At 47.5% G+C, this 127,946-nt stretch overlaps 3 protein-coding genes across 3 annotated transcripts; 1 reads left to right on the forward strand and 2 right to left on the reverse strand.

The window, feature by feature from the left end:
- The first annotated feature begins 15,301 nt into the window (after positions 1–15,301).
- Positions 15,302–23,002, forward strand: PPP1R1A (protein phosphatase 1 regulatory inhibitor subunit 1A). The gene is made up of 7 exons (XM_060114173.1): positions 15,302–15,385; positions 18,896–18,956; positions 19,955–19,992; positions 20,327–20,390; positions 20,983–21,138; positions 22,027–22,133; positions 22,880–23,002. Exons 1-7 carry the CDS (start codon positions 15,302–15,304, stop codon positions 23,000–23,002), a joined length of 633 nt encoding a protein of 210 aa, XP_059970156.1.
- Positions 23,003–24,859: 1,857 nt separating this feature from the next.
- Positions 24,860–51,280, reverse strand: PDE1B (phosphodiesterase 1B). Its single transcript, XM_060112105.1, has 15 exons — positions 51,171–51,280; positions 34,588–34,701; positions 33,516–33,698; positions 33,262–33,328; positions 32,575–32,691; positions 29,928–30,068; positions 29,415–29,515; positions 29,208–29,333; positions 28,989–29,090; positions 27,639–27,759; positions 27,245–27,326; positions 26,817–26,925; positions 26,257–26,387; positions 25,629–25,748; positions 24,860–25,160 (listed from the first exon to the last, which is right to left on the reverse strand). The coding sequence occupies exons 1-14, from the start codon at positions 51,278–51,280 to the stop codon at positions 25,645–25,647; spliced, it is 1,608 nt and encodes a 535-aa protein (XP_059968088.1). The 3' UTR covers positions 24,860–25,160; positions 25,629–25,644.
- Positions 51,281–57,989: 6,709 nt separating this feature from the next.
- Positions 57,990–103,185, reverse strand: NCKAP1L (NCK associated protein 1 like). Its single transcript, XM_060112968.1, has 31 exons — positions 103,084–103,185; positions 101,893–102,003; positions 100,777–100,869; positions 95,308–95,364; positions 94,660–94,802; positions 93,510–93,600; positions 93,282–93,419; positions 92,420–92,468; positions 92,168–92,324; positions 86,942–86,998; positions 86,554–86,650; positions 85,813–85,922; positions 85,508–85,640; positions 85,027–85,108; positions 84,788–84,846; positions 84,426–84,571; positions 82,020–82,152; positions 81,611–81,730; positions 79,336–79,481; positions 78,896–79,027; positions 74,821–75,039; positions 72,958–73,088; positions 70,482–70,579; positions 70,256–70,349; positions 70,022–70,104; positions 69,646–69,726; positions 65,958–66,051; positions 64,933–65,049; positions 64,490–64,599; positions 62,098–62,187; positions 57,990–58,121 (listed from the first exon to the last, which is right to left on the reverse strand). Exons 1-31 carry the CDS (start codon positions 103,183–103,185, stop codon positions 57,990–57,992), a joined length of 3,405 nt encoding a protein of 1,134 aa, XP_059968951.1.
- Between the last annotated feature and the right edge of the window lie 24,761 nt (positions 103,186–127,946).

Below are 127,946 nucleotides of genomic sequence, written 5' to 3' on the forward strand. Positions count from 1 at the left end.
TGTTTGTTTATATTTTGCTTTTATTTCTATGGCCTTGGGAGACTGACCTGAGAAAACATTGCTACGATTTATGTCAGAGGGTGTTTTGCCTATGTTCTCTTCTAGGAGTTTTATGGTGTCATGTCTTATATTTAAGCCTTTAAGCCATTTTGAGTTTATTTTTGTGTATGGTGTGAGGGAGTTGTATTAGTTTTCTAATTATAATTTCTAATTACAAATTACCACAAATGTACTGGCTTAAAACAACACAAATTTATTATCTTGTAGTTCTGGAGTTCAGAAGTCTAAGATGGGTCTCACTTAGGCTAAAATCAAGATGTCAGCAGGAACACACTCCTTTTTGAAGGCTCTAGGGGAGAATCCATTTTTGTAAACTTTTCAGCTTCTAGAGGTCACCCACATTCCTTGGATCATGGCCCCATTGTCTCACTTTCAAACCCAGCAACATCCATCCAGGTTCTCACTTTGCTATCAACCTGTTTCTCTCTTCTGAATCCCTCTTCCATTCTTAAGGATCCTTGAGGTTTCATTGGACCAAACCAGATAATCTAGGGTAATCTCCCTATTTTAAACCAGTTGATCAGCAACGTTAATTCCATCCAAATCCTTATTTCCCCTTTGCCACATAATCTAATATATTCACAGGCTCTGAGGATTATGACATGGACATCTTTGAGGTTTCTTTGTTTCTTGTTTTTCTGTTTTTTTTTTTTTTTTTGCCTCACTGCATGGCATGTGCTACTCCCCGACTGGGGAGTTGAACCCGCACCCCCTGCAGTGGAAGTCTTAACCACTAGACCATCAGGGAAGCCCCATGGGTTGTTTCTTGGGTTTGTTTGGGGTTTTTCTTGACATGGACATCTTTGGGGGCAATTACTCTGCTACCACACATCTCCTGCTCCTATGGGATTGGCCACTACTCACACCCCCTAGTTCTTGGTACCACAGGAATTGGTTACCCCAACCAGAGGCCCCAACCATCCAGCTAGATACTCAGGTCTTTATCCTATCCCAAGTGCTCTTAGAGGAAGATGGTCAACTGAGTCATTCTTGTCAAGCCTATTCTGTTTTCCTCAGTCATTACCGGAACAAAACCATAGCCTCCGGGACCTATTAACCAGACTCCCATCTCCATTTGACTCTGTCTGTCCCTAATCCAACCCAGTCCTCTGCCTCTCTCTCCCAAACCCTTTTCCTGTGCCCTCTAGAATTGCTGATCTGTGATCAGCAAACTCCTTGAAATTGCCAATGTCTTGTTTTGAAGGTTCTCTCAATTGCCTGATCTTAAGTGACATTTTAAGATTTCCTAAGAATCCCACGGAGGAACAGATGTATATGTATGACTGATTCACTTTGTTATAAAGCAGAAACTAATAAAAAAAAGAAAAAAAAAAAAGAATCCCATGGCATCTACAAGACTCCCAAGTGGAAGCCGCTGTCTGCCTTACCACTATTAACCTCACAGCCAGAAGGTGGGAAGGGACGTCCTCCTTGCTCCCCATCTCTGTTTCTACCCCACTGCCCCTCATTGACTGACAACCTCAGCACTTGGTCTTCCTCTCCCCACCTGCTCCCCTCACCATTCCTGATGTTCAACATTCACACAGCTGACCTCTCATCCACTCTGGCTTCTCAGCCCTTGACTTTTGTACCTCAGCCTACTCTTTGCTACAGTAACACCCTAAATCTCCAGTTCAAGAATCCCATCCTCCGTCTACAGCCTCCTGACCTTTCATCTCCTTTGCTCTAGAAGTCCAGCAGTAACAACTCTTTCACCTTGTCCAGACCTCCAATCTACTGTCTCTGCTACTGTTTCCATGTAACTAATGACTACATTTCCCAGGCTTCCTTGCAGCTAGATGTGGTCATGTGACTAGACTGTGGCCAGTAGGATATGAGCAAATATGATAAGGGCAGTTATGTGTGAGATCCTTGATAGAAGAGGAATGTGTCCTCCCCTTCTCTTTGCTCCCCTTCCCACTGCTGGGAATGAGATGAAGAGGTGGGAGCTGTAGCACCCATCGTAGGCCACTAAATGGAAGCCACATTTTAAAAAAACAGTTGTGGGACTTCCCTCGTGGCACAGTGGTTAAGAATCCACCTGCCAATGCAGGGGACATGGGTTTGATCCCTGGTCTGAAAGATCCCACATGCTGCAGAGCAACTAAGTCTGTGCGCCACAACTACTGAGCCCACACGCCACAAATACTGAACTCCCATGCCTAGAGCCCATGCTCCACAACAAGAGAAGCCACCGTAATGAGAAGCCTGTATCCTGCAACGAAGAGTAGCCCTCGCTCGCCACTAGAGAAAGCCAGAGAGTGGCAATGAAGACCCAATGCAGCCAAAAATAAATAAACAAAATAATTAATTAATTTTTAAAAAGTTGCAAAATAGAAAAAGCCTGAGTCTTGAATATTGTGGAGCCACCATAGTACCCCTGTTTAACTTCTGTTAAAGCTGCAGTATTATGACCTTATTACTGCACCTGAAGTAGTATCTTAATATACTTGTCCACTTCATCTTCTTAGCTCACTAAATATATCCTCCATATAATCAATTATTCAAGCCAAAAACCTGAGTCAGTCTTGATGTGTGCTTTTCCCTCAATGCCCACATTAATAAGGCCTTGAACTCTACCTCCAGAATATATCTTGACTTCCTCCCTCTCTCCCGTCTCCCTAGTTCCACCACCATGATTCATCACTCAGATGTCTGCAGTGACCTCCTGACTGACCTCTCTGCCTCTTCTCCTACCCCTTCCAAACCACCCTCCATTCAGCATTTAGACAAGAGATTTTTTTTTTTTTTTTTTTTGCGGTACGCAGGCCTCTCACTGTTGTGGCCTCTCCCGTTGCGGAGCACAGGCTCCGGACGCGCAGGCCCAGCAGCCATGGCTCACAGGCCCAGCCGCTCCGCAGCATGTGGGATCTTCCCAGACCGGGGCACGAACCCGCGTCCCCTGCATCGGCAGGCGGACTCTCAACCACTGCGCCACCAGGGAAGCCCCAAGTGATATTTTTAAGGTGTATATCATATCACGTCAGCCAGTCTGCTGCTTAAACCCTTAGGTGTTTTCCAGTTGCACATCATGTAGAATCCAACTCCTTTCCCAGGGCCGACAGGTTCCCGCCTATATCCGCCCAACCTCTCATGTTCCATTCTCCTGCTCAGTACCTCATGGCCACACTGGCATCCTTCATGATCCTGGGACACACAGCGTCTTTCCCAGCTCAAGCCTTTCCTCCTCAAGGCTGTTCCCTCTGCTTAGAACCCTGTTCCTCTTGCTCTTTGCTTAGCTGACTCCCGCCCATCCTTCAGGTCTCGGCTCAAGTGTCTCTTTTCAGAGAGAGCTTCCCTGGCCACCCCATTCAGCGCTTAGCCCCACCTCTCTTCCCATCCGTTACTTCCATCACCTCACTCTCTTTATTCCCTCATTGCACTTACCATGGCCTGAAATTATCTTATTTATACACTTGTTTACTTGTGTATATGCTTTCTACCTCAGAAAAATGTGAGCTCCATGAAACCTGGGAACTTGTCAATCATTAGTATTCACCATTTTCTCCCTGGTGCCTTGAACAATAATAACTGGGCAAACAGAGTTCAATGAATGAAGCCCAATTGAATTCATGAGTGAATTGAATGAAGGAATGAATGAATGGTGAAATGAGCTACTCCTTTCCTAGGAAGGAGCAAGTAAGGGACAGAGAGAAACAAGAAGGGTTCACTCAGATGCCCACCCCCTGCGGAAGAAGGGAGCAAAGTCCTCTCCTCTAATGGAAAGGGACACAGGGAGGGGGCAGCAGAAGAGGGTCTCCCTTCCTCGGAGTGGCTGGGAAGAAAAGATCCTGGGAAGGGCTGAGAAGCCTTTGCTCAAAGGCCCAGTGCTCTCTTCCCCAGCCTCTACAGGGTTTATGCAGAGATGAGGAGACCACATTCCCAGAGAACAGGTACAGCATCAGAGGTTCAGGCACTGCACTGTGGAAGCCTGAGGTTATGTCTCGGAAAGGGCTTCTCAACACATGCACAGGGAGGGGGACCCCGGAATTGGGAATTTCTTTTATTGGGGTTGAGAGAAGTGTCTTTAAAAAGAATATTCCCCACCACTCCCAGACTTCGTACACAGAGTATGGAACTCCATCACCAGGAGGGAAGAGGAGGGACAGGGCAACCTCCACAGAGCTTCCTGCTTGCACTCCCTCACCTGAGGAGACAGGAAAGCTAAGGCCTCCGGTCATCTGGCCTTGGACGAGGACAGACGCTGGTTCTCTCCACTGCCGGTTCCATCTCCCCTGTTCCAGGGGCCCTTCTCCTCCAAGGGAAAAATCACAGAATCTTCCACACATAGACACTGATGCACAGTTTCAGAACAACCCAGGATCCCAGAGAATTGAGTTAAGAAGAGTCATTAAAGGTCCAGCTTTGGGCCTAATGTAAGGAGCTCCCAGACAGCCTCTGGGTACTTCAGAGACCGAGCTCTCCTTACACATAATGCAGCCTTTTCCAGGCTTGGGCAGCTCTGATGATAAGAGGTTCTTCCTCCCAGCCAGGCCAAATCTGTCTCCTTCACACCAGCATTGCTAGTTCAGTCTGGGGGACCAGCACAGATGAGCTGGTTATTCCCATGTGACAACCTTTGAAACATATGAAGGCAATTATTCTAATAATAAATGCTGCCATTCCATGAATGGTTACCAGGCACTGTGCTAAGCATTTTATGTATATTATCTCATAATCCTTGCAGCATCTCTAGCATGTAGGAATTATTATTCCCATTCTGGAGATTAGGAAATAAACTTGAGAAGTAAAGCCATCAGCCCAGGGTCACCCAGGTATTGGAAGAATCAAGATTTGTTCCAAGACCTGTCTGACTCCATCCAAAGCCCATGCCCTCTCTTCTGTTATGCAAGATCACCCATCCCTAAGAGTCGTCTTTAATCCTGGCTAGACAACACCAAATCCTTCAAGCGTTTCTTCTCTGAGAAGCTCAAGGCGCCCATCTCCCCATTTTCTCCGATAACTTCCAAGTTCAATAAAATCCTCGTGTCATCTAGGCTCAGACCCTCTTCCTGGAGACTGGAGAATGGAAAAGGAAGCTCTGCTTCTGGGACAGCAGAAAATGGAGTCTTCCCAAAGTTCCCCCACTGGGCCCCAGTCTCCCCTCAGTCCTCAAACGCAGCCCTGACGACCCTCCAGTTTCTGCTAACCCTCACCTCCCTTATCACCTGTCAACTTCCTTGTCCCCCAGGATTTGTCCGTCTGGATCCCCCTTAGCTCACGCCTCTTCTTCCCAACTTCCCAAAGTCCTGCTCAGCCTTAAACAAACCCAACTCCAACTCTCCCTCCTCCACGAAGCCTTCTCCAGCTCCTGCCCTTTCCTCAGTGCTCCCAAAGCCCTGATTGCTTCTTTTTTTGGCTTTATTGAGATATAACTGACATACAACATTGTATGAATTTAAGGTGTACAATGTAATGATTTGATATGTGTATATTTTGTGAAGTAATTACCACAATAAGTTTAGTTAGCATGTCCATCACCTCACATAGTTACAATTGTGTTGTGTGCGTGATAACTTCTAAGATCAACTCTCTCAGCAACTTGCAAATACACAATACAGTATAACTATAGTCACCATGCTGTATGTTACATCCCCAGAACTTATTTATCTTAGAACTGGAAGTTTGTACCTTTTGACCCCCTTCACCCATTTTCCCCACCCCCACTCCCCGGCAACCATCAGCCTACTCTCTGGTTCTAGGGGTTTGATACAAAGCCCTTTTTTCTGCCTCTGCAGCAGAAGTTGCTATTTTGCATTCCATCACATCTGTTCACAGCACTGATTAGGCTTCTGCAGGGCAGAAAGTGTGGCTTTTAAATATTTGTTTGTTTGTTTGTTTGCTTGTTTTTGGCTGCGTTGGTTCTTCGTTGCTGCGCGCGGGCTTTCTCTCTAGTTGCAGCAAGTGGGGGCCACTCTTCGTTGCGGTGCACGGTCTTCTCACTGCGGTGGCTTGTCTTGTTGTGGATCACGGGCCCTAGGCACACGGGCCTCAGTAGCTGTGGCCCGCAGGCTACAGAGGGCAGACTTAGCAGCTGTGGCGCATGGGCTTAGTTGTTCCGTGGCACGTGGGATCTTCCCGGACCAGGGCTCGAACCCGTGTCCTGGATTCTTAACGACCCGTGTCCTGGATTCTTAACCACTGCACCACCAGGGAAGCCCAGAAAGTGTGGCTTTAATGTCCAAGCCCATTACAGTGTAGGTGTTTGGTAACCGGCTGTTACTGTCAAATGCAGACTGACATCTTTGATCCTTCAACTGGAAGAATGGTGGTTAGACTGTGGAAAGTCAGAAAGCAGGATCAACATTGAAGAGCCGGTTGAGATACCGGGAGAGCTCAGCCCCTCCACGTGACCCAGCACCTGGGCGCCACCTGGTCTCTGGGAATTGAATAAAAGAATCCAGCTCCAATGAGTCCAAGGAAGGAAACAGGGTTTGAAGCAGGATCTGCTGCCCTCTGGTGGCCATTCCACCTCAGGGCCGTTCACTTGATGTCCTCTCCTTCCCCACACAGAGAAGATGATGGTATGAATTTAAAACCTGATGCCCCTCTCTCCCGGCACAATCGTAAATGTCCCAGACGCTTTTGTAACAGAATATTAAAATTAGAATTTCAACTAGGCACCAAGATACAATAGATGGAATTTCAAAAAGAGGCACCAAATCATCATAGGAAGAATTTCAAAAGAAGTGTTTAAGAACTAGTTTCTAACCCCCTCAGCCAGATCAAGGAGACAGAAAGGCATCATTATAGAGAGAGAAGGTGTTAGCGAGACAGTAACAAGGAAGGGATGGGGTTAAACCAGAGTATGTCATATCTTGCAGAAGTAGAGTACCAGGGAATAAGAGAAAGCGTTAACACGCCCTGGACAAGCTCACGTTAAGAAACAGAGCAAACATTTCAGAACCCCTCTCTGTTCTCTTTACTGATGATTTGGAGAAAGGTGAACTATGGCCTCCTAGGTCTTCATGTGGAAAGAATCAGTCTCAATAATTAATGATTTTAAAAAGAAAAAAGAATGTAGAAACTATTATCAGAAAATGAAGTGACCATAGCAAAGATAATAAATCAGCCTTAAAGACACCCAGTTCTCTTTCAAAGGTAAAGATCAGCCTGAAGCACATTCTTGAGCTGTTCTGTAGGATCCAAACCCCTCAACCACTCAACCACCAGATTCACTGGAGCCCAGGGAATGACAATACTGACCTTTGCTGACCCTCGTGACTTCACTCAACGAGGTGCCTGGATTTTGTCAGCCTAGAGTGCCCTTTGCCTCATGTCAATGCTAAAATCTCCACTCCAAGGGCAGGGATTGCCACCATTTTGGAACGCACAACATATGTTTGAACGTGTCATACTGCACAAGCGTGTGTGGAACTCCACCTCTATGTGGAAGATCACACTCGACCGTTCATGAATATGCATGCACCTTTAGCTTAAAACTTCCCTGATCCTGATGTTTTGGGAGACAAGACTTTGAGAGCTATCTCCCTGTCTCCTTACTTGTCACAAGTAATAAATGTTTCTGCTTTAATCAAAATTACTTGGCGTGCTCATTGGCTAAGCACCCCAAGCGATGGACCCATTGCATCCAGTAACAAAGGGAGGATTTTGCAAGGAAGAAATGCATGGAGGAAGCTGTGCTGTGAGCCCCATCCCCTCTCTCCCAAGGAAGGGAAGGGGGCCTACCCCCTTGCAGCAAACCTAGTGGATGCTGGCATGGGTTACCCCAAGAGCTGAATACGTGGCCCCTAGAGTGGGGAGCAGCATGTCCTGGGGGCTGAATGCTTCCCAGAAGTTTAGAAGGAGAGACAAGCACCAGGGAACCGCTTGTAGGCAGGCTGGCTGAGCTGACGCTCTGGGACAGCCTGGGCTCCCAGAGCTTGCCTGGCAAAGGAAGAGCCAACTATGGGTCCTGGAGGAGAAACAGGTGTATCCCCACACATGCATCTTGGGTGCTGTCCAATAGGGCTTCCTCAAGGGACAAAGAGACCCCAGCAGCTGAGGAAGGAGGCTCAAGTTTCTGGGATAAGGAAACACAGGTAAACAGAGCTGATGGCAAAGCTCTGAGGAGCCAGGAGAGCACCCAGTAGAGAATGGTCACCAGAGAACATCAGAGAGGAAGGGCGAGGACACTGCCAGCTGATGGAGGAGGAGGCTGAGTGCCAAAGGGTGTAAAAACTCACCTACCCCTTCCTGTCTGCTCTGCACCACCCCCACTGGGCAGGGCTGGGTGGGGAGGGGGAAGGGAGAAGAGAAGCCAGCCACCCGCCCCTTTCCCGGCTCCAACTGAAGCAGGGCCCAGCAGTCCACAGAAGAGTGATGTTAAATAGAATATTATGCTTAGTGAAACAAGTCAGAGGACAACAAATACTAAATGATATCACTGCTATTTGGAATCTAAAAATGATATAAATGAACCTATATACAAAACAGAAACAGACTCATAGACATTGAGAACAGACTCATGGTTACCAAAGGGGAGAGGAAGGGAGAGAAGGACAAACTAGCAGTATGGGATTAACAGATACACACTGCTCTACTTAAAATAGAGAAGCAACAAGGATGCACTGTATAGCACAGGGAATTATGTCCAATATCTTGTAATAACCTGTAATAGAATGTAATCTTAAAAAAAAAAACTGAATCACTATGCTGTACACCTGAAACTAATGCAATATTGTAAATCAACTAGACTTCAATTTTTTAAAAAAAGACTAAGAATAGCAAGCCAAAAAAAAAACAGTTTTAGGTTTTGGTTCATACTTTGGCCTGGTCATTCTAATCTCTGAGTTGAGCCTGTCTCTTATCTAAGAGTGAGCAGAATAGTTAAGAGGCTTTCCAGGGTTTTCTCCCAGGAGCAAGAGAATAAATTCTCCCTGCCCACTGGCCCAATAAAGTATAAAGGATTGCATCATGAAATCAAACTTATCAGGTAATCAAAATGCAACTTTATTCTTTTATTACATGAAAAGTTGTGGTTGTCATATAATATATAGTATATAATATACACAATAACATGTACAATATACAATACAGAATATGTACGATATACAATGTATAATGTAACGGGAGTTACACTCTCCCCTCCAATGGGACTAAATTACAGGGACCCAGGATTTTCCCTTCAAAGTCCCCTCAGCTTTCTTGACTCCAATCTAGAACAGCCCTACTCCCATCCCTTTGTCTCTGTACCACCAGTAGCCTTTCTTTCTAGGCCTCTTGAGACCCAGTCCAACCCCACCTATGGGTCCTGAGCACTTTCTCTACTTCTGGGGGAGGGGGAGGGACCCAGAGCCTTGGTCTCCTGTACCAGCCCTGGCACAGCCTTCTAGAGTACTCACCACCTCGCTGAACTGCCAGGCAATCTCACTATCTGTAGCGGGCCGAAGAGTGTCTCAAAAAAATTCACGTCCACCCAGAACCTCAGAATGTGACCTTATTTGGAATAGGGTCTTTGCAGATGTAATTAATTAAGGATCTTGAGATGAAATTATCCTGGATTTAAGGTGGGTGCTAAATCCAATGACTGATGTCTTCACAGGAAGAGGAGAGAGGACACAGAGAGCACACAGAGGGAAGAAAGCCATGTGTAGACAGAGGCAGAGACTGGAGTTATGCTGCCACAAACCCAGGAACACCTGGGGCCATCGGAAGCTGAGAGAGAAGGAAGGATTGTCCCCTACAGCCGTCAGAGGGAGCATGGCCCTGCTGAAACCTTGATTTCAGACTCCTAGCCTCCAAAACTGTAAGAGAATAAACTCCTCTTGTTTTAAGCCACCCAGTTAGTGGTACTTTGTTACAGCAGCCCTAGGAACTAATACACCATCTCCCCCTGTCCTTCCGGCTATAGCAGTATTCAATGGCCAACCCCTGGCAAGAGGAATGCCAAGGCTTGGGCTGGGGCCCAGTGCCCTCTGCCAAGCTTGGTAGGAGTGAGGGAGGAGGATGGGCTGTGACTTTCAAATGACCCTTCTCCAACCACACTCCCCTGCTGAGCAGCCCCCGGGAGAAAACCAGGCATCTGCTCCCTGGCCGCCTACCGTCAACAACGCACCCAGAGCCCAGGGGCCCCTTCCCTCCTACTCCCAGTAACCTACCTCAGTCCCGTCCTGTAGCTGGGGAATTTTCCATCCCACCCCCAAGTCAAAGTCAGTAGATTTAATCATTAACAGGGCGGGTGTTAATTAGCGGGGCAGGGTGATCCTCCATGCTGATGAGGACACAGCTGGCCATCAAGAACAGCTGACCAGACAAGGGTGGGAAGAGCAGGGTCTCGCTAAAAAGGGGCAGGGGGTGTTCTGCAGAACCCCTCCCAATTCTGAAATTTTTGAAGCCCCCATTTCTTTGTCCCTGCCTTTTCCAGAGTCAAAGGAGGAAACATTAGCTAAGATGATCTCGTTACTCATGTTCCTTTCACAAGAGCTTGATGGGTGCCAGGCACTGAGCTAGGCACTCTGTGGACATCACCTTATCCCACCCTCACTAGGATAATAGAGATACCTGTTAGTTACAGATAAAGAAACCAAGGCTCAGAGAAGTTAAACATCTTGCCCAAAGTGGCAGAGCTAAGATTTGAACCCAGGAGACGGTTATCCGAGCAATCAGAGGTCATATTGACCTTCCTCCTTCCCTGATGCACCTCATTCTTGTACTTTCACTTTGCAGTATTTGTCATTTATAATTACCTAGTTACCCTACTCCACCCGGAGCCCTGCTAGGCTGTAAGATGCCAGTGGACAGAGACTGTACTTGTTCTGTGCTCCACTGTATCCCCAGTGCTTAGCACAATGCCTGGCACATATGAATACCTGATAAAGATTGGTTGGGGGCTTCCCTGGTGGTGCAGTGGTTGAGAGTCCGCCTGCCGATGCAGGGGACATGGGTTCGTGCCCCGGTCTGGGAGGATCCCACATGTCGTGGAGTGGCTGGGCCTGTGAGCCACGGCCGCTGAGCCTGCGCGTCCGGAGCCTGTGCTCCGCAACGGGAGAGGCCACAACAGTGAGAGGTCCACGTACCACAAAAAAAAAAAAAAAAAAAAAAAAGATTGGTTGGAAGTATAATTCAACCTGTTAGAGAGCTGGGGTGGAAGGCGAGGGATTGGGTCTTCTAGACTAGTGATGATCACAGGGTTAAAATGCATTTCAAGAAGTCCTCTGATCTATGCCCCTGCTTCAGGTTCAGCCGTTGCCTCCAAATCTGGCTTATTGGGGAAAACATTGGCATGGGTTCAGGTCCTTGGAAGAGCTGCTTCCTCTCTCTTGGCCACAGTTTCCCCTCTCTAGCTCAAGGATGTTGGGTTGACTGATCTTTACGTTTCTTCCACCTCTACCAGTTTGTGGTTCAAGAAGAGGCAAAGCATTTTGGAAATGAGCATCCCCTCGGTTTGAATCACCAGCTCTGGCCCCATTCCCAACAGTGCCAGCTGCAAGCGGGTGTGCACCCAAGCCTGGCAGAATCGCAACAGTGGGTTTTTTTGCAGGCAAACCAGGACTCAAGCAGCTGGAGGAGGTTGGGCCTTCCAGGTCATCCCCTGAGAGGCCACACATCTACTCCAACAGTGCTGCTGGGGCTCACAAGAAGTTCTGGAAACTTCTCTTGCAGAGATGGTTTCTAGAAGGGCTTTGGAGCCCCAGGGGGCAGACAGCCTCACTGCAGGATACCCACACCTCAGTTCTAGATCCAGTTCTGCTCCTCGTCTGGTTTCCCTCCTTCTTCACAAGGCACAACCCCTAAAGACTCTCACTCGTTTCCAGAAGAGCAAAGCCACCCCAAAGGACAAAGATTCGCTCCCCAGTAAGGATTTTTCAGAGCAGATGCCACCAGTTCTGAGATGATTCCAAAAGACTTTCCAGAAATGTTTGAGAAACTGCAGCAAATTGGTAGGAGCATATGGCTTCCCAGGGGACCACTTGGATAGGGTCATTACTCCTTTGGGTGTATAGAGTCCTCAGAGCTGAATGCGTGGAAAGTGCGCATGCATCATGTTTTCTTTTCTTTTTTTTTTTTTTTGAATTTTATTTGACATCATGTTTTCAACAGGCAGGAGTTTAGCCCTGACACACTGGCCAGCAGGGAGACGCAAAGACAGAGGTAAGGGCTTGGTCTCCTGGGTTCTAATCATAATTCCTGACCTCCTTCCTGGTTGGGTGTGGGGATTAGTAAATTAACGCAGGAGAAGGTTAGTGGGGGGTGAGGATGACAGACAAATAAAAGCAGAAATGCTGAGAACCACAAAGAGCAGCCACATTAAGCCAGAGTCCAGCTTGGAGAGTAGGGGCGGGTGGGAGCTGTGAAGCAATTGCATCACCGAGTCATATCCCTGTAACCTTAAATATTTCATGGACCCAGAAGTACACCACGTGGAACAGCTGCTGCTCCTCCGGTGGGGCCGGGACTGCGGCAGGGACGTGAACGCTTGCACACACACAAGCACACCTTGCACAGGCATGTGCAAGCCAGGGACGGGGCAGGCTCCGCTCTTACTCATTCTAAGAAGGGCTCCAGGAGCAGGCATTGCAACTCCCAACCTCATATGCAAGCGACCCACGTCTTCTTCCACCCACAAGCCCAACAGACACCACAGTCACCCACCCAGCTCCGGGCATAAAAAAGGTCAAAACGACATCACAGGCCTTCACAGACAGACCCCTTCCAGCTTGTGTAGCAACCCCAGGACCAGAGGCTGCAGCCAGCCACACTCCCCTCCCTGCTACACTTAAACGTTTTGCCCCCACCCCCAGGCTCCTGCCAAGCCAGAACCAGGAGCTGCCTGTCCTCCCTCCCCGCTCTTCCCCCTCCTCTGCCTCTACCCCAGCGTTGGCTGCTCCCGGGAACCCTTGTCCTACACAGCCCCCGTCAGCCATCTCTCCAAAGCCTGAGCGCTCGGGGCCCTCTCCTGACATGGAGCTTTCAGGGGAAGGGAGTCTGAGGATCTGGAGCCTGAGAAGGGAAAAGGAAGTGTGGATGTGAGGCTTTGGGAGGAATTTCCATGACCAAACTCAAGTTTGAAGGGAATATGGCAAACTGGGTGACTGGGGTGGGTGTGGAGGGTCTTCTTTTGAGAACCTGGAAAGGTGACTCCCCTAACTCTGCTGTCCTTCCAGGAGATAACACGACAATAATAACAGGAGCTATAAATTAATTGAGGGCCTTCTATGTGCCAGGTGCCTTACCTCCTATGATACTGAACTTTATCAGGTAGGGACAATTCTGCCCATTTTACAGATGTGGAAATCAAGCCTCAGCGAGGGGCATCTGAGTCACCAGGGACGGGATTGTGGGAACCCTGGCTTCAAGTTCCAGGTTCCAGGGTCCTGGTGGAATGGGGTAGGGGAGGGACAAGTCACCTACTTAAAGGACACCTTGGACCCCGCTCTGTGTATGTGTAGTTAAGAGATGGGTGAGCGGAGGGAAAGCCAGAGAGAGCACCTGGGTCCTATTGGGCCCCCTTGTCCCCCACCCTAACCTTATCTTCTTGGCTTCAGTACCTTCACACACCCTCCTTCCAATGTCACCTGGGGGGAGGGGAGCAACTGGAAGGGAGGGATCTGAGGATCCAACCAGCTGTTATCCAGACTGGCCCTGCTACCTAAAAGAGAGCACAAAGGGGCTATGCATGTGTAGGCTGGGTGTAGGGGGTCATTCCTGGAGTCCAACTGCCAGCAAAACAGGAGCGAATTAACAGCAGATAGAGGTCTGGCTGGCCCACTAGGTGCCTATAACCCCAGCCTTGCCCTGAGAAAAGTGAGCCAGACCTGTTTTGGATAAAGGGATACGGTTAGGGGGAAGAGCAGGGGAGGTTATTTTGGGAGGTAAGATGGAAAGGGGCAATGTGAAATCCAGGCCAGGGAAGGGCTGCCTGGAAAAGGAGGCAACTGAGGATTTAGGCTGACCACTTAGAGGAGAGGATGATACCAGGGTTCCCAGAACACCAGGCATCAATCTGTACGGAACGTGCCAGTTGCTCAGTTTAAGACTAAAGAAACAGATCTCTGGCCCTGGCCTCTACCCAGCCCCTCCCTCAGAACTCCCTGTGCCCATTTCTTCTCCTCCCCCAAAGATGCACCCAGCCCTGCCCCTCCTCAGTGCCCAGCACCTCTCCTCCCTCTACCCAGTGGGCCCCAGCCCCTGGCAGAGTGCCCACCAGCTCCGGTGAATATCCTATCTCCCTCACTCACTAGTATTGACTTCTTGGTCCTACACCAAACTAGTAAGTTCTTCACATAGTCTCACCTCCATCCCTTCAGTTACAGCAGATCCTTTTCATTATTCTGCCAATAGTGGAACTGGAAACCAACCCCATCTATAAACAAGCCACCCCACCAAAGGTGTTTCCCTCTCCATCCCCGGGAAGTGTTCTCCCCTGGCAGGCCTTTCACCTGCTTTACATCCCCAGAATTTAGCAAGCAAGAAGAGAAACCTATTTCACAAGCATTACTGGCTCGCCACACCCATTTCTCCTTCTGCTGAGTCCCAGATGGTCCTGCTCCCTGAGCCCTCCACCCACTGCCATCAGCACTTCAAGACAGAGGCTCTGGATACCCTCTAAGGTCTTCGGTTCCCCCTCTCGCTGCACAGTGAACCCAGACCTGTGCCCAGACCCCACGCCTCCCCTCCAAGTTTCCACCTCCGCTCTAGTGGTCTCCTCTCAGTGGAAAGTCCCTCTCCTGGTCTAACTTTAATCCCTCCTGCTGCAAGCCTAGATCCCCTTTCTTGCTTTTCTCTATGAGGCGACCCCTTTAAGATCAGAAAGGAAATCTTCCTCTAGCGTTTGCAGCCTCCTCTCTGGCAGCGCCCCTCCACATTCCCAGCCCTTCAATTCTGCCCCAGCCAGGAGAAGTTCTTCGTGGCCGCTCTCCACCTCCACTCCCCGCCCAGAACTCTGAGGATCCCCGCATACCCATCCGGTTTGTGTCCACTGCGACCGGGACCCAGGTTCGCCCGCCAGCGGGGCGGTGACCCCCGCCAGCCGGCGGCGCAGCCACCACGGGGTTAAGGCTCCGGGCGTGGGGAAGGGGAGGGGGCCGGGAGGGGCGGGTGCCGAGCCAATCGGCGGCCGCGGAGTCCCCGGGGCCGCGAGCCGGGAGCGCTGAGCCAGGAGCCGAGAGCCAAGCGCGCCGGGCTGGGGCCGGGCCGGAGCGGAGCGAAGAGGGAGCGCTCCCGCCCCAGCCCCGAGTCCGCCGCCTGCCCGCCCGCCGCCGCCGCCGCCGCCGCCGGCCCAGCGGCCGCCGCCCCAGCCATGGAGCAAGACCACAGCCCCCGGAAGATCCAGTTCACCGTCCCGCTGCTAGAGCCGCACCTTGACCCAGAGGCGGCGGAGCAGGTGCGGAGCGGGGCGGGGCTGCAGGGAACTCGCCCCACAGAGGACGAGGGACCCTGGACTGTGCGATCCAAGACCCCCGCTCAGTCCTCCCTTGGCGGTGCGCCCCTGCGAGCGCCGGCGCGCTGTTTGGGGGGAGGGGTCTTCTCTCCCCTCCCCCACCGTGGAAGCCCTATCTCCCCGTCTGTGCTTCTTCGAGACGGACTGAAGGACGAGAGCCTGCCCTCGAAGCCGGTCCCCGCGAGAGTCGCTCCCTGCCTCCCCAGCCCTGGGGGAGGGGGCTTGCCTGAGGACACGACCCCTCCCCCCTTCGCCAGTCTTTCATCCCCCACCCAGTCAGCCCCCTGCCAGAGTTTCTGAGCTCGGTAGGGGCGCCCAAAGGTGTCGGAGGGCCTAAGGGAGAGGGCAGGTAATGGAGAGAGTTGAAAGAGGAGAAAGAGACCCCCCAGCCCTCTCCTAATTGGGGGCGACCCTGCCGGACCCCAGAGGGTGAGGACAAGAAGGGGCTGAGGAAAACTGCGAGGGCCGGGGCTTGGGGGAGAGGAGTGGTCGTGTCAGCAGGCTGACTCCGCGCTCTGCAGGTCTGGACACTGGGTCCTTATTCCCATCTCCTGCCCTTTGGATCGGTAATGGGGTGGGGGGGCGGGAAGGGGAGGGAATGGAGAGAATGGCCCTGGGGAGCGCGAAACGAGGGCTTTCTCGGGGCTGGGGTCCTAGCTGGGCGTGGGCAAGGTAGAAGCACTGTGCTGGCCTGGGCTCAAGGGGTGGGAGTCCAGGGCCCTGGCCCAGCCTCCCGGCCCGGCCTATTTTTAGCTCCGAGCAGCCTGGCAGAGGCGGCAGTGTATGAGACTGTGTGAGCAAGTGTGTGTATCAGGGAGAGTGAGCCTGTGCGTGGAGACGGTGACCACCCGTGGTCGCTACTACCGCCCATTTGCCAAATATTTGTTCATTTGCTCGTTGCTCCATCTCTTTTCGCATTCTCTATCCATTTGCCTAGACATCCCTGTTCCTAAAGACTATCCATCTCCCACAAGGTCACTTCTCTGTTTCCCCCAACCGGCTGCCAAGTCTCTGGCTGGGCCTCCCCACCTGAGAAAACTCTGACCTCTTGGGATGGGCTGGAGGGAGTGTTCTTTCTGCTGCTCCAGCTGTTTGGTGGAATAAGGTCTGATGTGAAGGGAAAGGCTGGGTACACACACTCTCCCTACAACGTTAGCTTCCCAAAGTGTGGGGAGGGGTTAGGGACCTGTGTCTCCATCCTCTCCCTGGCCTGTGGGGGGAGCCGCATCTCCAGACCTCTAAGGTGTGACAGGAGGAGGGAGGGTGGTGAGACTGCAAACCTCCTGAGGATGAGGAGGGTGGAGAGCCAGGAGCATGGGGAGCGTCCCCTTGGGGTCAGGAAAAAGGCTATTATGCCTAGAGGCAGGGGGCCGGCTAAGATAACCTCAGACCCAGGGAAAAGCGCCCAGGAGTGTGAGCTACCGGCTCAGGGGTGAGGTTCCAAGCAGAAATGCCTTTCACTGGCACAGCAAATGCTCACTGCCTGACGCCTGCCTCTGTTTGGTGTTAGATGTGGCAGGTGTAGGTATGTGTTGGGGGAGGGCAGGCCAGCTGGCCCAGGGCTCTGGGGAGCAGGGGAGGAGGATGAGGCAGTGCTATAGAGCCAGAGGGAAAAAGAGCTGGGACTTCAGCCTGCTTTTCTCTCATCTTCAGAAATCTGTGTCTGCTCAACCTGAAATTCTACCTGCAGTCTAACTTCAGCCCCCTTTGCCGTGTTACCCAAGTGTGTAGGCAAAAAGCTCCAGGCTTGGCAGGAACACCTAACCCCGACTGACATGAGAGGGCGGCGGGGGTTGGAAACTCTGAGTTATGGAGCACAGAGTGGCAGGGGATGGAGGGGTGCCCACAACTACCAGGTCCTTGGCATAACTGGTTTGGAAAGAGATCAGAGGCAAAGGCACCAAGTGTCCTTGAGAACTAGGATTTGTGATCGGGGCAAGGAAAATAAGAGACCGCCTACTCATTTGCTAGTAGTTCAGGTGCCTGGGAGGTACTTCAGGAAGTCTAACTTTACTCCCTCCTGCTGTAGGACATCAAAATTCTCAAGGACTCTGAGTGCTTAGAAATCTTGTCCAAGGCAAGGAAATTGGTTAAGGGACCTGTCCAAGATCACAGAGCCCTGCTGCCCTCTCAGAGGCCCTTTCTATCAAACTTGCAGACTCCTTCTCAGGCTCCCAACCCCCATTAATCCCCACCCCCACCGCACCCTCTCCCTGTCTCAGCTCCCCTCCCCCAGGGCAGGAAAGAAATAGAGAGGAGTCCTCTCTTAGGAGAAGGATGGCCTCACCCCACATGCACCCCACCTGCTGGCCCCCAGCACATTTGCACCAGGAATAGCCAGTGACGGACTCACAAATAATGTCTATGCTGTGCATGCTCGTATGTACACACAAACACACACACAGAACTGGTATTGCCAGGGACCTTGAAATGCCACCAAAAACAGATACTGCTGGATTCTCCTAAGAAAACAGTCCCTACCCCAACCTACCCCCATTCTATGTACCCTTTTCTTCTTTGAGGTGTCCTTCTCTCAGATTAACCCTGCCCCCAGCTAGGGCTGATACCCACTTTCTGCCCTGGAGGGAGCTGCAGGGACTCCAACCCCACGGTACCCTTCACTTTCAAGCCTCCAGAGAAACAGAAAAAACTATGTGTCCCAAGCGTCCTTGGACTGACTTCAACAACAGTCAACTTTATTGGCAGCAAGACAAAAGAACAGAGGCGGGGAAAGGGGGCTCAGAGGCCCAGCAGTCAATCCGCTCTTATCTGTTACTTTCTTAGAATGGGACCCCAGAGCCCAGGATAAGATTTTTCAGCTTAGCTTTAGTCCCTGACCAGGGTCCTGCCTCACATTTCTCCTCATATTATATTTACCATGACAAGGATTTCTCCAGGCCGTATTTCCTGACAAATCAGAAAGGCAGTGTGTAGAAGGATAGGGAGGAGATGAGGGAGGGAGGGGCATGGGCCAGGTGAAGGCACGTTCAGACCTACCTTCTCTGTGCTGTCCTCCGGGCTGGGTGGGGTTCGAGGGGCGCTCTCTGCAGGTGCTGGCCCACCACAGGTTCATGTCCGTTTGGGGAGTGGGCTGGAAGACTAAGGGGAAAGCTTTGTGCCCTCTCGGGTTATTTCTGACCATTGATCCAGGATGGACGGAAGGACAGCAGGCCAGAGATCGATGCATTAGCGCAGATATAGCTGCTGAGATGGAGAGCTGGGGCCAGGACCCGGGAGATGCGGAGACAGAAAGGGGGTTGGGGGAAGCAGGGAGTGGAGGTGGTCTTCTGGGTCCCCAGGGCAGAGGGACGGGCCCAAGAACGTCCACCCGGAGACTGTGGGTTCAGTGTAACGTGACACTTTTGGAGGTGTGCTAAGTGGGCGGCCTGGATTATGTTGCTGAGTGTGCGTGGGGCTGTGATGCTTCCACGTGTACTTGACCTCTTCCCTCAGATCCGGAGGCGCCGCCCCACCCCTGCCACCCTCGTGCTGACCAGTGACCAGTCATCCCCAGGTAACCCCAGGATGGGTCGCTGAAGGGAGTGGGGGCTGCTGAAGACAGCTGGGTCCCAGTGAGAGAAGGTGGGTGCTAGACAGGAGGGCACATCTGAGGAGCCCGCCGTCTCCTCAGTCCTGGAGGCAGGGAAGCAGTGGCTGGGTTAGCAGGGGGATTTCCTCCGCTTTGGAAAGACAGAGCAGTGCTAGGAAGGAGGGGAGACAACCTGGTTCCTAAGCCCCCCAGGAGTTGAGGTGGTCAACGGAGTGTTGGTTGCTGTGGCAACAGCCTTCCAGGTTTCTCCAGCAACTGAGAGGCTGCTGCCCCCACCGCCAGAGGCGGTGACAGCTGTGAGGGAGAGGGACCGCCGCCATCAGCTATTCTCATGGCCCCCAGAGGGGGAGGGGAAGGTTAGAAACAGCTCAGGGAGCAGCTGGCATTCTGGTCACCAGTGTCTCCATCAAGGTCTGGGGAGAGAACAAGGTCTCAGAGAATGTCAGGGGCACTGGCGAGAGCATGGAAGAGAGGTAGTGATGCTAATAAACCGGACTGGAATTCAGGATACCTGAGTCTCCAACTTTCCTCCAACTACTAAAAAGGACTGTCCTGGGCCCTGCACAGGATAAGTTTGCTGTTCTCTATCCGGTGTTCCCTCCTAGGCATGTTTCAGTTCTGGATCGGGGGCTGACTGGAAGGAGACAGGGAGGAAAAGGACAAAAGGACCACAAACCCTGCCTTCAAGAACCTACAGGTTTGAGGCAAGGATGTAGATGCAGACTGACCACAGAGGCAAGGACAGGACTAGAAGCAGGAGGTAAAGCCAGCCAGCAGAGCAGGAAGGAGCTGGAGGGAAGAGGCTGGGGACAGCCACCATCAGGGCCAGCTTCCTAGGGGCAGATGTGAGGGACGGATCAGGAAGGAGGTGATTGCAGAGGCTCCTCCCCTTGGGAAGTCAGTCTGCGGGACCCCCTGGATTTCCCATCCTCATCACTTTCTCCTTTCCCTCCTTCCCTCAGAGGTGGATGAAGATCGGGTCCCCAACCCACATCTCAAGGTGAGTTGGCCCCTCCCGCTCAGCCCAGCACAGAGAACCCCCAGACCCATTAGAGGATTATTCCTCAACCCCCCCCATCTGTAGGACCTTTTGTCTCCCTCTTTCTTGTACCCCCCCCCACATGTTCTTGAGTGGATGTACACACATGGTCCTCTGCGTTCTCCCATACACGGTCTCCTTGCTCACCATCATGGGGGTGGGGGCCGAGGAAGCAGTTTTCTTCCCCCACTTGCTGAAGCCCACACCTACCCCCAGTCTCCAGTCCCAAAGCATGGCACGGCAGGGAGGAGGGCGAGAAGGGCGGACGCCCACCTGTGCTCTGTGCCCTTCACAGTCCACTTTGTCCATGTCTCCACGGCAACAGAAGAAGGTGACGAGGACCACACCCACAATGAAAGGTTCGGAAGACCCTTCCCCGCTATGCCTGATGCTGAGCAGTGGCCGGGACGACCCCTTTGGAAGGAATCCTTGGGAAGTCATTAAATCTGCCTTTATTAAAGGAGAGTTGTTGCTGGACCACCCGGGGCTGCATATCAGCTCTGCCACCCACTAGCTGGGTGGCCTTGGAGAACCTGCTTAACCTACAGGGGCCCTGAATACTACCTCACTTTGGCAGTTAAATTAAGTATGTGAACTCACCCGGCATAATGCACAGCACAGAGGAGGTACTCAAATATTTCTTGAATCTAAATTGAGTCTTTTCTCCTGCCCCCAAAGGAGACCAGGTATCCCAGCAAGTCAGGAGGATCTTTTGATCTTAAAGGCTCTTCCTTTCCCCTCCCTTACCTTTGAAAAAAGTACATTTTATTGTCTAGCTTTAGTCCCTCCTTATTGCCCAGCAGATGTCCCTCCTTGTTCAATCTCAGACAGGAAAGTCAAACCACACGGGCAGTGTGTGCTGGCCCTCTAGTGGGGCTGTCAAATCTGAGGGTCCATGGAGGAGGCTGGGCAGTCACGTCCAATGCTCTCTCCCTTTCTGTTTGCCCTCAGAGATCCAGATGATGGTCGAACATCAGCTGGGGCAACAGCAGCAGGGAGAGGAGCCTGAAGGAGCCGCTGAGAGCACAGGGACACAGGAGCCCTGCCCACCTGGGATCAGAGACACAGCAGCGGAGTCGTGGCTGGGCACCTCTGGGAAAGCACACAGTACGTTCAGGCTGGGGAGGGACCAACCCCAGGGGAGGCCAGCCTTCCCCATTGTAGGGAGGGGCCTAGCAGTAGCCAGAAACTGTCTTGAGAGTATGGATTCTTTGCATGGATGGCATGTGTTTGCATCTCTTCATCTTTCTTTACTGAATGACTCCATCCCCTCCCAACTTGGACTTCAGAGCTCCCTGTTGTATCGGGGGAGCCCGCCGGAATGGGAGCAGCCTTCACGGGCTGGAATCCTGGCTCTGCCACTTTATCAGCCCAGAGATCTTGAGCAGCTTAACCTCAATCAGGAAAGTGATAATGATGGCGCCTATTGCATTGGGTTGTTTGTGAAAATTCAGTGAGACTGGTCCTTAGCCCAGCAGTGAACACAAAGTATGCAAGCAATGGAACCTGCATGTCCATGAGTCCTTATCCCAGATGTGGGCCAGAAGTCAGAATTTTTCCAGTTTTATGAAGGTGACACGGTATATATACCATATGTTCCATAATACCCCCAGCAGAGCCCCCTGTAATCAAACACATGAATATTTCTGCAGGGAAATGAATGGTCACACTAAGTGGGATAAATAGGCTATCAAAAGCTCATCTCTATTCAAGTCAGGTTTAGCCACACTTTGAGATCATACCCAGAATTTTAAGCTTTTTTTTAGAGGGTTTTTTTTTTCAATTTCCGATTGCAGATTTTTAAAAAATAGTGAACCTAAGTAGTCATTGTGACCAGAGAAAACCCTGTTGGTCTTGCCCCATTGCCTTCCGCTTGGTCTTGGGCTCCTCTCAGGGGTCGTTGAAGTATGGGCTAGGGTGAGCAGAAGCAGCTGTCTCTCTCCAAGCCCTCGTGAATACTACCTGTCCCTCCCACCACCTGTTCTCCCTCCTCAGAGCCTGCAGAATCCATCCCTAATGCTCAGGAGAGGGGCAGTGAGAAACCCAGCACAGAGGAACCCTCAACCCATAGACCACCATTGGATTCCAAGGGAGCCAGTTCGGTAAGACCCCAGGGCTGGGCTGCCCAGTCTGCAGGAGAGCAGGCTGTGTGGGGAGGGTGAGGGCTAAGATCTGGAGTCAAGGAAAAGTGGGACAAAGGACCAGCTTCAGTCACTGAAAAGCTGTCCTCTGTGGCCAGAGGATTTGCATCTCCCTGGAAGGACAGACAAAGAGAAACGGGATAAAAGTGCAACAGGAGGCATTGAGGTTAGACTCTGTCTGAGGATTTCTGACTCCTGGAATGGGTGATGGAAGTAGACCGTGGATTTTCTGATAAAGGGCATTTGGAACCCAAAGGGAGATCCTCACCTGTCCAGGCTGGTGAGCAGTGGTCCTGCCTGGAATGGAGACACTGATGAAATAACCCTGTGAGCTCTGATTTTACAGTCTCCCCTCCCCTGTGTAGACTGGACACGGGGCCAGGGACTGGTGTCAGACATTAGAAGTTAGATGCCTAACGGGATGGTTGGACACACCAGCAGGGGAGGGGACAATAGGACCTCAAGCCTCTCACTCACCTTCTCTTTCTACCCGCTTCCCACGCAACAGATCTGAGAGTGAAGGAGGTATCTTGGAATCAAGACTGCAGTTGGGAATGCACGGACACTGAATTTGTTTCTTATTTCTTCACTTTTGGGGAAAATCTCGTTTTTAAAAGTGATAAATTTAGTGTTAAGTCCTTGGTATTCTCTTTCTTTCCCAACTTGAAGAATCTTTTCTCCCTCCCGTCTTGTCCTGCCCTCTCTAGAGCCCCCCTCCCTCTTGCCCAGCTGCCTCCAGGAAGGAGGAAATAAGGAAGCTGGACAGGAGCCTTGAGAAGGGAGGAATCTTACCCCGGCCTTGCCCTGACTTGCTGGGGGAAGAGAGCTGAGGGTCAGATAGGTAGGAGGACTGACTTCCGGGGTACCAAGAAGGAAGGATGGCCCCAGGCGCTCTTCATATTGAGGAAAAGATACAACCACCTGGCAGGGCTGCCCTGAAGCCTTGGAGCCCTAAGGCCCGGCTGGCTGCGACGCTGCTGTGGGCGCCATCTGCTGAACAAAGCCCGGAACTGCACCCTGGCACTTGGCCCATGGGAAAGAGGCGGGGTGTTGCGGGGATGCCTCCCTGCCTGCCCTCCAAGCCTGTGATTCCCAAGCTTCAAGATGTGTTCCTTCTCCAGCTGTGCGGAGACCACCACCCAGATTCCAACCTGTTAGCCAAGCTAGATTGAGGACACAGTGGCTATTCACGGAGAGGCCCTTGCTGGGAACTAGAAAGGTCACCTCTCCCCCTTGTTCAAGACACCAAGGGGCCAGGGTAAACGACGAAAGCTGAGCAGAAGTGAAGAACCTTCCTCAGACCCCACAGCCAGGCCTCTCCTGTCTACTGCTTTTGATTTTTCCAGGCAGTGGAGAAAGGAGAGGAGGGGAGGGGAGATTCACCCCTCTTTACTGAAGAAGTAGTGTGATAGAGAGAAAAAAGAACTTCAGAAGTGTAAGGTCCCCTTCTGCCACCCTTGCTGTGCAACTCAGGCAAGACCTCACCTCTCTGGGCCTCCATACATAACAGGATGAACACCACACCAGGGTTTCATCAGCTTGAAGAGACAGTGCACGTGAAGATGCCCAGTGCACTTTCACCCGGCAAACACCACACACAGCCAGGCCAGGTCTCCCTTCTTTATTGATCTCTGGCTATAGCAGGATTCTGGGAGACCAAGGGCGGGGGTGAGTCTCATGCGTCTCTGCCCCACTCAGGGTGGGGTAGGAGGGACAAGTGGCAGGTGGCAGGGCTAAGAGACCATGGATATGACTTCACAGGAACAGGGCCCACTGTACAAATGCATGGTTGGTTGGTACAAGAAAGGAGGAGGGCAGTCACCTGGACTTGGGCCCTTCCTGGGACAAAGCGGGGCGAGAGGAGCCTGAGGAGAGGAAGGGGCAGGGGCCTGGCTGGGCTCTCGCCAGAGGACACGAGAGCAGCAGCCCTGAGCCCCTGCCTGCCTTTCCACCCGCCACTCCCCACTTGTCCTGGGGAGGGGCCTCTTGGGCCAGGGCTAGGAGGGGGAGGGACCCTCTCTGTCAGCAACACAGGATTACTGGGTTACACCTCACCCTCCCCATGCGCCCTTGACCCCAACCCAGCTCTCCCCACCTGTGCTCGTAGGATGTATCCTGAAGGTGCTTTGCTGGGGAGACTTCAAAGCACTTTACAGACATTGGTCGGATGGGAGCCTCCCAGCCCCAGGGGAGAGGAAGGAGGCAAAGGGTTCAGGACTCAGCCAGGGCAGGTGACAAGCCCCAGGGGCCTAGACCAGGCCTGAGTCCTTGGGGACCCCAGGAAAGGCCTCCTCTCAGCCCCTGGTGGCAATGGCTCCTCTTCCCCCAGTCACCATTTCAGAATGGGAGAGAGGGAAGATTGCAGGGTCTGGGCTGGGGATGGGACTGAAGCAGTGCAGGTCTGGGGTAAAGAGGATGCCCCCCATTCCCAAGCCCTAGAAAGGTACCATGCCCTGAAGGAGCCCACTCCCCTACCCTCACATAGGCTCTGAAAACCCCCAGCTTCCTATCCTATTCCAGCCCTTCCCAGGGGAGGAAAGGGGGGACCCAGACCTGCCAGCTAAGATCTGGGGTGGGGGCTGAGGAAACCCCCAAAATGTATTGCTTAGAAACTTGGAGGCAAAAAGGATGGGGGAGGACCCAGGGGGCTGGCATCTCCAACCCTCCCCCCCCCCAGGCCCTGGGAAGCCTCCCGGAAGCTCCCCTCCAGCCGGTCATCTGGTCATAGGGAGAGTCCAGAGGCAGGGGGGGATGGACACAGTGGCCACTGGGAGCCTGAAGTTCCCCGGTCTTGCCGCCGGGAGATTAACTTGCGCCCCAATGGGTGTCGGGTGGGGACAGGCCCTTTCCCCAATCCCACAATCTCTGGCATTTGTCCTTCGGGTGGGTTGTCTGTTCCTCGACGTCCACACTCCCTTGGAGCAGATGGGGGAGCCAGTCCCGATAGATGGTGCTGATGACATTGAACACTTTGGACTCGGTGAGGACCTGGGGGAAGAGGAGACACCTCGGTGCTCTGACCTCCTCCTTCATCTCCAGCCTGACTTACCTTCCTCGGGTCCCACTGGATCCCCACTCAGTCCCGCTTACAGTTGAGCAAAAAATGCCCTGCAGAAGGAGCTCAGCCAGGGCGCGAGCGGGGCTGGATTGAAAGTCACGCCCAGCTGACCTCCCGGAGCCTTGGGCCCTGAGTGCTGCCTCTCCCCAGGCCCTCACAAAGGAGCTGCTCAGCCCCACTCCTCTCTCCCTGCAGGTGGGAGGACTCTGCTCTCCACTCAGGCCCCAGCTCGAGTCTGTGTGTTCACTTCCTCCATATCCCTGCTGGGAAAGAGGGAAGGACCACCTTGCATCCACTGAACCCCAGAGATGACCCTTCAAAGAGGCCTGTGGGACACCCTGCTGGCCCAACTCCCTGCGGAACCTTAAGCCCCTCCCCATCCACCGCGACAGGCTCACCTGGGCCAGCCCCAGGCTAGTCCAGATTCCCGTTCTGGTTGTGCTCATCTTCAGCAGGGGAGGCTGGGGCCTCTTCCTCACAGGGGGACAGCTCGTCAATGGACATCTGGTTGGTGATGCCTGCAAAGGGGCATGAAGGAAGCTGGGACCAGACCAAGCAGTATGTTTCCCCCAAACCCAAGGAATATGTGGAGACAAGTAAGGGATTCTCACACATCCCCCTTCCTTCGAGCTGAGCTACGTTCAACCCACACCCACCTGGGGACAGCCTCTCCAACCTTGCTAAAATGCACAGCCCTCAACTCCCACGTTAAGGAAGAGATGTCCCAGCCAGGGCCACCAGGTTACCACATCCACAGGGTACCACTGACGGACCGCAATGTGCATGGGGTCCCTCGGGTCGTGGCATGTGGCTGTCCCTATCCTCTCTCAAGTCCGCATTCTAGAACAGTCCAGGCCAGTCAGCCAGTCAGTCGTTCCTGTGATCTTACTGCAGCCTAGTCAGTCACCTTCCCAACTCAGGGAAGGAGTCAGACAAAGGGTTGCTTGACGGGCTTAAGGAAAAGGGACCCGCTCCTGCCGCATCAGCCACCCTCCCCGCAAGGCCTCATCCTCCCAATGGACCCACCACTTGCTGCCTGTTCCTTCCATTTCTGCTTGTTCTCCTGAATGTATTTGATCCAGGTAGAGCGGAAGCTGACCACGTCGGGGTTGGGGTCTCCCACTTCCACATCCAGAGAAGGCTGGCGCCACTGGAAGCTAAAAGCCGGACCCCAACATTGCAGAGGTCAGGCCCTGCCCACCCCAGAGCCATCTTCACGGCCCTCGGAGTAGAGGGGGTAGAAGACCAGTCGGCTCAGGGAGCCTCATCCTTCTCCTCTTTTCCCTCTGCTAGGTACCCGCAGTCCCCATCCCTCTCCACACCTTCCCTCCTACTAGAAGGAAAATAAAAGCAGATTAGCAGAAAGGCAATAAAGACAGAGCTAATGGGAGAGCTGTAAATACGGTGGAGGGAACAGAGGTGCAGACCACACTCCCTGCCCCCCATCCTTCCGCCCCTGTGTCTGACTCGCGGTAGAGGGGCTCCCAATTTTGGAGTCGCCTGCTTCTCCACGCCCGCCATACCTGTACCTCCTCCCTGGGAGTCAGTGCTCTCTGTGGGCCCCCGGCTGCTGCTGCCACCCTCACCTGGGCTGGGTTTTCGACTTGGAGTCTTCCTCCCCCATGGGCTGGACGCTCTTCTCGGCCACATCAGTCAGCACAGAGAACGTGGGTTCCACGATGAAGTCAATGAAACCTGCAGTGCAGGGGTAACACAATGGAGCCATCTGACCTGGGGGCCTGGGCAGAGGATGTGGCCGGCACAGCTGTGCCCCCGGCTGCATGTAAAACAGGGTCACCTGGAGCTGAAAAGTTCCCGGTGGGGGCAGCCTCTGCGATGATGTCTTTGCGACCCCAGAGAACTCCACCCCAGGACCCCATGCTCTAGCACAGCGGGCTTGCCGCTACGGGAAGAATGGCTTTGAAGGATGTGGACTTAGAGAGGTCCTGACCCGGCCCAGCCAGCATCCTTTAGCCTTAGCAACTCTCTCCTTCCTGCGGGAAGGGACACTTACCAATCTGGGACTGTGCCACGAGAGTGGAAGTGCGGTCACAGAGCGGAGAAAAGGGCAGGCCCAACTCTGCCTCTTTGTCACCCTGGGGGAGCAGACAGCGCGGGGAAGCACCTCAGTCTACCAGATCGAGGTGCAGCTGGGGGTAGAAGGGGCTGCCGGGGGAGAAGAGGGATCCCTGTGCCTTTGACCTGGAAATGAGTGGCATGCAAGTGCCACTGCCAGCAATTACTGTTAAGCTTTTCGGAGATGACACTATATCCCATGGGTGTGGGATCCGGTTGGCAGCTGCAGGCCACTGAATGAGGAGCTGGAGTAGGAACAGGGAACTTGGAGAACAAAGGGGAGAGAAGGCCCCATGGGGGGGGGGGCGGGGGCAGGCAAAGAGGCCTCGTACCTGGCGGAAGAATTCCTCCATGAGGGTTTTGGTCCAGCGGCTGTGAACCGACCACTGCTTGGTTGGGTGGCTGATGTCAGCAGCATGGAGCAGTAGAGACAGGGCCTTGGACTTATCAATCCTGTTGGGGCAGATGGCAAGGGGAGGGAGACTGGTCTTTTAGGAAGAGGAAGCCTGGACCATTCCTAACTTCCCATCACACGCCCTCTCACAGATCAAACACCCTGTGAGACTAGACACACACACACACACACACACACACACACACACATTTACATATGTATAGGAAGCAGCCCAGGCTCTCAGAATCAAAGGGCCTGGGTTCGAATCCCCACCATACCTATCACACACTAGCTGTGTGACAAAGAGCAAGTTACTTAACATTTACATATTTCATTCTCCTCAATCCTAAGTGGAAATAATAACAGAATCTGCCACATAGAGTTGTTCTGAGAATTAAATGACATACAGGATATAAGTATTTAGAAGAGTGTCTGGCACCTAATAAGTGCTCGGTAGATGTAATCTATAATTATTATTATTATTATTATTATTATTTCCCAACAATGACATGCTCTGACACTGCACACTCTCCCACACCCAGACACCGTACAATTTTTTTTTTTTTTTTTTTTTTGCGGTACGCAGGCCTCTCACTGTTGTGGCCTCTCCCGTTGTGGAGCACAGGCTCCGGACGCGCAGGCTCAGCGGCCGTGGCTCACAGGCCCAGCCGCTCCACAGTATGTGGGATCTTCCCGGACCGGGGTACGAACCCGTGTCCCCTGCATCGGCAGGAGGACTCTCAACCACTGCGACACCAGGGAAGCCCGACACCATACAATTTTTAACACACACCCTCAGGGCACACAAACACAGTCTGTTCTCCCTTACATTTATATACTCCCACCCACTTTTAAGCAACATTAGATGTAATTATGGCATTTCTTCTGTGCTTTTTTTTTTTTTAACCTCACATGACTCTCCCAATAGCCCTATTAGAGTAGGAACTGGTGGCAAGCTATTGTGGAGAGAGGCATTACATTTTCACATTTCACAGATATAGAAATGAGTCCAAAGAGTTGAATGCTTTTCCATTACATTCCAGAGTAAGCCTGACCTGAAGCTGCCCTGAGAACGCCCATCTCAGACCCCCAGGCCAAGCGCTCTCCAGTAGACCGGCTGCCTGGGCTGTACACATCACATACACAAGATACACTCAGATACCTGGAGCCAGGAGAGTTTCTATATCCAGGTAAACACTTGTCACACCCTTTACCCATGCGGATCCCCCCCCCAATTCACACACCCCTCACTCTGGCCTATGCCCAGCCACACCCCACCATATCTCACCTTTCCAGCTGCTGCAAGGCCGTCTTCATGGACTTCACTTGCTGGAAATGGCAGGACATGTCTGTGGCCAACACCATCTCGATGACCAGGGCCCGCAGCTCTCTGAAAGGACAGAACCCAAGTATTGATCAGCACTGCTAGGCAGGAGTTCCGGGAAGTGGGAAAAGAGGGTTGGGGTGAGGGGGTCCCTAGGGATGCCCACTCCTGGCTTCTGCTCACACAAACTCATCCTTGGTGAGGTTGATGAAAATGTTCATCTCGTCGTCCTGCATCATTCGGAAAACAGAGCTGATGTGGTGATTCTCCAGCACCGAGCGATCATTGTACAGGATGGCGCATTCCGACCTGCAAAGCCCAAGTCACCGCGTCCGGCCCTCTGCACCTCCACTCGGCCCCTCCTGCCCCTGCCAGGTCCCCACCCCTCACTTGGTCTGGATGTGGAAGCTGTTGGTGGTGCCGGTGTGCTCATAGTCGTGGATGGCTGCAGCAAAGATGATGGCCAGGACCTCGATCTCCGACAGGCAGTGCTGGGAGAAAGAGACAGACGATGAGAGGGGGTGGACCCCGTGCCGGCCGCTGCCCAGAGACCTCCACACACAGGCAGGACTGCTCAGCCCAGCCCTTCCATTCTTTGAGGCCAGCTCTTGGGCTAATGCAGCCACGTTTCTCAGCTCGCGGAATGGCCAAAGACCTTCCTCCATCACAACCAGCAACATTCCCATCACATCCCGGCACACATCCCCAGCGCTGCCCATGAAGTTACGGTCCACCCAGGAATACTCTAGAGTGAGTAAGCCCAATCTGAATCTGTAAAGACTTTGGGATGCCAAAGGAGAGGAACCAAAGAGAGAAAAAAGGAAATGGGAGTAAAGTCTAGACTTCCCGGTTCTGCAGCCATAAGACCCTGAGTCACAGAAGAGTGATTTCCAGGGCACTTACCACCATCCCTGTGCGGAGCAAGAAGCAATGGACCGTCTGGGTAACGTCAGCTGCGTGGATCTGGTTATGGTAAGGGTTCTTGTACTTCCCATAGCCTGTCTCCAAGGCATCCAGGAAAGTCATCAAAAACACAGTGGGAATCTGCAGTAGGACGGAGGAAATCGAGATTTGTGGAGGATGTGCGGGAATGGCAGGCGGCTGAAGACGGAGGTCAGCAAGGCCCTTTCTTTGGAAGGCAACAGGGCATAGGAGAGCGCTGGCTCTGCAATCGGGGGGTGAACCTGGGCTCACATCCTGGCTCTACCACCTGCTGGCTGTGTGACCTTGCGCAAGTCACGTGCCTTCCTGTGCCTCAGATGCTTAACTGCAGAATGAAGAGAATACCACCTATCTTGAATTTAACGAGATAAGCACAAGGCACTTAGTAAGTGTTCTCTAGAGAGTAGCTATAATTACTATTATTTCCCTGGAGATTTTTAAGAAGAGGAAAGAAAGTTTCCCTCCTACCTTCCAACCACTTCACCCCATCCCCAAGCCAATACCACGGAGAGGGGCTCAGAAGCAAATGAAAGAATAAGATGACCCGGGGCTTCCCCGGTGGCGCAGTGGTTGAGAGTCCGCCTGCCGATGCAGGGGACACGGGTTCGTGCCCCGGTCCGGGAAGATCCCACATGCCGCGGGGCAGCTGGGCCCGTGAGCCATGGCCGCTGGGACTGCGTGTCCGGAGCCTGTGCTCCGCAACGGGAGAGGCCACAACAGTGAGAGGCCCGCGTACCGCAAAAAAAGAGAAAAGAATAAGATGACCCGGAGAGGCCCCTCTAGCCAGATGTGGATCACCCCCTCCTCTGAGAAGCCTTTCTCCACCCTTCGACCACCACACACACACACCCAAGCAGCAGGAGCCAGAGCTCTGTCAGGCTGCGGGCTACTCAATCCTGTCTCAATCCTGTCTCGGTCTCTGCAGGTGCCCTGGGGTACGTTTGCTTCCTTCAAAGGCCCAAGGTTCCGGGAGGGCGGGGCTGGTGTCTGTACCTGTCCCTAGATCTCTGAGGCTGCAAGGAGAGCGGGGTTCAGGACTTGAGGAAGCTTCTGTAGAGATGCGCAGTAGTGACGAGACAACAGAGGATGTGCCACTAGTCAGTCAGACCCTCACATCCCCTGTCCCAACCCCTGGAGGGCTGTGCCCCAAATTCAGGGAATTTTAAAGGACTGTTTCCATGACAACCGACCTTGCTTTTGCGTTGCCATGGTGTCCCTGGAGGAAGGGAAGGGAAGGGGAGGAGCATGGGAGGGGCTGGGTGCCCAGGAAGAGAATGTGGAGCTTGAAAAGGGCGGCTCCAAGGGGGTCTCTACTACTAGAGCAAGAAGGCTCCTCTCTCTCGAACTGCCTTGGAGCAAGGTGGGCTGGGGCTAGGCCAAACCCAACGTGATGCAGTTACTCTTGGAGTTCCCGGGAACCAGTCCTTCCAGGTGAGGAAGCACCTGTAGGAGAACTTGGTGTCTGGAGGAAGCCTGAGAACCAGTCTGGAGAAACATGAGCTGGGAAAAGTCTTAGGAAAAATAAGAGCCTGCTGTTCTCCGTCCTGGAGAGGGCAGGATTGGAAAGAAGAAAACGCAACTGCAGAAGAACAGGGCTCAGGGAGGCACTGAAGAAAATCTCAGCTGAGCATCTCAGGGAAGTTCTGGAAACCCCTTGGGAGTTGTAAAGGGAGGAGTCAAGGGTCAAGGAAAGGCTCTCACACACCAATAGTCTGTTATAGTGAAGTGGAGGCACAGGTGGCCGGGTGACCTTCCAGAGCCCTCTGGGAGGGGCCCTCCAGCTGGACTCCTTTGACCCCCCCAAACCCCTCAGAACACACATGTTCTCCTCCACCCTAACGCCTATTGTCACCCTCACCCAAGTGCTCACCAAATACCCCCCTGGCGACTCCTCAGCTCCCCTCACCCTCCACTTCCAAGTGTGGTTTTTCCACGTGCAAGTGATCTTTTTCCAGCCCCTGTTCCCAAAAGACGCTCCCTCCTGGCACAGGATCTGAAGAGGACGTTAATCCTGTACACTTCCTGGCCAGCCAAGCTGAAGAGCAAATCGAGTTCCCACCCTCCCTCCCCTCCTACAGCCCTACCTAGCTTTGCCAAGAGCTGACCCTCTCCCTAAAATTCCTTGGACAGAGACTAGAGCTGGAGAGGGAGGGGAGGGAGAGCCCCTCCAAAACAAATGGAGAGACGGAGACCCCCCCAAAAAAAACAAATGGAGAGACGCTAGTCCTGCAGGGCACCAGCTGAGAGCATCTGGCCTCTAAGCCTCCAGCATCCATGGGCAGGGGCAGGAGGGCGGAAACAGGGAGCTGAACTTGCAGCCAGCCTGGAGAGGACAAGTTAGGGGACAAAGCCAAGGACGAGAGTGCAGAATCCTAGGCTGGACAGTTGCAGGGCTAGAATCTTCCCCTAGAAAGCAATACATGAAGCCAGAGGCTGGGACTGCAGCAAGTGAAGGAAAGGCTAGACTGGGGTGTGCACGGGGCGACTTCACTGCCAGTGAGACCGAGCCAGGGAGCCTGTGGAATCTGCTGCTTGTTGGGACCCTTTGAGAACAGGGTGGTGGGAGTAGAGAATCCTACCCAGAGGCGGGGATAGGATGCTGCCCAACCTTAAAGCGGCTGATGAGGTTGTGCCGAGTCAGCAACTCAAAAACAATGGTCCTCAGGGCGTGGTCATCAGCTGCCCGGTTCAAGGAAAAGACATCAAAGCACCAGAGATCCAGGTTCTGTGGAGAAACAAGGAACTAGGCAGGGAGACTCCCAAAGGGGACATCCCCTGCAGCAGCGAGGGCTGCAGGTAGACTTCAAGGAGGACTTCCCAATGATTACAGAGGCTTGGGAAGCAGGAAAACAAAGAAGTGGTAAATAGGCCTCTTTCTTCCCAGATATCATTCAGTATGGGAGTGACAAGAAGTCAGGAGTGTGCCTCTTGAGTGGGGAAAAGTTGGTTTGAGGAATATGGAAACAACAGTTAAAAGGGAAGGCAGGGGCTTCCCTGGTGGCGCAGTGGCTGGGAGTCTGCCTGCTGATGCGGGGGACGCGGGTTCGTGCCCCGGTCCGGGAGGATCCCACATGCTGCAGAGCAGCTGGGCCCGTGAGCCATGGCCGCTGAGCCTGCGCGTCCGGAGCCTGTGCTCCGCAACGCGAGAGGCCGCAGCAGTGAGAGGCCCTCGTACCGCAAAAAAAAAAAAAAAAAAAAAGGGAAGGCAAAAATCATCCCGTAAAGAGTCTAAAAGTCCCAAGGACTGTTCCACACCCCCCAAGCTTCTCCTCTTGCCTGAAACCCCCAGGATCACCTTGAGACAGTTGAGGACCGCAGTGGAATGGGTGGGGCCCACAGAGGTGTACGTTCTCCGGAACATCCTGAGGGAGAAGAACGAAAAGGAGCCCAGGTGTGAGGTCTGGGAATGGCGTCGGATCAGGCGGGGCTGTGCGGATAGGCCGTGGGCGTGTGAGGCTGGTGGTACAGTGGGGTCCTGGAAGACAAGGGTGGCTGGGAACGAGGGACACAGCTAGGGGTAGAAGCGGGCAGGGCGTGGGTGAGCCTCACCGTTCCACGAAGATCCCAGCCTGCACCGCGTGCACGATGCTCCGAAACTTGGGCTTCTCCTCTGCTCGGCGGCCTTTGGCCCGGGCCTGCTGGGTGAAGGTGGAGGCCAGCCAGTCCCGCACCTCCGAAGGCACCGCGTCAGACCGCAGCTCCTGCAGCTCATCCTCCGTGTCCAAGATTTGCCTGAGGCCCCAGAAGGGGAGTCACAAAGGAAAGACGGCAGGTGCTTCCACAGCCTAGAGGCCCATGCCCAGCCACACCTTGGAAACTCTCACACCAGCTCTCTCCCTTCTCTGACCCTCCCTTTCCTTTCTTTTGCTAAGTCTTTTTACTTCTGTTTATCTGATGTCTCCAATAATGAAACAGGTCACTATGCTAGGTAGTGAGCACCCCAGCTCTGGAAGTATTCAAGCAGACAGTGGAATGGATACCACCCGTCGAGGATGCTACAGACCAGCAGCACTGTCCTCCAGAAATAAAATGCAAGCCACGTATAAGTTACTTAAATTGTCTAGTAGCCACATTCAAAGGTTAAAAAAACAGGTGAAATCCATTTTAATGATAACATTTCTTTAACCTAATACACGCAAAGTACTATCATTCCAACGTGGAATCAGTATAAAAATATTAATGAGATAGTTGACATTCTCTTTTCAAAATCTTTTGAAATCCAGCATGTATTTTACATACACACACATCTCAATTCACACTTGCCACATTTCAAGCCCCACAGCCATGTGTGACCAGTGGCTCCCATCCTGGGCGCGCAGGTCTGGAAGGCCTCCGCACTGGGAAGCAGGTTAGGACTAGATGACCTTTAAGGTCCCTTCCAGCTCTGGAACAGTGTTCTCTTCTTGATGTCTGTGTTTGTCTCTGTCTCTGCAACTCTATGACTGTACCTCTGCCGATATTTCTACCTACAGATCTATCTACCCTCCCGCCCCTCCTCCCTGCTCTGGCCGGGTCAGGTTTCTGTCCGACTCCCCAGCCCTCCCTGAATCACTGTGTCTGTCTGGTATCTTTCTCCTCTGTGTGTGGGTTTCTCCCCGCAGCCCCATGTCACCACTCTCACCGCGTCTCATTTATGTAGACGGCCTCCAGCAGGGAAGCTGTGTACTCCAGGTTTTGCTTCAGCTCCTCAATGTTTACCTCCCCATTCTCCAACTGCTTCACCATGTAGCGCAGCCTGTAGGGGTACAGATAACCTGCTTAGGCGCTGCCACCTTGTCAAGAGAACAGGATGCCTCTAATAGGATGCATTTTACAGAAACAGCCTCAGTCTTCCATAACCCATTAATCTTTCTAATAGAATAACAGCAGTTGGGCTTCCCTGGTGGCACAGTGGTTAAGAATCTGCCTGCCAATGCAGGGGACACAGGTTCGATCCCTGGTCGGGGAAGATCCCACATGCCACGGAATAGCTAAGCCCATGCGCCACAAGTACTGAGCCTGCGCTCTAGAGCCTGCAAGCCACAACTACTGAGCCCACGTGCCACAACTACTGAAGCCTGTGCGTCTAGAGCCCATGCTTCCCAACAAGAGAAGCCACAACAATGAGAAGCCCGCGCACCACAACAAAGACCCAACATAGCCAAAAATAAATAAATAAATAAATTTATTAAAAAATAAAAAGAATCCTCCTGCCAATACAGGGGACACAGGTTTGAGCCCTGGTCCGGGAAGATCCCATGTGCTGTGGAGCAACTAAGCCCATGCACCACAACTACTGAGCCCGCGTGCCACAACTACTGAAGCCCGTGCACCTAGAACCCTGCTCCGCAACAAGAGAAGCCACCACACTGAGAAGCCCATGCACCGCAACAAAGAGTAGCCCCCGCTCGCTGCAACTAGAGAAAGCCCACGTGCAGCAACAAGGACCCAATGCAGCCAAAAATAAATGAACAAATTAATTAATATTTTTAAAAAAAGAATTAAAAATATAACAGCAGTTAATGTTTTTCATCACAGGTCATTGCCACTGCCTGTACTAAGTTTACCTAGCCCCCAAAGTTAAATCTCAGGCTCTTCCATGGTCCCCACCCCCTCTGACCTCTCAACGCCCCCCTTTTAGTCAGTGTTTCCTGAAAACTCTTGCTTAGATTGCCCAGGGCCCAGCAGAATTAGGCAGGTACAAGCTCCCGGGGTGATGTTTTGGGGATGAGCTGTTTCATAGTCTGAATAACCAAGAGCTGAAACTGCTTACTTCCCCCTAAGAGAGGGCTTTGGGATCAACAACCATCAAAAGAGCCCCCAGCATTCTTTCATTATGTCTTTTGGTCTTGGTGGGGAGGGGGTTCATGTCCACAGCCCCGCTGTCTCTGGCAGGGATGGCAAAGACACAGAACAAAGACCAATCTGAATTGGTCTTTCGCCTGGCCTCACTCCATCCCGGCAGAGCTAATCGATTATGATTCCAGAATCCATCAACCAGGAAAAAGCAGGGTTAACCCCTGCCTCCCCAGTGCCACTCCAGAGAGAACCTCTGGCCAAGGGTGACTGTACCCGCCCCCTACCTCTGCCCCGTGGCAGCTTCCCACAGAGCCAAAGTGGGGAGGGTGGGGTTGGAGGTCTCACTTACTGGATGCTTCGCCTGAAGGAACAATCCCTCATATTTTGCACTCATGAATTCCAGGGGATTAACAGGGAGGCTTCTTAAAAGTCTGGTTTGTGACTGCCTGAGTCCAGCCCAGGCAGTCACAAAGCAAACAGAGCTCTCTGACTTTAGATAGTGATTTTAAAGAAAGCAATGAAACATTCCTCTCTGGCTCCTTCCCCCAGCCCTGCCCCATCCCATCCCACCTAAAACCAAGATGGCGTGAAATGGTGGCCAGCACAGTTCGCCACTGAGAGGGGCTTCAGAAACCCAAGGTCACCCTATGAGTCAGGGAGGAGAAGAGAATGAGTCAGGGACCGGAGGCTGAAATTAGCATCGATTCCCAGGGATGCCGGGGTGGGGGGAGGGAGAACAATGGCATTCCTGAACAGAAGCAGCTCTAGAATCCCGGGGTCTCAGCAGCTTTGGAATAGGGGCATCCAGAATAGCCAGCCCCAGGAAGCGTCAGGGACCAGCAGTCCTGGCCAAAGACAGGTCTGAGTGCAAATGGGGCAGAAGGGAAAGGGGAAAAATGGGTGGGGAAAGAAGTTGGAGGGTGACACTGCAGCCTCCTCGGTGGGCTATCTTCTAATATCACTTCCAGCCTTCCTGCTGCACCATCTCCATGTGGAAAGCGCAGGTGGTTCAAGGAAGAGTCCGGGTTCAGTAAAGCTCAGCCCCAGCTCAGGCTTCATTAGGGAGGAGGAATAGAGGCTGACAACATAAAAGGCTTTCCAGGGGGCTTCCCTGGTGGTGCAGTGGTTAAGAATCCGCCTGCCAATGCAGGGGACACGGGTTCGAGGCCTGGCCTGGGAAGATCCCACATGCCGCAGAGCAACTAAGCCCGTGCACCACAACTACTAAGCCTGCGCTCTAGAGCCCGCGAGCCACAACTACTGAAGCCTACACACCTAGGTTCCGTGCTCTGCAACAAGAGAAGCCACTGCAATGAGAAGCCCACGCACCGCAACGAAGAGTAGCAACCCCCACCCCCCGCTTGCCGCAACTACCCGCGCGCGCAGCAATGAAGACCCAATGCAGCCGTAAATTAATTAATTAATTAGTTAAATTTTTTTAAAAAGGCTTTCCAGCCAATGGACTGCAAAGGAGCAACTGAGAGCTGACCAGAGATCACAGAGGAAAGAGATACACTCTGTCATTGGGGCACACAGCTTCCCTCTCCTGGTCAGTCCCCAGGGCCAGGGACCCTCAACTCTGGGGACACACAACCCAGGAAGAAAAAAAGGCCTCTGGTCCCATCTCTTCCCAATCCCAGCCCCAGTCTTCCATTTCGATCAGCCCCTTTTACAGTGGAAAACTCTGCCCACTAGGGGTCAATACCCACCACCAAAGTTCTTCTTTCTTGCGCCACCTAGGGAAACACACATCCCAGCACAGGCTCCCAAGTGAACAGCCAAGCCCATGGGTGCTCATTTGCATGTATTTGCATAATCTCTGACAATGCTGCCAGCTCTACCTTTTAAAGCTCTCTCCTACATTCTCTCCTTTTGTCTTCACAATGGGCCTAGAGGGAGGGAGAGAGGGAGGCGGGAGGGCAGTGCTGCCCCTATTTCCAATGCAGAAACCCAGGCTCCCAGCACAGCTCTGGAAGACAGGACGCCTGGATGCAGACCTTTCACTTCCTGGCTCTGAGTCCTGGGCAAGTCACTAATTCCTCATCAGTGTCTATCAAAGTGTGGCCTGTAGACCACTACATCTGAATCACCTGGGATACTTGTGAAAATTTTAGATTCTGGGCCTCACTGCACAACTACTACTGAACCAGAATTTCTGAAGTTTGGGTCCAGGGATCTGCATTTTTAACAAACATCCCAGATAATTCTCATTCACACTAAAGTTGGAGAACCTTTATTTTCAAGCTTCAATTCCTTCATCTGTTAAATAGTGAGGACAACAGTAAACCACCTGTTAATAAGAGGAGTAAATGAAAGAATGTATGTGAAAGGCCTGGCATATAAAATGAGGCTCTTTAAACATGATTTGAATTGGAATTAACTGACCAGCATCATGCTGGCCCAGCTCACGCCTCACTTCCTTCAAGTCCAACAAGCACCTACCTGCCTTCTTGATCCCAAGTCCAGGTGGAGAAGAGTGAGCCTAGTTTGGACGGAGGCCGGTAATTAGGAAGCCCCCTAACAGAGGAAATGAGAGGATGATAATGACCATGATCTCTCCTTTATAATTACAAAGCTGACTTGAGCCTCACAATCTCCTTATGGGGGAGGTTATAAGACTCGTCCGAGGTCACACAACTTGTCAATCTCACTCAGGTTGGCAAGCCTACAGCTCACTCTACTGGAGCCTAACTGTGTCCCAAACACCAAAAGCAAGGCCGGACCCCACTGCATCACAGCTCCTTCAGGGTCAGTCATCCAGGCTTCCTGGGGTGATGGTGTCTGCAGACACCATCAGACCCCCAGGAAACTGGGGGTGTCTTGATGGCACTGACAGTGACTTTTTTATCCTGGCTGCTGTGCCCAGAGCACACAGTACATGCTCAGTAAATGTTCATTAAACAATAAAAGGGAATGGGAGCAGATTAATCAGGTCAGGGGCTATCTGCCAGCACTCCCAATTGAGATCTCAGGGCTTGGGAAGCAGAGTGCGGTTGTAGGCTGGCTTTCAACATGGCCCTCCCTCCAAGTTCCTCCCATCTCCACCTCTCGATGTTGTCCAGGAGCTCTTTTATAGCCTCTGTTGAAATCTGAACCCAACATGATCCAGATACCAGAGGGAGGGGGTAAAGGAGGAAAAGAAAGATTAAAGAATAAATTTGACAAATGGGGAGGCCAAGGAAGGGACCTGGACTCGGGCAGCTGGAAGGATCCAGGTGCTGAACTTCTCCCTCCTGAAGTTACATAACTCTCCCCACGTGTCTCCCCACGACACTTCCTGGCCTGGCAGGGGGCCTCTCTGACTCTAACGCCCTTCAGAGTTAGGATCTCCACAGACCCACCCAAGGTCCACACCTTGGCATTCATCTGCTTGGATGAGCAGGATGCTCACCCCTGTCCAGTCCTCGTCCAGACCTAAGGAAACCTGGAAGTTTCCCAACAGTCCTTCCACTCCACTCCTAGCCCTGGTTCACCACCACCACTTCTTTCTCCTTTATCTTCAGTCCCCATACCACGACGGGAAAGCCTCAGGTCCTGACTGCTGGAGGCCCCAGTCTCTCCCAGCTCTTGGCAGCCAGCTGGAAAAGGCGGCTCTGAGCAGTAATAATCCCAACGCCCCAGAAGAGTGCAGCTTCTCCAGCCCCCACCGGATGATCTGACGATTTCCAAAGTCCCCTGCCACTACTTCCAGCACCCACACTCCCTGAAAGATCACTGTAAGTAGGGGGTTTAGGGCAGGGCAGCCTCAAGCTAAGAGGCTGGGAGTTGAGAGAAGAATCCTATTCCCCTCTGGAGGTTTTAGGACCAGATGAGGAGATATTGGAGGAATATGAGGTCCTAACTGATGCTGGGGGTCAGGAAGGAGAGAAAGAGGGGAAACACTACTAAGTCACCCGCCACTGCTAACACACACACACACAGCATATGGGGCTGTCAAGTCTTGATCCCTCCCCTCCACCAAACTACAACTGGTAGACCCACAGCAGCCTGTCCTCCTCCTCCCCCCCTCTCCCTTCCTCATCCCTGGCCGCCTACCTGAGGATGGGGCCCTGGAGGTGACTCTTCGGCACAGGAACAGGGTTTGCCATGGGAATCAAAGTTTCCTACTTCAGAGTATCAAAATGCTGCCCCCAGGCCCCCTGGGCCCCTGAGGGGAATGGCTCCCTCTTGGGCCCCTGACTTCCTCCTCCAGGTCTCAACAAAAGTGACTGACCAGAGAGAATTTGGGGGAGGAGAACAGGAGGAGCCTGGCTGGAGGAAGGAGTGATGAGGCAGAGACCCAGCCCACAGCAAGTGGGTGAGAGGCCGCAGGAGAAGTTTCACATCTGAATCAGACTGAAAACAAGAATCTGTTCTCAGAAGAATCCCAGAAAGGACAGAAATAGTACAGGCCAGCCCCTTGCTCTGAGGAGGTGGGGCTCCTCTTTGGGGAGAAGGAAAGGGTTAGTAGGAGGCTTAAGGGTGCAGGGACAGGGAACCATCCTGAATTTGTCCATGAGAGGAAGTCTGTAGTGAAGGGAAAGGGCCCTGTAAGAGCCCCTCAGCGAGGCTAAGGCAGATTCGGCTCCCTCCCAGGGTCTTTTTCCGGGGCCATTCTTCAAAATGAGCTTTAACCCACCTGAAAGGATGGGAGCAAGACCGGAAGACAACTAGGAACTGCAGGAGAGGGGCTCGCTAAAGCTAGGGATCCGGGGATCCTTGCCCAGAGATCCGCTCAACGGGGAGGGAAGCCCCCACCCAAGTAGTGACTGAAAGTCAGAAGGACTTGCTCATCGAAACCGAGAGGCTGGGCAAGTTTCTTTAATACTCCCAGCCCCAGTTTCCTCATCTGTAAAACGGGGACTGGGGAATAACCGTGAATTAACTGGAGAGAGGTCAATCCAGCCCAGAAGCAGAAGAGAAGTGATGGGATAGCCTAGAAAGTGCCTGGGAACCAAGACTCCTCTTTCTCCTCCTGGCTTTGCTCTCGCTCAGGTTAGAAAGAAAAAGAACCCAGGCTCTGCGGCGCGAAGTGGATGTGCGTATACAGCTCCAACCCGCGTCCGGATTGGCGGTGGGGTGACATCACCAATACAAGTGCATTGGGGTCGCGACTGGTCAGCGGAGGGGCGAGGCGGGGCTAAGGGGGAGAGCCGGAGTGAAGCCAAACGCAGCGGGTGAAGAGAGTTCCGCTCGATTAGTCTCCTTAATCTATGGCTTAGGGCTGGGGGTAACGTTGGGATGAGGAAAAGCGACTAGAGGGGATGAGTATGACAGGAGAAAGAGAAAAGAAAGGAAACGGGCCAAGAGCCAGGATTTTATGATGGGAAGTCTTGCTCCACCCACCGCACACACCCCGCCTCGCACCCCTCCCACCAAAAGCAGGGAGAAATCAAAATACCTTGTCACCGTGCCATATCCTTGAAGGCTTATAAACAAATGAAGTTTGGGAAATTACTGGGACCAGCGGAAGTGGGCTTCAGCAGCAGCAAGAAGCAGCAATGCAGGCTAAATGTCTACAAAATTGTGTTCTAGTGAACTCCTGGTAGCCATGCAGCGCGGCCGCTGCGCTAGGTAGTGTTTTTAGAGAGAAAGAACTAGACCCAGAGTCAGAGGCCTAGAACTGCCACCCAGAGGTTGAGGGACAAGTTATGCAGCCTGCTCTGTAGACAAGCTCGCTTGGAGAGATACAGATGGGGTGGGAGTGGGGGCAGGTGGTACACCAGCAAACACCAACCCAAGCCAGCTCCCCTCCCTCACCTGACTCCAGGCCCAGCCCCCTGAGCCAAGTAGGCACTAACCTCAACCATCCTACTGAAAGGTAGACATTTCTTAGACTAGAAAAGCTCTAGAGAGGATGTCTTGTCCATCCCTCTGCTCTCTTGCCCAGTAGAACCAAAGATGGTTGGACAAATAACAGCTTACCACATCACCCCACGTGCACAGATGCTGCATCATCCCAGCGTGCACGCCGTACATGCTCATCCCAGCCTATTATCAACTGTTCCTAATTAGGATATTGATCAACCACCATCCCTTCCTGGGAAAAAAAATTTTTCCCACGTATCCACTCACCCACACATATACACACATGCCACACTCTACCTCTGTCTGAGCTAAGGAGACTGTTCCCTGGATGGGAGGCAGGGCATAGATGTGATGATCCCAGCATGAATCTTCCTTCAACCCTTAAATGTAGTTTTAAAATAGCAAGGAGCCCAACTACAATGCCTCCCTCCCTGGTCCATCCCCACTATTCCCCACCTGCACTGAAGAACAGGAGCTGGAATAGGGGATGAGCAAAGCATAGGAGACTCTGCCTGTCGTCAGAGGAGAGGGATGTGAGGGGGAGTGGGTGGAGGGGTGTTGGGGAAGGGATTACCTGGCTGATCTAAAGGCTCCAAAATCTCAGAAGTTGAAAAAAATCAAGGTAATCATCTAAATCCAATAGAAAAAGGATATGAATTAAAATCAGGAGATTTTGCCTGGACTTTAGCACTATGTGTGACCTTGGACAAGACACCCTGGGCTCCAGTTTCCTTGCTGTAAAATGGGTAAGTACACGCTTCATAGAATTCTCACAAGGATCAAATGAGGTCTTATGAGAGCACCCTGGGAACTATAAAGTGATGCATAAATGCAAAAGATTACTATTTAGTTTTTATTTTAGTTAGTTCAGCAAGGTTCATTACAACTCCTCCATGAACAAAGTCCCCCGTGCCCACCCTTGTACCCAGGGCCCCTGATGTGGAAAAGCCCAGTCTCCCCGCCACCACCATTCCAGATGTCTGGGTCTCCTCCCCGGCTCCTTATTCCAGGGACCAGGGAAGCAGCGGAAGCGGAAGCTGGGGACATGCAGAGCATGGAGCTCCAGAGACCAGGAACAACCAGATCCCCACCTTACCCAAGCAGTGCCGCTCCCCTCACTCCCCTGGCTTCCCACTGCTATACAGGCAGCCCCAGTTCTGGCAGCTGGCTGGGCACAGTGGCGGGGGTGGCTCCAGAGATAAAAATAGCCCCCCTGGTGACAGAGCTGGGGTACCATCCCGGGAGGCGACAGGCCTCGGGTTGACATGGCAGCGGTGGTGAGAGATCTCCAGGTACTGGACAGAGGAGCTGGATGGAGGGAGGGTCGAGGGAGAATTGGGCAGGGCCTGGGGAAGGCTGGTGGGTAGTGGGGGAAGGACAGGAGCCAGGCGAGTGGAGGGAGATGAGGGAGAGGGGCAGGAGGTATTAAGGGGGCAGGGAAGGAAAGAAAGGACACTTGAAAAGTGCTGCTGAAGAAGGTCTGGGAAACACTGAAGAAGAGGGGGAGTTGTCGGCTCACACCCCACGTGTGTCTGAAGGCAACTCCCCCCTCCGCCTCCTGACCGGAAGCCCTTTCTCACAGGTGTTCCTAGCAACAGCCCAGCACAGCTCAGATCAGCTGAGGCAGGGGTAATCTAAGCAGCTGGAGCCTTAGGCCAGCCTAATAAGAACCCAGATACCCCAGCTGCCTTCGCAGCACACAAATGAGTCATGTCTCCCTCAGGCTTCAGCCCTTGAAAGACGGAGGAAATAGGAGGGGTGGGCAAGAAGGTCAGGGGAAGGGTAGCCAGAGAGGAGGCTCCCAGGACCCCACCCAGGAGAACTCCGTCTCTGGCTCACTTGCTCACTCCTCTTTGCCCTCCCTGCACTATTTAATTCTACTCATTAACCTCCTGCGCGAGGATCACCCCACCGGCCCTCCAAACCACGTCCCAACAGATGTTCCCAGCAGATGTCCTGCTTCCAGGGGACCTGACAGACGTTGAAGGGGGCCTGGGTTGGGAGAGTGAGTTGGAAGCTTGGCAAGGTACTGACTGCCAGTGTGATGGGAGCAGCTCTAGACTGTGAATCAGCAGCATTTGAGTCTGGTCTCAGCCCTGTCCCCCACCTCACCAACTGTTTCTGGGCATCAGTTTCCCCCTCTGTAACACATTATGGTTCTCAGAGTCACTGCCTGGGTTGGAGGCACTAGGGAAGTAGGGTGCCTGGGTCTCGGGTCCCTGGTTGGAGTTTATCTTTCTGACTGGCTCACTGCTTCCCCCAACTTAGCCCTAACCTGATGCTTTAAAGGAGGAGGGTGGCTTTCTTCTTTACCATAGGAAGGTTACATTCTAACTTCCATGAACTTTCCAGGAAGTTCTCCTGCATATCTATCTTCAGTCCATCTCGCTGCAATGAAAACAACAGCATTTTCTTGGCATGTCAAAGAAGAACAGAAAGGAAGAGAATGGGCAGGACAAAGAAGTCTTTGGGGTGAGTCTGGTGCAACTTGATTTATTATGTTTCTTTCAGATTGGAATTTCTAAAGCTACTGCTTGTAGAGAGACGGTTGGGGTTTAGGGAGCCTGATAATACTGTTGGCATGTGTGCTCACTCAACCCAGGCCCCGAGAAGTTTCCAAACAAGGTGGGCGCAGAGGAGAGAACTAGGCGGATGGTGCCAAGTTAGATGATCAAGAGATGATAAACAGGGGAGCAGAGAAGCCAAGGAATAGGAAGGAAAGAAGCTTCTATGGTCCCCAGGTCCTGCCTGCCAGAGAGTCATTAAGCCCCCTGGAAGCCAAGCTCCCTTCCCAACCTAAATGGTGCCAATGCCAGCTGGCAGGCTAATCCCACTGCAGCCACTGTAATTATTTGCAAGTCTGACTTCTCATTGCAGCTGAGGAATCAACTGACCTGGGGGCCTGGCTGGATCCAACAGTACCACCTGAGTACCCCCCTTTCTAGCTTATCTCCCAGCCCTGAGCCCCCAGGCCTCTCCCTGGATATGCCCTTTCTCCCCCAAGCCTGCTTCTCCACCAAAACCCCATCCCAGCTCCCTCAGTGGACCTCTGCCAGGTCTGGGATGCTGAAGTCATATCCTAACCTGCTGTTTTCTTCCCAGAGAGCGAGAAGATGCCACTGGAACTGAGGGGAGAGGAGCAGCTGCAGGACTGGGGACATGGGAGACAGAGGGGCAAGAGCACTGGCACGAGGGACCTTCCTGCAACGAATGGATCACAACTCGCTTTTCTCCTTTTCCTTTCTCAGTAGACCTTCTTCCCCCTCAAGTCCCATCTTTGCCCCACTCACTATTCCCAGGATTCTCCCCCAGTTCTCGCAGACCATTAAGTCTTCCTCCCTTAGGGGACAATCTCATTACATAACAACTGGGAGACCAGTCTCCCAGTGGTCTCACCTGCAGCCCACCTGCTGCCCTGGTTCTGTCCCCCTTTCTCTGCTGCTGTCCTGAAGAGAGTTGGAAAATAGCTACTCAACTTCCATACCTGCGAAAATCAGCCCCGTGAGATCCAAAGGCAATTACCCGGCTTCCTCCCCAGAGGAGCTGGGAGGATGAGGTCACTGAGATGGCAAAAGAAAGGCCTTGCAGAATACAGGAGTTGAGGCTGGGCTCATCAGGCGGCCCCAAAGGGTGCCTGCAGCAAACTTGCCCTGAACCATCACCGCAATCACCGCAACAACACCTGAGCCTGGGGAAGCTGGCGGGGGCGGGGGGTGGGGGGTGGTCCTCGCTCCTGACCAAGAGAGAGAGGAAGAGGGACAAGAGAGGAGAGCAAAATAGAGCCCAGCAGAGAAAGAGAAACCAGAAAGAGATGGGAACAAAGGAGGGAAGGGGATAGAGGAAAGGCTGCAGGAAGAATCAAAGAAGAGGAAAGCAGAGGGAGCAGAGAAGCTGCAAACAAATCTTTGATGATCCCCGTAAAGACTCAAAAAAGAAGGAAAGATCTGTTTCAAGGTTCCCGGCTCCTCCATCCCAATCTGATGGGAATCGCCAAAAAAATAAAGAGAAGATGAGACACAACCCCTCACTGCATTGACTTCAGGAGCTCCCTGGACTGGGGGCAGGTGGAAAGGGTCTAGAGACATCCAAGCTTCCTGAGTCTGTCACCTGGCCTTCCAGTCCCATAGCATCATCCCCAACCTACTTCACCCTCCTCCTGGCAAAAGTGTTAAGTGGCAACCTCAAACTGGGATCTCCTCTGTCTTTTTTAACCGGCCTCCTGGGGCTCCCGGGCAAGCAGAGTGCTTTTGGGTTCTAAGGGTAAGAGATTCTCTAGAATAGGATGTGTCATACCTGGTCATATCACCCCCAGGCCTAGAGACTTAGGATAAATGCCAGAGGGGAATTCCTCCAATGCTCACGGAATTCACCAACACAGTCCCTAGGCTGCCCACACCCACCAAAACTTAAAATTGCTCCATCCACTTCTAGTTTGACCAGTCCGGAAAGAGATGACAAGGAGTAAGTTTCTCTCTTTTCTTTTGACCTCAGGGGCCCACACCCTTCGTGGGACAGCCCTCTTCCCACCCCACCCAGCCTTCTATTCTCTAAGCTCAGTCACCTGCCTCACCCCCTGCCTCAGTCACCTGCCTCACCCCCTCCAGACAACCGCTCATCAGCAAGACTCTTCCAAATCAGGTCCCAGACACCAGGACTCAAACCTATTAAGTCATTCATATTCCTGCCTCTTGAGTCTTTATTTTCTCCCCATCCAAGCCAATGGCCACCCATTTATTCCCATCCCGCTGCCTCTTCACACAGCAAGCTCTCCCATGCTGAAAGAACTTCAGACTTTATCATTTAACAGCCACTTTCATATGGACGCTACCAAATAAAGAACAGAGACGCAGAGATTATGTGACTTCAAGATCATGCAGCTAATACTTGGCAGAATGGAAACAAGAACTCAAGCTCAAGTCTCCCGATATTCCCTCTGCTCTTCCACTGCCACCACTCTGGTCCCCGGTCCCCTCCAGCCACCTGTTCTGACCAGAGGTTTGTGAAGTTCTCCCCTTGGTCTAAATTTGAGTTCCCGTATCTCTGCACCTCCCCCTCATCTTACTGCAGGTGTTTTTCCACCCTCTACCATCGAGAGATGCTTCATTCAAGACAAAGTTGGTGGGGGCAATAGCTGCCTCATTCAAGACAATAGAGGGGGATATAAAACCCAGGGAGGAGAGATTCCCTTTGCCATGGTTGAATATAAAGGAAGAAGGGCCAATCCAGGGAGGAAGGCACTAAAAATCATTCCTGCCAAGGCCTGGGAGAAATGATGCTCCTTTTTCTCCAGAGGTCCGGGGAGCCAGTTTATCCTGCAGTCTTCATGGCAGCTCCACAGCCATATGCAGAGAAAGGACAGCAGCACAGTTTTCAAAACTGGTAAGAGCCACAGAAGATCAGTCCATGGGGCATATACAAAATGAAGACAAAAGGTGGGATAAATCAGTGAGGCACCCAGTCCAGTCCCTGGGCTTCTTCCTCCTGTGCATTTGACCTCCCCAGATTGTCCAAAATTTGGGTGTGTCACAAACACATACACCAGATCACACATACATATTATCCCATTACCTATACACACACTCACGTACACACGTACATCATCTCATTCATACATAGGACAATTTCAGGTATTCAGGTAAGCACGTGTTTATTATCCCAACATATTTATTATCACACATGCCATTTATAAACATAAAAACAGACATCGTCATGGAGCTCACACTCCACCAAATGTCCTTGTCACTCACATCAACCTTTACCCAGATTCATATGTATACACGTCAGGCATTCACAATTTCATCCTGATATATCTCGTTCATATATCCAGCTTGCTTCTGTATCTTCTCTGTAAATCCTTCAGTTCCAGGCTCTGGTTTGAGGTCCTCAAAAGAGGGGACCACACCTTTTGAACATCACCCTCTAAAAGCAACAACAAAAACAACCTCTCCCTTTCTTCCATCCCCATGCCTACTCCCCTCACCCCCTACACACAGGAATACACGCAGCACAGAATCAGAGACGGAACTGGGCTCTGTGACATATACAGGTATATTCATTAATTCATTTGTTCATTCCTTTATTTAAGAGCAATTTTTGAGTGCCTATTATGTTCTGAGTCCCACACTAGACTCTGATGAAACAAAGATGGGCAAAAATAATCCCCAACTGGGTCTTTGCTCCAGGTCCCCTGAAATGACCTTGAACCACAGCTTAGGACATTGGGTCTAGACCATGGGAGCCTGAGTGTACACCATGTGGAGAAAGGAGAAGAGAAAGGGATTGTGTCTATACTATCCCAAGGAAAAGGGAAGTTCTGTCTGTAAAATTCCAGGAGGAACTGGAGCAGAGAGAAGAGAGTGATGCTTGTACTATCCTGGGAGAGGGAGAGAGAGAAATCATATATGTGCTCTTCCTGTGTAGGTAACCCCCCCAAAGGAAAATAGGAGGCAGATACCAGAATGGTTGAATTTTACCACTTGGATGGGTGTGGCAAAACGAGGAGCAGGAGGCTTTCTCTACCCTCCACTCCATCTGTTGGAGTTGATCCATATTACAAGCTCCACAGAATCAGGGACTGAGTCCGTTTTGTCCACCACTATATCCACAGCATCCAGCACATCACCTGCCCCACAGGGGGCACTCAGTTAATAGTTGTTAAATGAATGAATGAGCTAAGGATGGCAAACCAATCTCTGCTCATAGCTTTTCTTGTTTCACAAAAGACACCGAAAACCCTTTCAACTTCTACTGGCCCTTCCCCACACTCCTCAAGGCCCTCTGGTCTCAGAGAAGGGTGGGCAGGCAAGTCCAGTCCTCCATCTTAAGGTTAAAGATGCTGAAACTCATCTGGCCAACCCATCATCCCTGAACTGCCTGTCTCAGCCTCTCTCATGCCTCAGCCTATTAGTCTGCTTAGGTAGGAAAATCTTCCTGCTAGGTAGAGGTGAAATCCCACACTGGAGACTCTCCAGCTAATATGCTCCAGATTCTGAATTTAGCTTTGGCAGAGTGCTAGTACGGGAAACAGAATTCCTGGATGCCCTTCCCAAGAAGAAATTGCCCTGGACAATTATATTCCTATGGGTTTTTTTAACCAGAGGAAAAAACACCAGGCCCGGGTTCCCTAAAGAGAATCTTGATGTCCCAGATTAGAAATTAAAAGGGTCATAGGGGTGGGGGAGATAGGATATGTTGAGCATGGGAATGTATATAGTCTATCTGTCTTCATTTCTGTTCAGTGTCTAGTCCTGAGATAATCACGTCCATCTACCTATTTCCAGACTAAATAGCCCCTTCCCACCCAGGCCTATTTGGGGACAGTGGTGAGTAGGGGTGAGGGTGAGGGTTCTATTTCCATTTAAAGGAAGAAATGTCCTCTTTGCTCACCTCTTCAGAAACCACTCGACCCTGAGAGTTGTTTCCCTCTCCTACCCAGCAAAAGTCCTAAATCCTTTTATTTCCCTTCATCTGATTGGCAAAGCACACACACCCCGCCCAATATTCAAACAGGGCCAAATCTAGTAAGTTATCAACTTGGGATCTAACTTGATATCAAGATCTGCCTCTGCTTTGAAAAAGCGAGACTGGGAATCTATTCCTGGTAATTAACATTGAGGAGATGGTACTTTTCTGGGTAAGTTATCACATGCAGCTAGCACTCTTAAGGACCAGATTGCTGAAGTGAGTGAAGACCAGAACAGTCTCACCAATAAGATTAGTGATCCTTGTCCACAGTGATCTCCTGTAAGGACATCTCAGCCAACACACTCTGTAGGGGCAGCTGCCTCTACACCCTTCTTCCCCTGGGTTTCAGTGCCTCCTTGTGAGGGTCCTCTTCTCTTGCCATTGACCACTTCTCACACTAAAGGAAGAAATAGCAATTTGCTTCCAGAAAAGACCTGTGGTTAGCAAGGTGTGGGAGAGAGTGAAATGGTAGAACCTGCTCATTTGCAGCATCCCTTACCTGGAACAGAGGCCAGGGAAGTACACGATGAGGCACTAGTGCTGTGGGGAAGCATCCCAGGACACCTTGAATTCTGCCACTTATAGACCCTGTGGACGCTTCTTTACCTTTTGACCGCTTCCCTACCTACCCTTCTTCCCAGCTTAGTTCCTGTTCACAGAGCAGTGTTTTCTGTCAAGAATCACCCAGTGCTCCTCCCAACAAAAATCAGTTCAATCCGGTTTTCCATTTCTTCATCCCAGAACCTCATTCCAAGGCTGCATTTCATGGAGCCCGCAAGTTGCATTGGTCAGAGACAGCAAAGGAGGGGACCGAGAAGCATATTTGGATTCCACTATGGCACATTCGTTGCCCACTATGCCTCCATTCTCCCTAAGGCCTCTCTAAGCAGCCAGTGTGTAAATCAGACCCACGGGCCCAATATAAAGGCGTCATCTTATCACCACAGGTGAAGGCTTTTTAAAAAACACAATCATAAACATCTATCCATATTCTACCCCCATCTCTCCCTCTGCCGGAGCCCAGAAATGAAAAGCTTCAGCGCTCACCATTGAGAATGCTGGTGAGGAACTGGGTTTGGAGGCTGTGTTTCCTGTATTTCCTCACCAAACATCTGCAGCCTCTTTCCTAGGGCCATGGACAGTCTTAGCAGGGAGAGGAGCACTTCCCTAGCTCTAGTTAAGAATCAACAGACTGCGGAGATGACCCGATGGCAGCTGACAGGGAGATAAACATGATGCACGGCTTGTCTTTGACTCAATCCTCTCCTTCTCTGATGAGCAGGAAGAAAAGTTCCTTTCCTTCCCTGAAACTGGAGTATGGGACAACGGAGTCCTCCCCTTTCCCATTTATTCCTCCCCACATGCCCTCTTCCTGCAACAATAAGAAAAGATGCCTAAATGTGCTTGGAGATCCTTGGGAGACCCTACAGCAACAAATAGGCTTTGACAGTTACCTTGCCCCTGTCAACAAATCTCTCTTCACCACCACCCCAGCTCCCAGGTAGGGGCTCCACCCCTCCTCCTCCAGATCCCAGGTCGGGGTTCCACCCCTTCTCTAGATCCCAGATGGGTCCCCCATTATTAATATGCAGAGAGGTGAGCAGCTCAGGTATGGGGTGCCCCGCCCCCCCATCCCCTCCCTCCCCACCCCACCCCCGTTGGATGCAGGAGGCGGAAACCACCAATCCCAGTCGAGATACATATAACCCACAGGTTAGCACAAGTATCCCCATGCAGTAGATCTGCATCTGTGTGCAATCACTCTACACACATCTCTGTGACCCTGGGACAGTCATGCACACACATGTGATGTGTCTCACATCTGCACACCCCTGCACATGGATACGTGTGAGTCAGCCTGGCACCTCGCGAATGCTGCCCGTCCGCGGCCCTGCCACACCGCAAATATTGTGCCGCCTCTCTGCGCTGCATGTGTCACCCGAGGGGTCCGCAGGCACATCGTTAGCTCTGCAACTCCTAAACCCGCTCCAACCGGCCGGCTTGCTCCGCACATGCCTTGCACATGTGGTCTGGCCACGCGTGTCAGGGCAGCTTATTTCCTCTCACCTGCCAACATGTATGCCCGAGAGAATCCACCGGCCCGGCCCCGGCTCTCCCCCGCCTTTCCAGGCTCCCTAAGATCCCTTCCCCCAACTCCCCTGCCCGGGGACTCACAGAGACCGAAGCTTAATCCACATCTTCTTGCTGGGGGCTGACTTCAGCTCCAGGTCTGACGGGCAATCCGACTGCAGCATCTCGGGAGGGCTGGGGGGGGACAGCTCCATGCTCAGCCTCTGTCTACGGAACAGAGGAAGGAGACAGCCCCGCGGCTCAGCCTCAGCCGCTAGCCGGGAGACCCGCGCCCTCCATCCCAGCCCCTTCCCACCTGCGGCTGGCGGAGACCAGCCAGGCCGGTGTCTCTAGGCTCGGCCCAAGCTGGCAGAGCTGCAGTTCCTGAGGCTCCTCCTCTCCCGCTGCCCAGCCGAGCTCTGGGCTCCCAGTCCAAGCCCTCCGCGCCGCCGCCGCCGCCGCCGCCTCCTCGCCTCTCTCCTCCTCCCCGGGCCAGCTTCCCCTCCCTTTCCCCCCTCCCTTCTCTGCCTGCGCGCTCGTCTCTCACTCCTCGCAGCCTCTCCTCCCCCTCCCAAAGGAACGCTTGGCAGCCTGGGGCACACACAGCCGGCAGCGCCCAAAGGCGAGTGCACGCACGCTGGCGCCGGGTGCGGGAGGCTGCGTGTGCCCCACGCGGGTGGATGTGAGTGCGTGTTCACGGAGCGCAGCGCAGGCGGCGGGCGGCAGGATTTCGCTCTGGGCGGTGCTGTGGGTTCCCTGGGTGTGTGTTTTGAGTTTCTGTGTGAGTGCGTGCCGTTTCAGAGCCGCTGGTGCGTCCCAGGCGTGAAGGAGGGGTCGGGGACGAGTCCACAGCTCTCTGCCTGGGGTCCTGGGCACCCGCTGAGTGAGGCCACCCACCACCAGAACCCAGCCCCAGACCAGACCCTCGCATGTGTGGTCCTGACTTTGAGGTGAGAACTCCAGCGTCTGCTCTGAGTGGCCACGGTATCCCACACCTCTGCCCCCGTTCCCTTAGCGCGGTCTTCCTGACACGCACCCATCATGTGGCCTTCCCCCTGGGGCCTCTAACTACCCACCTGGCGGGTGGGAGTTTCTCCTAAGCTGAAAGCTTTCCAGAGAGAATTCACAAGAGCAGGCCGCACCCCATCTTCATTTGGCTATAGATAACTCCATAAGGGCCAGGAAATCATTCCTATCTCATCTCAACCCCTGCTGTAGCTTTCCAGTTTATTTCCTCTTATTCTGTCTTCTGTGAAAGAAATCTAATGGCTAAGGGCCCAACACAAAACAGTTTAGCTGCTTAAAACATCTGTAGAATGTATGATCTGGAATTTGAACTCAAGACTTGTAACAGGGCAAAGCCTCTTCCATCAAATTGAGTCCTACCTGGAACTCTGGCAGGAACCACCTTAGGATTCCTTAAACTTCTCCTCCTTAATGACCACCTACTTTGGCATTGGGGAAAATCCTATATAAACAGAAAGTGGAGATGTATTCACTAACAAATCCATGATCCCAGAATGTGAGTTTTAATTTCAAGAACTCTGGAGGTTGGAAGGAGGGGTGATAAGGAAAAGATATGTACTCCATTCTAAATATCGGGTGGAAGCTCCCCTCATCCTAAGCAATGGAGGAGAAAAGAACAGAAGAGGCAGCGTGAAGAGTCCCAACATAAAATGATTGCCTTCTAGGCAATTAGGTTAGGTCAGACCTTCAGACCTGACAGGACAGAGAAGTATCAGCAGAACCAGCTCCCAGGAAATACAGAGGCAGAAGGAGAGAGCAAAGTCAGAGATGCGGAAAAAAGCAGAAAGAATACTGAGACTTCAGCCTCTCTGTCCATCTAACTTCAGCACACACTGTTTCCCCTCCTGGCCAGTGGAACTGTCCCAGCCAAGACATAGATGCCTCTGAGATCCGAGTCTAACTCCTACACAATCCAGCTCTCAAAACTTGAGAGCAATCACCTTCCTTATCAACTGAAAAAGAATGGGCTGGAAACCATAATTCTTTTTTTTAAATTTATTTTTGGCTGCATTAGGGGTCTTTGTTGCTGTGCACAGGCTTTCTCTAATTGTGGCAAGCGGGGGCTACTCTTTGTTGCGGTGCACGGGCTTCTCATTGCGGTGGCTTCTCTTGTTGGCGGAGCATGTCCTCTAGGCGTGCAGGCTTCAGTAGTTGTGGCTCGTGGGCTCAGCAGTTGTGGCTCATGGGCTCTAGAGCGCAGGCTCAGTGGCTGTGGCACACAGGCTTAGTTGCTCCGCAGCACGTGGGATCTTCCCGGACCAGGGCTCAAACCCATGTCCCCTGCATTGGCAGGCGGATTCTTAACCACTGCTCCACCAGGGAAGTCCTGGAAACTATCATTCAAAAGAACTGCAAAATAAGATTACAGCTAAAAAGATTTAATTAGGAAATTAGGATTAGAGCTAAGGAGCTCTCCAAATTAGGCAGGTATTTCAAGTAGAAGAGGTGGGAAAGAGGCAGGAGATGTACTTCCCGAGGGATCTCTCAACGTTTCTTGTCAACACAGGGGCATATCCCATCCCTGCCCTCTCAGGCCCCCAAGTCCTAACCCAGTTTAAGAAAAGGAAAATTCACTCACACACACACACACAAATTATTCATGAAAGATACTTCAGAGTCCATGTAGTCTCACCCCATCCATTTAACAAATGAGAAACTAAGCCCAGAAAAATTATGTGGTCCCACAGTCAGTGACAAAGCCAGGGCCAAGTCTCCTAAACTGTTTCTAGTGCTTTTCTGTTCTGTGGCTCTCTTTCTCTTTCTTTATCCCCGGTCCTGGCATTTAACCTCAACCTCATCCCTCTTGTTTTAATCCAATCCCATTTCTGCCTTACCCTACCTCTACAGAGGTAAGAACAGGGTATGTCTGCTGCATCCATAAGCTCAAAAGACCACCACCGTTCTTCTCTCCCTGTCTTTTCCCCTTGTCCTCCACCCCCAGCTTTCCCAGGCCCCTTCTGCCCAACCTCATCCCTCTCTTTTTCAGCTTCCAAACTGCCTCTGCCCCAGAGACCCTGCCTCCTCACTCCCCTAACCCCAGCCGACAAGCTTTGAGTTTGATAGAGACCAAAAAAAAAAAACAAAAAAAACGATGCTTTGGCAGCGGGTGGCGGTGACGGCTGGATGTGATCTGCCTCCTACAGGAATGCTATTTAAAGGGGCAGCCTCACAATCCTCTCCCTCCAAAGTGACAAGAGAAAAGCCTGCTCCTCAATCTCTCCAGAGCTGCAAACTCAGCTCAAGTTAACTTCTGACTTCCTCAACCTGCACCCTGGCCTGCTGCTCCTGCTTCCTATTTAGGTGGGAGGGAGAGGACTTGACAACTCATCGAGGTGTGGGGGCTGAGGGGGGATTCATCCTCATCTCCTTTGATGACAGGTACTTAGGAGGAGCAGGAGGCCCTGTGGGGCGGAGGACTGGAAGAACACGCGTCCCCCAACCGCGTGAGTGCATCTCAACCAGGTGCCAGCTTCTTCTCAAAGTCAAACTTTGTTGGAGGAGAAGTGATCTAGGCAAGAGGATCTAAGGTTAGGGAAGTCTTGTCCCTAGCGGGGACCTCCTTCCCTTCTGGGTCCCCGTGCGCAAACCACATTTGTTCTTTTCCTCCCAGGCAAAGTGCCAAAGGGTGAGATCCCCTCGGCCAGGCCCTGGCCCCCCGCACTTTAAGGCTGCCCTCACCCACCCACTGGACTGAACAGCGTAGTGGGGGAAGCACTGTTTTTACTGCCCAAAGGAACGGGGAGCTCCTCTGCAAGCATCTCGCCCCAGGTCTGGTGGGAGGGATAATTCTATCTCATTGCTGCAAACAAGTTAATGGAGATTTTAATGAAAACACTGCACTGATGAAAACGCTGAGGCTAGAACCTACTCTCTGCCTGTGAGACAAAACAATCGGGGTCAGAATTTCTCCTTGATATTCATTCTGCAGTTCCTTTTAGACCTAACTAAAGCGAGCTGGGGATCTGAGAGGAGAAAGCAGTTCATCGCTGATTGCATCCCAGACTGTAAGAGGTCAGAGACCCTCCTGGCCAAGGAAGTAAACTGCCTAAAATGCCAATGGGTCCTATTACCTCATCTGTCCTTCACCTCTAGACAGTCACCTTTTGTTTCAGATGGTAAAGTCCATATGTCCTCACCTTCTCCTGTTTTTGCTCATTCTAGGGTCTCTGGATTCCCTGATGAAGAGGCAGTCGGGGCAGGTAGAAAAGTCTAGGACTGAATGTCATATTTGGGTCCCAGTTCCAGATGTACTGCTAAACATGTGACCTTCATTAAGTCATTTAACATCTCTGAATCTGCTTACTGGCCTGAAATAGGGAAGCCTTCCCTGGCTACCTTGCAGAATTGTCTTAAGGATGTGAGAGCACTTGGAAAAATTTTATGTGGTAGAGAAGTCTGTGTGTGTGATTATATGTTTATAAAAAGATATTATGTCATTATTACACATCTTATGTCTACCCTCTATTCCCCTGCAGCAACTTGTCTTGCTGTCCTCCTTTAGAAAAGGAGGACAGATTTGTGTTGCCAGGATTTAGGGAAGGGGAAGGGGGTTACAGGAGGGACATAAAAGAACAAAATGAGGGGTTCTCTTCTTTAATATTTATTTATTTATTTGGCTGCATCGGGTCTTAGTTGTGGCGCGTGGGCTCTTCTTTGCGGTGTGTGGGCTTCTCTCTTGCTGTGGCACGTGGGGCTCAGTAGTTGTGGCACACAGGCTCTCTAGTTGTGGTGTGCGGGCTCTAGAGTGCATGGGCTTAGTTGCCCCGTGGCATGTGGGATCTTTGTTCCCCGAGCAGGGATTGAACCCGCGTCCCCTGCATTGGAGGGCAGATTCTTAACCACTGGGCCACAAGCGAAGTCCCTGAGGGGGTTCTTGCAGTGATAAAACTGTCCTGTGTCTTGACCATGGTGGCGGATGCATGAACCTACATGTGATAAAGCTGTACAGAGCTAAATACACACAATGAAACGAGTATTGGGATTGATAAAGTGCTGTTGGCAACTTGTGATTAAAAAAAAGATGTAAACATGAAAAAAAATCCTGGTTATGATGGCATAGTATAGTTTTGCAAGATGTTACCTTTGAGGAAAACTGGTAAAGGTACACAGGATCACTCTGTATTATTTCTTACGAGTGCATGTGGATTAACTATCTCAATAAATATTTTAATTTTTTAAAAAAGTGATTATGTCTACCCTCTATTCCCCTGCAGCAACGTCTTGCTGTCCTCTGGGAGGCTCCTCTTAGCGATTCCACATGTATATGGAAAAAGGATCTCCCAGCTCCTCAACAAGAAGATCCCAGCAGAGATATGAGGGTAAGGGTAGTTGCTCAGATGTTTCTGAGCTTTCTCTTCCTCATCAACTTTGCTGTCAGTCTCAGTAGGCCTGACCCCGAATCACTCCTTGGAACGTAATGTCCTTTCCATAGCACAGAAGGACAATTCACTGACGCACGAAGCAGGACCCTCTGATGCTTCTATCCTAAAGAGTAGACAACTGTTGCTAAGAAAAACTTGTGTATTGATTATGGCTGCCAAGTTTAATGCATATTGACTAAGCCTGGGTCTCGAGAAATAAAGATCAAACACACAAATATCTAAAAATAGCTAACAAATAGCTTTAATGAACTCCGATGGATTTGCTGAAAACCAAAAATCGCTTCCCTTTTATCATGGAAGTATAGACATGACCCTAATTAATCAATTAGTTCATTATATTTGCCCATTCCAACCACTCTAGACTTGTGACATATATGATCTGTTGCTCCAGTCCTCCCTGGCACTGGGTGCACAGAAGTGCTGGATGGGGGCCGCTGTTTCCTGCCACGGAGTTAACTAAACCTAGTTTAGTGCTATCTTGAATGCCCTGGGCTTTGTGACACTTGAAATTCTAATTAGTGCAGAAAAGGACTAAGCGGAAACAGCTTGTACTCCCTCAAGTATACCTACTCTCAGGGCCCTGTAACCTAATGAGGTCTATGAAATTTAAGATCTAGAAGAGCAATCCCTGCCTGGAGCAACAGCTGCACCCAGGATGACAAGGGGATTTGGGTTGTTAGTCCCTCCAAACAGGGGGGAGGACACCCCCAAACGCTATGTGACGGAGACTCACATGACACTGGTCCAATTAATTGTCCTGTGACCTACAGTTAATCTAGACTGACCTTCTGCTCTGGGTTGTGGCGATGTCCAGGAAAAGCAGGAGGGGTTAAAGTTAAACAGATGAGAGGACTTAACTGGTTACCTACAAGGTGTGGTAGGGCAGGTGAGGGGGGGGTTGGGGCAATGAAAACCTCTCAAGAGCACGTCCTCATTGTTCCTGCAGGCTGCACAGCTGGAAGCAGAGGAAGAGACTCACGGCTCCTACAAGAGCTCCCACAAGGGAAAAAGGGGTTCCTTGGCTACTACTTTGCAGTAGGGGCAGGCTGAACGCTTGCTGAACACATTTGGAAAAGGAAGAGAGGAGATAATCGTCCTAATGAATGTGCAGGAGACAAAAGCAGCTCCAGTGGGAGGATTACAGGCTCATCATAGTTTAATATGATGATTGATCATCTCTGCCCGCCAGCATTATCCTGGAATAGTGATGAAGGTCGAAGAGACCCATGCCAGTCAGAACTCAAGCTCTAGTCCCCAGAAGATAGAAAACATACTTGTGTGTCAAGTTTTTTTCATTGTAAAAATTCATACCCGTGGCCCCAATCCCCTAACTTTTTTCCATAAAAAAATCCTCCATTCCCCGCCCCAGTGGGCCCTACTTCTCTATGATATCTCAGCCCTGGGCTGTTCCCCCATATTCCTCTTCACCAACTCTGACTTCACCCCATTCCCACCCTTTGAGAAAATAGCCACAGTTTCCAGTGCAGCATGGGCTGAGGTAGGTCCAAGGGGCCCTTCAGTGGGTACTGGCCAACACTCGGTTCAGGTGGAAGGCCCGGGATACCTCCCGATAGGCATTTCGAAGCAGGACATATGGGAAACAGGACTCCAGCATGTCCAGAGTCAGGAAGGAGGATTCCTCCACCACCTGGAAGAGAAAGGGCCAAGATAGATGAAGACCCCAGGTAGGGCATACCTCAGTGACACCCTTTCCTCTTCATTCAGTTCCCTGGGCCCTCTGGGGTGCTTAGAGTTACAAGTGAATGGGGTTCCCAAGGCACTCTCCCCCCATTCCTCCCACACTTCATTCCACTCTAGGAAAGCAATGTGGCCTCTTCAGCTCCATTATAATGGCCTCTGTGCCCCTCCTCAGGGTTATATAAGGGGCTCAGAAGAAGAAAGCAGGAAAGAATCACTTCTCTAGCAACGGAAAAACTCCCATTCTCTCCCATTCTGGATGCTAAATCATACGTGGGTGGGCAGCACAGATGCAGGTAAGGATGGATAAAAGAGCTAACGACAAAGCTCTGCAGAGAAAGAAACAATTACCACTACAGGCCAAGAAAGAGGGGTCTGGAATCCACAAGGGTCCTCTTGTGCTGGGCCTCAGTCTCCTCCCTCCCTTAGTACAGTGCTTGGGGAACAGTAAGGACGCTGCATAAAGGAGCAGGCATGATTAATTAGTTTAATTAGAAGCCTGTGTGCCGCGGTAATCCCCGCAGCCCACAGAGCCAAGCAGAATGATAGATGGAGATACCTGGGTAAGACAGAGGGAAGCGGGGCAGGGAGATATTAGCAGAAGAGCAGCACAGCCTAGCGTTGGGCCAGAGGGCCCCCTTCCCTAAGGAAGGAACAAGCCTAGTGTTGGGCCAGAGGGCCCCCTTCCCTAAGGAAGGAACAGGGTGTCTTTCCTTTGGTACTCTCTTCACCCAAGAGGTTGTGGGACTAAAAACACACTCTGGAGAGAAGTGTCCCATATCCTCTGGCAGTTCACACAGATGGGCCTTCCCAATATGTCTGGTGTTTCAAGTCCTGAAAATTCACTCAGGGAAGAGAATCTACCGTCTCTCCTCTAACACGTTTCTCTCCCTGCAGCCCTTTCAAGTTTTAAAATTTGTAAGATACTGCAATTCTCAAACCATGCACACACAATACACACAACAGCCTCAGAAAAGCAGACACCACAGGCTGAAGGAAAGGAAATCTGCCTGTAAAACTGTAGCTCTGATCTTGGGTTGGATGACAGAAAGAATTTCTTGCTACACACAAGACTTTCAAAACTTAAGCCAGGAGAGAGATAGGATCTCTTTTCCAGGACATGACCCTTGGGTACAGGGAAATGAGTGGTGGCTTCAAGAAGACCCACTTGCCCAAGACCTCTGTTCTCCACTCTATTAAGCACAGAAAATCCCAGGGCTCCTAACTGGAGGAAATTCATGGTAGTGGAAACAGCCCTAGAGTGAAGGCCAAGAAATAGGTTCTAGTCCCAAATCAGCCCTAGAGTGAAGGCCAAGAAATGGGTTCTAGTCCCAAATCTGCCCATGTATTCTGGGGGAGACCTTGGATGTCATCTTTCCCTCCCTCTCACCTATGAATTGTGAGGACTGGACTAACTGCCAGCATCTGATCTGGTTCCAACATCTAGGATTCCATGAGCCTATGACAGAGTCATTCCTTCCCCCGGGACACCCAAGCCAGGAACAATCTGACAGTAGTGGGGATGGGTACTGCCCAGGCTTGGCAGCCAAGACAGAAAGACCCCACAGAGAGAAGTGCCGGCCCAGGATTTGGGGCTACATGAGTAGCCTCTTAACTCAAAATACAGCTCCTTCCCTTCAGTCATTTCCAATTTTTCTGTGGAACCATTTGCACTTAAATTGCTTTGCAGCAGCTTGGCCCTCTGTCTCTTCCCTCCTACAAAAAGTGCCTGGTCCTAGCTCTGTTCCAGCCACTCTGCAGGCCTGTGATGCCGTAAGGGGCAGACAGCTTCCCACACTTTGGGGCGGGGGGAGGGTGGGACGCAAAGCAGAGGGAGGAGATAGCACTGAGCGGCAATACAGCATCACCTCCAACCTCACAGAGGTGAAAACTGCCCAAGGGAATGAACAGGCGTGCCTAAATCATCCAGAAACTAAACTAAGCAGCGGAGAGAGGGGACTAACATTTATTTAGCCTCTCTTATGTACTAGGCACTTTTATATATACCGTCTCATGAATCCTTGCCCCTCTATCATAAGGATAATTGCCCACTTTCATGGCTGAAGAATCAGTCTCAGAAAGGTTAATTAACTTGCCCTAGGTCCCGCTGCTCTGAAGACTGTGCTCTACCTAGCATACTACACTTGCCTTCCCTCTGCCCTCCTTTGCCTCCTGTGCCTTCTCACCCCTCACCTCACCCCTGCCCCCTCAGGTCCATTCTCTTCTCTTCTCCATCATAATCCTTAATCAGCCCAACCTAGGCCTTTTTCAAGCCGGAGAAACTGAGACACAGATACCACTCAATGCCCGTGTATTTAAAGAAGGAGACCCAGAGGGAGTCCCAGGCTTGCCTGCCCCTAATATTTGTCAGCCTGGCCAAGAGTACAAATGGAAGCCCATATACCATATGACTAAATAAATCAGACAAACTATTCTTCCTTGTGACCTTTGCAATATGTAGTCGTCTCTCAGTATTCATGGGGTACTGGCAGGGGGTTTGTTCTAGGACCACCCCTGGAACTAATTCAGGGGATTCAGATACCAGAATCTGTAGATGCCCAAGTTACTTATATAAAATGGCATAGTATTTGCATATAACCTACAATATCTTCCCATATACTTAAATCACCTCTAGATTACTTATAATACCTAATACAATGTAAATGCTGCATAAACCATTGTAAATACAATGTAAATGCTTAAATCGTTGCTGGTGTGGGCAAACTGAAGTTTTGCTTTATAGAACTTCCTGGAATTTTTTTTTTAATATTTTCAATCCACGATTGGTTGAATCCGTGTCTGAGAACCTGTGGATATGGAGGGCTGAGTGTACCTTTACGATTTCATGGAAGACAGGTTTGAATCAAGAATTCTTAGACCCCTCAGAGTTCTGCACCAGGATAGGGGGAAGAGAGGGAATCAGCCTCCAGCCTGGCCCCCTTCTCCTCCCACCCCCAGTCTGGGGGATCTGTATGCACACATAAACTTCCTGTCTGCACATCTAAACTCCAGCCATACATTCCGTGGGCTCTAGAGCACAGTCTGCCTCGGTAGGATGGACTTGAAGGAGCTCAGCCCAAGCCCTACAAGTGGGCTGGAGCTGCTTAGCAGAGAATTCTGAGGCCCTAGAAATCTTTAGTGGGGGCTTCAAGGTGGGGCACAGGCCCCAGGTGGGCATGTCCTCTTCCTGTAGGCCAGTGGGGGGCCACTTAAACCCAGGGCCCCAGACAGGAGCCCCTCCTGTCCACGTCTAAGTGCAGCACTAACTGAGGGAATCAAACTTTAGAGCAAAAGAGTAAGCGTGTTGAAGAGGGAAACAGGGTCAAGAGGAAAAGATTTTTTAAAAGTTAACTGGGTCAGAGTTCCCAGAACTTTCTGCCAAAGTAGGGGAAAGGCCACAGCTTGGGAAGACAGAACAGACAGCAGGAGCTGTCTGATTCATGGCCCACCTGGCTCCCTGCCTTACAGCTTTTCAGCTAAAATCCCATCCCTCCTCTGAGCCCCCCTCCCCCTCCCCCAGTTCGGCTGTGTGCTACTCAGCACCTTCTTCGTGGTACTCTTAAGGACAAGAAGTACAGCGGTAGGAAGTGGTCAAGTAAAACCAAACATGTACTGGACAGATAGTTACGGATGAGGGACACAGCTGCCCCACCACGTCAGACTCAAGAACACTGCAGGGAAAGGGGCCCAGTTAGCTAGGGGCTGGGAGGACCCTGTCCTGCAGAGAAGTCCTCGAAGTCTCTACTACCTTGGGATCACAGGACAAGTCTAGAATGTTCGCCAGAACGTAAGGCCTAGGCCTCCTCAGGCAGAATTAAGTTCTTAGTTAATGCTTTTGGGTGATAACAATGGCTGGGAGCCAAGGACCCTGAAGAGGAACCTCCTTCTGGCTCTTCCTCTAACACCAACTTACACCAGATACATACCAAGCGCATGAGCAGAGAAATGGATTCCCGATTTCTGGTTTTAAGCTTGTCAGTCTCCTGGCCCAGCTGCAGGAGGCTGACAGAAGCTACCTGTAAGGGAAGAATTTGTAAGGAAGCAGATTTTTTTTTTTTTTTTTTTTTTTTTTTTTGGCGGTACGCGGGCCTCTCACTGTTGTGGCCTCTCCCGTTGTGGAGCACAGACTCCAGACACGCAGGCTCAGCAGCCATGGCTCACGGGCCCAGCCGCTCTGCGGCATGTGGGATCCTCCCGGACCGGGGCACGAACCCATGTCCCCTGCATCAGCAGGCGGACTCTCAACCACTGCGCCACCAGGGAAGCCCAGGAAGCAGATTTTATGGTCAGGGTAGGACAGCCTCAGACTACAGAAGTCAACAAAAGATCAGGAGGTGAGTTAAGAAGTGCCGGGATGTTCCTGGAGGCTCAGGGTGGGCAAGCGGCAAATCCCCCAGGTTTCAGAGATGCACACTGCCTCTAAACTAGCCAGTGCAGACAACAGGAGGTTGCTGGGGATGCTGGAGGAGAGGCTGCAAGGGGCGAAGAAAGAACCTGCAGCAGAGGCAGGTAATATTGTATGCCAGGAGATTAATCTCTTTTCCTAGGCGGCCTCCAGACACCACTGTCATCAGACTGTTTGCAGCTGACTCCCCACCCGACCAGAGACAGAGCTGGGCCTCTGATTCAGACACAGTGCTCTTGGTATTCTCCTCCTGTCAACTCCCGAATGGCTGTCCTCTTCGTTCACCTTCAGGCCCCCAACAGACCAAAGAGGGAGAAAGGTATGTCACTAACTGCATCCCAGGCCCAGGTTACCTGTATTTAGCAAACAAAGAGGGTAAAAGGGGAAAGGCGGGGGGGTGATTCCCTTGTCACCCCATCTTAGAGATCTGGTGTGAATCCTCTTTCTATCCAAGATGCTCAGAGCCCATTTTGTGTGGCCTGTTGTCCCAGTTTAAATAGAGACCCTCTCACTAAGCTTCCAAGTCCCTGACATGTACTTCTCAGGACAAGAGTGTGATTGATTCCCTAGAGCATATGATCTACTGTTTCCTCCTAAAAGGAGATAGATAAGGACCCAGTTTTTCAATCAGGACCAGGCTTTGCAAAAGAATAAGCTCCCTATTGCTGAGAATGCTCAAGCAGGCAGTGGGTACTGGACCATGTTTCAGAAGTGTATGGATGGGATTCCTCCACGGAGTATTTAGAATGGGAAGCTCTGGGGCCTCTTTGAACAAAGGAAAGAGATTACTTATTCTGTGATTTTCCAGAGGCAAAACTTAGATCAATAATGATAGCTAGGGCTTCCCTGGTGGCGCAGTGGTTGAGAGCCAGCCTGCCGATGCGGGGGACGCGGGTTCGTGCCCCGGTCCGGGAGGATCCCATATGCCACGGAGTGGCTGGGCCCGTGAGCCATGGCCACTGAGCCTGCGTGTCCGGAGCCTGTGCTCCACAACGGGAGAGGCCACAACAGTGAGAGGCCCGCGTACCGCCAAATAATAATAATAATAATAATAATAATAATAGCTACAGGGAGTCAAACTTCGGCTAAAAATAATTTTAACAATTTTTTTCAAACAAATTGGACATAACTTATAGTAAAATCAGCTGCTTGATTGTAAGTTCCAGTCCCTGGAAATCTAGACCAGCGATTCTCAAAGTAAGATCACAGGATGGGCAGCATGAACATTTCCTGGGAACTTGTTGAAATTGCAAAATTTCCAGCCCCACCTCTAATCCACTGAATCAGAAATTCTCCAGGTGATTCTGACTTACAATGAAGTTTGAGAATTTGAAAAAAGCTTGACTTTTTATCAGTATTAGAGTGGAAAAGGGCCTTATAGATTATAAAACTCAGTGTCTCTCCAACTTCACTGTGCATCTGGTCTCCTGGAGACCTTGTTAAAAACAGAGGCCTGGACTCACCCTAGAACATTATAATTCAGTAGGTCTGGTGTAAGGATCAGAAAAATGTATTTTAACAAATTCCTCAGGATAATGTAATGCACACCAGGTAGTGAATCATGGATTCCGTTTAATCTTTCTAGTCAATAAATGGGAAAACTGAGGCCCCAAAAGTTTGGGTCTTCAGAGATCACACAACTGCTTAGTGGCAGATACAAAACTAGAACTCAGATTTGCTAACTCTTAGTCCAATGCTCCTTCCAAGTATTTGGGCAGAGGCTGAAACACCAGCTGTTAAGAGAATCTAGAAGAAACCCCTGCCTTTCACAAAGTGGCCTCTCACTACTTAATGAATAGGATGGGAGGTTAGGCTCCGAGGCCTGCTCCACAATAACTGTCTATGGATTTAAGTCAAACCAATTCCCACCAGACTTTGCAATCGTCCATTCCTTATAACCTATACCCACTCACCACCAGAAATTCCTTGAGGTGAGTTTCAATGTTCTTGTTGTAGAGGGTGAAGAGGGCAGCAGACACCTGGATGATGGCTTTGGTCAAGCAGTGAATATTGTTGCTGTAACCTAGGTTATTATTGACAGAGAGGGAGAGAAAAGAAAGGAAAGTGAGCCACCCCAGGCGACCCCAGCTAGTAACTTCTCATTTTTTCAGGCTGGGCCATCCCTATTTGACACCAAAAGGACTGGAAGGCATTTGAGGATTAGGAGAAGGATATTCCTATGAAATTTCACTGGAATTGAATTTTAGGAATAGTTCATTCTCGAGTGCTTTTTGAAACCGAACTTTACATCTGAGTCAGAAGTCTGTGTTTTCCAGATAAATGTCTCCATCTCATCTCCCGACCCCAGGACACTAACCTAAACGGCACTGGTCCCTCAAACCTACTCCTTACTTACCGTCCTTCTCAATGCTATAGAAGGAAGCTGGGTCCATGGCGAGGAGGGGGAGGGAAACGGCAAGAAAGATCAAGAGCAGGCAGGCCACCTTATATTCTTCCTCAGGGGATGACGTATCTGGAAAGAAGGAAAAAGGAAAAGAGAGTAAGGTCAGCAAACAGGAGTTTTCTTCCAGGGGGTCCTACTTCGCAGAATTACTAGGAGGATCACATGAGAAACTATCTGTGAAAATAATGTGTAGAGCACTAGAGGCAAGTCACTCCTGCTGCAGGGGACAGTACTAGCCTCCACTGATAGTGAGAGGCCTGAGTCCTGGAGGCTTCCCCTGGTGACTGAGCACAGCTCTTGGCAAAGGGCTCTGCTGACACGCAGTTTGAGGGCACTCTGTCAGCTACCTGATGGGGTACAGAGGCAGGAAGGAGAGGAAAGAGTCTCACCAAAACCGAGAGAGAAGAGGGAGAGCCAGTCTGGCAATTTCAAAAGGGCTTACTACCACCCCCGGATTCCATCCTATTCTGAGTGTGTACAAGTATGAATGTGCTAATCCGAGGAAATGTGTCATGGAAATATAAGAGGCAAGTGTGAGTCCAGGGGAGGAAGTGCATGGTGCCAAGGTGATTACAGGGGAGGGGAGAGCACAAGATCGTTCTGGGGAAACTGGATGCTATACCACACAACTTAATACGAATTCACGTCTACTGTGTATTGTTCGCTCATCGTTTCATTTGCGTTACTCTTATTTCCCCAACCAGGTTGTAAGTTCCTTTGAGCACTTGCTGAGTACCAGACTCTCACTTAATACTTTTTAGCTGATTGACAGGTCAACTGATTAGAACCTGACTAGAAATCTAAATTGCCTGTGGAAGTATTTTCTGGGGATTAGAGACTATGCTTTAAGTCTTTCCTTAGCTCCCAGTGTATAACCTCTGAATTCCCAGTCCTAAATAAAGGCTTCTTTGAGACTGACATTTTTCCACCCCAAAATAGGGCCCAAGCCCTCCGTTGCCCCCTTTCCCCAATCTTACCAGTTTTCAGATTGGCAATGGCAGCCACCAGAGCTGGGTCAATGTCACAGCCCACCCCTGCAGCAGATGCTAGCTCAAAGACACTCAGGGTCACCTGGTAGAGAAGAAAACAACATTCTGGAGGGTATCCCCTGGAGAGAAGGGCTTGACAGAAGCTACAGGCAGTCAAGACTCCTGGATCACAGATTTTAAACTTTTGGTGTACTATCATCTTTTCTGGGTATTCCTTTCAAAGATCTCCCTAACCTACAGAGGAAAGAGGAAAAAAAAAAATCCAGCGCTTTAGCTTGGCATTCAGATTCTCCACAGTACAAGTTTATTTTTTCAACCTTATTTCCTCAAATGCTTCCTACAATCAATGCAGCCAGGGTAATTTATTCACTGTCTCCAAGCTACAACTTACTTTCTTACTTGCATGCTTCGGTTCATGTGCTTCCCTCTTCTAGAGTGTCCTTTCTTCTTGAGAGATGATAGAAAATATATATATTGGTCCCTGCCCCTGGTTCCTGACACAGGGCTCCTAAAACCCTTATAATTTCCTAAGTGATAAAAACACTAGGAGGGCTTCCCTGGTGGCACAGTGGTTGAGAGTCTGCCTGCCGATGCAGGGGACACAGGTTCGTGCCCCGGTCTGGGAAGATCCCACGTGCCGCAGAGCGGCTGGGCCCGTGAGCCACGGCCGCTGAGCCTGCGCGTCCGGAGCCTGTGCTCCGCAACGGGAGAGGCCACAGCAGTGAGAGGCCCGCATACTAAAAAAACAAACAAACAAAACACTAGGAGCATTTTTTTGTTCTTATGCGGCAACTCTGGGCATGCTCCCGAACAGCTCCCGGATGGCGGCTGGTCACCAGAAAGACCAAGCTTGGTTGGAAGCTGGGAATTTTCAGCCGCACCACACCCCCACTTCTCCAGAGAGGGGAGTGGGCCTGGAAATAGAGTTAATAATTGATCATGCCTACGTGAAGAAGCCTCCATAAAATCCCAACAGTATGGGGTTCAGAGAGCCTCCAGGTTGAGAACACATCCACGGACCAGGAGGGTGATGCAGCCCAACTCCATGGAGACAGAAGTTCCTGCCCTCTGGATCCTCCCAGACTTCGCCCCGTGTATCTCTCCATCTGGCTGTTTAACTTACATCCTTTATCACATCCTTTAATAAACTGGTAGATGTGTTTCCCCGAGTTCTGTGAGCCACTCTAGCAAATTAATGGAAAATAAGGAGGGGGATATTGGAACCTCTGACCTACAGCCTGTTGGTCAGAAGCACAGGTGACAACTCAGGTTTGCAACTGGCTTCTGAAGTGGGGAGTAGGTGCAGACTTGTGGGAGTGAACCCTTAGCCTGTGTGATCTGACACTATCTCCAGGTAGATAGTGTCAGAATTAAGTTTCAGGACACCCAACTGGTGTCACAGAGAATTGGTGTAGGGAAAACCCTCCACACATTTGGTGACCAGAAGTGTCAGAAGTGAAGTGTTCTGTGTGAGAGGAAAAAAGACACGCAGGAAGGAAACACGCAGGAAAGAACTGGGGTTTTCCCTACATAGGAAGGAAAAACGTCTAGAGCTTTTCCTATTTACCTCTCCTCTACTTATATCTAAGTGACACCCACCCTTGAGGCCTAACTCAAATCTCATGTTCTCTATGGAGCCCACCCTGTTGACTTCAGCCCAAGCTCATCTCTCTCTCCTTAACCTGGCACCACTTACTTCGCAGTGATCACACACAGCACCTGGTATCATCAGTTTTCTTTTCAGATTGGAGGTGAGACGTATGGCTTATCTCATCAACTAGATTACAATTTTTTTTTTAACCTCATGGCATAGAGAGGGGAGAAAAAGGCTTTGGAGTGAGAAGATCTGGGTTCAAATCCTAGCACCACCACTTACTAAATGTGTGACCTTGGCTAAAAGTCACTTAACTTCTTCGAGCCTCCACTTTCTCATCTGTAAAAGTGGGATAATGATACCTACCTCACAGAGTTGCTGTGAAGATTAAATTAGACCACATTTGTAAAGCATCTACCCTAGTGACTCACAGAGTCACTAAGACACTAATAACCATTATCCCTTTCGCTCTACTTCCTTTCTCTCAAAGCCAGGAACTCTGCATTTCTTTTATCCTCTCTAGGCTTTAACACAATGCTAAGCACATAGAAGGCATTTGGTTAATATTGATTGATTGATTCCTGAATCCCTCACTGTACTTAGAATCAGGTTCCCAGGATGTAGCCCCAAACACCCACCCACAAAGTACTCAGACCCCTTTTGAGGTTAAAAAAAAAAAAGACTTGAAAATGTTCTGAGAGAACAAGGATAACTGTTTCAACAGTAGATAACTAAGTAGAGTATCTTATGCAAAGAACCCCACAGACATAACAATAAACACACTGCCTGTGCTGCTGGACACAGAAAGTTCACCTCAGCCACATCCTGCTCTGCCCTTTATTTAAATTCCCTACTAACTAAATAACCCTGCTCATGGCACCCATGACCTAGGAGATCAGGGCCCTGGTCCATGACCTGTGGTTTTCTGGAGGAAGAAAGTGATCATTGAAGGAGCTTCTGTTCTCTTCTCCTAATCTTCTCACCCCTCTGAGGCAGTAACAGAATCTCTGACGGACAGGTCATCCCCCACGCCACCTGACCTGCTTATTCTCCCAGGCAGGCAGAGCCTAAAGCTCGGAGCTGCCTGGGAGATGCCAGCTAGACACACTCCTGACAGGCCAGAGCGTTCAGCCCCACCACCAACAGCTGTCTGAACCCCAGGCTCACCGTGACACCAAAGACCTGGCCTGAAGGAGCAGCCAGCCCAGTGAAACGTCACCCCCTCAGGGCCCGTGACCCCTTGACCCTCATCATCTGATTTCAGGCAGAGAGAGAGGAAATGTTCACAACTCTTTTGACCTCAAGGTAAAGGAAGTTTTTTTCTCTAAGTTTTCTTTTTTTTTCTGCTTCCTGTTAACCAGTTTCCTCTTCTCACAGACCTCCCTCCATTAACGGAATCAATTATAAGAGAAGTGCCCTGCCCTGTGCATTTGAAGGCCCTTGTTCCCAGCCTTCGGCTGTATTTCCTGCAAAACATACTTGTTTGTTCTAGGTGATTCAAAAGGCAAGCTGAAGTGAGGTGGGGGAGGGGGAATGGATGTTTAACTTGGGTGCTTACAGAGTCCCCTCCGCCTTTCCCCATCTCTAGAGGAAATGAGGCCCAAGGCAGGTGACACCCACACAGAGGAACCAGAAAGTTTCAGAACTAGGAGGAAGAAAAGGCCAGAAAAAGAAAGGAAAATCTGAGGGCAGGCAGGGTGGGTAGGAACGGAAGAAACAAATTTTACAAAAAGTACCCAGGCTCCTGACTAAAGAGGGGACTTGTCTGCATATAGTTGGGTATCTAATTTGCACATCTTAGGAGAAAAGCTGTAGAAACTATCCTAGACCTTACTCCTCTCCCTCCAGTAACGTTTCCCTAGCCCCCCGCAGGATCTCCCCAGGGTTCCCCAGCTGTGCACCCCCTCGTCTGACCAACGCCCCTCCCTCCACAAAAATCTCCCCCAACGTGTTTCTATTCAACTTCTGCCTCTTCTCCCTGCAGTATTCTTCAGAGCCCTCTCTCCCTTACAAGATCCTAGCTCCATCCATTTTCAACAACAAAAATCTCCTAATTAGATTCCACTTTGCACTCTCCCATACCTTGATATCTGTGTCTGGGGTGACAGACTCCTTCAGGCACTCAATGGGACCCATAAGAAATGGGCAGTGGGAGGAGAAAACCTGGAGGAAAGAGAGTACAAATGAGTCCAAGGGACAGTGGCCGGTGCCTTCAAACAGGTGGAAACAAAGAATCAAAAACAAGCCCTCAGCTTAGATAAGAATTTAGCCAGCTTCCCATGCCACTTCTCTCCTCATGTGTCTACGTTTCTTCAGCTCATCTAGCCTCAAAGAACTTCCAGGACCTCTACCGAATTAAGCTCCGTTCTCCTCAATGCTCACCAACCCTTTCCACAACTTCTCACACAAGCCCTACCCAAGGCTTTATCCTGTGGCAGCCCCCTCTCCCCCAGCTCACCTCCCGAAGTCCCTCTTGGGCCATGGCCCTAAAACTGAGGATAACTCCAATGATGGTCATACGCTTCAGCACATTATCAGCCCCTGAGGAGAAAGAAGAACGTTCAAGAAGAGAACTCAGGAGAATGGCCATGGCTTTGCTTCTTCAGACCCAGCCTAGGCCCCAGAGCCCCAAAAACCCATCATCCACAATGCTTTTCCCACAGTTCCTTCTCCCTTTAGGAGACGTGCTCACCCATCAGCTGGGGAAGCAGAGAAGCCATCAAGTCTGCCTTGCTAAAGTTGGATCTGATCTGAACAAGTACATCCATGTTTTCCACCACCAGCTTCTGCAGCCAGGACACAGAGCCATTAAGCACGAAAAGATGAGACCCACGGTACATCTCCCCCGCAGTCTCCTACTCCTACCCTTCTTCCCCCGAGGGCTGGACCTTCTTCCCGGGGGCTTGCTTCCACAGTACCTTCAGCTCCACAATCTGAGAGGTCACATGCCACATCAGGTTTTCACTCAGGAACTTCATGCCATAGGGGCCCAGGAGTTCAGCCAAAGCCCGCAACTCTGGAATAGAGTCACAGAGGTCCCAGGTGGGACTCAGAGAACACTGGTGCATTTGCACAATAGCTATAGGGTAACGTGAACACCTTAAGTGTTTTTCAGCAAGGAAAGGAAGTGGGAAGTTGGAGAGCAAACGTAGCCTGAAATCCTGTATTCAGGTGACAGGTCTGGCCTGCCTGTGGGACAATTTATCCTCTCCCCACTGGTACCCACACCAAGACGTACCACAAATGATAACTATTCACTTTTCATTCCTATAAGAATCTAGACTTTCCCAGTCCCTTTACATGGCACCTGGGCTTTACTCTTGCTGGACTAGCTGCACTAGCGTTATCAGATGTTAAGCCCCTCTCTGAGCCTCAGTTCACCTCTCTGTAAAATGAAGAAATTAATATCCACTCTGAATACCTCACAGAGTTGATATGACAGCATAATCAGTACCCATCCCCAGACTCCCAGCTGTCTTTTCCCTTAAATTCTTCTTCCCTCAAGTCTGCCCCATTACCTCATTCCTCCCTACCCAACTTGCTTCTGGCCTTTTGTGAATTAAATAAAACCTGGGTGAGGAGATCCCATGTTAGAAACACTAGTGACAAATTCAGACAGGGAAGAGCTCCAGCTATGATCTTTGGTTATGGGCGGTCCCAGCAGAGAAAACCATAAAGACCAGAAGTAACAAGAGACCAGTAGAGGAAAGGTGAGTTTAATATAGTTAACAAGAGTTCAGAGGGAAAAGGAAATCAAGGCTCCACACTCAAGTGTTTAAAGGCAGGACCAGTGGATCTCCACCTCTACCATTGACAAAGGAAGTGGAACTGGTCACAGCAGCCGACACAGAGCCTCATGTGGAATAAATACTAAACATTTTTAGTCACCTATTTACAATAGGAACAACTGAGCTGAGAACTAGAAAAGGATTTCCTAACTGGTCAACTTAGATAATTCTAAAATGGCTGACAGAGAGGCAGAGAGGCTGAACTGCCTTCTCTGGAGAGAAGACACACTGATCTACTGATTTGGATCTGCCAACTCTCCTTACTCTAGTCCTCTCTAGGCTAGTAACCCTAGGGCATCCTTCTCTATCCACCTATCTGTTTTTGCAGCAGCATTGCCCCATCACCATGGTAACCCAGGGAAATTGGGGTGGGGGTGGTAGAAGGGGGAATCAGCATTACCTCCTGCTGCTCCTCAGTTGTCAGAGAGACCTAAAGCTGATTTTAGATGCTGCCTACAGTCTGTGGGAGGAATTGATAAGAAGGGGACATCTGAAGCCTCCAGCAGGTAAAGGGTAGGGTCAGCTCACTGATGGAGACAGTATGAGGGTAAGAAGAAGGCAGAGCTGGAAAACAGAACTGTATACTCTGACTTTCATAACACCCCCCAAGGAAGGGGAAGAATGGAGAGGGCAGGGTCATTGAAACATCTCCTACCTGTCTCAGATACCGTGCGGGGTCCATGACTTACACGGAGGTGAGAGGAAGGAGGAAGCAGTGGGATAGTTCATGAATCAGTCAGTCAGTAAAACAAATCTATTAAAAAGGATCTGCATGGCTTCAAGCCCCCTTTAAAAAGAGAATAACTTCCCAACTCATCCGCGACACACTCCTCATCTGCCTGCCTTGAGACACAAAAGCACTTCTATACACTGGGAAGCAGCGTGACATAGTGACTAAGCACCCAGGTTCTGGGATTTGACTGCCTTGAGTTGAAATCCCAGTTTTACCATCTATGAATGATGTATGACCTTAATCAAGCTCCTTAACCTCTCTGTGTGGCAGTGTCCTCATCTGTATAATGGGGGTAATAAGAGTACCTACCTCAAGGCTGCTGTGAGGAGTAAAGGAGTTAAAATACATGTGAACATTTAGAACCAAGCCCACACTAAATGTCGTCCATTAGCTCATCATCATTATTAAACAGCAGCAATCCAAGCACTAGCTAAGGCTCTAAAACTTATCCCTCAGGAAGAAGATGCCATGATGTCAGACCACTGTTTAATAATTCCAAACATCAGAATGTCCTCCTTACATTTATCCTTTACCCCTCATTATATGTCCTACTCTTTACTCTTTGTGGAAATGGAAAATAACCATTTACTACCCTTCGAAGAATAAATCCTTTCAGTGACTTGAGTGCCCCTGCCTAGCTCCTAACTCCCCTCATCTTCCCTCTCCACCTTCAACCCCCAAGCCACTCCTCAATTCTGGGCCTCACTTGAAATCTCTTTTTACTGTCCCTAAGGTAGAATCTAGCAGAGATCTAGGAGAGTACAGAATGAGCCTCTGGGAAGGTAGGAGAATTTAGATGGGATCCATAGGTTAAGATATCGTATTGAGGGGAAAGGTTCGGCTCCCTGACAGGAGACCAGGCTCTGGGCTCACCAGAGATGTCAGAGAACTCCTCTGCGCTGAAGTTCTGCTCCCCTTCTCTGGGGAGGCTGATGAAGGCCTGCATGGCTGGTGAGAGGATAATGGTCCCACTGCTCGCCTGTCTAAGCAGACTTTCTAGGTACCTACAAAGTTGGCAAGAAAGCACAGAAGATTAGTGTTCAATCCTTTCTCCCTACCACCACCACTGGGCTCAGGAAGAGAAACTCCACCAAAGGCTGGGGTGGGGAGAAGAGACTCAAAGAAGACAGTACAACACTCTAATTAACACCCCAAGCTGTTGGCTCAAAAACAACTGGTGGTAGCGTGGTTCTGCTTTGCCTCTAATCTGCAGGGCATTTGGCTGCGCTGTCAGACGTAATGGTGTGCACGCCCTACCACCTTTTCCAGCTACTGCACGCCCCTCACCCTTGGCCTTCCTCTGTCAGGTGAGACAAGCCTAAGCTGACAAGACAAAAATTCCTACTAATTGGGCTCATCTGAAATAAACTTAGCCTCAACCTCTCCAATGAGAGTGTTGGACTAAGGGCCTAGGACCCTGGAAGCAGGTCTCAAGTCAAACCTCCTGGACGGAGAGAGGCCCAGTGAACACCTGTCATCCAGTCTCCAAATATGCCCTCCTGACCTCTGGGCAAGCTGAGAAGGCCTCCAGCCAGTGTCAGCAGAGGGTGTGGCAATGCCTGCCACTCACCCAGGCACTAGCTCCGGGCCTAGGTCTTACAGAAGTCCCAAGCTAACCACGGGTAGGTCAAAACCAGCACTCAAACGTGAGGTTTTTTCCTTTTAATTTGAATCAGTTGTCAAATTTTTGAAACTGAGAGATTTTACATTAAAATAAGGATTTAGTGGGGCAGCGATCAGATGGGGCTAAGTGATGGCCACCGCCTTTCAGAGGGGCATGCCCTCTCCAACTATCCAAAGTCGCCACCTAGCCCACAACACCCATTCACCTTACCTGCCAGGCCCCTGTTGGCATTTTATTGTAAACCTTGTCTCAGTCTTTCCCCCTCCTCAGGGGGTTCTTTGCAGCAGGGCTCCTGCCGAGCTGATACTGGATTAAGAACGCCACCCAGTGGCTTAGGGAGGTAGGAATCCAGCTCCTCTCCCCATCCTTAACCCTCAAAGGAAATACTGCTGACCCCTGCCTCCTCCAGTCTGGGGGAGGAGGCTCCTTTCGCTATGAAGAACAATCTACTAGACACGACATGGTCATGTCGGGAGGTAAGGAGACAGTGCTCCGGAGAGATGGTGTGAGACAGATGGTGTGAGACACTGGACAAAGAGAGAAACAAGAGAACTTCAGAAAGAGGGAGAGAGATCATTTGAAATGAAAACAGTAAGAATCCATCCAGAAAAGGAAGGTTAAGAACGGCAGATTAAGAGGAAAGGGGCCAAATTGTTACAGAGTAGATCAATGGATGTTACATGGAAGCTTAGAAAGAGACGTCATGGTGGACAGAGGGGATCTGAGTTTGCCCCAGCTTACAGCTCCAGTCCTCGGGCAGAAACAAGCTTCTGTTTGGGGGTCTATGACCCTAGGAGCTAAAATGCCTGGTCCCGAGGTCCTACTGCATAAAGGAAAAAGTGCTAACAAAGAAGTAAGGCAGGGCTTCCCTGGTGGCGCAGTGGTTGAGAGTCCACCTGCCAATGCAGGGGACGCGGGTTCGTGCCCCGGTCCGGGAAGATCCCACATGCGGCGGAGCGGCTAGGCCTGTGAGCCATGGCCGCTAAGCCTGTGCGTCCGGAGCCTGTGCTCCACAACGGGAGAGGCCACAACAGTAAGAGGCCCGCGTACAGCCAAAAAAAAAAAAAAAAAAAAAAGAGGTAAGGCAGTGAGAGAGGATAAGCAACACTGACCAATTTGTGTAGAGAGTGGTGATAGTCTGTTCCCCACACGAGTCCAGTGGCTGCGTCTGCTGCAGGAGGGCGTTGCGGATGACTCTGGACACATCTGCACCCAAAAACTGGGCCAGTGACTTTATGAAACTGATGTACGCTTTGACTCCTACCAAGAGCTCAGAAGGCCTGGCGATCTCCTGGGTTGTGGCATTGTAGCCAGCCAGCCACACAATGGCTCTAGGTGACAAAAACCATAATCACAATCATAATGACAAACATAGTAACAGTTATCACATTTAAACTGTATTCTGGGTGCTGTACTATGATTTAACTACATGCATTATCTCATGTAAATCTCACAGCAACCCAATAAGGTAGGTACAATTATTATCCCCATTTTATGGATGAAGAAACTGAGACACAGATAGTAAGCCACTTGCCATCTGTGAAGACCACACAGCTAGCAAGTGGCAAAGCTGGGACCTGAATCCAATAACATTTGATTCTCAATCACCATGCTCTTCTGCCTCCTCTGGAGAAATTAAATCAGGTGGTAAAAGACCTGGGCTCCCAATTGCCATCTAACTGTACGTGCTTGCTTACAACCTCCTGCACTCTCAGGGCCAGCATTTGTCTTTTCTCCTCGGAAAGAATTAGTTCCAATGACTGTCAGAAATGGAAAATCACACCCAGAAATCTTTAGAAGTGCAGTGCAATCCCAAGTGGCCATGGGATGCCAAGTGGAGAGAGAGTACACTTGGCTGGCACACATCTATAGCCAACCTTAGAGAAGGTAGAATAACTGTCCACACTGTACTATTTTAGGGGCACACCAGGAACACCCCTCCTCACTGGACTCCCAGCCCCTTCCAAAATACCTTCCCCAGGAACCTGAGAATCCACAATTAGAGTCAGTCCCCTGCCTGAGGCTTTCTTCCTTGTTAAAATGTAAACAGTAGAGGAAAGAGGAACATTAGACTTTGCCAATACAAGCTTTTGTCAGTCATCTGCACATCAGTATGAAAGAGTCCATCAGGTTCTCCCTAAAGCCACAGATGTTTGGGAGTTTTTTGTTTGTTCTGTGTTTTTGGAAAACTTCATGGCAGGGGAGGGGAAGGGAACAGGAGGGCCTACTCCCCAGATGAAAAGGAAAAGAGAAAAGGTACCACTTGAGGAAAAATACTACGGAAGGGACAGACGGGAGGCAAGCCTAATCTATTTTAGAGTTTTCATTGAGGCCAAACCTTTAGGCCAACTTCCATTAGGCCAACTTCCAGGCTTTAGGAACAATGATGCCAGGGACATGCTGCTCCAGGGCCTAGAAACCATTGCCAGCTTCTGAAGGTTTATGCATGGATGATTATCAAATTGTCATCTTCTTGACATTTTATATGCACCTGAGACACTTCCTTCCATATAGCTAAAGTGTACGGAATGAAAACAAACTAATTTTACTGTCACCCAAGCAAAAACTAATTGAAAAATTAGCCTGCATCTCCTACAATCAAGGCACAGACTCCTAACTGTTCTCCCTACTCCTGTCCTTGGCCCCCCTAGTGCAGACAGAGTGAACCTACTGAAATGTTGAGTGAAATCATGTTCCTGCTCTGGTCAAACCCTGCCTAGGCTCCCTGTCTCACTCAGAATCAAAGCCAAAATCCTTACAATGGCATAGAGCCAGCTGAACCGTCAGTCTGCCACTCCTCCAGCCTCTCTGACCTCACGTCCTACCAGTCTCCCCCTGGCTCATACTGGTCTCCTCCTTCTTCCCTGAACATACCAGGCATGTTCCCACCTCAGAGCCTTTGCACTTGCTGTTTCCTCCACCCAGAATGTCCTTTCCCCAGATAGTCACCTACTTGGCTTCCTCAATTCCTTCAGGAGTTCACTCAACTGTCACTTTCTCAAGCAGGCCTTCCCTGGCCACCCTATGTAAAATTTCACCACCACCACCACTACACACTTCCCATCTCCTTTTCCTGCTTTAACTTTCTGCTTAGCACGTATTTTCTAATCTATCATATATGCTATGTTCTTATTTTTCTTGCCTCTCCCGCTAGAAGGTAAGCTTTATGTGGCCAGGAATCTTTATTTCTTTTGTATACTGCTGTATTAACAGCTTCGAGAACACTGATGACACACAATAGCTGTTCAATAAATACTTGTTAAGTAAATGAGTAAATATACTACGTATTGCAAAATGAAACACAGAAGACTAGGAGATTATTCATAAAAAATTTTTCCCCTCACTCCCCTAATTTGCCTACTATAGTGCCCAATTTGAATGTAAGGAATGTTCCTGCAGCTTCAGGGAGCAACAGAATGAGAGGCAAAATGGAAGGAAGGGAATTTATTTTGTTGAGGCCTATATATGTCACTCATTATTATCTTTAATTCTCTACCAATTCCCAATTACAGGTAATTCTCATTATAAGGTAAATATCATTATCCTTACTCTATAGGGTAGGAAATTAAGGCTCAAACAAGTTAGATAACCTGCTCTGATGTCTTAGCTAACAGCATCAACACAGATCTGCTGACTGCAAAGGCCCCACTCATCCTACTAAACCAGTGATGACAAGTTCTGGTTGTTCATCAAAACCACCTATAGGGCTTCCCTGGTGGTGCAGTGGTTGAGAATCTGCCTGCTAATGCAGGGGACACGGGTTCGAGCCTTGGTATGGGAAGATCCCACATGCCACGGAGCAACTAGGCCCGTGAGCCACAACTACTGAGCCTGCGCATCTGGAGCCTGTGCTCTGCAACAAGAGGCCGCCATAGTGAGAGGCGCCTATGCACCACGATGAAGAGTGGCCCCCGCTTGCCACAACTAGAGAAAGCCCTCGCACAGAAACGAAGACGCAACACAGCAAAAATAAATAAATTAAATTAAAAAAAAAAAAAAAAAAAAACACCTATAGAGGGACTTCCCTGGTGGTCCAGTGGTAAAGAATCTGCCTTACAATTCAGGGACATGGGATCGATTCCTGGTCAAGGAACTAAGATCCCACATGTCGTGGGGCAACTAAGCCCGCGCACCAAAACTACTAAGCTCGAGCGCCTCAACTAGAGAACCCGTGTGCCACAAACTACAGAGTCCACGCACTCTGGAACCCGTACGCCACATCTACGGATTCCACGTGCCCTGGAGCCCGCACGCCACAACTAGAGAGAGAAAACCCGCACGCCACAACTAGAGAGAAGCTCAAGTGCTGCAACGAAAGATCCCACATGCCTCAGCGAAGATCCAGCATGCTGCAACTAAGACCCGACGCAGCCAAAAATAAAACAAACAAATAAATAAATAATAAAATAAATCTTAAAAAAAAAAGAAACCTATAAAGGTTTGGGGTTCTTTTATTTGTTTGTTTGTTTGTTTGTTTTTGGCTGCATTGGGTCTTTGTTACTGCGCGTGGGCTTTCTCTAGTTGCAGCGAGTAGGGGCTGCTCTTCGTTGCAGTGCACGGGTTTCTCATTGTGGTGGCTTCTCTTGTTGCAGAGCACGGGCTCTAGGCACATGGGCTTCAGTAGTTGTGCACGTGGGCTCAGTAGTTGTGGCTCGCAGGCTCTAGAGCACAGGCTCAGTAGTTGTGGCACATGGGCTTATTTGCTCCACTGCATGTGGGATCTTCCTAGACCAGGGATCAAACCCGTGTCCCCTGCATTGGCAGGCAGATTCTTAACAACTGTGCCACCAGGGAAGTCTGGGTTCTTTTCATTTATTTATTTATTTGTGTGTGTGTGTGTGGTACACGGGCCTCTCACTGTTGTGGCCTCTCCCGTTGCAGAGCACAGGCTCTGGATGCACAGGCTCAGCGGCCATGGCTCACGGGCCTAGCCGCTCCGCAGCATGTGGGATCTTCCTGCATGTGGGATCTTCCCGGACGGGGGCACGAACCCGTGTCTCCTGCATCGGCAGGCGGACTCTCAACCACTGTGCCACCAGGGAAGCCCTCATTTATTTATTTTTAATAGAGATGCTTGGGACCTATGCCAGAATGACTGCATCAGAATGACCACCAAGATGGATCTAATGGAACCCAACTTTGAGAACTACCATACTAAGCAAACAGAAGACAACAAAAGAGTGATACCTGTTGAGTCTGGCCTCCAGATGGCTGCTGAGATACTCAGAAGGGAAGATGGTGTGTTCAAATACACAGAAGCTGTGTACATGATTCATTGTCAGTGCCAATTCTGTCAAGTTTAGGTGTAGCTTGTCCATGCTGAGTAAAATTGAGAAAGTAAAATGAGCCTCCATTACAGGTCTGGCACTGCCTGCTAGTATCTGGGGAGGATCTGTCAGGCCCATGACCCTCAGACCCCTTTCATCTTCTGGAAAAACTCAGCCTAGAAGAGTACACATTGATGGCGACTTCAAAGGCAAAGTAGAAAATTCATATTTAAGCGCTTTTCCATATCTGTCATTCCCCACCACCACTTCCACACTCTTTTGCTGCATCACCTTCCCTCTTTCCTGTTCTCCCTTCTTTGAGGTAGTGCCCTGTTGGCCCTCTAAGGCCTAGGTCCTCACTTGGTGACAATGCTGCGGTTCTTCCGGTGACTCTCAGCTCCTGGTTTGTCCCTCTCAGGCTCTCCTTTTCTCGGAGTCTGCCTCTGCTTCATAGTTTTCTTGTTTTTGGCCTTGCTGATGGTAGTGGCACAGTGCTTAGGTAGAAGCTTTAGAAACAAACACAAGTGAATGGAGAAATGAGATTCGTTCCTAAAACTGCCGAGTAATCCATCTAACAGTTATAAATAGGTCCCTCCCTTATGGTCTGTTCTTTTCTCATTCTGCCTTTCCCTCTCTTTCCTTCCATACATCTCTTCATTTGGAATTACTCTTAGAGCATGATAGCAGCCACGAGAAAACTGGTTTTCTTACTTAATAGTCACACTTGTTTTTTTTTAAATCCAAGCTTCTACTGTTTCCAAAAAATCAAGTCTACCTTGATGGGCAAAGGTGCATCAACCTTGAGACCATGCAAAGCTGTCTGTGGTAGATTCTGAAAGTAGTTCCCAAAATGCAACTCTATTAGTAATGGCAACATCACTATTTATTCAAAATGATAACTTTGGAGGGGTCAGTACTCATTTGCAAAAGTTTTGGTGTGTGTGAAAATAATACATAATGTTTTAGTCAACCCTGATACAGCCCTGAGCAAATATCTTTAACTGTGTCCTTTGCATGTAGTAGGTATTCAAGTTGAGCAATGAATATACCCATAATTGTACTTGTTTACATATCTTCTTTGCATTAATTATTAAAATTTCTTTCAAACATGTATTTGTACACCTTTCTCCCTTAAATTGGGACATTCCCCAAGGGGAGGAATTGTGTACCTTTCCTTCTGGGACCCCATCCCAAAAACCCAGCACAGGGCTTAGTGCCCAATAAGTACCAAATAATATAGCAGCTAACATCTATTGAGAATTGCATACCAAATATTTAACATATGCTATTTCATTTCACCTTTATGATACTTCTTTTAAGAAACTATTTTTGGACTTCCCTGGTGGCACAGTGGTTAAGAATCCTCCTGTCAATGCAGAGGACACAGGTTCGATCCCTGGTCCAGGAGGCTCCCACATGCCACAGAGCAACTAAGCCTGTGTGCCACAACTACTGAGCCTGCGTGCCACAACTACTGAGCCCGTGCGCCACAACTACTGAAGCCCGCGTGCCCTAGAGCCCACGTGCCACAACTACTGAAGCCCGTGCACTCTAGGGCCCATGCTCTGCAACAAGAGAAGCCACCACAATGAGAAGCCCACAAACCGCAATGAAGAGTAGTCCCCGTTCACCACAACTAGAGAAAGCCCACACGCAGCAACAAAGACCCAACACAGCCAAAAATTTAAAAAAATAAAAAGAAACTATTTTTATCTCCATTTTACATATGAGAAAATGGAAAGGTTAAGTAATATAACTGTGCATATGTACACACACGCACGCACACGCACACAACCTGACTCCCCTCCTACCAAAGTTGCCACAAAGCCTGACTCAAACCCAGGAAGGGTGGGTAGTCTAGGAAACCTGAAAGAATCCAGGGCAACAGCAGAACAAGTTCTTCATTTTCAAATTTCCTATAAACTTAGGCTGAGCTAATCATGACCGGGTGCTATGAGTCAGTCAATGGAGGGGAGGGGAAAACAACAGACAAAGACACAAAAGCAAAGCAGAAATTTCCAGCTGAAAATCAGCATACAGAATCCAGAAGCAAAGTGAAGAATAACACTATGATGGTGAAGTATGTTGAATTAGTGATTCAATATTAACATTCATTAACATAATTCAAAATACTAATAAAATCAGGAAGGTTGACTCCTCAAAAAAAAAAAAAAAAGACACAAAAGCAGCCCTGAGGATAAACACAAAGGAGGTGCCTGAAAATGTTCAGATAGCTACAGATTAGGGTGCAGATGGACAGGAAGGTGAGACAAGACAGGTGATCTGGGGCCACTGTTCTAAGTATGTGTACACAGGGCAGAGAGAGGAGGGGAAGTAAATTGGAAAGTTAACTCATCTCTTGGAACACTTCAAATGAAAGCACAGATTTTGTTGCAGTGCAGCTGTTCAAATTAGAGTATTTTTAGACACCTCTATTAAGTCCCAAGGGAGTAAAGACTGAGATGGGACTACACTAAAAAAAGAAGCCTGCCATAAACTCATGTACACAAAAGCCCTAGCCCTACCTGAAAGGGTTAGAGAACTTGGTGTTTGAGAAGAAGATAAAGGTAGATAGAGGGGAAGGCACCAAGGGACTGCAGAGGGCAGACTGAAACAGAGAGAGGGCTGAGCCTACCTGCTCACTCAGGTTTCGCTGTTCAGCACAGACCTCCAGGACACAGTTGCTGGTCTGCTTGGCCAACTCTTCCAGGAAGGAGTTGCAGTGATGAAGGCCATGGTTCTTCAGGTGGGGGTACTTTGGGAAAGAGGACCCAAGGAAGAAACTGTCATCACCAGGACAACCACTTCTTCCTCATAATACTGTTCTGAGCCCCAGCCTGAGCCACCCACTCCCACAGAAGAAGAAAATGAGACCCAGAGAGAGTACACATTCTACATAAAGCTGAGACATTTAGGGACTTGCATCAGATACCTATGTTTGTACCCTTCCTGGGACCAAAATCAACCCCTGGAATTGTGTTTTGGGGGAATAAGAATGAGATGTGATTAAAGAGACGACAGGGTTTGGAGTTCAGGGTACTCACCTCCTCTGGGCACATCTCGTGAGTGCAATGGACAAAGTGAGCACAAATCAGGGGAAAAGCAATGGCATAACGCAACATGGCAGGTTCCTCCAGGGTCATAGCAAACATCTTCTCAAATGTACGAAGATGAAAGCTGCGGAAAAGGGGGAAGGACACTTACAACCAGGGTTTAGGATCTGGTCCCTTTGAGATAGAGAGAATATTCATTCTTTCAACAAATATTTATTGATATTCACCCCTCCCTCCTTAATTTCCCTACCCTTAAGGTAGACGGGAACCCAAGAAACTCAACCCCTTCAGACTTTTTTACTGGATCCCAGGACAGGTTAGTATTGGGTTGGCCAAAAAGTTCATCTGGTTTTTTTCTGTAAGATGGCTCTAGTAGCACTTAGTTGTCTTTAACTTCATTCGAAACAACTGTTGTTAGACTGTATTGTGACAGCTGTCATATCAGCATGCCTTTAAAAAAAATGTATCAAAATTGGTGAATTTTTGTGTAGCCATTTTAGTATTGAAGATGAGAGGAAAAAAGCAACATTTTTGGCATATTATGTTTTATTATTTCAAGAAAGGTAAAAGCGCAACTGAAACGCAGAAAAAGATTTGTGCAGTACATTGAGAAGGTGCTGTGACTGCTTAAAGTTGTCAAAAGTGATTTGCGAAGTTTCTTGCTGGAGATTTCTCGCTGGACAACGCTCCATGGTCGGGTAGACCAGTTGAAGTTGATAGCGATCAAATTGAGACATTAATTGAGAACAATCAATGTTATACCACGCGGGAGATAGCCGGCATACTCAAAATATCCAAATCAAGTGCTGAAAATCATTTGCACCAGCTTGGTTACATTAATCGCTTTGATGTTTGGGTTCCACATAACTTAAGCAAGAAAAAAACCTCCTTGACCATATTTCCACATGTGATTCTCTACTTAAACATAAAAAAAGTTCCATTTTTAAAACAAATTGTGAAGAGCGATGAAAAGTGGATACTGTACAATAATGTGGAACGGAAGAGATCGTGGGGCAAGCGAAACGAACCACCACCAACCACACCAAAGGCCGGGCTTCATCGAAAGAAGGTGATGTGCATATGGTGGGACTGGAAGAGGGTCCTCTATTATGAGCTCCTTCCGGAAAACCAAATGATTAATTCCAACAAGTACTGCTCCCAGTTAGATCAACTGAAAGCAGCACTCAACGAAAAGCGTCCGGAATTAGTCAACAGAAAACGCATAATCTTCCATCAGGATAACGCAAGACCACATGTTTCTTTGATGACCAGACAAAAACTGTTACAGCTTGGCTGGGAAGTTCTGATCCACCTGCAGTATTGCACCTTCAGATTTCCATTTATTGTGGTCTTTAAAAAATTCTCTTCATGGAGAGAATTTCAATTCCCTGGAAGACTGTAAAAGGCACCTGAAACAGTTCTTTGCTCAAAAAGATAAAAAGTTTTGGGAAGATGGAATTATGAAGCTGCCTGAAAAATGGCAGAAGGTAGTGGAACAAAGGGTTAAAACGTTGTTCAGTAAAGTTCTTAGTGAAAATGAAAAATGTGTCTTTCATTTTTATGTTAAAAACCGAAGGAACCTTTTGGCCAACCCAATAACACCTCCTTCCCTTTTCTTGTACAAAATTTGCTATTCCTCCCTCAGAACCTCTGCATGATTTGGGCCCTGATTTAGAAGTCCCTCAGTATTACTAATTCACATCTCTCTCAAAATTTGACACTCAGGCTCCAGAAAACTTTCTCTGATTAATTTCATGAGACTGATCTTTCCTCAACCCTGTATTCTCTCAACATCATGCACATTTGCCATTATTATGTTGATGTCCTTTTCACATGTGGGTATTATACCTCCCCACTCACGCTGAATGCAGAGGGCAGAGCCAACATATTGTGTTGTGTGTTTGATCTCTCAAAGGGTAGAGTTATGAACAACAGTGGTCACTTAGTAAAGGCCGAATGTTACCCAAGGAAGACAAACTCATTTACATTCCCTAAGACCCTGTTCCCCAGCCCTCCCAATTATTTTCAGTCCTCTCCACTAAACTTCCAAGTTTTCCATGTCTCTTTTAAATCACAATGTCCCAAGAATAAAAAGAAGGAGCAAGTTCCACATATAACCGTGAGGAAAAGACAATCAATGAATTATCCCAGAGAAGAGAAGGCTGTGTAAAGTCCAAATGGCTTTTCTAAAGAAAGCCAACACAAAAGGGAATCAGCTTCAAATTCCTACCACTTGATAAAAGCCGGAAAGAAGAAGCTGTGGAGTTTGAGCAACCATCTTTAAAGAGATCTCAAAGAAAACAAGCCTTTCCCGTATATCTGGGGGAATTAGAGTCCTCCACAGAGGCCAGGCAAGAGGTCGGGTCAATTGATAAAGAGCTCTGAGTCAGGACATACCAGAAAGTAGATAAATCAGAAGTTTCCACCAGCATATTCTCTACTGAGTCCAGCATTTGAGAGTGAAAGACAATGAGGTTCATCACCTTGGCTAAGTCAGGGTTCTCGTGCAGGTGCAGGGGAGCCTTAGCCACACTGGTATACGCCTATGGTTGGAGTTCGGAAAAGGGTGGAGAAAAACAAGATAAATGAAAAAGACTCCCAGCCTTGGGACTACAGTTTGGCTGGTATTTGTCCTGTCCAATCAGCAGTTTTCAGTGTTGAACCACTCCATACAGCAGAGCTTAGGAGTTAGAAAGAGAAGGGATTGTGAGGGAGAAAAAACCTTGAGAATGGGGGACCATTAACAGAAACAGACCTACCTGTAGACGGAACCAGTCCAGCCTCAATCCAGAAAATTCAAATTTTTCTCCAGTATCAACTGCAAGAAAAATAGAAGTTTAAAAGGAAATAATAAAACAGCACCTCCATCCAGCTGCATGGAATGGTATAATAGGTCCTCTTCAAAGTCATCTTGGCTATTCCTTGGCTCAAGAGATCAATATTTCTAGAAAAAAAGATGTTTGCCCTCACTCTTCCTCCTCCAATTCCCTCCAGTTACCTTGTTTGAGATTCAGAGAGGAGAGAGTATTGACGAATGAGGACATTATGATGGACTCCTCCTCAGGACACACAGACAGGTTCTAAAAGAGAAGGTGGAGTTACCGTCAAGGAGGTATAAGCTCCACCAGGAGAGAAACAGGGACCACAAGGCTCAGTCAGTGCATGAAGGTAGAAAGAGCTGCCAAGTGCCACAAGCAAAGAGAAAGAACCAAACAGGACACGGAGGAAACTCCCTGAGTTCCCGGCCGTGCTAACACCCAACTGCCCTTTACTCTTCTCTCCTATTTCTATGCAGCTTCACTTGGGGAAAAAAATTGCTAAGATTATTAGTCCTTTTTTTAATTTTAACAAACGTAGAGGGGAAAATCGGGCTTTTTGACACACAATCTACAGAACATGAGATTCAGCTAGGGTGGCCCCCAGGGGAAAATGACCAGGGATCACCCCAAAATTTCCGAAGTATCATCAATTAAACATACTTGAATGATGTCACTGAGCACAAGAGCATCAAATCTGGCCAGGTACTGAAGGTGGTATTGCTCTATCACCTTGATGTGTCTTCGGACCAGAGCCCTAATCTCCTCCAACAAGAAAAGCAGTTCTGCAATGCTCCTACAAAGTCAAGGATGAGAACAGAGAGCTGTATGAGACTGAAAACCTGACCCAAAACAAAGACAGCGACAACAGGGCAGAAACTGAGACCTCCCGAAGTCATTTGATGTCCCCCCCGTCCATTTTCCCAGTCCATCTAAGGTCAAGATTCTTAACCATGTCAAGTACTAACGAGTCAGCGTAGTCCTCAGGTGTCTTCGTCTTGGTGACATTTTCTGTGTGGCGAACCAGCCAAGTGACCTCATCACGAATGAAGGACAGGGCCATGAAAGCAAAAAGGGCCTAAGGAGGGGACAGGGACTATGAGAATTTTCAACTTTAAAAATGGATTTCAGGGCTTCCCTGGTGGCGCAGTGGTTGAGAGTCCGCCTGCCAGTGCAGGGGACGTGGGTTCGTGCCCCAGTCTGGGAGGATCCCACATGCCGCGGAGCAGCTGGGCCCGTGAGCCATGGCCGCTGAGCCTGCGCGTCCGGAGCCTGTGCTCCGCAACGGGAGAGGCCACAACAGTGAGAGGCCCACGTACCGGGAAAAAAAAAAAAAAAATGGATTTCAAAGCACAGAGAAAACTATCATGAAAATATGCATATGGATACAACTGTGTAACCATACCAACAGTGGTATCCAATATTAAACACAGAGACTCACAAAAAACTATCTGTCTTCAATTAGTTCACAGTCAAATAGAGGATAAGTACACAAATAGCTACAATATATGATATACTATGATAGTGCCCAAAAAAGAGATACAAGAAGTTTTAGGGTACTCTAAGAAGATTCAAGGGAATCAGCATATACATACACAAACAGAACAAAAAACTCAGAAATGCAAAAACTCATGAATGCCAAGTCATCCCCCACATAGGAGTCTTTTATCATTGAACATCGTCCCCCTCCCAACGTTTCTTTCTCTTGCCTTGGGACCCAGTAGTCCTGGTTCATCGGTTAACACAGTCTCCAGCTCCTTCACAGCCATCCGCAGAAATTGACGCCTTTGAGAGTGAAACTGGCCACTGAGGAAAGAAAGTGGAAACTAGAGAATATTGCCTCATCCACCCTTAAAAATCTTCCAAAGGCAGTGCAGAAGACAGCTGCATTTAGGAAGGGGTGTCAGCTAGGAGGAAGGTTCAATGCCACAGTTAGACCTGGTAAGGAAACACAAGAATCTGTGGGGCAGCCGCAAGTTCTTGGGTTGAGACAATAAGGCTGTACAGAAACTTGGGTGAGAACAAGGAGAGGAGAGAACAATCTCAGGAGAGATTCCTATTCCATCCCCTCTGGAAGAGCTCATTCCCCGCCTTTACCTGTTTGCAATTGCATGTTCCTTGCTTTCCTTTATGTCTGCCACTCGCTTGCCATACCTGAGGATTGACATACACACAGAAGGATTGGCCATACCACCAGCTAAAGGCCTCGTCCCACCTTCCCAGTCCTCAGAGATTCCAAATTACAGCCTGCAGGGAGCATGGGCAGCCTTCACCATCAGGATCTTTCCAAACCTAACTTTTTACCCTGACATATTAACAAGAGACTCATAGAGCTTAGAGATTATCTAGTTCTCATCATTATTTTGCAGATAAAGAAAATAATACCTGCAGAAGAAAACTGACTTTCTCAAGGTCACATAGGGTTTTAATGGCAAAGCTGGGACTAGATTTCTTGTCCTGTGCTCCTGCCTTGACACCTTCAAGCCGAAGTACTCTTCCAGGTTTGAGGGAAATACAAAGAAGCAGTGCATAAATATGACACAGGCCCTGCTCTCAAGTAAAAGTAGTTACTCCAGCTCTCCCCTGGGTCCCATTCCCACCCACCTCCTCTTAGAATTTAACCTTATCAGTTACCCTTTTGTCACTTCAATCTCTCTCTCTCTCCACTGGTTTATTCTCTTCTCCCAATAAGCCTCCCTTATTCTAAAAGGACCCTGCTTGACCCTGACAATCTACTGAACTTTGCTCATTCTCCCACACCACCAAACTCCTCCAGAGAGATACCTTTAGTCTTTTTCACCTCACCTTTCACTGACCCTTGAAGCCCATATGACCTTAGACACTAAACAAACTGCTCTCTCTAAGGTCACCATCAACTTTTGAATCACCAAATTAGATGGCCTTTTCATTGTTCTTTGTTTCTCCGTAACATTTGACTCTCCTGACCATATTTCTTTTTTTCAATTAGTGACCCATGCTCAAAAGTCCCACACTGCTTTAGGCTCTATGCTCCCTATGTCCCTTATATCTGTCTTCTCTTGTCCTGCATCTGTTGCCACCACATTAGTCGAATTTATAACCTTTCGTTTCTCTTCTCCAAACCACCCCTTATTGAGCTTAGCACAGAATCAAAGAAATTTAGAGTTGGAAAGTATCTTAATCAAATCAGGATTCAACTCCACAGCATTCCTGGTGGGTAATTATTTCATCCTCTACGTGGTATGATGGAAAGTGAGAGGATTAAGAGTCCAAAAATCTGGAGTGATTTCCTAATTCCATCTCTTATTAACTGAGTGACACTGAAACTGAGCCTCTATTTTCTCATTTATAAAAGAAGATATTGGGACTTCCCTGGCGGTCCAGTGGTTAGGACTCGGCACTTCCACTGCAGGGGGGCACGGGTTTGATCCCTGGTCAGGGAACTAAGATCCCGCATGCCGTGTGGTGCAGCCAAAAAAAAAAAAAAAAGAATATATTAAACATATACCTGAGTATAAGTAACATGAAGATCAAACTAGATCATTTATGTCAAAGAACTCCCTAAACTATAAATCTTACATGTTAGTGTTGTTCTTAGTGATGGGGAACAACACACGCTTCAAACATCCCTTCCATTCCCCAGAAGCGGTAATCGTTAGAAAGTTTTTCTATATATCTGTATCTATTTACCTCCTGTAACTTCTAATTATTAATCTTAGATTTACTCTCTCTTAAATCTGGCAATGAATTTTTAACAACATTCAGTTGTTGAGAGTATGAGGAATAAGTATTCTCATAGATGGTAGATAATACATCTGTTTGGAGGACAATTTGGGAAGAGCTATTAAAATTTGAAATATGCATATCCTTTACCCCAGCAATTCCCCTTGTAAGAATTTACCCTATAGAAATGTTCACAAAGATATATGTCTAAGGATGTTCATTTCAACATTGTTTGTAAAGGTTTTTTAAAAAAAAAAAAAAAGGAGGGAGAGAGGGAACACTTCAAATGTCCATCAATAGTGGATTGGGTAAATAAATTATGTTACAACCACATAATGAAATACTGTTTGACTGTTAAAAAGAATAAGTCTCTATAGACTGATACGCAAAGATATCCAAAATACAGTAAGTAAAAAAAAAAAAACAACTTCAGAATATAATGTAGAGGGGCTTCCCTGGTAGCACAGTGGTTAGGAATCCGTCTACCAATGCAGGGGACACAGGTTCGAGCCCTGGTCCGGGAAGATCCCACATGCCGTGGAGCAATTAAGCCCGTGTGCCACAACTACTGAGCCTATATTCTAGAGCCCGTGAGCCACAACTACTGAGCCCACGCGCCTAGAGCCTATGCTCTGCAACGAGAAACCACCGCAATGAGAAGCACGGGCACCGCAACAAGGAGTATTCCCCACTCGCAGCAACTAGAGAAAGCCCGCGTGCAAACAAAGGCCCAACGCAGTCAAAAAAAAAAAGAATATAATGTAGAATGTGGATCCATTGCTTTTTATCAATTGTTTATATAAGGTTGAAAATATATGCACACCTTTACATGTTCATATATATACACAAGCATCTGGAGGACATGCACCAAACTATTCTGGGAAGTGAGACTGTAGTCAACTTCCTCTTTGTATTTTTCACATTTCTGGTGTTAGTTTTGCAACTACAAAGATAATAAAGGTATTTGACCCCTTCCTTAATCCCACAACTCCTTCTCATTATAGCTCTGTCTCTATTCTTCCCTTCAAGGTCAAACTTCATGAAAGAGTTACTTACTAAATTCCTTATCTCCCATTTGGTCCTAAACCCACTGCAATCCAGGTTTTGACCTCAGCACTCAACTGACGTTATCCACAAGAAGGGGACTAAGGCCATCTTTACAGCCAAATTCAATGAACATTTTCCTGTCCTCATTTTATTTGACCTCCCAACATTGTCTAACATATTTATAGATAACTGGTCCTTTCTTCTTAGCATGTCTTCTTCCCTTGCCTCTGTTATTCTTCTTCTCAGCACCTCTCACTGATTTCTCTGCCTCTGCTGGCCCTTAAATTTCAACGTTCTCAGAGGTTCTACCCCAGTCTCTTCCCACTCCACACATTCTCCGTGAGTAATCTCACCTACTCCCATGGTTTTGATTATCATTTTGCCAATCTTTATCTGAATCCAGATCTCGCTCCTAAGTTCCACAATCACAAGGTAAGAGGTCTACATCTAACTTCACTGTGCTACAAATACTTCAAATTCAAACTGCTTAAAACTGAATTCACAACATTTCCCCCACAAACCAGCTTTTATCATATGTTCTTTATCTTAAGGAATACCAAGTATCCAATCCAGAAACCTTGACTTCATCCTCAATTCCTCCTAATTTACTTAATTAATCCTGCTTCTAGTTTTTTTCCACCTAACTTCTTTTCTTCCCTGCAGCCAGAGTGACTTTTTCTAAAATGCAAATATGATTATGTCACTCCCCTGTTTAAAAATCACTCAGTGGGGACCTCCCTGGTGGCACAGTGGTTAAGAATTCGCCTGCCAATGCAGGGGACACGGATTCGAGACCTGGTCCAGGAAGATCCCACATACCGCGGAGCACCTAAGCCCGAGCACCACAACAACTGAGCCTGCACTCTAGAGCCTGCGAGCCACAACTACTGAGCCCGCACACCACAACTACTGTAGCCCTTGCGCCTAGAGCCTGTGCTCCTCAACAAGAGAAGCCACCGCAGTGAGAAGCCCGCGCACCGCAACGAAGAGTAGCCCCCACTCGCCGCAACTAGAGAAAAGCCTGCACGCAGCAACGAAGACCCAACGCAGTCAATAAACAAATAAATAAATTTATTTATTTTTTAAAAAAAGAAAAATCACTCAGTGGCTCCCTATCCCTTTTTTTTTTTTTTTTTTCTTTTTGCTGTATGCGGGCCTCTCACTGTTGTGGCCTCTCCCGTTGCGGAGCACAGGCTCCGGATGCGCAGGCCCAGCGGCCATGGCTCACGGGCCCAGCCGCTCCGCGGCATATGGGATCCTCCCAGACCGGGGCACGAACCCGCATCCCCTGCATCGGCAGGCGGACTCTTAACCACTGCGCCACCAGGGAGGCCCTCCCTTTTTTTTAAAATAAACTTATTTATTTATTTTTGGCTGCGTTGGGTCTTCGTTGCTGCGCGCGAGCTTTCTCTAGTTGCGGCGAGTGGGGGCTACTCTTCGTTGCGGTGCGCGGGCTTCTCATTGCGGTGGCTTCTCTTGTTGTGGAGCACAGGTTCTAGGCACGCGGGCTCAGTAGTTGTGGCGCACGGGCTCAGTAGTTGTGGCACACGGGCTCTAGAGCATAGGTTCAGTAGTTGCTCCGCGGCATGTGGGATCTTCCCAGACCAGGGATCAAACCCGTGTTCCCTGCACTGGCACGCAGATTCTTAACCGCTGCGCCACCAGGGAAGTCCCTCCCTAGGCTTTTTAGAACAGGCTCAAACCCCATGACAGGACATCCAAGGCCCCAACTTACCTCTCCAAATCTGTCTCTTGACAACATCTTCATTTTTGTAACCTGGGCTATATGAATTTCTTAGAACTTGCCATGCTCCCTTTTGCCTCGAAATCTTGATAGTTTCTCTGCCTAAAGTATCTTTGTCTGCCTTAAGCAACTTCCCTGCCTTTCCATCCCCACCCCCACCACTCCAGCGTGCGCACGCGCGCACACACACACACACACACACACACGCTTTCCCTGTTTAATTCTTCAGGTCTATCTGTCTCCAGGTTTTCCTGGATCCTCCAGGGCCAGTTTAAGTATCCTTCTAAAGCACTTTAGGTTTATACATCATAATCCCTTATTATATCACAACAGTTTATCTATTTTTCACTAATTTGCAAGCCCTTTGAGAGCAGAGATTCTGTCTTTTTTTATTTAATAAGCACATATACTGCACTTACAAAGTACCAGGCACTTTTCTACATGCTTTATAAATAGCTACTCTTTCATTCCTCATAACAACCCTATGAGGTAGGTCATAGAGAAGTACTATTATTATTTATAGACAAATTGAGGCATGGCATAGAGAAGCTAAGTAACTTGCTCAAGATCACATAGCCAGTAAGTGGTAGAGCTGGAATTCAAACACAGGTAATCTGGTTTCAGAATCCATTATCTTAACCTCTATGCTATCTTATTAACTAATGTATCAAGTGAAGCACCTAGTAAATAGAATGTATTCAATAAACATTTCTTCAATAATTAGAATTATTCCTTAACACCTGTACTTGGGACACTTATGGAGACTAGAAAAGGATGTCAGGAGGGGCTAAAAATCCCTAAAGAAGATTAGCTGGGACCTCATATCTCACCCTTTCAAACCGCTAAACAGATCCTCGGTGACCTTGTGCACTTGTAGCACATCCTCCCGTATGAGGGTGATGTACAGGGAACCCTGCAGACACAGCTTCCACAGCTTCTGGCACTGGCTATTGGAGTTGAGGCACCCGTGACAAAGAAGAAACCCAACTGTGGGTGGGTAAAACAGTGCAGAGGAAGACTTTTAGAATCTGATCTCCATATAACATGCTATGTCTGTTCCCACCTCATCCCACAAAACTTACTGACAATCCAGCGCTCCATCACTTCCACAGACAGGTACTCACAGGCCATCTATGAGAAGAGAGGCAGAGATGGTCTAGCAGTTATTTAACTTGGTCTACGCTAAAGACTAAGGCAGTCAAGACAAGGGCAGTTAAGCTAGAATTTGAGTATCAAAACCAACTTTTATTTTACCAGACTGGATAAGGGCACTTTGATAGGCCAATATCTGGGAAACCTGCCAATAATGGAGGTGAGGCACTAGAAGTGGAGTGAGGAAAAAAGAATATAGTTGAGAAAAGAAAAAGGAACTTGGACTGGAAGTGAGGACAAACAAATGGTTTGACATAACTTCTCTTCAACAATTCAGGAGAGTAATGCTCAAAATCTCATGATTTCCCTCTCCCTTGGATTCTTTTACCATGTAAAGTATACATCACTTGTTTGGTGCTTCTCATACTCTTGTACCATCAGTTGTATTTTTATGAATACATGGCATATCTTCCTACTAGATTATAAATTCTTTGAAGCAAGGACCTTGGGCTGATAGTGGTTGAATAAAAACATTTGTTAATTAATTGACATCTATGCTCAAGTTCCTGCTGGGCTGAATAGGCGCCTAATGACTCAGTTTCATCCATTCATTCATTCTATGAACATTTATTAACTTCCTTCTGTGGGCAGGCACACACTAATCCTAGTCCAAAGAAAAGCTCCAACCCAACTATGATTTTTTTTAGCCACAAGAGGCGATCAACTCAGAGGTATATCCTAGAAGAGGGCTAAAGCACTCTTAGGGCTGATATTTCCTGAAAAGAAGCACCCTCTAAAGAGATGGCCTTGGAAAGAGAATGCTTCCACTGACAAGAGGAAAAGGGAACTCACTGTGTCTGAATTAGCAGGGTTAATCATGGCTGCAGGGGTGCTGATGAGACTTAGAAGCTGGGCACTACGCCACTGCTCAGCCCCCTGGTTCCTTCGGACAAACAGAAAGTGCAAAGAAAGCAGGGCTCCACTCACAGCCTGTGGAGAAAAACAAATGAATCTTCAATGTCAATGATGGGGACAACATACTTCTGCCTGAGGAATTCTCCACTCTCTCAAGAAACTTGCCTTTGTGTGAGGCCCAAACTCCTCTGTCAGCTTCTTCAGAGGGTGGTCATACTCCAAGACCATCTGACCCAGACGGGCAAAACTGGGGTCACTGGAAGCATAGGAAAAAGGAGTTACAGCCCTCCCTTAAACATGACGTAAACTCTCATGTTTGCATATATGATAACGATGTGTACATAGTCTGGTATTCTCCACCACCTCCAAAGATACTAAACTGTGAATTACATATACAGATAACTCACTCCAGGCCCAGGTATAACTAAGACAGAATCACATTACTTGGGGCTGGTCCATGAAAGTTTCTTCCTTATAAGCACCGGAAATAAGGTTGGACACATGATAGGTATTCTATAAATTCATATTTATTAGTCATAAAATCAAGTAATATGGCTGGACCCAAATCTGTATACAACCCAAAAGAATATATATACATTCAAAGCGAATGGTAAGTCATGTGCCTAGGTATTCATGTAGGCACATGGGAATACACATCATACATAGAACAATGTTCCACAGCCCACTCTGATCCCTCTGGTCTTTATTTTTTTCAGCCCTTAAATACTTTTATTTGCACTAATGGAAAGGCAAAGAATTGCAGATAATCCAAAATCCATTTATATTTGGCTCCAAATGTATTTTCATACATTACTTACCTCTAATGGCTTTAACTTTACTAATATTATTCCTACCAATATTAAAAAGAATTTTCTTTGCCTTTTGCAATAACCTCAAAAGCAGAGTGGCATGGGCTTCCCTGGTGGCGCAGTGGTTGAGAGTCCGCCTGCCAATGCAGAGGACACGGGTTCATGCCCCGGTCCGGGAGGATCCCACATGCCGCGGAGCGGCTAGGCCCGTGAGCCATGGCCGCTGAGCCTGCATGTCCAGAGCCTGTGCTCCACAACAGGAGAGGCCACAACAGTGAGAGGCCCGTGTGCCGCAAAAAACAAAACAACAACAACAAAAAAAACAGAGTGGCAGCCAGCCCAGGATTAAAAACTCATTAGAGACAGTGCAATTGTTTTATTTTGCCTGGGTTATCATATAGATTATAGATTCTCACATGAGAAAGCATGCCATCTATTTCTCTTGTATCCACCTTTACCTCATAGCGCCATGTATGAGATTCTTCATTTTGTATATCTCAACTCACCTATGTCCATGCAGCATCTCATGGGCACAGTTGTACACGCCAATGAGCACCCGTCGATCCTCAATCCGTGACAGAAGTAAAATAACTGAGGTATAGGTCACTATCAAGTCCAGGTAACTCCGAGTGAAGTCAAAGTTGAGATTCTACAAGGAAAATACATAGGAACCCAAGAACAGCAAGGCCTATTAACCACTATTTCCCCAACCATTCCAGACAGCGATAAACAGACTCTGGAAAGACCTATTTAGAAGGAGAAACTGACAAGACTGCAAATTCAGAAGGAGAAAATTTTAACAAAATTCAGGAGCTAAAAGTGAGCTCAAGATATAAGGAGGCCAGGAAATAAGGTGACATTTAGAGGTTGGAGGAGGTAGAATAAGAAGATTTTTATGTGAATTCTGGATTAAATAAATCACATTGCTGATCTGCTTAACATGTAAATACACTTTAACTTCAACATTTTTACAAAAGAATTATAGCCCTGGAATTAATAGCCATTCATTCATTATACAGTATATATTACATTATATATATTATATTATAGTCCTGGGGGAAGAGCCATTCCTCCAGTCCCATCTCACCCCACACTGTCCCAACAGAGACAATTTCCGTGGCTCTAGGATAGAAGAGAATTGCCAAGAATCTTACAATATCAAAATGGCACTGGCAGGCATCAATCGTGTTGAGAAGTTCATATACATGATCCTGGGGGTAGAATCAGAGATGAGAATGAATAAAGAATAAAGAGAAGATGACATGTACTACCAGAATTTGAGGGGAAGGTTCTCTCCCTTGGAGGTCCTAGAAAGCCACTGAATAACACAAGAGAGGGTTGCTGAGTAGAGGGATTTCCTCCTCCGTAAGCTGTCCATGGGCCCCTATCAGGCTACCCTACTGGATGCCCATGTCTCCACAGGCACAAGTCACTACTACATTATGCACACTTTCCCTGATATTATCATCCCAGTGCCCCCTTCCTCCACAGAAAAAGGTTACAAATGCAGACCATCTGATAGGCTGTTCCTAAAATACCAAAAATCAGACACATTTTTATTGATGAATCCCAAAATCAGTCTGTTCTTCGATTCTGTCTCTTATTCTCAGAAGTTAATCATTAACAAATGGGAAAACTACCCAACTTTCTACATGTTTCTGTTTACTGATCACCTACTATGTACTAAGTATTTACTAGGTAAGTTGCATAAACTTCATTTAACCTCATTTCAGTGTGAGAGGGATTCTTTTTCTTTTCATACATAATTTTACCTAAATAAATATGCAGTTTTACTGTGGACACGTCCCTCCCCACAACATCAGCACCCACCCTCCATCCTGCCCAACCCTCAGGTAAACCAGTTTAACAACCTGGTATGTCCTTTCTTAATTTTCATCCTATTTATATAATCCTATTAGATAGGGAGAAAGAGAGAGGGGTCTTTTTGAAAATCATTTGTGTTAAAATTTTGAGATAATATTACACTGTTCTTATCATTTTACTTTTCTTATTCAACCTTACCTGCTAAAATTCCTCAAGTCATCTGGTAGAGCACTAATGTACTTCTTATTAATGGCTGCATATTAGCCCATGGTATGGCCAATTCATTCAGCCTTTTTCCCACTGATGAGTGTTTGCTTTGTTCCAATTCCTGGCCCTATCCACTGCACATTGGTACTTTCATTTCTACAAAAGTGGAACTGCTAGATCAAAGGGTATATATATTTTTATTTTTAAAATACGTTGCCAAAAGATTTGAACAGGTTCTTTACAATTAAAAATATAAAAATGATGAACAAGCACATGAAAAGACGCCCAATAATATTAGTCATCAGGGAAATGCAAATTAAAATCACAAGAAGTTATCACTACACACCCATCAGAATGACTAAAATTCGGGAGTTCCCTGGTGGTCCAGAGGTTAGGACTTGGCGCTATCACTTCAGTGGCCCAGGTTCAATCCCTGTTCAGGGAACTAAGATTCCGAAAACTGTTTGGCACAGCCAAAAAACAACAAAAAAAGAATGACTAAAAGCAAGTGTTGATGAGAATGTGGAGCAACTGGAACACTAATATATTGCTGACGGGAAGGGAAAATGGAACCATGACTTTGGAAAAAATGTTTGGCAGTTTCTTATAAAATTAAACATATACATACCATATGATTTAGCAATTCAACTTCTAGATTATTTACCCAAGTGAAATGAAAAATGATTTGTACTCAAATGTTTATGGCAACTTGTGCATAATGGCCAAAAACTGGACACAACCCAAAAGTCCATCAACAGGTAAGTGGATAAACAGATTGTATCCATACAGTGAAATAGTGCTCAGCAAAAATAGGAAATGAATCATGAAACATAAACAAATCTTAAAAACATGCTGAGTGAAGGAAGCCAGACACAAAGGAAAACATGCTATATAGATTCTAATTATATATATGAACCCCTGAAAAAGAAAAACCTAATCTGGAAAGCAGACCAGTGGTTGCCTGGGGCCAGGAGTCAGGGAGGTAGGGATGGACTGAGGAAAAAAAGGTGAAGGGAAGCTTTGGGTTGCTGGTAATTTTCTGTACTTTTTTTTTTTTTTTTTTTTTGCGATACGTGGGCCTCTCACTGTTGTGGCCTCTCCCGCTGCGGAGCACAGGCTCCGGACGCGCAGGCTCAGTGGCCATGGCTCACGGGCCCAGCTGCTCCGCGGCATGTGGGATCCTCCCGGACCGGGGCACGAACCCGTGTCCCCTGCATCGGCAGGCGGACTCTCAACCACTGCGCCACCAGGGAAGCCCTGATTTTCTGTACTTTGTGGCAGTTGTTACACAGGTGTATACATTTGCAAACTTATTAAATGTATGGGGAAAAATGTTTCCAAGTTACCTTCCCCAAAAAACTGTATCTAAAGTAACATATGGGGAAACCGAGGCTAAGAGCAGTGAAGAAACTCCCCAAAGATCACAAAACTAGTAAGGCCAAGTATCAGAATTAGAACCCGGAGGCCATGATCTTCTGTATATACTACATGATCTCAAGACCTCTGTCTAGGTCTATGCTGCCTCCTTTGCTGGGAGGGCCTGTCTACAACTCCTTCCTGCAACCCAGTTCCCAAGGGATATAAGATATAACTGAAGTTTGCTTTCAGCCTCTCATACAACCAGTGTCACTATACTGTAAAGACAGAATCAGAAGGGAATGGATTTAACATCTGCTTGGCCTATTACTTTATTATATGCTAAACACTGTACTAGATGTTTTCAATGTGTTATCTCATTTAATTCTCACAAATACCCCATGTAGTAAATCTCATTTCCCCTTTTATAGATAAAGAAACTGGGAGTCAAAGAGTTTCTTGTCTAAAGCCATACAGTTTGTAAGTGATAAAGCTGACATTTAAAACCAGGTCTGTCTGATTCAGAGCCTACCTACTTTACAATGCACAATATCTCCGTGTCTCTGTTTCCCTTCCTGCCCTGAATGAGGCATACTAGGTTCCTTGGGCTCAGAACTTTACCACTGCAGCAACCAGAGGTATCCTTAAATCTCCTTTGGACAAATTTTCTAGTAATAGACTTTCTATATGCTTCCAGCATTCTTCTACTACCTCCACCAGTGCCTACCTTCTTCCTAATCACTACTCTCAATTCCAAATGAATTAACCTCTGACCTGACCCTCCTTCAGACCTTACGGTCTTCCGTGTCCCAACTTCTCTCTTCATTCCATGATCTAATGAACAGCCTGGATTAGCTCCCTAGAGAAAACACAGGACACCCAAAGCAGAGTCCCATACTCCTGTACCATCTGAAGAAATACTATAATACCATCACAAACTTAAATGGCTCAGATGACTAAAATTTGTGTTATTTCTTGAATATATAAATAATAGGTGTTCGTTGCAGAAAAATTAGAAAATACAAACATAATTTCTATTTATTTATTTATTTATTTATTTTATGCGGTACGCGGGCCTCTCACTGTTGTGGCCTCTCCCGTCGCGGAGCACAGGCTCCGGACGTGCAGGCTCAGCGGCCATGGCTCACGGGCCCAGCCGCTCCACGGCATGTGGAATCTTCCCGGACCGGGGCATGAACCCGTGTCCCTTGCATCAGCAGGCGGACTCTCAACCACTGTGCCACCAGGGAAGCCCTCAATTTATTTTTAAAGCCACTCATAATCTCACTATGTAAGGAAGTTCCAACCTTATTTATATGCATATTTATCTATGTAAATATACATTTTAGGGACATCTCCTGTCGTAAGCTACATTGTAATTTGCTTTTATACTAAAGAACATGTGAAGAGAATTTTTCCATGCCAATTAATATAAATATGTGTTATCTTTAACAGCTGTATAATATTCATTTATAGACATATACTCTGAACTTTTAACTAAGCCTCTATTTTTTGAATATATCAATTATCAAGTTGTCACTATCATAAATAATGTACATTCTTGTACATATACCTTTGCACTTCTGATTGTTTCCTTAAGACAAATTTCTAGAATTAGAATTGTTACATTTAAAAGTATATACTTTTAGGGGCTTCCCTGGTGGCGCAGCAGTTGAGAGTCTGCCTGCTAATGCAGGCGACACGGGTTCGGGCCCTGGCCTGGGAGGATCCCACATGCCGCGGACCAACTGGGCCTGTGAGCCACAACTACTGAGCCTGCACGTCTGGAGCCTGTGCTCCGCAACAAGAGAGGCTGCGATAGTGAGAGGCCCGCACACCGCGATGAAGAGTGGCCCCCACTTGCCACAATTGGAAAAAGCCCTGGCACAGAAACGAAGACCCAACACAGCAAAAATAAATAAATTAATAAACTCCTACCCCCAAAATCTTCTAAATAAATAAATAAATAAATAAATACTCAGTCTCTAAGTATCATTTTTTAAAAAAGTATATATATATATATATATATATATATATATATATATATATATATATATATATATATATATATATATATATATTTGCGGAGCACAGGCTCTGGACGCGCAGGCTCAGCGGCCATGGCTCACGGGCCTAGCCGCTCCATGGCATGTGGGATCTTCCCAGTCCGGGGCACGAACCCGTGTGCCCTGCATCGGCAGGCGGACTCTCAACCACTGCGCCACCAGGGAAGCCCTAAAAGTATATATTTTTAAGACTTTTGAAACACCATATCGATCTGCCCTTCAAAAACATTGTACTAAATAATTTTTCACAGTTTATGTTTACAAAAATAGTATATGCTCATTGCTTAAAACTCAATTTATCATCCATGTATTATGCCACCAAACACTGTTAACAATTAGACAAATCCAAATTGAGGGAAATTCTGAAAAATAACTAGTCTGGATGCTTCAAAAAGGTCAGTGTCATGAAAGACAAAATAAGGCTGAGAACTATTCTAGATTAAAGACTAAAGCAACATGACAACTAAGAGACATGACATCATAAATTCAATGTATGATCCTTGAGACAACTAGAGGAATATGAATATGGGTTATATATTAACTATAACATTGTAGCAATTTTACATTTCCTGAGTACGATAATTGTATTAAGGTTAGGTAAGAAAATATTCTTGCTCTTAGCAGATGTATGCTAAAGTATTCAGGGAGGGAAATGTCACGATGCCTGCAACTAACTCAAATGGTTCAAGAAAAAAAAAAAAGGTAAGCAAACATGGCAAAATACTAAAAATCAGGACATCCAGGGGGAGAGTAGAACAATATTCATTGTACCATTCTTGAACTTTTTCAGTAGATTTGTAATAAACTGTTGGGTAAGAATACTTAAAATTTTAACTCAAATAATACAAAAATGTATAGTGCAATAAGTTAAAGCCAATCATAATAATCCACCCCCAAAGGCAGGTATTTTTAACAGTTTAATGTGAAATATTCCAAATCTTTCATATATATATATATATATATATACACTAACACTATGTGTATATAAGTTTATGTATCTTTTAAAACAAAAATAAAATTGTATCATACACTATTCTGCATTCACTTTCATTTAACAATACAACTTAGATATCCCTCCATATATCAATACAACTTATTTTTTCAAGAAACGGGAAAAAGGAACATAAAAGAACATCCAAACATTGGGGACCTCGGCTAGAGAGAGCTCACCCGAAATTCCATAACGTCCACAAATGACTGGTAGTAGTTGGTGAGGAATCTAATTATCTCAGATTTTTCCCGATGTACTGGTCCTAAATGTTGCTGAGAGAAACAAAATAAAAAACACAAATTAAGAAGACAATTGATCAAAGTAACCCAAGAAGAACAGGGGTTGTACCTTAAACATTCTTAAAGAGGATTAAAATACACTGACAGGGGCTTCCCTGGTGGCGCAGTGGTTGAGAATCTGCCTGCTAATGCAGGGCACATGGGTTCGAGCCCTGGTCTGGGAGGATCCCACATGCCGCGGAGCAACTAGGCCCGCGAGCCACAACTACTGAGCCTGTGCGTCTGGAGCCTGTGCTCCGCAACGGGAGAGGCCGCGATAGTGAGAGGCCCACGCACCACGATGAAGAGTGGCCCCCGCTTGCCACAACTAGAGAAAGCCCTCGCACAGAAACGAAGACCCAACACAGCAAAAAAATAAATAAATAAAAATAAAATACACTGACAGGAAGTTGGAAAGTCTTTGAACTCTGAAGGTTTTTAAACAGAGAATATTCTCTATCTAGGCAGGATGGTTGCATGCAATCCTGACTGGATATAGAGTGTGAAATAAGAGGAAATTTCAAGGTCTCTTTCAGCTAAAGAGGTTTATTATTCATATCAAAGTCAAAAGAAGCTGAATGAGAAGATGCTATAGGTACGATGGTAAGAAATCTAGGGCTAACATTTAATAAGGGAGAAGTAAGGCATATGACACTAGATACATAACTCTAAGGCAATAACCGAGAAAACACTGAGGGGAAATAGGAACAAAAATAAAATATATGCAACTGCTTCATCGATAGAGCTGTCTTTCTTGGTAAGAACAAAGTGTTCTTGTGAATCTTACAATGGAGAAAGGGGCAATGCTTTGCTCCAGTTTACCCTAGGAGAATCCCATCTTATCTCAGAATTCTTAAGACTACAACAACCTGAAGCCCTGTGGTTGAGCTTAGGAAAACTAAAAGAAGGCTACTCCATCCCCTGCCAAGTTCAAAGAGAGGCAGTCAAAAGAGAGTTTGAACCATCCAAGCACAGAGTTATTTCAGAGAAAGGAGAGAAGAGGGACAGCATTCTCACCGTGCTGTTTCGGACATCTATGTTGGGAAATTTCTTGTTGATGTACTTGAGAGATGATTCCATGGACTTTTCCAGTAAGAAAGGGGGTTTGGATTTGGGGTCTGAACAAGTCTGCACAAATAAATAACACAATATTTCAACCCTTTCTCCCGCTCCTTGGAAACATACCTCTTCCTGCATCATGCATTCTCACACAATCTCTCTTAGGGAAAGGGAATCTGGGAATTAATTATAAAAGTATAAGAGTAGGTCAGGAACAAGTTCCAGGACATTAAGCCAACTATCAGAAGAGCTAAATAAACTCAGCATTTCGTCTTGCTAGGTAAAGTTTAACATCTGCTCGCCCGGCACAAAGAGGAAGCTCTCTCCTCACCCCTCAGCTGAAGCCGGAAGGAGTGAGAAAAGCAGCTGCTCAGGAGTTAGACGCTGTGGGAGAATCAGTGTCACAATTATGTCCATTATATAAGCATCCTATCCCAAAGGGCATTTATAGGGGGCATGGAGACAGAGAAACTATGTCCCCAGTGATTTGTTTTATTATGAAATGCACCAAAGTCTCCTCCCCCAAGTCTGCTGTTTTCTCTTCCAGAAATTCCCCACTCCCACACGTCTTTATCTCTTAACTTCACTAGGCCCAGCCCCTAGCCCACCTCTTGCCACCAGCTTCTCCCAATTCCAAAGTTCTTACCCTAAACACACATATATATAACCACAGCAAGAACTGTCTCAGAGTCTAAGTCCCTCAGAAGGTACCTACTCTTTTTTGAATCCAAATAGCATATCTATTTTTTCCTTTTAGGGAAAGTACTTGCATGAAAAAGTTTTTGCCAGAGACCCAACTTTGGCTGTCTTCAGAGTGTGGGGGACTAGCACTAAACAATAAGACCCAGAATTCTAGACCCAGACTTTTATCCAGGAGACCCGGAACACAGTTATTTCCCATCCCACCTCTAACCCCAGCAGGAAGCAGACACCCTCGTTGGGGTGAGATTCATACCAAGAAAGGCGGAAGCCCTGAAAAAAGGCCTCTGCTTCTGCCTCCCAGCACTGGCTGTCCTACATAATCCGAGTGACTGAAGGCCAGTTAAACTAGTGAGAAAGAGGAGCAAGCCTAACGGCTGGACCTGCCTCAGGGTTCCCTGCCTTACTACTGCTGGAATAGTCAGTACTAGTCCACTTGCTTATGCTTACCTTCTTGATGTTATACATTCGGATGAGAACCCCCTGACCTCGGTCATTCAGGATAGTGAGCTTCTCTGCTAATTTATGCTGGTAGGCAGAAGTCAAAGACATGATGGCCACGGAGAGAGAGGAGCATCCAGACAGCAATGCCTGATCTCCCCAAACACTTTCAGCTTGGGTGGTGACACCCTCTGGGCGGAGGCACCCAGCCTGGTTGGTGCGCTGGTCTTCCCGTTGCCTCTACAATTGGCTCATGGCTGAAAGCAGTCATTACACCTCACAGGCCCTCCGAATCTTCTGTGCTTCCTCTTGCACACTCAGCAGGGGAGACTTCCTCTTTCTAGCTGTGCAGCATTTTTGGTAAGACTGTAAAATGTGTGGAAGTGGGGGAAAGGGGCAGGCTTTCAAGGCTCTTCACAGGCTGCCACCAACCTTTTTGGCCTTACCTTTCCACTAGTGCCCTATATAAAGCTCCACACCAGACAAAAAGTATCAACCACCCCAGGCCCATCCACCTATATACTTTCCCTCTTTTATATCCCCATCAAGAATGCCTATGTTATTCTCTCCTGAACCTTAAGCCTATTCACATTTTAGGGCCTAGATTAAATTCTAACTCCTCCAAACTACCCCATTCAATGTCAAACATTATATAACACTGTATTCCTTGTTATATTTTTAAGTATATGTCTTATCTCCCCAACTACATCATAAGCTCCTTAATGACAGGAATTGTATCTAACACTTCTCTATATCCCTCTAGCACAATGATTCTCAGTGTGGTCACATTAGCATCACCTGGAAACTTATCAGACATGCAAATTCTCAGGTCCCACCCCAAACCTGCTGAATCCAAAACTCTGGGGTAGTATCCAGCACTCTGTTTTAACAAGCCCTCCAGGTTAAATTCAATGCTCTCCCAGGTTTGAGAACCACCACTTGAGTACAATGATTCTTAAAGGTGCTTAAGAAACTGAGATCAATCCCTGTCTCCTGAGATTCAGGATTGGCAGGTCTGCAGTGGGGTCTAGAAGTGTGCATTAACAAGTACTCTAGGAGGTTTTGGTGCAAATGTTCCATTGGACACATATTGAGAAACAATTATCTAGAACACCACCTCTTAGACACAATAGCCACTCAATAAATATGCTGATTTATTTGTTGAATTATTAAGACTAAACTGGGAAATAGGCTCCATAAAGAAGAACCAAATTAACTGAGATTAACAAGAGGAAATTAATGACAGACTTTAAATCTTAGAAGACTAGATAAATTTTAGCACTATAATATTTTTGTCACTCCAAGTTAGGCCTTAACTCCCTAACTCAAGAAAATCAGCTCCCTTTCAAGTTTCTTTCAAGGCAAAAAGCAGAAAGTCCTCAGAAAATTCTAAATCAAACAGAATTGTCTTCATATCTACCTCCTTTCTAACACCTTTTCAAATAAACAAGAAGATGGAATAAAATTCCAAATATCTCTAAGGTAGACTTTGCATTTTCGGAAAACAGAAACTTCCTTCCAGCTTATTTACTGCAATTGAGTCCCTAGAAGGCTATGGGCCTAGCATAAGGTGAGATTGGCCCCAAATATTTGAATTACCTGCTGTTACCAACGAAATTCAGGTTCTACTAAAGAGATCCGTGAGGTTTCTATTGGTCTTTCACCTTGATGGAGGAGAATAAAGGGCAGGCAGTAAGACACCAATATCCACGGAGCTGACCAGCAGTATAGCAGCAGCCTCCTTATGGGTTAGTATAGTTCCTATTGGATCTTTCTCACTTGCATTTCTTATCCCCATCCAAAAAATTTTGTTAAAGACACTCCATGCCAAGCCAATCTTATGCTCTGCTCCCCTATTATGTACTCACCAGCTTAGTGGGGACCATGTTCTCAGTGTCCTATGTTCATTTTTCATTTCTGCCTTTCTCATTTATATATGCTTTCCCTCTTGCTGACCCAAATCCCAGTCAATCTTCTGGATCTAGCACAAACAATCCCAAGTCCAGCCCTTGCTGAACTCCTACAGCACTTGGTCTATAGCACATATTTTACACCTAAATTAGTTTTTACCTTTAATTGCCCATTTCACATTATACTGCCACCTCAGCTGAACTGTAAGATTGCTAGAGCCTAGAAACACTTATTTGCCTGTACTTGGCATATGGGAAAAGCCTACATTTTGGAATCAGACCGAATTCTGGGTTCAATAGTTGAGTACAGTGGACTGAGCCTTATGACTTAAGAGGCTAGGATCCCAGGTTCTAGAGCCAGATAGCTTGAGTTCACATCCCAACTCTATCACTTAGCAGCTTTGATCCAGTGTCCCTGTCTGTAAAATTGAGATGATATTAATAGTTCCTATCTCTTGGGAGTACTGTGTGTATTAATTAAGTTACTGCATGTAAAGTGATGACCTGGTTATTTACTATGTACCAGGTACTTTAAGCGCTTGACATGTATTACATCAAACAATAGTAATAATGATACTCAAACACTTGCTAGCTTTTTTTTTTCAGAGAAAACAACTGACAGTATTTATTGCCACTGATAAAATACAAACTGTCAAGCAGAAATGACAATTTTGGAAAACTTTTATCCACTACTATGAGCCTGACAGATTCCCGATACTTAAAGTCATTCCTGGGGCTTCCCTGGTGGCGCAGTGGTTAAGAATCCGCCTGCCAGTGCAGGGGACACGGGTTCGTGCCCCGGTCCGGGAGGATCCCACATGCCGCGGAGCAGCTGGGCCCGTGAGCCACAACTACTGAGCCTGTACTGCACGTCTGGAGCCTGTGCTCCGCAACGGGAGAGGCTGCAACAGTGAGAGGCCCGCGCACCGCGATGAAGAGTGGCCCCCACTCCGCAACTGGAGAAAGCCCACGCACAGAAGTGAAGACCCAATACAGCCAAAAATAAATAAATAAATAAATTTATTTATTTAAAAAAAAAAGAAAAAGTCGTTCCTGATGACATCAACACTTACTAGCTTTGTAACTTTAAGCTATCTACCACCATTGAGTTGGTTTCCTAATCTATACAATGGCAGTAATCCCTCATACAACTGTGCAAGTAATTATATGACATGGTGTATGTAAATATTTGGCTCAAGACCTGGTACACTGGATTAGGAATGCCAAATATAAATTTTTGATTTTTTTTAGCATGTAGTGAGCTTATGTTGCTTTCTGTGGAATTCTATTTGGCACCGCATTAAGAAAAAGGCCAGGTTTAAAGATGAGACTAATCATGCCAACAGGTAATCTCTAGAGGAACTTCACTGGAAACATTATGTGTCAGGTCCTGCTGGAAACTGGAGGAACCCTTCTAAGGGGAGTTTAATTACCCCAGAGCAGGGTCTAGTAACCCTGGCTACAAATCAGAATACCCTGTGGAACTCTTTTAAAGCCACAGTTAGCCAGACCCCATTCGTGAAGATTCTAATACAACAGTTCTGGAGTGGGGTCAAAGGCTCTGTCACTTTAAAACTACTCAGTGATTCTCATGCACAACCAGGCTTGAGAACCACTTCTCAAGACCTAACTATGACATCAAAAGCTTCCAAACCTCTGAGAAACCACAGAACACATGATGGGAGAAGAGGAATTGAGTAGAAAGTTGCTTCACACCACTTGAACATAAAGTTGCTTCACATCACTTGACTGAAAGGTACTTTGCTTTCCCTCCCGTCAAACTTCAGCTATTTGCCTTGTTTTGCCTTACAGAAGGATTGTTCTCCTGTTCAAGTGACCCTGCCCTTCAAATTCTTGAGAGTCACTGCTTTAAGAATAAGTTTGGTCTAAAAAGCCTTTAGACTAGGTTTAAGTGTCAAGCTAGCATCAAGGTTGGAATACTCTTGCCAAGTCTAACAAATGGTATTAAACCAAATGGCATCCATTATAGTGTTGGCCTCTCTACATGGGATATTCAGCTATCAATAATTAGGTGAACGATCCCAGGTCACCAATTCTTGAGGCTTATTCCTGAAGCACTCTTTGTTTATTAAGACCAGCCTTTCAGTCCAATCAAACTTCAAATTTTTCTAGGCTGCTGGCTAAAAATAAGGGTTTGAGGTTATCTAAAGACTACATTTAGGTATTAAAGCTCTTTTTCCATTATCTTTAAGAATCTTCATTGTAAAACAACTATACCCCAATAATAATAATAAAAAAAAGAAAGAAGAAGAATCTAAAGATAGCTATTCAATGTTGGATTATACTGTGCCTTTATATTCAGGGAGCCAATTCACTTCAGAGTAATTGCTCACGGCTCTACTATAACCAATAATATGCATTGTAAGCTTTAAAAAACACCTTGGCTTGTGTTCCTGAAAGGTACCTGAGTTTAAATCCCTAGACTTAATCACCTAAATGCCCTCAGGAAAATCTGACATTTAACAGTCTAGCTCTGTGCCCTTTGTCTATGCCCTAGGCATGATGTAAAGTAGAATTGAAATGGGCTATTCTAGGCACTTTTCTATCCCTACTGCTTATGGCAGTCTGCCTTGATCTTTTTCCCCCTTATCAGACTGTGCTGTCTCTGCTTTGCAGAAATCTCAACTGTAGCTGTTGCCTGGAAACTTGGGAGTCCTTGAAGTGAATGTCTGCGATGCTAAAGACAGCTAGCCATAAGGGAGTGTAGGCCTCCTATTGGTAGTAAAATAAGGCAGATTTGAGACTGTGTATTCTTAGTTCACTTCTAGGAGTCTTCATACGTTAATACCTACAACTTCAGAGATTTCAGATGGGCATTCTCAGATAATTATAAAGTAGCCTGAACTTGAATATGGTAATGTTCATTCTTCCAAATCCCTCTCCCCAAAAGCGTCTATGCTGACCTATCTGACATGTAGCATCCTTGTCTGGAAAAGAGCTTAATTTAGACAGGTTTGGCAGAGAGATGGAAGGGGGCAGTGCTGAACAGTGAAAGAACTGGCTGCCCCAGCCCTTGCTTTCTCCAGCACTCAAGCTTATGGTGTTAAACTTCACCTTACCCCAGTACTGTGAGTTTTCCAAGGAATCCTACCTGTTTATTTAACACGCTAATGAAGGGCAAAAAAAAACTATCTAAAACAAGCTATATAACATGTACAAATACTAATTTTTAGCCTTCTGAGGCAGATAAGCAGTGAATTTGTCCTATTATCCTATTATCTAACTGGCTAGGCTATTGTTTAGTTATCCAAAACTTTCATAGGTAAAACTTGAGACATCCATATCTTTCACACTACTCTTTCTCTGAGAACAGAAAATAGACCTATGTCAACATTACTTGATCCTAAACATCAGCATTTTCTTTGCCAACCCATGGCTCCTGCTATTTAGGGCTCATGGAGCTAGAAGTCTTGGAAATATGTCCTTATGACCCAAACCACAGGATGTCAGCCAGCAGGTTACAGTACCACCTGGCTGGTTCACCATCATGTAGAAAGGTGAGTTTTGCTGATAACTCTTAAGTCACTGGAGGGAGAAAACTAAGCTCAGAATATAAAAGGTTAAAGACTCTTTAAAAAAAAAAAGAACAGGACTTCCCTGGTGGCACAGCGGTTAAGAATCCACCTGCCAATGCAGGGGACACAGGTTTGAGCCCTGGTCCGGGAAGATCCTACGTGCCGCGGAGCAACTAGGCCCGTGCGCTATAACTACTGAACATGCACTCTAGAGCCCGCAAGCCACAACTACTGAGCCTGCGTGTCACAACTACTGAAGCCTGCGTGCCTAGAGCCCGTGCTCCACAGCAAGAGAAGCCACCGCAATGAGAAGCCTGTGCACCACAATGAAGAGTAGCCCCCGCTCACCGCAACTAGAGAAAGTCCGGGCACAGCAACGAAGACCCAAGGCAGCCAAAAATCAATAAAGAAAGAAAGAAATTTTTAAAAAAACCAAAAACTTCTGAGTATACATAGCACCTGCAAGTTCTTAATGTTGGAACATGGTATGTCTTCAGCATTTCCAGAAAGGAATGGAGGGTAGAATACAGGCAAAACCTAATAGCCATTTAACAAGAACTTCTTCCTTTTAGAAAAATCCAAAGAAAACTAAAAAGATGGCTAACTGCAAATATAATGCTTGTCATGTGGTCCCAATCAAAAGGCTCAAAGAACATGAGGCTAACTGTGTCAACAGAACTGCTATAGATGACGGCAAGTTTTTCATTTGGGGGACAGATAAGTGGAGTCAAGTTCTATTGCCCCCCCCACTTTCCATATTCCATATCTATGGACACCTTAGCCAAATGAGGAATGAAAAACAAAAAGAAGTTTCCACTCTGCTTCTATAACTTCTGGTCTGCTTTATTTCAGAGCCATTTAATCTTCCAAAGATTACTTCTCCAAGTTCGGAACCAAGTGAAAAATTTTCTGACACCGCCAATCAGATTCCTGACCCTGATGTCTGGAATGTAGGTAAGCAAGGATGAGACAGTGAACACAGTCCTAAGTGAAGGCTTGGACCCTAAGTCCTCTATAGCTAATAAGTACAGAAGCCCTGCAGTAATTAGTCTTAATACTACTCCCACAAAATCCTTCACCAAAGCAATCAAAAGAGTAAATCTCAGAATTTCAGGGCTTCCCTGGTGGCGCAGTGGTTGAGAGTCCACCTGCCAATGCAGGGGACACGGGTTCGTGCCCCGGTCCAGGAAGATCCCACATGCCACAGAGTGACAGGGCCCGTGAGCCATGGCCACTGGGCCTGCACGTCTGGAGCCTGTGCTCCGCAACGGGAGAGGCCACAACAGTGAGAGGCCTGCATATTGCAAAAAAAAAAAAAGAAAAAAAAATCTCAGAATTTCATCTCTCTCTGGAGAGGCAACCCAGTAAAAAGGAGTCTAATTAAATCTAAATTCACTTATAACAGTGAAAAGATTCTTATCTTACCAATACCCAGTCACTTTCCATAGAAGTAATTTTTTACTTGTAATCTGAAAGGTTAGGATCTATCCTATCTCAAGTGATATCCTTTCTCTAAGATGTAGCATGTTATATTGGAGAATTCACTAGCTTTTCAGTCAGATCTAGGTTCAACTATCTGCTCTGGCCTTAAGGAAAGTTACTTCTCAAACACATCTTCCTCATCCGTAAAAGGAATAATATTTACCTCATAAGGTAGATTAATATTAAATAAAGATGTATGTATGTGTTAGAGCAATGCAAGCCCCTTTAACAGATAAAAGTCCAAACTGTGTTAATGTCATGATTTAACACAACAGAAGTTCCCTTGTATACAATCCAGTGCAAGTATTTGGTAGGAGTGGTGATTCAAGAATAGAGGCTCTTTGACTTTTGACTGTCACCTCCCACACCTGGCTTCCCAAGCTGCCACAAAAAGAGAATGGAGAAAGTATAGCTACCTCATAACCACCTCAGCCCAGAAGAGAATGTTTCTACTCACATCCCATTGGCAAAAACTAGTCACAAGACCATACCTATGTCAGGGAGGCAGGAATGTAGGCCCAGGCAGAGCAGTCACTTCCCAGCAGCAGCTATGGAAGGGAGACTCAAATCTCCTGCCAGCTAGCCTTCTCTGCAATAACGTAAAAATGCTTAGTACTTGTGTTACTTCAAACTGATTTCTTTCTTTCTAGATAACACACATCATTTTCCTTCATTTGTCCGTAAGACATTTGCTCCAAAAATGCTGGTTTGTGAAAGGTAAGATAAATCATCCTATAGAAGTTATTGGAATAGAGAGTGGAATACCTTTAATACCTTAGGAGAATGGCCACTAGATCATAGGCATGGCAGATGCCTAAGCTTCAATTACAAATTTTAAAAGAGCTGTATTCATGGGCTCTGAGTATTTCCATTCCTTTCCTAAGGCTCCACTTAGGACTTTAATCCATCAAGGACTTGATTACACAAGGTTGTCAATTCTGTGTAAGATTTTCAAGGAAAAAAAACCCCAATTCCTAAAGCTACAAAGGGGAAAGAGCTAGTAATACTATACATGGGCAGGATCCCCAACCACACAAACTTCAAGGGCACAGCCAAGAGCTAGAGGAGCCCTCAGTGGAGTTACCCACTGGATACACAGTGGGGAGGGAAGGTGCAAAGGAACTATATAAAACAGAAGCGAGCACAAAACCAGTAATTCTTACCCTGGCATGTAGTAGCATCAACTATTTTTGTTAAAGTAACTTTAATCTCCTAGAACTGGTTATCTAGACTAATTCTCTAGTTCTGATTTCCAGCTAACTTTCTTCCTTTGGTCATCTTCTACAGCGACTCAAGAGACATTAAAAAAAGAGACTATAGATAATAAACATCCTAACAACCATAAGTCCTGGAGAAAAGGTAGAATAACCTTTTTAACATCACAGTTTTAACATATATTAACATAGTTTTTTGTTTTTTGTTTTTGTTTTTGTTTTTTTTTTTGTGGTACGCGGGCCTCTCACTGTTGTGGCCTCTCCCGTTGCAGAGCACAGGCTCCGGACGCGCAGGCTCAGCGGCCATGGCTCATGGGCCCAGCCGCTCCGCGGCACGTGGGATCCTCCCGGACTGGAGCACGAACCCGTGTCTCCTGCATCGGCAGGCGGACTCTCAACCACTGCGCCACCAGGGAAGCCCATATTAACATAGTTTTAACTAATATCACTAACATCGTATTCTAAATCATCAAATATTCTTAGACAAGCTTTTCTTCTTTAAAAATAAACATTTTCAAAAAATAAATAAATAAAAATAAACATTTTCTATTCAAAGTCCTCCTCCTCTCACAATAGAATGCAGGGAAAGTCCTAATGGCTTTAAATCAGACTGGAGAAAGAGCTGTCTAGAACTCTATTTGAAATGCTATTAGCATACATCAAGCTTAGGTCTTCCATAAAAACGCTTGCTATCAAAATGACACTGCCTCAATGTTCTCTTTCTATCCTTAGGTCAGAAGAACTGATGGGGAAGTTGTAGATTAAAGAGCCAGCAGATGGAAGATTTATTAAGTCTTTTTTAAAAACTTTGGGGAAATCTTTACTGTCAAGTTTTAGGTAACAACTCTTGTCACTGTTGGCATCTTAATATGTTTTTATTTATTTAAATAAAGAGTATTTTTCCTATGACAAGCTTCATTTGGTTTTTTATTCTTCCTTGTTGTCATATCCTCATTTTTCTTTTTTTTTTATTAGTTTCTGCTTTATAACAGAGTGAATCAGTCATACATATACATCTGTTCCCACATCCCTTCCCTCTTGCGTCTCCCTCCCTCCCACCCTCCCTATCCCACCCCTCCAGGCGGTCACAAAGCACCGAGCTGATCTCCCTGTGCTATGCGGCTGCTTCCCACTAGCTATCTACCTTACGTTTGGTAGTGTATATATGTCCATGCCTCTCTTTTGCTTTGTCACAGCTTACCCTTCCCCTCCCCATATCCTCAAGTCCATTCTCAATAGGTCTGTGTCTTTATTCCTGTTTTACCCCTAGGTTCTTCATGACATTTTTTTTTCTTAAGTTCCATATATATGTGTTAGCACACGGTATTTGTCTTTCTCTTTCTGACTTATTTCACTCTGTATGACAGACTCTAGGTCTATCCACCTCATTACAAATAGCTCAGTTTCATTTCTTTTTATGGCTGAGTAATATTCCATTGTATATGTGTGCCACATCTTCTTTATCCATTCATCCGATGATGGACACTTAGGTTGTTTCCATCTCCGGGCTATTGTGAATAGAGCTGCAATGAACATTTTGGTACATGTCTCTTTTTGAATTATGGTTTTCTCAAGGTATATGCCTAGTGGTGGGATTGCTGGGTCATATGGTAATTCTATTTTTAGTTTTTTAAGGAACCTCCATACTGTTCTCCATAGCGGCTGTACCAATTCACATTCCCACCAGCAGTGCAAGAGTGTTCCCTTTTCTCCACACCCTCTCCAGCATTTATTGTTTCTAGATTTCTTGATGATGGCCATTCTGACTGGTGTGAGATGATATCTCATTGTAGTTTTGATTTGCATTTCTCTAATGATTAATGATGTTGAGCATTCTTTCATGTGTTTGTTGGCAGTCTGTATATCTTCTTTGGAGAAATGCCTATTTAAGTCTTCTGCCCATTTTTGGATTGGGCTGTTTGTTTTTTTGCTATTGAGCTGCATGAGCTGCTTATAAATTTTGGAGATTAATCCTTTGTCAGTTGCTTCATTTGCAAATATTTTCTCCCATTCTGAGGGTTGTCTTTTGGTCTTGTTTATGGTTTCCTTTGCTGTGCAAAAGCTTTGAAGTTTCATTAGGTCCCATTTGTTTATCTTTGTTTTTATTTCCATTTCTCTAGGAGGTGGGTCCAAAAGGATCTTGCTGTGATTTATGTCATAGAGTGTTCTGCCTATGTTTTCCTCTAAGAGTTTGATAGTTTCTGGCCTTCCATTTAGGTCTTTAATCCATTTTGAGCTTATTTTTGTGTATGGTGTTAGGGAATGATCTAATCTCATACTTTTACATGTCCCTGTCCAGTTTTCCCAGCACCACTTATTGAAGAGGCTGTCCTTTCTCCACTGTACATTCCTGCCTCCTTTATCAAAGATAAGTTGACCATATGTGTGTGGGTTTATCTCTGGGCTTTCTATCCTGTTCCATTGATCTATCTTTCTGTTTTTGTGCCAGTACCATACTGTCTTGATTACTGTAGCTTTGTAGTACAGTGTGAAGTCAGGGAGCCTGATTCCTCCAGCTCCGTTTTTCGTTCTCAAGATTGCTTTGGCTATTCGGGGTCTTTTGTTTTTCCAAACAAATTTTGAAATTTTTTGTTCTAGTTCTGTGAAAAATGCCAATGGTAGTTTGATAGGGATTGCATTGAATCTGTAGATTGCTTTGGGTAGTAGAGTCATTTTCACAATATTGATTCTTCCAATCCAGGAGCATGGTATATCTCTCCATCTATTTGTATCATCTTTAATTTCTTTCATCAGTGCTATAATTTTCTGCATACAGGTCTTTTGTCTCCTTAGGTAGGTTTATTCCTAGATATTTTATTCTTTTTGTTGCAATGGTAAATGGGAGTGTTTTCTTGATTTCATTTTCAGATTTTTCATCATTAGTGTACAGGAATGCCAGAGATTTCTGTGCATTAATTTTGTATCCTGCAACTTTACCGAATTCATTGATTAGCTCTAGTAGTTTTCTGGTAGCATCTTTAGCATTCTCTATGTATAGTATCATGTCATCTGCAAACAGTGACAGCTTTACTTCTTCTTTTCCAATTTGGATTCCTTTTATTTCCTTTTCTTCTCTGATTGCTGTGGCTAAAACTTCCAAAACTAAGTTAAATTAAGAGTGGTGAGAGTGGGCAGCATTGTCTTGTTCCTGATCTTAGTGGAAATGGTTTCAGTTTTTCACCATTGAGGACGATGTTGGCTGTGGGTTTGTCATATATGGCCTTTATTATGTTGAGGAAAGTTCCCTCTATGCCTACTTTCTGCAGGGTTGTTATCTTAAATGGGTGTTGAATTTTGTCGAAAGCTTTCTCTGCATCTATTGAGATGATCATATGGTTTTTCTTCTTCAATTTGTTAATATGGTGTATCACATTGATTGATTTGCATATATTGAAGAATCCTTGCATTCCTGGAATAAACCCCACTTGATCATGCTGTATGATCCTTTTAATGTGCTGTTGGATTCTGTTTGCTAGTATTTTGTTGAGGATTTTTGCATCTATGTTCATCAGTGATATTGGCCTGTAGTTTTCTTTCTTTGTGACATCCTTGCCTGGTTTTGGTATCAAGGTGATGGTGGCCTCGTAGAATGAGTTTGGGAGTGCTCCTCCCTCTGCTATATTTTGGAAGAGTTTGAGAAGGATAGGTGTTAGCTCTTCTCTAAATGTTTGATAGAATTCGCCTGTGAAGCCATCTGGTCCTGGGCTTTTGTTTGTTGGAAGATTTTTGATCACAGTTTCGATTTCAGTGCTTGTGATTGGTCTATTCATATTTTCTATTTCTTCCTGATTCAGCCTTGGCAGGTTGTGCATTTCTAAGAATTTGTCCATTTCTTCCAGGTTGTCCATTTTATTGGCATAGAGTTTCTTGTAGTAATCTCTCATGATCTTTTGTATTTCTGCAGTGTCAGTTGTTACTTCTCCTTTTTCATTTCTAATTCTATTGATTTGAGTCTTCTCCCTTTTTTTCTTGATGAGTCTGGCTAATGGTTTGTCAATTTTGTTTATCTTCTCAAAGAACCAGCTTTTAGTTTTATTGATCTTTGCTATGGCTTCCTTCATTTCTTTTTCATTTATTTCTGATCTGATCTTTATGATTTCTTTCCTTCTGCTAACTTTGGGGGTTTTTTGTTCTTCTTTCTCTAATTGCTTTAGGTGCAGGGTCAGGTTGTTTACTCGAGATGTTTCCTGTTTCTTAAGGTGGGATTGTATTGCTATAAACTTCCCCCTTAGAACTGCTTTTGCTGCGTCCCATAGGTTTTGGGTCATCGTGTCTCCATTGTCATTTGTTTCTAGGTATTTTTTAATTTCCTCTTTGATTTCTTCAGTGATCACTTCGTTATTGAGTAGTGTGTTGTTTAGCCTCCATGTGTTTGTATTTTTTACAGATCTTTTCCTGTAATTGATGTCTAGTCTCATAGCATTGTGGTCGGAAAAGATACTTGATACAATTTCAATTTTCTTAAATTTACCAAGGCTTGATTTGTGACCCAAGATATGATCTATCCTGGAGAATGTTCCATGAGCACTTGAGAAAAATGTGTATTCTGTTGTTTTTGGATGGAATGTCCTATAAATATCAATTAAGTCCATCTTGTTTAATGTATCATTTAAAGCTTGTGTTTCCTTATTTATTTTCATTTTGGATGATCTGTCCATTGGTAAAAGTGGAGTGTTAAAGTCCCCTACTATGAGTGTGTTACTGTCGATTTCCCCTTTTATGGCTGTTAGTATTTGCCTTATGTATTGAGGTGCTCCTATGTTGGGTGCATAAATATTTACAATTGTTATATCTTCTTCTTGGATAGATCCCTTGATCATTATGTAGTGGCCTTCTTTGTCTCTTCTAATAGTCTTTATTTTAAAGTCTATTTTGTCTGATATAAGAATTGCTATTCCAGCTTTCTTTTGATTTCCATTTGCATGGAATATCTTTTTCCATCCCCTTACTTTCAATCTGTATGTGTCTCTAGGTCTGAAGTGGGTCTCTTGTAGACAGCATATATATGGGTCTTGTTTTTGTATCCATTCAGCCAATCTTTGTCTTTTGGTGGGAGCATTTAGTCCACTTACATTTAAGGTAATTATTGATATGTATGTTCCTATTCCCATTTCCTTAATTGTTTTGGGTTCGTTATTGTAGGTATTTTCCTTCTGTTGTGTTTCTTGCCTAGACAAGTTCCTTTAGCATTTGTTGTAAAGCTGGTTTGGTGGTGCTGAACTCTCTCAGCTTTTGCTTGTCTGTAAAGATTTTAATTTCTCCATCAAATCTGAATGAGATCCTTGCTGGGTAGAGTAGTCTTGGTTGCAGGTTTTTCTCCTTCATCACTTTAATTATGTCCTGCCACTCCCTTCTGGCTTGTAGAGTTTCTGCTGAGAGATCAGCTGTTAACCTGATGGGGATTCCCTTGTGTGTTATTTGTTGTTTTTCCCTTGCTGCTTTTAATATGATTTCTTTGTGTTTAATTTTTGACAGTTTGATTAATATGTGTCTTGGTGTATTTCTCCTTGGATTTATTCTGTATGGGACTCTCTGTGCCTCCTGGACTTGATTAACTATTTCCTTTCCCATATTAGGGAAGTTTTCAACTATAATCTCTTCAAATATTTTCTCAGTCCCTTTCTTTTTCTCTTCTTCTTCTGGAACCCCTATAATTCGACTGCTGGTGCATTTAATGTTGTCCCAGAGGTCTCTGAGACTGTCCTCTGTTCTTTTCATTCTTTTTTCTTTCTTTTGCTCTGCAGCAGTTATTTCCACTATTTTATCTTCCACCTCACTTATCCGTTCTTCTGCCTCAGTTATCCTGCTATTGATCCCATCTAGAGTATTTTTCATTTCATTTATTGTGTTTTTAATCGATGCTTGATTCATCTTTAGTTCTTCTAGGTCCTTGTTAACTGTTTCTTGCATTTTGTCTATTCCATTTCCAAGATTTTGGATCTTGGAAATAGAATCTTGGATCATCTTTACTATCATTATTCTGAATTCTTTTTCAGGTAGACTCCCTATTACCTCTTCATTTGTTAGGTCTGGTAGGTTTTTATCTTGCTCCTTCACCTGCTGTGTGTTTTTCTGTCTTCTCATTTTGCTTATCTTACTGTGTTTGGGGTCTCCTTTTTGCAGGCTGCAGGTTCGTAGTTCCCATTGTTTTTGGTGTCTGTCCCCAGTGGCTAAGGCTGTTTCGGTAGGTTGTGTAGGCTTCCTGGTGGGGGGGACTAGTGTCTGTGTTCTGGTGGTTGAGGCTCGATCTTGTCTTTCTGGTGGACAGGTCCACGTCTGGTGGTGTGTTTTGGGGTGCCTGTGGCCTTATTATGTTTTTAGGCAGCCTCTCTGCTAATGGGTGGGGTTGTGTTCCTGTCTTGCTCATTGCTTGGCATAGGGTGACCAGCACTGTAGCTTGCTGGTCGTTGACTGAAGCTGGGTGCTGGTGTTGAGATGGAGATCTCTGGGAGATTTTCGCCGCTTGATATTATGTGGAGCTGGGAGGTTTCTTGTGGACCCGTGTCCTGAAGTAGGCTCTCCCACTTCAGAGGCACAGCACTGACTCCTGGCTGTAGCACCAAGAGCCTTTCATCTACCCGGCTCAGAATAAAAGGGAGAAAAAGTAGAAAGAAAGAATTAGTAGAAGAAAGAAAGAGAGAGAGAAAGAAAGGAAGAAGGAAAGAAAGGAAGGAAGGAAGAAAGAAAGAAAGAAAGGAGGGAGGGAGGGAGGAAGGACGGAAAGAGAGAGAGAAAGAAAGGAAGAAGGAAAGAAAGGAAGGAAGAAAGAAAGAAAGAAAGAAAGGAGGGAGGGAGGGAGGAAGGACGGAAAGAAAGAAAGAAAGAAAGAAAGAAAGGAGGGAGGGAGGAAGGAAGGAAAGAAAGAAAGGAAGAAAGAAAAAAGAAAGAAAGAGAGAAGGAAAGAAAGACAGGGAGGGAGGGAGGAAGGAAAGAAAGAGAGAAAGAAAGAAAGGAGGGGCGGAGGGAGGGAGGGAGGAAGGGAAGGTAGGAAAAAAGAAAGAGCAGGTAAAGTAAAATAGAATAAAATATAAAATATAGTAGCGTTATTAAAATTAAAAAGTAATTATTGAAAAAAAAGGGACAGATAGAACCCTGGGACATATGGTGGAATCAACGCTATACAGAGAAAATCTCACACAGAAGCATACACATACACATTCACAAAAAGAGAACAGGGGAAAAAAGTCGAAAATCTTGCTCTCAAAGTCCACCTCCTCAATTTGGAATAATTCGTTGTAAAAAGAGGAAAAGGGGGAAAAGTCTGAAATCTTGCTCTCAAAGTCCACCTCCTCAATTTGGGATAATTCGTTGTAAAAAGAGGAAAAGGGGAAAAAGTCTTAAATCTTGTCCTCAAAGTCCACCTCCTCAATTTGGGATGATTCACTGTCCATTCATGCACTCCACAGACACAGGGCACATCAAGTGGACCGTGGAGCTTTAATCCGCTGCCTCCGAGGCTGCACAGAGAGATTTCCCTGTCTCTTCTCTTCTCTCACAGCTCCCGGGTCTCAGCCTTGTACCTGGCCCCGCCTCTGCGCGTAGGTCGCCGGAGGGCGTCCGTTCTTCGCTCAGACAGGACGGGTTTAAAGGAGCCGCTGATTCGGGGGCTCTGGCTCACTCAGGCAGAGGGGAGGGAGGGGCACGCAGTGTGGGGCGGGCCTGCGGCGGCAGAGGCCAGCGTGACGTTGCACCAGACCGAGGCGCTCCGTGCGCTTTCCCGGGGAAGCCGTCCCTGGGTCCCGGGACCCCGGCAGTGGCGGGCTGCACAGGCTCCCCGAAAGGCGGGGTGGACAGTGACCTGCGCTCGCACACAGGCCTTGTGGCGGCGGCAGCAGCAGCCCCAGCGTCCCACGCCCGTCTCCGGGGTCCGCGCCTTTAGCCGCGGCTCGCGCCCGTCTCTGGAGCTTCTTTAAGCAGCGCTCTTAATGCCCTCTCCTCGCGCACCAGGAAACAAAAGGAAAGAAAAAGTCTCTTGCCTCTTCGGCAGCTCCAGACTTTTTCCCGGACTCCCTCCGGGCTAGCCGTGGTGCACTAACCCCTCAGGCTCTCTTCCTGCCGCCAGCCCCAGTCCTCTCCCTGCGTTCCGACTGAAACCCGATACCCGAGCCTCAGCTCCCAGCCCCACCCGCCCCGGAGGCCGAGCAGACCTGCCTCTCGGGCTGGTGTGTGCCTGAGGGCACCGATCCTCTGTGCCGGAATCTCTCCGCTTTGCCCTCCACACCCCTGTTGCTGTGCTCTCCTCCGCTACTCCGAAACTTTCCCCCTCCGCCACCCGCAGTCTCCGCCTGCGAAGGGGCTTCTAGTGTGTGGAAACCTTTCCTCCTTCACGGCTCCCTCCCACTGGTGCAGGTCCCGTCCCTATCCTTTTGTCTCTGTTTATTCTTTTTTCTTTTGCCCTACCCAGGTATGTGGGGAGTTTCTTGCCTTTTGGGGGGTCTGAGGTCTTCTGTCAGCGTTCAGTAGGTGTTCTGTAGGAGTTGTTCCACGTGTAGATGAATTTCTGATGTATCTGTGGGGAGGAAGGTGATCTCCGCGTCTTACTCTTCCGCCATCTTCCTCCCTGTCAGCCATATCCTTATTTTTCAACCAAAGGGCTGGAGGGCTGATTTGCCTATTTCTCTTTGTAGGGGAAATATAGTCACCATGTGGTCCATAATGCTATTCCTTAGTTAGGTTCTTTATCCCCCCACCTTTTTCTCCTACCTCCAAGTCATTTACTATATGACCATCATATCAACCTTCTTCAATCAATTCTCCATACGAATCTTCCGTGCTTAAAGGATATAGTTTTTATGACAAGCTGAGTTTGAAACATGGCTCCAAATCTACCTTCCTAACTCTGCAGAAGTCAGTTTACACCCATGTTAAATATGTTTTTTCTTTTTCACTCGGTTCATTTTACAATGTCACTCCTTGCCCTTCAACTATTCAAATCCCTGTTCTAGCTTTTTTTAAGTCCAATTCTTAATCCTCACCTCATTTAAACCTTCCCTGTCTCCGGCCTCAACCAAACCACAAACCTTCGGGAAGGAAGGCAGAAGCACATACTGCTTTATATTTGCTACCTCATTAGCCTAGTGCTGTGCATCTAGGAGATATTCAAATACTTGGTGCTTAAACTGAACCAAGACCCAATTTAAAACAGGTCAAAATTAGTTCCTCTTAAGCTGTAATTTTTTATTGCAGCTAGCTAATCCTTTTAAAATAATGAGTTTGGGGTTTTGCTAGTTTACTGACTAGTCCAGGTATATTTAGACTTAAAGAAGTTTTAGTCAAATGAATATTTTCTGCCCTTAGGGGTCCTATCCCTACCTAAGTATTTTCTAGATCCTTTTCAAATGATCTTTTTTCTTTCTTCTGCTAAAATAGAAGGGAGAACACTAGACACTTTTAGCATCTAGCACATTCCAGTATATTTGGTACAAAGTGGAGCGGGTAGGGGGCTACTGACTTTCTCACTTAGCTTTACAGAATATAAACAAGATTTACTTTTATCTCTTGACTAAGACCTTACACATATTTTGAATTTTTTAAATTATACTTTGGTATATTAACACCAGACTATATAAAAACAAAAGGTTGTTTCCCAGGAAAAATGGCCCTAAAATATAAAACTGTCTTCCTTTATCATATTTTAGCTATATGGAATCTTCCCCTAAAAGAGCATGCAGTCTTAACTGGGGGACCATATAATTTTTCCTCCAAACCAGGATACTCTTGAGCTTGAAAGGGGGAATAATAATTATTCTGGGATAACAGACAGACAAACCGAGTCAACTACCCTAATAAGTCATCACTTATTAGGCAGTTGTATCATTCAAAACATGGGTGCCAGATTTACTCAAATCCTGCTTTAAGAGGTTTTGAGTCCCTTGGAAAAAGGCACAATAGAATCACTTATTTGGGTTTCTAACATAACATTTGGTCAAAGCTTCAAAAAGACCAAATTAACTTATGGAAAAATACTTTTTTAAAAAAGCAAAGTTTAAAAATAATTGCCTCAAAGCTTGCCTAGATTCCCTCAAGTCCTAACTATTCCCCCAGGCTCCCATAACAGGTGGCTTATGTCTCCTTTTAACCTCCTTTCATTCTGATTTATTACTATTAAACTATAATACGCTTTAGGAGAGGCATGATCTTACTATGTACTAGTCCTATGCCCATACAAAATCAAAGCTGCTGAATGTGGAGAATCTATACTTTATACCCATGGTGTAGTAAAAAGAGATTCAGTACTCTGGGCTAAATATTTATACTGAAAAAAAATCAACCTTTCAAAACCCTTGGTAACCAGGTTCACTCATCTTCACAGAAAAGTTCTATCAAGGTGATTTAAATTATGTTTGTGTAACAGTAATAAGACTTTCTGGCTATAAAGTTTCGTCCCTAAAATCAGGTTTTAGGGTTCCTACTCTTCCATTCACAGGATGAACTATGGGGAAAAAGTTGTTAAGGCCCATTACTCATGTCGTAGATACGTACCAAGACATATCTCATTGGTTCCGCATCTTTTATCCTTTTGTTGGTCCATACTTTATGGGCCTTTTTGTTCAGGCTTTCCAAGCAGCTGTGGTATAAAAAAGGGAAAGAAAACAACCTCAAATATTTTAGTCTCTTCTTCTCACGTATTCTCTTACAAGACAGATGATGTCTTACAGTTGCTGCAGCCCCTGACAAAATATACCTGTGCTCTCAAGTCAAATAATCAAGTATCTACTAAGTTTGGGACACTATGTTAAGAACTATAGTAGGGGCTTCTCTGGTGGCACAGTGGTTAAGAATCCACCTGCCAACGCAGGGGACACGGGTTTGAGCCCTGGTCCAGGAAGATCCTACATGCCGCGGAGCAACTAAGCCTGTGTGCCACAACTACTGAGCCTGCGAGTCACAACTAATGAGCCCATGTGCCACAACTACTGAAGCCTGCGCACCTAGAGGCTGTGCTCCACAACAAGAAAAGCCACCACAATGAGAAGCCCCTGCTCGCCACAACTAGAGAAAGCCTGCGTGCAGCAACAAAGACCCAATGCAGCCAAAAATAAATAAAAATAAATAAATTTATTTTTAAAAAAAGAACTATAGTGGCCTTGGTCCATTATAAGGGAACAATGTTGACAACTATAGTTAATATAAGGCAACTGTTCTCAAACTTCAGTGGATATCAAAATCACTTGGAGGGCTTATTAAAACAAAGATTGTAGGGCATCTCACCCCTGAATTTCTGATTCAGTAGTAAGGCCCAAGAATCTGCATTTTTCTCATGTTCCCAAGTGATGCTGATGCTGCTGGTCTGGAGATCACACTCTGAGAACAACTGGTATGACACGCAGTTTAAGTGCTAGGAGGAAAGGAGGTTATAAGAAAACATAAGAACTTAATCCTAGGTGGAGGTTAGGAGAAGGCTTCAAAAAGAAAATGACCCTTGGGTTTAAACATTTGACATTCCTTAAAATAACATCAGAAGAATAGTATTATTGGAATTTTAGAACTGTTCCATACAAGACTAGCCCTTTACACAATTTTTAGAAGGTAAAATTTCCTTAGTGTAATTCTGCCATTCTACCATCTTTTCAACAAACGTTTAAGAAGTTTCCATTTTCTTACCTATCTATTCATTAAGCCTTGCCAAAGCAATACTAACAATGTTTTGCAAACTTGGACTTACAATTTACATCTTAGATGCCAGCACCAGAAAGGGCATGAGGGGCTATTTGTTGCTGAGTCCCAGGGAAAGAAATTACCTAGAAGTCAAGGAAAAACACAGAGAACAGATTGCTTGAGTACACTGACAACTATTACAGGCAATGTGGATTACACAGCTATATAATATTTACATATTAGGACACAGAATGAATTTAAAGACAAAAATAAAAAAGTCACTACTGGTTTTTCATTTATCCTGTATCATCCTGTGTTTGTAGAGGGGGTTGCTGGCTATTCTTGGCAAACTCCCATTAATGACCCTTTTTTAAACATAAATTTATTTTCAATGGCTCCCTGGTGGGAACACCTCTCCCTGCTATTTTGCCTGAAAAATTGTAACCAGCCCCAACTTCTCAGCCTCCTCTACAGCAATACTTCCCATTCTAACCTCACCAATAAGAACATCTATTATGTCCCCCCATAGATCTCTTTTTGAAATATTTTGCAACTGCATTTATTGAATAATTTTCCTATTTTAAATTATACACTTAACAACCAATCAGAAATCATAATTAGATGAGGGAACCAGGACTTAGTTGATAAAATTTAAGCCAAAAACAAAGAAATTTAATGTTTTAGTCTTCTGATGGGCAAAAGTTTAAGTTTTATCAGGCTTTCTGAAACACTGAAAATCTCTAAAGAATCTGAAAGACTACTGGGATTCCTTCAGTCCTAAAAACTGAGAAAACTCATCTTCTAACAAAGTTGGGGTTTTTTTCAGTCATTAGCATACAGATATGTCTCTTTACTCATTAGTTTAGTCTTTATTTTTAACTAATAACTCTAAAAATATAATTTATAATTTAGGGATAAATGCAAGCATATCCAGAGATAGAACCAGCAAAGATCAGATTCAGTTTAGGGTATTAATCCCAACTAGCTCCTAGAATGACCCTGTGTAATTGCCTTGGCCTCTCTTTTTTTTTTTTTTTTCCTTTTCAAATACATTCAACCTGGCTGGAAAATCAGTCTGAAAGAAAGCTCAGCAGGGATATCAGATAAAGCAGGAACTTTCTGGGTTGGAAAGGAATGAACAAAGCATTTAAGAATAGAAAGAATAGATGTGTGATGCATTTTTATTTTAATATCTCCACCACTGAAAGACAGGTTTGGTTCTTTTGTTTGTTTGAAAGTCAGTGGGCTCATTCACTGGTGCTAAATGGAACAGCTTTAGCTTTACCAGTTGAGGATCCTGTCACCCTGACAAGGCATTACTGAATGCACTGAAGCCTGACTTTGGATTCTGGTTTGGTACCCACTCCCCGTCCTCTCAAGCTCTTAGCTCTTTCTTCCCCAGAAATTTCAACCTGCAGGTATCTGAATGTAAAGTTCAGATGGGTCACAGAAACAGTGTCAACAATTTCACCAGATTACCTCAATTTAAAGCCTGAAAAATCGGGCTTCCCTGGTGGCACAGTGGTTAAGAATCTGCCTGCCAGTGCAGGGGACACGGGTTCGAGCCCTGGTCCAGGAAGATCCCACATGCCGTGGGGCAACTAAGCCCTCGAGCCACAACTACTGAGCCTGCGCCCTAGAGCCCACGAGCCACAACTACCGAAGTCCATGCACCTAGAGCCTGTGCTCCGCAACAAGAGAAGCCACTGCAATCAGAAGCCCTCGCACTGCAACAAAGAGCAGCCCACCACTTGCCGCAACTAGAGAAAGCCCGCGTGCGGCAATGAAGACCCAATGCAGCCAAAAAAAATGAATAATAAATAAAGCCTGAAAAATCACATTTCATTTCAAGTCACAGTGGCCCCACTAATTCTGCATGAATAATGTTGTGATAAATCCAGAGGTTTAAGGTTTAGGATTTCGTAAAGATTACGTTAAGATACTCCTAACAATCTGAAACTGATGTGCCAAAACAGCAGCTTTTTCTAAAATGCTTTGTGCTAAGCTTGTAAGGAAGCTTTCATTCTTAGCAATCATCTTTCAAGAAGCACTTTAACAGCTTGCTCCTCCTTCACAGGAATCATCTAGGCCACCCAGGTGAAGAATAGCTTTTGTAAGTTCAAAACAGTGCCTAGGTCAGTGGTTCTCAACCCTGACTGCACGTTAGATCATCTGGGTAGACTTTTAAAAATAACTATGCCCAACCCTTTAATTGGTCTGGGAGGGGAACATGGCACAATATGTTTTAAAAGCTCCCCAGATGATTCTAATGTGCAGGCAAGATTAAGAGTGAGTAGCCGGGCTTCCTTGGTGGTGCAGTGGTTAACAATCCGCCTGCCAATGAAGGGGACGTGGGTTCGAGCCCTGGTCTGGGAAGATCCCACATGCCGCGGAGTAACTAAGCCTGTGTGCCACAACTACTGAGCCTGTACTCTAGAGCCCACGTGCCACAACTACTGAAACCCTCGTGCCTAGAGCCCGTGCTCCACAACAAGAGAAGCCACCACAATGACGAAGGCCACACACCACAACGAAGAGTATCCCCCGCCTGACGCAGCTAAAGCCCGCGTGCAGCAATGAAGACCCAATGCAGCCAAAAATAAATAAATAAATAAATTTATTTTTTAACAAAACAAAACAGTAGCCTACAACAAGAATGAACCAAAGGCTGTGAAGCACACTCTAGTCAGCCCAAGGGATGATAATTAAACAAAAAACAGGACTTCCCTGATGGTCCAGTGGTCAAGACTCCACGTTTCCAGTGCAGGGTGCTTGGGTTCCATACCTGAACAGGAAACTAAGATCCTGAAAGCCACGTGGTGTGGACAAAAAAAACAAAAAAAACCCGAAAACAATGTTTACATATTATTCATGTAAAGATAAAATGTCCCACGACCCTTTTCACTGAAGCCACATTAAGTTCGTGCTGTCAGGATAAGTTCTCCTAAATCATATTTAGGCTCCAGAAACCACTGAAATGTTCTAAAGCCCACAATATTTCAGCACCCAGACTGAGCTCCCAGACTGCCTACCTTGGGCAATACAAAAAATTTGTCATATCACATCTTTTACTTCTTGGTTTTGAAAACTATTATTACCAGATCTACCTGTAGTGTCAATCTCTTCCTTTTTCTGTCTAATCTTCAAAGGCCACATGTCCTTTTTCTCAAAGCCTTCCCCAGGTGACTCTGGGTCCCACTGATTTCCTCCTAATATGAATTTACAGCCTCAACAATTTTTTTGGCATCTGTTACACTACCATTTAACCTTTCACTTTGGGGCCTATTTTCCTAGCACCTTGGAGACAAGAACCACCGCTTGAAACTTTTTTTTTTTTTTTGGGTATCACAGTTTCCAGAACAAAGGCTCACAATATATGTTTCGTTTTCCACTATCAAATTATAAGTTTCTGGCCCTTTTTACCTCGAGCTCTCTCCTCGACTCTAAAACTCGCTTTAATCTGACTAGGGCATCCATCCTACCACGCAATCTCAGATAAACCATTATCAACTTTTGAATTTTGAAATTCTACCTACAACACGTGCTACACAAAAACAACTAGATTCCTGTCCTTGGTGATTCGTTTTGGGGGGTTGGGGTGGGGGGGAGAGGGGCCTCTTGTGTCTGCTTATCTCCTTTTCAATTTTCCTCTTCCTTCCAGTCAAAATCTAAATTATCTTTCTCTCTGGACAACGTCCACAAACAAAGCTTCGTTCTCACCAGTATCCATCGATCGACCCCTAACGAGTCCCTCCCCTCCTCGAGCGCCCATGTCTCAGTACTCGTTCTCCTTTCTAAGACGGCCACCCCAGAGCCCGGCAGGGCAGCGCGAGTTCCACCCACGCAAGGCCACGGTCATTCCGGGGGCCAGAGGACAACGGCCCGAGGTGGGGGGCAGGGGTGAGAGAGCCAAGGAGGCCCTCTAAACAGCCGGCACCTCGCTCGGTCAGAGCCCAGCCTCCGTCACCGGAAGTGGGAGCCCCACCCCCTAACGTAAGGGGCCGGAAGTGAGCGTTGCTGGGCGTGGGTGTGGGGTGAAGGCGAGTGTGAACAGAGCGTGACTCAGCGGAGGTAGGAATGACGCGCGGGCCCCGGCTTGGGGCTTCCAAAGACCTCACCTTTAGTGGGCTGGGATACCTTCACCTTCTAGTATCTTCCCTTTTTCTGCCCAGAGCTTTCGGCCTCGTGGGTTCTCAGCGCGGCTGTTTTGGCAACCTGTGGTGCCGCCGCTGCTTCGTCCCCTCGAGGTCCTCCCTAGCTCCTGTGTCTCCATTCTTTTTTTTTTTTTTTTTTTTTTTTTTTTTTTGCGGTATGCGGGCCTCTCACTGTTGTGGCCTCTCCCGTTGCGGAGCACAGGCTCCGGACGCGCAGGCTCAGCGGCCATGGCTCACACGCCCAGCCGCTCCGCAGCATGTGGGATCTTCCCGGACCGGGGCACGAACCCGTGTCCCCTGCATCGGCAGGCGGACTCTCAACCACTGCGCCACGAGGGAAGCCCTCCATTCTTTTAAGTTAACCATCTTCCCCACCTTCTCCTATTTAGTCCCATTGTTTAAATCGACTCTGTTTTGTTTAAAGGAAGAAAAATGATGGTTTTACCGAGACCCCAGCTCGGTTAAGAGTGTAACCAGTTGCTTCAGGCCGCAACCAGCCCCCAAGCTTGACTGCTGAGTGTCATTTGTCCATTACACCACTGTCTAGTACTAGGGAAAACGTAAAAGACTCACTTGTTGGGCTTCCCTGGTGGCGCAGTGGTTGAGAGTCCGCCTGCCGATGCAGGGGACACGGGTTCGTGCCCCGGTCCGGGAAGATCCTACATGCCGCGGAACGGCTGGGCCCGTGGGCCATGGCTGCTGAGCCTGCGCGTCCGGAGCCTGCGCGTCTGGAGCCTGTGCTCCGCAACGGGAGAGGCCACAACAGTGAGAGGCCCGCGTACCGCAAAAAAAAAAAAAAAAAAAAAAAGGAATGTCAGAATTTCTTAATCCAGACATGAAAAATATTTTTTATGACAGTTTCACCGATGATTGTCATTTACAAATGAGCTCTGCAGCAAATTACTAAACGAGTTCCAGCTGATCACTTGTATTTCCTATCATAGGTTCCAAGGCTGCTTATGTCATAGAATGGGGGGA

Source organism: Mesoplodon densirostris, chromosome 11 (assembly GCF_025265405.1).
Source record: "Mesoplodon densirostris isolate mMesDen1 chromosome 11, mMesDen1 primary haplotype, whole genome shotgun sequence".
Lineage (NCBI taxonomy): Eukaryota > Metazoa > Chordata > Mammalia > Artiodactyla > Ziphiidae > Mesoplodon > Mesoplodon densirostris.

What these genes read in the sequence shown, in the direction of transcription:
- PPP1R1A (XM_060114173.1), top strand. Translation starts at nt 15,302, where the DNA reads ATGGAGCAAGACCACAGCCCCCGGAAGATCCAGTTCACCGTCCCGCTG. An exon ending in CAGTGACCAGTCATCCCCAG is followed by an intron (nt 18,957 to 19,954) that starts GTAACCCCAGGA and finishes TCCTTCCCTCAG; the next exon opens with AGGTGGATGAAGATCGGGTC. An exon ending in ATTCCAAGGGAGCCAGTTCG is followed by an intron (nt 22,134 to 22,879) that starts GTAAGACCCCAG and finishes TGCCCTCTCTAG; the next exon opens with AGCCCCCCTCCCTCTTGCCC.
- PDE1B (XM_060112105.1), bottom strand. Translation starts at nt 51,280, where the DNA reads ATGGAGCTGTCCCCCCCCAGCCCTCCCGAGATGCTGCAGTCGGATTGC. An exon ending in TGGATTAAGCTTCGGTCTCT is followed by an intron (nt 34,702 to 51,170) that starts GTGAGTCCCCGG and finishes GTACCCCTACAG; the next exon opens with GCTGCGCTACATGGTGAAGC. An exon ending in GCCTTGCAGCAGCTGGAAAG is followed by an intron (nt 27,760 to 28,988) that starts GTGAGATATGGT and finishes CTGCCCCAACAG; the next exon opens with GATTGATAAGTCCAAGGCCC.
- NCKAP1L (XM_060112968.1), bottom strand. Translation starts at nt 103,185, where the DNA reads ATGTCTTTGACTTCTGCCTACCAGCATAAATTAGCAGAGAAGCTCACT. An exon ending in CTGTTTAGCGGTTTGAAAGG is followed by an intron (nt 86,999 to 92,167) that starts GTGAGATATGAG and finishes GTCAATCCTCAG; the next exon opens with GTATGGCAAGCGAGTGGCAG. An exon ending in CAGGACTACTGGGTCCCAAG is followed by an intron (nt 85,923 to 86,553) that starts GCAAGAGAAAGA and finishes TCCCCTCCTTAG; the next exon opens with GCCCTTTTTGCTTTCATGGC.